The sequence below is a fragment of the Athene noctua genome, chromosome 3, assembly GCF_965140245.1.
Source record: "Athene noctua chromosome 3, bAthNoc1.hap1.1, whole genome shotgun sequence".
In the NCBI taxonomy this organism is placed as follows: Eukaryota; Metazoa; Chordata; class Aves; order Strigiformes; family Strigidae; genus Athene; species Athene noctua.
In genome coordinates this window covers 841,300-950,169 of record NC_134039.1, presented here as the reverse complement: position 1 = coordinate 950,169, position 108,870 = coordinate 841,300, and the positions used below count along the sequence as shown (strand labels likewise).

Below are 108,870 nucleotides of genomic sequence, written 5' to 3'. Positions count from 1 at the left end.
GGTCTCATATCTAAGAGGAGGTTGAACGAGTCTAAGCTGGTTAGTCAGTAATTAGATACGTGGAGATCCAAGACAGTAAAGCTTGAGTGCAGTGCAAGTGCACTCTGGTGCACACCCTCTGCTGCACACTTCTGTGCTCTTTCCAACACAAGTCTTGCTTTGAGTGTAAACCAAGTACCGCACGGTAATGGGAGCAGAATGTGAAAAAGAGGAAGGAATTAACTAGAAAAAAGACATCTGAAAGTGAGAGAAAAGGTGATAGCTCTTTAGGGGCTTTTAGAGACTCTAAACCACACTGGCAATATTGCAGTTTCTTTGAAAAGATTCACATCATGCTTCGGAACTTATATACAGTGGCTAGATTAATCATAAGGAAGCTCACAACTATTTTCTGGAATATTACAGGAGTAGGAGCTATCAAAGTTTTAATGGCATGAAACTAAGCCAGGGTGAGAGGGCAATCCATGCAGCTACAGAAAGTAAGTTGAAGGAATATTGCACTCCCAAGGAAACTTGAACTTTTGAAAGACACAGGTTTCATATGAGAATGCAGAAGGAGGAACCCTTTGAAGAATTTTTAGCTGATCTTAAAATAATGGATCAGTCAAGTAGCTATGACGTTTGCATAGATTCCATTTTAAGGGATCAGATAGTGATGGGCATCTGATCCAAAGAAACAGAAAAGATTTCAGGAAGGTAGGATCTAACAAAAAAAAAAAAAAAAAAAAAGAAAAGAAAAGAAAGTAAGCTAGGACAGTCATAAGGCAGTATGAAACTATCAGAAGGGGAGCAGGACATGCTGTCTGTCAGGAGAGGAAACCAGGAGAGTTTCGAAGAGACTCTTCAGAGCTATCTGCAAGAAGTACCCAAAGTGAAATATGTGAAAATTCACAGATTCACTTTATGTCCAGGAGTTTAGAAATTCTGTGGCAGCTATTAAAAAATACTGTTATTTTGTGAGCCCTTGGAACTGGAACAACAGAAGCCAAAGAGAACACCCTCCATATCCCCAGATCTACACAACAGTGCACAAACAAAATACCACCTAGAGATTCTGTGCAAAGGCTGCAGACGAAGAATAAACACCTCTAAACTCAAAACTGGTGCTCAGTCAATGCTCCCTCCAAACACCCTCTAAAAAAATCTGGCTTGGGAATCGCTACATATGAAGAGAGACTGTTGAAACTGAGGGTGTCTACCAAGAATCTAATTCCTTCTGAAGAATTGCATGAATTTAAATTGAAAAGTGAAGATAAACACAGTTGTTTAAGTTTATAGGCAGAAAGAGCTAATATTTGGTCTAAAACATGCCTAGCCCTGCGCCTGGTTAAAGCGGTGAGTCAGATGAAGGGACCATAAACAGGAGATCAGTACCCAGAAATCTTTAGTGTCGGAGATAAAGTAGACACAGAATATAGAGCTGTATTTTCATAGCGATGTGTGCTGCCAGAAACATTCCTCTGGTTGTGAGAGAAAAGCTCTTAAAGGAGCTATATTATGTAGGAGTAATGGTGGGAAGTTTAAAAATGGACGAGCCAATTAGCAACAAAAGACAAGTCACCGAGATTGTTCTTACATCCAATGGGGCTAAGTGTATGTTTTGGGACAGACACTGTCCTACAAAGGATATTTTCAGGTAAAAGGACTGAATATGTGACAAAATATTACAGATTGAAATTCTTCTGCTGGATCCAGACAAACTTCCTTGCGTGACAAGAGTTTAACACCATGCGTTTTTAGACCACTGTACAGGAGATTCTGCTTTCAAAGGCTTCCTTTAGGCTTAAAGTCCATTCTTGAGTTTTCACAGGAAAGCGTAGGAAAAGCCTTTCACTTGCAGAACTGTGGCTGCTTAAATAGATACTGAACATGTCAAGTAGAGAGAAAACCAGCAGGGAATCTGAAAAAGGTATCCAAGAGGGTCTGAGAAGTAGGCTTAGACAGAAATGCAAATGTAGGGGTCGAGAAATAACATAAAATATTAACTGTCAGCAAGATAAAAGAATCGTTACAAATATGCCATCCACAAGGGTATAAGAAGGGTCCAGAGGCCTGTTAGCACGTGAGCGTTACATGAGCGTTCATATCGACGGGCCATCTGTGCAGCAGCTTTGGAGTTACCACACAAATGGACACGGCTGTCCCTCGGGGAAAACAAGTCCCAAACTAGAGGCGTTAAGAAAGACAACTCCTTGCCTTAGGTGTACTGTCACTAGAAGACAGACAGTCTTCAAAAGATGGCTCACAGGCAGTGTTATCAAAAAATAATGTAGGGAAATGTGGGGCCTGTGTTTCCAGGGTGCTTGTCAGCGTTCCCACGTTCCCTCCCCTCGAGGCACAGACCCAGGAGCAGAGCCCTGGCTCTGCTCGTCCTAGATGTCACATATTGTTTATTGGTCTGTTATGGTTAGAGCTCAGACAAGCCACTGTGCAGGCAAAAGAAAGATCAGCTTCCAGAATATAAAAATAGTGTGACTGTCAGCGGTTTTATTTGTAGGTAAAGCCATTCAATCTGAGAATGAAGCTGGAGAAATAATTACTGACCACAGACATGCTTTCTAGAGCACTCAGGGTGTCTGCTCTTGGAAACAGCGCAGAGAACGACATAACACCTGGAAACACAGTTTTTAAAAGTGTTCTCCTGTTTCAGAAGAAAGTGGGGCAGGTTGGGTGAGGCTGCCCGGCCGCTGACCCAGTGCAGAAAGCCAGGGCCTGCCGGGTAGGAGGGTGCTGGGGGCCAAGGCGGCGTGCCCGGGGAGGGCAGAGGTGTCTGTGTGCAGCCGCACACGCCTCGGCACTGTGGGGACAATGTGCCATGACCTGATGTGCCTCGCAGAGCCTCCCAGAGCCTCCCAGAGCCTCCCAGAGCCCGGGGCACTCACAGAGCTGCAGAAAATGTGAAAGAAAAGACCGTGTGCTGCTACATCTGAATCTGGTGTAAGCCCCTGCCTTGGGCATCAGTCTGAGATTGCATTTGGATTGACTTTACCACCAGAATCTGTTACAGCATACATTAACGCGCTATTTGTTTGGGTGTGGAGTCCCAGAAATTTTGTCTAGCAATGCTCCCCTGTTAGCAGCTCAGGCCCGAAGTGCTCTGGAAGGAATGAAGGATATCCAGATATCCTGAATACAATGGTGAGGTAAAACTCTTAAAAGACAGCTCAAGCAAGCTGTGAAGCTGAGAAGTGATCCACACTTTCACTGAACTTGATAGAAACAGCAAAGAAAAATGGTTTCTTGCCAGCTGAAACCTGGTTAAGGAGAGTGTCCCGGTACTCCCAATTCAGTCCATATAACAGTGGAAGGCACAGTGGGTCTGAAGCACACAATAAATTGCTAACAACCCACCTAAGTCATATCAGAATTCAGATTTTTTTTTAAGGTAGGTGATGCTGTTTGCATACACAATGGTGTTTCCTGCACCGCGAGGGCTGTGGGGAAAATACTCTTTGTTCATAAAAAGTGTAAACTCCAAAAGGACAGATCCTTAGGAGACACTTGGCCAGGAAAATGTATGGTTGTTGTAAAGGCTGTACCAAACTTACAGCTTCTTGAAAAAAAATGGAAACCCAAGGATGCTGGGGTGCTCTGAGAGGACAGACAGCACCGGCAACTGGAGCTGAGACCAGACACCTCCGAAAAGATCCGGGAGGGTTTGCAGAGCTCTGAAGAGACTCACAGAGTATTGCTAAAAGCACATGAAATTTAGCATGTCCCGTGTTGGCCTTGTGACAGCTGACTGCCTGGTATTGGTATGAAGGAGGCAACGTAAGGCTCGGGTGGTGGCGAGGGCCTCACCGATGGACAGAGTGAGCCGCAGAGGGGCTCGGTGAGAGCCCGAGGCAACGAGTCACGCCTGGTCATGTGGGTGACACTGCTGAACTGGGCTGTCGCTGCAGTGAGCCTTTTCTACTACCAACACTGGCGCTCTCACGAAGGCAGCCTCCGCTCTGCACCCTGGGGCTGTCAGAAGGAGCAATCCCAGAGCAAACGGAGCGGCTGGAGGCATTAACCCAGATCCAGACGGGTCATTTTTGCCATAAGGGTAGCACCCTGTAAGTGCTGAATATCTGTAGATACTTTGTGTACACCTGGTAATCCACGTCAGGATGTAATTCACAACTATTTTAACTTACACTAATCTTAAACCACTCTGCTGGTTGAAGAGAGGCAGTAATGAGAGATGTTTGTGCCCGCCTTGGCCTCCTGAGCCAAAAGGTGGGGAGGCTTTGGCTGAGTCGAGGGCAGAGAAGCTCACTGCTTGGGTTTCGTTCCGAGGTTTGAGGCCCCTGACGTCAGTGAAATATCAGTGACAAAATAAAGCGGGAGGAAGAGTCAAGGTTTTGAGGCCTGAATTCAATCACGAGTAAGAAGTGATAAATATCTCAGAGACGAATATCTCACCTCACTGCAAGGTGCCGCTCCAACGTCCACATGAGTGGGCAGAAGCTCGGCGCTTCCTCCCCCGGGCACGGATCGGGCCCTGCGCTACTCTCGGTCAGGTTTAACCGTCCCCGTCGAAAAGGTTGTTGTGACCGTGTCAGAGCTCCAGGAGCCTCCAGGCAGCAGCAGGGGTGCTGCCAGGCCTCACGCTCCCGCGGCTGGCTCGGAGGAGCTGCGCCCTGACCAGGACGGGCCGTGCGCGGCACCCGCAGCCCCGGCCGGGCGCGGAGCCGGTCAGTCCCCCGGCGGCATTTCTCTGCAACGGGAGGCTGGAGCCACGCAATCCCAGCTGCAAATTAAATGGGTGGGGGGTGTTGAGGTTTATTTGTGAACAATTTGGCAGCCTTTGAATAAATTTTATGAACTTACCACACACAAATAAGCTCAAAATCTTTCTCTGCCCCTCCACCCCTATTTTGTATATTTGTTTGTATCCTTTTTATCTGATGCAACAAAGGAGCTAAAATAAACATCTGCTCTCTTTCAGGGATAAATTTAGGGATTACTTCCAAGATTTCAGTAAGGCCTCTCATAAAGTGGATAAAAATAGAGATGGCTATGTAACAGTATGTGACCTGCACAGGATACAAGAATTCAACTACTACCTTGCTCACAATCAGTTCACTAATCTTCTAACAGGTTTGTGTAATTAACTCCTTGGCCACACCCAGCAAAGCCTGGAAATTCTGCTTAGTGACAAGCATATAAGAGACTCTGTTAAAACTAACGGAGATAGCCACGTGCTTCAAACTGCATATGCATCAAAAATCTTTTTAGGTAATGTGTTGCTTCTGCAGGTAATGAGAGTGAAATGGCTGCTTACATAAAAAGGTATGATTAGAGTATGTGTACTTGTTTGTTTTATTTATTTAATTTCAATTAAATTGAGCAAGTGTGTGAAACAGATCCTGTTCAAAATAGAAACAGAATTAAATCAGGTTATAAAATAGGAATAATTTTCAAATGATCCAGTGCTGCTGCCATGCAAAACTATGCTTTTAATGCTCTACGTTAATATGAGTAAGAAGAAGAAACTCTTTTGTAGAGGCTGAAGAACACAAAGGACCTGCTCCAGCACTAGGTACTGCAGTTCCCTGCACCAAACAGTTCCCCACAGGTCATATCCTGGCAGCGCTGGGTTTTGTTCTCCAGAGCCTGCCAGACCAGACTCTTTTTTGAAATAAAATTAACAAAGTCTTTTCACAGTTCACCTTTAATTGGGTGATCAACTTTTTTGTGAATTGAAACCTTAATAGGAATCTGCTGCTTGTTTCTTTCTCAAAGACCTCTTGATGATAAACACCTCCATTCATTGTAATTTTGTGCAGATTATTCCTTTCTTGATCCAAAATAGTCTTTTTCTAAATAATACAGAGTAGATTAGCATATGCATTTAGTTTTATTACTAAAATTTTAATGCCCACTTGGCAATTTATTTCTCTGCTGAAATGGTGTTGATTATTTCCTTTTCCACACACTGTCTCCAATATTGGAGCCAGCTTGACACGGGTAGTATGTGGGAGTGCTGTGCAGCTGCAAGATGCAAAATCAGGGCTCTTGAATATTTTTTTTTCTTACTAGCAGATATGGGGTCTATAGTTAATTTCTTTTCCAGCCTGTTTTATAAAGCTTCCTCTTTGTTTAACTGGCTCTCCCCATTAATTAGACATTCTTGTAACTGGATATTCTGGTGATTGGTAGCTGAGGCATTGGTCCCCAGTGATTTACTGTGGAAACAGATGATAAAAGTACGTTACAGTAACTCAGTTTTAAACAAGAAAATCAGTGTTGTGTAGTGGGGCCATCTTCTCTGTCGAGTCTTGGCTCTCTAGGACTTGCCTTGGCCATAATTCTGACGAAGAAGCTGAATGCAAAACTAGAAAAAGCTCGGCCCTTCCCCTGAAGTGTAGGAATTGTCCACTGAATGCATGTGTGTAAAGAATCTATAGTTCTGATAATTTGCTATAAAATTATTAAAGTCTATTAAAAGGCCCTCCATGGATGGTAACACTGAGGTCAAGCTGGAATAATTCTGTGGGAGCCAATGGATCTGTATCCAAGCCACCTAACGCCTGTTGTAGTCTGGAGACTCTCTGATTGTCTTTCAGGGGTAGGAAACGCCACCGACTGATGCAGGGGCTTTGTGCTGGGCAAGTGAGAGCAGAGCGAGCCCCTGGCACCGTACCCCCTGGGCTGATGGGCTCTACAGCCTCACCAGACAGGTCTGACATCGTGTTAAAACACACCAGGTGTCTTTTCGTTAAGTGGTCACGAGTCACAGGACATGGGAGGAAAGTAGCTCTTCATGTAATGGTTAGTGCTGTTCATCTCGCCTTTATGCTAAGTAACTTTTATATTCGTATTTTCTGCATATGTGAAGCTTGCCTTAATTCCAGTCTTTTTATGGTAAAAAATTTTTGAATAAAAATTAATTTAGTTTGGTAACAAATTCCTCTGCAAAAAAAAAGAAAAATTCCCACATCATATGCAAGAGCTCGTCTTTCCCCATGCTGATATTTGATGCAAAAATATATTCACTGTTGTTACCTGGAGCTATCTGTAGTCAGCTCTGTAACCCACTGAATTTCCGATGTGACAGAACACGAAATCCCCCAGTGCCTGTGATCCAGCAGATGTTTCAGCTGACAGGCAGAAACTCGGCAAGTTGTGAGAGCAGGCTGCAAGCCCGTGGGCCGGGCTCCCAGGCACTGCCTGACCACGAGCCATCTGAAGACAAACCCTCCCTGGAGGCAGCGCGGCAGCAGCCAACGCAGCGGCCGCTGGGCCAAGCGGCCCTGCCAGGCTCCAGCGGAGGAGCGAGGGCCAGGGCCCGAGGCACCGGGGCTGAGTCCTGCCCAGGACACGTGAATAATTCTCTAGAGGCCTGACAAGCCGTGTGGAGTGAAGCGCAGGTCGGGAGGGAGGGCCAGCTCTTCTGTCACAAGCGTGAGGGGAAGCGTCGTGTGGAACCGCGTTTGGTTTCCTCCCACCGGGTAGAGAAACCCTGAGCGAGTATCGACCTGTGCTGGTACATCCGTGGAACCATCACAGAGTGGTTCTGGATGTCCTCGCTTGTGTCTGGCAACACCTTGCCAGGCTGTATGTGGTCCTGTGTCTTCTCTCAGAATTGTCATGATCACAACGTATCAGGAGGCTCTAGCAGCACTTCAGCATTGGTGAGTCAAAGGTACTTTTGTAAAGCAGAAAGTCCAGGGGAAGCACCAGCACTCGGCACAATAAACACCTACTCCTCAACAGAATCCATCAGACGCCTTCCCAGTGACGTGAAAAGGAGAGTCAAGGACGAGGCTGGGAGCCTACACGTCCTCCAGCCACACTGGGGATGGTAAGCTCAGCAGTAGATTGTGATCCAGTCGCTGTGCTGTGTGAATGCTGACGGACTGGAAGGTTGTGCGCTTGGGCAGGTCTCCCCTTGAGCATCTGGAGACTGGCCTGGGTCTGCACCTGGGAGTGTGGTTGCATTTAAATTACAGGATTGATGGCTTAGACCTGAGAGAGAGCTTGGGCTGGAACTAACTGGCTTTATACACTGACAGCACAAACATATCCTGACGTGCGGCTGCAGTACAAATAATACATCATCATAATTAATCAGTACAGACAACAGCGAGATAATTATTTAAAATCATTGATATCTCATTCTGTGTTTTTCCCTTAGCTTAGGAATCAGCATTCATGACAGCAAGCTCTCTTATTTTGATTTCCTGAGAGCAATTGATGATGGCAGAGCATCTAAATACCAACAGAGACAAAAGCAGGCTGCACCACCTGCAAGCTTTGCAGCGTTCAGCTTAGAACAGACCCTAATTAAGATAAAAGAAACAGTTGCATCATCTTATGATTTGTTGTACAAGGTAAGCTTCATGTGGTCACCGCATCTTATTTAATGTCTGTCTTTTTCTGCCTGGCTGGGGACTAACCCAAAGACTTCAAAACTTTTCTGCTATTAATTGACTGCTACCAACAACCTCAGCCTATGTAGAAACAGCATCTTCTGACAAGTGCAGGCTTCTTAATTGATTGTGTTCTGGTAACTCCACAAAACAAGCATATCAAATCAAGCCTGGAGGTTTTGTGAAGGTAACGACTGGAAAGGAAAAAAGCACACAGCAAATTATTGGGACCTTCCTCTCCTCCCCAAATGCCTTTTCCTTCTCCAGTTGTCTGTAAATTGTGTCCCAAGCATGTAAATACCACGTCTTTCAAATAGCTCTGCTGAGTTTCCTAAGCTGAGACTTATTATAAGTAGACATAACATGCTACTGCAGGCAGGCATTACGGTTTTATTAGATGAAAGGATCATGTAGCAACGGAGGATAAAGACGTACGATCAGATGTGAGCACGTTGGAGTGGCTGCAGAAGTCAGCACCCCTCAGCTGGGGCTCTGCCACTGTTTGCATTTATGCTCGTGGCCACTTCTGATTCTGACACAGACAGAAAAGGTATATTAGCTGTCGAGCTGCAAGCTTCCTGGTTTTCCCACCTGTAAAATGAGAACAACAGAAATAACCACTTCTCTCCAGAATTTTGAAAGCCCCGGGTGAAAAAGTGCTGCATGTTCAGTGGTCTTAGACTGTCAGGCTGGAATCTACTGAAACGCAGCAGCCTCTAGAGTAAATAATTCTTGATGCCGCAGCAAGATTGTTTTCAAGCTCGTGAAAGAATAATCAAAAAGCCCTTGAAGGAAACTTTGCTGTCACAAAGACCTGCTGAGCCATCTCACCTGCCCCTGCAGTTTCAGGTCAGTTTAAGCTCAGGGCGTTAGAGGCGGGCTCGTGCCGTGAAGACGGTCTGGCTACCCCGGTGAGCCCGGCAGCATGGTCCTGTGCCAAACCCAGCGCTCGCCCTCCTGCCCACTCCCTCCCCGGGGCAGGGCCCTCAGCCTGCTCTGTTGTGGGCCGCCACGCGAGAGCTGCTGCCCGCACCAGGGAGGGGAAGGGAACAGGGGCTGGGAAGACGACGGGGGCACAAATTCCTGTCGTCAGTGGCTGCATTTCTGAAATCTCAATCTGTGGACTCTGCCCCAAAGTTCCAAATAATACAGGCTGCCAACAAAGACATCACTAGTGACGCTGCTTGTACAAGCACCCAAAAAAAGTAGTACCGTGGGAGATGATGATTCTTTACAGAAATCTCTTCTCAAGCCATTTGGAGTCTCCCGTGATGTTTGTAATCTTGTTGGGGTCACATTGCGATTTTTGGCCAGATAGGCTAACTAGTGAACAGACCACTGAAATATTCATACAATCACTTTACATTTTTCATACTAAGGAGAAAAAAAAATCCTTCCTGTGCTCTGCAATATTGAAATAAGAAATAGATAGAGTCAATAGCACAGGTTAGTGTTCGTTAAATTTTAATAGAAGACAGTATCTATCCTCTCATCCCTGTCCTCTCATCCATCTTGGGAACGGAGAAGGTCACAATTTTGTCTGCTGAGGCTGTAATTTGAAAATTACTTTTGGCATGAACAAATCATCCATTTAGCCTTTTAGGATACCATTTGGTGGTTAATATAACTTCGGGGACCAAGGGATTTTCTCCATGGAGAGCCAGACTTTGTCCACCGTGCTATGGAAAAGCAGAACTTTCTCTCATTTCCCTTATATGAGAAAAGGAAGTTCTCCATTTTCTTCTGAGTCACTTTTGAGTAATAGTTGCTGCCATCGGGGCCTCAAACAACATAAGCTTATAAAAAAATGTTTTGTTAGAAAGAGGCAGATCTGAAAGCATAGTTCCTAGAGTCCAGCTAGCTGAAAAAAAAAAACAAAAAACCCACAACAAACCATCCCATCCCATCCATGACATTTCTACAGCTGAATACAGACCTCTGACGTTTCATAACACCTAGTTTAAGAGTTCAGGTGGGTCCTCTCTGTCAGTACAATCATTTCCCATGCATTTTCACCTGCTCAGTGCAATGCATACTATATACCCAGTGTTTGGTTTCAGTACGTAAGCAAAGATCAAACTTTCATATTAAGAAGTTACAGAATCCTCTTTATCTTTCAAAGGATCCTTTCCAATGTCCTTGGGATATGGTAGCATTTGTTTTGCCAGTAGACATGGCTCATGTACATTAAATGCACATTTTTAAGCCCAATATTTGGAACAGTTCCAATGGTAAAACAAAAAAATCTGTACTACATCAATAGGCTGTAGTGTTAGCAGACTAATGGGACTCTAACCTGAAGTTGTGAAAGGTGAAATATTCATTTTTGTTTATGGAATCAGTGATTTGTATGTGCAGCATCACAAATAAGGGGCAGAATGAAACAAGGGGACGTGGTAAGTTAGTAGCAGCCAGGTGGAATGAGAGTGGATGTGACCCACAACTTTTCTAGACCTTGGTATTTCTGCCACTCATTTGAACTACTCTCCTGCATGCCTCCTGCTGCAGCTGTGCTAAACCTAACCTGTTTCACCTGGGAAACCTTTGGAAAACTCCCACGGAGAACAGGCTGAGCATTTTCTACAGGGGAGTATGAGAAGAGAGCAAGAACACCTTCGGGATGAGCTGAAGCTAATGAGGATGAAGGACCATCGAGTCCTTTACTGAGCAGAAAAGAAACTTGTGTCCCTGCGGACAATCATTGGGGGGGGGGGGCACAAAAGGCAAATGAAATATTGCTCAGGTGAGTTTAATTCAAAATATTTACATTTAAATTATTTAAGGCAGTCCTCAGATATTTTTGTCTGTTTCCTCTCTTGTCTGAACCACTACCTTTTCTGGAACATCTGGATACTTCATATAATGCCTTTTTTGATTTTACTGCAGATTGTTTTTAATTTCCATATTTATATTTACATGTGGTGCAGGAATACAGGCTATTTTTGACTTATTTCAACAATAGCATCTCATTTTTAAAAGAAAGCTTCAGACTAAGTAAGTTTCTGAGAAATGTGGTTTGTTTCTTCATGTATAAAATACCTGTAAGTAAAATGCATATAGGTCTCAGGCATTTCCATGCGAACTGCTAAATGGTTGCTGAAAAAGACTTCTCTAGGTTTGTTTAAATAATGTGAATTCATCCTTCTCAGGCATTTTTTCTATTTGATAAAGAAGATGCTGGAGCAATTAAAACACTGGAATTTTGGCAAGCGCTTGACCATTTCTGCTTTAAATTATCAGACAAGCAGTTCAGGGACCTTCTCAAGAACCTCAGTCTTTGTGAAGACTTCACAGTAGACTGGAAAGTTTTCCTGAATAACATAAACCACCTCACAGAGGTGAGAAGAGCTACCAAGCTATATTTCTTCAAAAGATACAATCTGATGTGTTAGAATTGGCTGACTAACGAACATGGGAAATTCACTTACGTTTCTGCCTGTGCAGCCCTTATCTCCTTACAAACAGCTCTAAGAAGTTAATTCTTACAGAGATTTGGGTCTCTACATGTGGCAAGCTGAAAGCACGCCCATGGATGCAGCCAGATTGCCCCAGGTGGGCAGTGCTGGCCACGGGATATCCAAATATGCCCAGTGATCCCTGGAAGGACTGGCAGGGGCCGGACAGAAAAGTGAGTGGATGGGAAGCCCACCAGGCTCTTGGTGCCAAAGGGTAATAGCAGTGTAGATGTAGCAGGAAGGTCAAGTACAGAGAAAATCTTGACTGCGGTCATGGCCGGAGTTTTCTGATGCTCTGAATATGCATGTGGCAACAACTCAAGTTAAATTAGAGCTGCTGTTTCTCCGTGACAGAGGTTTGTGTCCGCAGTGCCCCGCCGGGAGCCGTTCACTTTGTGCAGGATCAGACCCGTTAGTTCATACTCATCAGTGATCAGTGCAGCACTGAGCCAACACCCGCCGTGTTTGTAAGTAACAGGAATGTTAACAACAGGTGTAAGTAAAAGATGTCTCTGTCCTATTTTAATTTCATGGTCCTTCCCTTTCCTCTGGCCTTTCCCCTCTTAGTCTGCCTTACTCAGCGGGAAGCGGGTGTGAGGAGATCTGAGGGTGCAGGAGCCCAAATGACATTCCCTTACAGCTCATTTCTGAGCTTGGCTAAGGATGGGAAAGCTGGGTACTAACGGGAGAAAGAGCAGTTCTAAAAAAAAAAAAAAAATATATATATATATATATAAAAACTTGCATCTTATGTTCTAAGAAGTAACTATATTTCATTTTCAAAAGTATATGCTCGAAGCACAAATAAAATGAGAAAAATAATAATCATCACCCAATGGAAAACCATATAAAAAGCCTACCACTTTATTGCCATGGCGATAATGGAATGTTGTGCTAAACAAATCCGTATAGAGCCATACAGTGATGAAATCTTGTGTCATAAAGTAGAAGCTGGGAAACCAGTGAGATCTGTCTCAGCCTCTTCACATCCTGAGTCGAAGTCTGTCAGGCTTCAAATAATTGCAGGGCTTGAACAATTCAGGAGAGGAGGAGGAGGAGGGACCACAGGTTTGGAATGAAGGAGGACCCATAAACAGCTGCAGAAGTGTAAGTGGCTTCGTAGCAGGTTAGAGATTTTATCTATGCGTGTCACTTACCAACAGGCATGGCTCTGCTAAAGTGCTTATTGTAAATGGAGCTTTATTCAAAATTTTATAAGGTTGCTTAAATTTATTTTATTCTCTGTAAATTTAGCATTAATATTTATAGTAGTGCAACTGTTACTTTGTCCTTAGTGGCAGGACTACATTTAATTATAGGGTTTTTTTTAAAAAATAGTTGGGGATTTTAAAATATTTATATTTTCTGCTTATTAAAATTAAAATACAGCCTTAACAGATATACTAGATTACATGGTTCTCAAGTGTGAAACAGTGGAATACTTTGTGTAGGTTAGAAAATGCCGCATTTCCCCCTGTCCTGCTTTTATGCACATACACACTCAGTAAGTTTCAACTGAGTCATACCAGCATAAAGACCAGTTGTATGAAATAGAACATCTGTGTAATTATTTTAAGAATGTGTTTGTGCGCTGTAACGTTGACCCCCTTTTGCGTTAACGTTAGAATAGGTAGCTGCTTTTGTTAGGGAAGGGGCTAAGCCTCCTAAAGAGCTTGACAAGGCGCCAGTTCCTGGGCCAGCCTCTGCAAGAGGCACCTTTTAACACCAGGTCTCTTTGACAGTCAGTCCTCCAAGACCCCGAGTCCCTTCCACCTCAACTCAGCGAACAAACCAGCTGCCTCCGCATCTCTCAGGAGGTTCTCGGTCCGTGACAGCACTGGAGCTTGTGCTGCTTTTTTTCAAGGTTAAGCGTTCACCTTAGGGTTGTTTTCTTTTTGTGCTGTGTTAGGGGCAGAAGGGATAAATCCATCGTTAAAATCCCAAATTAATCCACAAGGGAACATTTTTGAAAAGACAAAACAAACACAAAGCAGGCTCACGAGTGCTGGTTCAGCTTCCAGATGCTCTCAAATCTCATGTTTTCCTTTTGGGTTCAGCCCAAAATTTCCCACGCCTTTGCAATTTCATCCCACCCTGGGTTCACACGTATTCCTGGGCTCCTGTGCAGGTTCTGAGAGAAGGCTGGTTGTTAAATTATTCACTTCATCCACACATGCTACAATTTTGGCCTGCAAAGTATGTATCTAAATTAATGAGGTATGCGACTCATTCAGGCACGTTAGGAAAACTGATCATTACGCTATACAATTTGATCACTGAAGTATATTAAAAAGTAACAAGTAAAGTATGCAGCTTGATCATTAAAGTATGGAAAATTTACTGAACTAGTAAAATATGAGTCTGGGATGACTTTTGTCTCAACCGGCACCTCATAAATAAAACCCACAACCACAAAGGCAAACATTCACAAACCCAAAAAGCCATACAGGTTTAAGTTGTATTTTTTCCTAGAAAACAGCTGAATAAGGGGAGATGAAAAAATTCTTGTGGAAATTATTTCTAAATGTTTTATGTGTCACGTGGATCTCTTGATGGCTTTGACATACATTGATGAGCTCTACATTCTGATTAACTCTCTAGAATACACTCTACAGACAGCTGTATCTCCCTTCCCTTCTCTGTTCTGAGCAATGAAGCAAAGGGTCTAATGGAATTTTTCAAAGGTGACTCGTTCCCTGGGATGGAAGCCTTTCACTCTGTATTTACAAAGAGTAGAGGAAGAGGAGAAAGTGGGGAACACAGAATCAGCCCATCAGGCACGACGGGCCGCACACTGCTGGCGAGGCAGAGAGCAGGGAAGCCTCCCTGTGCCTCCTGCTTCGTTACCCACTTCTGCCTAGGCTTAATATCTCATAGTTATTTAATACGGTAGTTATTTTAATTACATTTAGAGCACTGTGGCTTTTTTCTAGACAAGGCATAGATTGGCACGTGGGCCACCTCTGACTGATCGTGTCAAACCATTTTGTCAAACCATCGTATCCCGCTGCGCGTCCTGAACGCTGCCCTGAGCGTCTCATCCTGCAGCTGTGACCTCAGAACTTCAGTCTGTCTGTTGCAAACAGTTGGCCAAAAGGAAAACGGTGTGTTACAGAGTGACCCTCGGTGGAGTTGTCATCTTTTGTTTATAATTGGGTTTATTATTGCAAGCTCCTGTTGCACGCCAGCTATCAAATCCTCAGCAGGCGTACCCCAGCGCTCAGGTGAATGGAGCTGGACTGATCCCTGCCGATGAGGGTCCAGCCCTGCTGTAACCCGGGGATGCAATACAAGCTCCTGGGCCGTGCTGAGACTCAGAGCTACAGCAGGCTGGCTGTGGAGATGCTGCTTATCTGAACAGGAGAAGAAAATGCATTTCCACCCCAATCCATGCTCAAGCATCTCACTCTGCTGCTTCCACACATCCCTAGGGAAGAGCTTTTATGGAGAACGGCTTGAAGATCCGTGTTGTTAGGGTAAAGGAGGGCCCATGGGCTAAGCACAGAAGCCTCTCAAACTGTGTAAACTGTCAAAAGGATGATTACTTCTGGCAAAGGTCACTCTCACGTACAAAGAGGAAAATGTCTCCTTTTTCAGGGGAAGACACAAGGGCTGCCTTGTGTAAGCTGTTTCCCAAGCCCTTTGCTTTCTGAGCCTCCCCAGAAAGGGAGGGAGGTCAGACTTGTGACAGGGCAGGGAACAGGACCAAAGAAATGGTGACTTATCTTGATGTACCGATTTACTTCCAATTAAGAATGCCTCTTAATAGAAAAATCTTCCAGAAACAGGAAGGAGCTGCAGGAATGGAGCTTCGCTGAGCAGGTGTGGGTGGAAGAGCCTTCTTTTATTACTAATCAGCATAGTTATGCCATTTATAGAAAAGGACATGAGGCTGTGCAAAGAACTTTCTAAGGAAGAAAAATAGAGCCCTGCTTCGAGCAGCAAGCGAGCTACATGGTGTGGCCCGTAAGAAAAGCCTCATCACAACACCTCCCCTCTGTTGGTGGGAGCAGGAGGTGGCAGAGGATTTCCATGGCCCTCCTGAGGGGCTCTCCAGGGCCGCTGGGAAGGGCGAAAAGGCCGCGAGGAGCCGAGCGGGGCAGGCGGGGGCTGCCCGGGTTCTGAGGTGCCACACGGGCAGGGCTGGCGGGGACGAGCGGAGCACGTGGCAGCGAGTACCCGAAAGCTCTGAGAGAGGCACAACCCCTTTTCTCTCCAACAGAAGCTCTTCTAGCAATGGCCCGTCAGCGCTGCCAGGGCACACGCTCCTCCCCTTCGAGGCTAAAACGAGACAAGCAAAGCCAAGAAATGCACCCGCGCTGTCTGTAAGGTTAGTTCCAAATGCAGAAATGGCACTTGTGTCCAGATGGCCGGTGCAAAGTCTGAGATTTCAGGCTCCAGCTCCATTATTTCAGCTAAAGGTGATTATTTTAGCTGCGGATGACAGTCACAGATACCCACTGAATGTGCGAACTGCATGTGGTGGATGAATGTAATGCCATAACTGAAGAGAAAAGGGTTTCTAGTTTGCAAGAAGAACAAGTAATTTCTTTTTTTATTGGCTCTCTAACCATTTTAAGATCAAAGTACATTAGGTCTTATGAAACAAACAAAAAAGCTCTTGAAATTAAACAAATTAGGAAAACTTGCACTCGCAAAATATGTTTCTTTAAAAGGTTGCAGGTCACGAGTGCTTCCCCTAAGTCTTTGGCTTCAGTAGAGTAATTAAAAGCAGCGATACGGTGCTTTTTAGTTGCAGTAATGTCAGGCAGGCAGAAGGTGTGCCCTGCCCAGGACTGTGCCCGGCACCTTCCTTTCCTGGCCACGGCACAGACCGGCCGCTGTGTCTGCTCGCATGGTTCCGCTTCTCTGCTCTTAATAATAATAATAATGATGATGATGCAGTCGTAATGCCTGTCCCACACGTATGTTTTATGTAAAGCATGGTTAATACTGGAAAGTGTTATTTACATCTGAATATAGTGGAGTCTTTTCTCATTAGGAGGCAGGTTTCTTGCAGTTCTCTAAGAAACATATTTTCTTTTCCATCCAGTTATAATGATCATGTGAGACGTGACAAGGAAACAGGAGCGCAGGACCAAAAGCCATCTGTTTCTTTTTTGGTATTTCATATTGCATGGAGCAAGAAGGTGGCAAAGCTTATACGCTTAAACATGGGGGTATAAAATATGACAGTAACATTTAACATGCTGTAAAGAAATGTCTCTGAACCAAAATCAGATATTTTTTTTTTTTAACCAGGACCTCTTACTGCAGCTATAGTAAAACTGACTGCCACTTGTGTTTGTTAAAAACTTTGCTTTCAAGATATTTTATATATTTAGTTTAGACAGTGCAGTGGGTGGAAAGTCGGCTTCCATTCCTGAAAATAAGTAGTTTCTTCTTCAAAATTCTGATACTGCTTTTTTTTGTTTGTTTATTATTATTCCACTTTGTGTCACTCCTGAGACTAATTTTATAAGTAAAATTTGGTTCCATTTTAAAAACTGAAGTTTACTGCTCATTCTGGAGGTAGAATGTAAATGTTGAATAGGCTTCACTGATATTTAACTTTATGAAATGTGGCCTTCTGCACGCAGTTAGACTTCTGGCGTTCTCGGGTATGCCCATACGAAGCCTAGCAGTGCTTTCCTCTGCAGTTTATTCCAACCGACTGTATTCTGCCCTCTGTATTTCTGCTTGCCCTATGACCTTCTGCTGTATTTACCCAAAGCGTGGCTTTCCACCCTGCAGAATGCACAATGGGGGGAGTCTGGCCAGGAATAAGATCCCGCGGAGGATTTTAAAGCCACGCACCGGTGTTCGATGTGAAAGCAGCACCCTGACATAAAGGGGTTTGTGCACATCTTGTGCTGGCATTGAGCTGCTTGTGGCCGACCCCTTCTGTGCTTTCCCCTCACACATTCTGTACCTTTTCAGCCTTCAACCGCCCCGTTTGGCTGCAGTACCCCCACTGTGGATGACCAGATTAAAAAGCACCGCCGCAAGTATACCTGGAACTTAGAAAGGAAAGGGACGTAATTGCCCTCTCTTTCATCTCAGGACTGAAGTGCCTTTTCAATCAGAGATCTCCACTGCTTGCTAAAGACTATTCAGATGAGAAGAATACCTTTGGGATATTTGGGCTAGTTAGCACTCACTTCCCTTTTTTCCCCGCATTAAAAGAATAGACCTCTTTGTAAGATCACCCAATTTTTTAGACCTTTCTAAAAGTTTAGGTCAGTCTTGGAATCCTGTGCTTTTGTTGGCCTGTCACCAGTTGGATCACGTTTATAGAGAGTCTATTTTTTCCCTTAACTACTTGCATAGCCCCTTTTCTCTTTTGTGGTGCAAGCCAGAATTCCTGGAAGCAGGTTTTACTGCCTGCGGGATCTCACTGGCTGCCTTCTCCATGGACGTCTCCCTCTTCCACTGGCTGAATGCCACACTGCGATTTATAATTTATTCAGTGGATCCATTACTGATTCTCTGTGTATGTTTTTTGTCTAGACTGAGGAAGGGCAAAAAGTCATTCCGCCTAAATCTGCTTGGGAGCTGTCAGAGAGAGGCATCCTCTCGCGGACAGAAGTAGTGACGGTTGACTTCCAGACACTTGCACCAGAGTTTAAAGATATTTACTCTTCAAAAGATAATACAGTATCAAAAGAGGACTTCTGGGATATATGTAACCGACATTTTCAGCAGCTGACTGAAGAAAAGTAAGAAAACGATATTATTTTGTCTTGTTAATTTAAGTGTACAACTGGGTAAATTGGCTATGGCTAGAGACATGTGTTTGCATACTGCTGTGTATAGTCAAGTAGTTTAAAAACTTGGATGAAATGAAAATGTTTTAAGACTATCATTCCATGAACATTTGTTGCTACATTTGTGGGAGATTATTTTTTTCCTTATCTCTGAGTATGGTTATGAACTATAATAATCGCAGGCTTTCTAAAGCAAAGTCACGGAGATGCTATTGCTAATAGCGAAGGTGTGAATTTAAAGCACAGTAGTTCTCTTTCACTAGCTCTTTATCTGTACATTTGCTATTTTAAAAGTTTCTTTTTTTAATTTTAAATTAATCCACTTCCAGTTGATGGGGGGAAAATGCCTTCTCAGCATGGAATAAAAAGTATTTCCACAGGGAGCTAATGCAAATTCCTTTTTCTCAGTAGCTATTTTGTCCTGCCCTCCTTGGACAAAGAAAGCGGCAAGCATTTGACATTTCCCGGCCACCTCTCAGCTACTTTTCTGGGTTAAAGATTCCACCAGATTAGCATTAGCAGAGTTTATGTAACCTTGAATTTAGCTGGAGTGACTCAAGTCATGGCACGAATCTGGCAGTACAAACCATCTGATTAGCCCAGTGCTCATCTCAGGGGAACCTGAGAGGCCAATCTTTCACAAAGTTCTGCTTCTGCTGAACTTAAAACAAAAAGAGCCATTTTTCTCTTTGCTGATTCTGGTTCAATGTGATTTTTCCAAGTCCAAATTTCCTAGGTGAATAATAAAACAGAGGGACCCTTGACTAAAAGATTTCAGGTTTTACTTAACAGCACTCTAACCTTCATGCTCACAATTGCATCAATGCCATTTGGCAGCAGACTGAAAGACAAGACACAGAACCTCCAAACTCATACGCATGTCTGCACTACAGAAAATTATTTTGTGCTTTGCTCATCGCAGATACAACCCCTGAGTTCTTGGCCCAGCATTTTTGACTATAAATTGCAGACAGGAGCGGGGCCTGCTTGTAATTACAGCACAGAGTCTGCCATGTTATCAGGCACTGCTACACATGTGTAAAGGTGCAAATGAAAGCACTGAGAAAAATATTTTCTACTTTCCCCTTGAAAATAGCAGAAAAAACCTCCAGAATGATGTGTGTGGTTTGTTCCTAGTAGCCACACTTCTGGCGAGGTACCAAGTGCAAGTGTCAGCTCTGAACCTGGAGCCTCACCACCAGGTGAAAGCAAAGGTGAAAATGTGGCGATAAGTCTTTCTCCATCCCTGTGAACCACTGCGCAGAAGCACCAGGGTGAGCTCGGGGCTGAGCCCTGGCCGAGGCAGGAGCACCACACCCCCCCGAGCTGTGAAAAATCTCTCGGGTTGACTGGAAGCAGTAAGGCAGGCATCTCCAACTGAAGAGTCCTCCAGACTGGTTCCCGTCTACTTTACACTCACGAAGAGGCGAAGGGACACAGGAGCTATTTTATACTTAAAAGAACCTCAGACAAGTGAGGAAAAAAAAATCTTGATAGAAACTGTCATCCATAATAGCAACGAGAAGCAGGCCTGAGGAGCGTCATTTATATAAGCAGCAGCCTCTGTGTGAGTGAGACTCAAGCCCTGTATCTCCAGAGATATTTTGATTTTGACAGGCCTCTCAAAGACATGCCTACGTGTATCTATATGAAGCAGCCCCAGGAGAGCCTTCCAATCTGGGTACAGGTTTTGCCACCGCTAATCCAAACCCCTGCCGTTCTGGCTGTTGTTGCTGCTCAGAGCTGTTACAGAAGTGTTACTAATAGTCAAGGTTTGGATGACTTCACAGAAAATGTCTTCTTTTATCCTTTTCTGGATGATGGCCACTTACTGTTTGCTATTAGCAAGGCTCAGCTGGAGTCTGTATCGAGTAAATGGATGAAGAATTTCTTCCTGAAATTTGGCTGCTTGGTCTTCTGAATTTGCGATAGTGACCTTTTTCATAAAAGGCTAAGGATGGTAAACACACTGCAAGCAAGGTGTTGATTAATATCTTGCCAACTGACATCCCCCTTTGTATCACAGGCACTTTTCTCCTCTCTGCTTGAGCTGCCTTGACTTGCTCCAACTCCCTGCAATCCCCCAAACAGTTAGACTTCGCTGGGTGTTGAAGTCACTTCTAACTATAGCTACCCCAGCTCATCAGGGTATTGTTCTGTTTAATTGAGGTTTGTAATACACTTTGAGATCCTCGTATGAAGTGTGAAGTATAATCACAAGCGCAAAATAGAATTGTTTATAATTCATAATGTGGTAGCAGCCAGGCCAATGGGGGAAAGTTGAAAGGAAATTCAAAATGTATCCTTTGCCCTTTGAAGTTTGACTGCAACTTGGCACATGCATCAAAGAGGTGACTGGTTTCCTTTAGGGTTTAAGTCTCTGCCGAAAAAGATCAAATCAAAAGCAATCTGAGGTTCCCAATTAGATTTATATTAAAAATCAATAATGAAGACCCTAAAAAGGCATACTGATGACTCTTGAAACACTCGCAAAATGAGTGCAGCTCATTTAAGGGCAGGCTGTGATAATCCTCGCTTTGATTAGCAGCTTACATCATGAGTAGTCCCATTTAATTCAGTGCAGCTACTTACAGAATAAAGTGCTGTTCAGTGGGAAATCAGCCCAGCCTCACCCTTACGGTTCCATAGGTAGCCCAGAGGGTGGGCTACCGGCCCCGTGCCGGGCCAAGCCGCCACAAGGACCTCCAGGAGCAGCAGAAGCCAGGGCATCAGCACCTGCCCCGGGTGCTCTGGAGGCTGCCTGTGCTGGGGAGACACAGCTCCCCACCCTACAACCCTGACTGCACGCCAGTCTAAAGGCTCTAAAGATTTCCTACCGTGTTTTTCGTGCTGATTCACTTTTGTCCTCAGGGTGAAATAATTTGTTGATGCAAATACAATAACTGAGGAACCTTAATGGCCTCCTGAGGTGGTGGTGTAACTTAGGTGCACCTGACAGCATGAGAGACTGGCCTCAGTGGTACTTAGCCAGGAAACAGGTGCACCATGTGTTTGATTTACATCCCACGTTAAAGCGTTATTCTTCCATACTGCAGCTCCATCACCGTGTCTAATCACAGGGTTTAGTAGTTTAAACAGCACACTAAGGGCCCAATTCAATTAAAAAATGTCCTGCAGAAATCCTTTTTTCATTGTTTTCCCAGCCTTGTGCACGTTTCTGCAGAGAAGCTGCGTTTTTGGGGTTTTTTTTTAATAAGATGGGCCCTAGGATTCCTTCTAGTCCAAGGCATCCTCTCCCTGTCTCTTTGATAGATTCTGTCATATCCTTAGTCCATAAGGGGATTCTGTGGTTGTCAAACCAGCATTTACAAAAGTCAGCTTTTGCTTCTTCATTAGTTTGAAAATCTTTGGAACACGGTGGATGTCAGTGCTGGTGGACGGTTGAAGTATCGGGACTTTTTGAAGAAGTTCAGCTCAGAACTTGTAACGATGCCATCAAGTACTCCCAGTGCAACTGGTTCTGCACCTTCTACCAGGCCAGCTGCCCGTGCCGGGCAGGACCCACGCACCTCTTCTCAGCCTGAACGTCCCAAGACATCTCCTCCAGTAGGGCAAAAGAGCGTAAGTCTGGTTGTTCACGAATCTTCTGGATTTTCATTTCTGTGCATAGGGTAAAAATAATACCTGTGGAACTCCGTGAAGGTGTTCCTATCGACTGCCCATGAAATCAGACACGGCCACCTGGCAATAAGCAAACAAGGTAACTTGCAAAAGTGTGTTAAAACAGCAAAAATTGGGTCAGATAGTAACTCCACTAAAGTCAAAGGATATATATTGATTTACACCCATAGCATTCCCTGCTGCCACCCATCAGAGCTGTACGGCAAATAACGCTTCTGTGTTTAAGCACAATCAGAGTTCTGAAAACAGCCTGAATTACAAAGGTCCAATAATTGCAAAAGCAACATAAGAACATAGAGATGGCTTATCTGTGGTCATCTGACAAAGCTAGGCAGGACTGACACTTGCTGTTTTCCAAGAGGTGTTTGTCAGTCTGCCCTAAAACATTTTGGTGGTCTTGCCTGCTTTCTGGTGGATGCCAGGTTGCAGCTGTTAGTGCCTGACAGTCTAACTGATGGACGAGCCGTGAAGGCCAGTGATCCGAGAGAGCTAAAAGTGGGTTAGAAATGCAATAGTTTTGCTTCATTTTTGCGTCCATACCTATACAACATGTCGAAAATGCACTTTGGTCCTCCACACTGCCATGCTGGCCTCTGGCCCTCGTGCTAGAATTCACAGAAAGGTGGGGAAAGCATTACAGGCAGAACAATTAAATATCCTCCTTGTGGAGCTGCACCTGCCTATTCCACATTCCTCAGCTACAACCAAACCTACAACAGAAAAATAAAATATTTAGAATTATTCAGTGCCTGGTACATGCTTGGATTTTCTGACTACTTCTACACGGAGATGTTTAGCTACTGAAAAAGAAATAACAGATTGAGCAAATTAAAGATGCAAACAACTTGTCAGGGCTGGTAAATCTAAACATTGGCCCACTGCTAGCTCAATTATTGCATTAACTATAGGTTCTTCCTTGAAAAGCCCAGACAATTAGCTACATGCATCCTTCGTGCGTTAAGCCAGTTCCCAGAGAAAGCAACGGAAAACTGCCTGTTACTGTCTGCGAATGCAAGATGGGGCAGCGTGAGACAATAGGAACTTAAGGCTCCCCAAACTTCTGGCTGTCGGAAGGGCCCCAGCCAGCCTGAGCACGAGCAGGAGGCACGTTCCTGCAGCGTTCACTGCACGGAAATGTGCGTGAGCCCTCAGCACGCCTGCACCAGTGAGACCCTCGAGGGAGCGCTGGGAAGCCTCCCTAGGTATGAGATTAGACGTTGGATCTGGAAACAAATACTGCCTGTGCACGTATCGTGCATGCAGAGGTACTTTGCTTCTAGCTCACCCACAGCAGGGCCGAGGCAGCACCCAGACACTGAGCACTGGGATCCTCTCACGTTACTCCTCCTGTGGCTCCACACAGACCACTGCAGAACTGGCCCTCCCAGGAACAAATCAAACAACGTTATTTTGTAATTCAGGGACTTTGTGCTGCTTTGTGTTTGGTCTAAGATGGTGCTGCATAGCTTTTTTTGAACACAGGATCTGCTGTTTAATAAGAGACAGCTTGGAGAAACTATAAATGATTTACAGATAGAGCCAAACTAAGAAAAAATGGTCAAGGCCCATTAAATGAATAGTGTCATTTTGACACTAAGAACATTCTCACATTTTTACCTACAGTTTTGCAGACCAAATTCAAATCAGACTTAGACATGGCTCAAATGGTACCTTAATCTCGAGTCTGGAAGACCAGAAACTGGATTTGTCATCTGGTGGTTCGTCTACACAACTGGTAAAACTCAATAGAAAAAAACCAACCACAACATTATCTCTTGCTTTTAGACACCAGCATCCAGTTGTCCTCAGACAACAACTTGTTCTGCACCTGTCCTGAACTGCGAAACAATAGAAAAGAAGATAAGAAAGAACATCCAGCATTCCTGGAGAGGCATACTGAGAGCCTGCAAAGAGAAGGATGTCAGCAAGCGAGGAGAAATCCCAGTGTCAGACTTCCTCGGTTTGTTACCATCTGAAAAGTGCTTTTTTCAGTCTCAGATGGGTTCTGTTCTCTCCCTGGCGTCTCTGCCTCAAGCAGCGCCCATGATTGCTGCAGACCCCACCCCGCCGTGGCAGAGTGGAACAGATCAGCCCTGGGTGCAATTCACGGGCATTCCTGTTCCCAGTGAGCTCCTCCTTGGAAAAGGAGAGCAGCTTTGCTTGTGGGTACCCAGAGCACTGTGCAGGTTTCTCCTCCCCTTCCCACCACACCACCCTTTCTGTGCCAGGGCACAGCTCAGTAAATGGATTCACCAGTCCTTTCCTTCCGAGCCTGTGTGTGCTTCTGGTTGCACTGGTCTCGATGGCTGAACACGGGCTGATCTGAAAGGACCCTGGATCTCGCTCTTCGAAGCAGTGAGCTACGCTGCTCTTCTGGGGCGTCTGAGAGAGGATTTTCTGTGCCTTTGTTAGAACACCCGCATGTGTGATAAGACAGTGCACACCTGTGGAACCAAATGTAAAGTCCTGGCTATAAGAACACGTTAGCTTTTCAGATCTTTCATCTCAGTTAACGTCAAGGAGCACCTCTTGTGCATTTAAAATCAAAATGACATGTTATCAGTCCCCCGGAACCCTGTAAAATGTGAACTGCCACCCCATAAGTACAGGCATGTGCACGGACCTGCCCAGAGCAAGGTCTGAGTAACACGCTCGGCTGCAGCGATGGCCTGGCAGCACATCCCTGGTAGAACAGGCGAAACACAGGACGGTGAGGGGCTGGTTTTAAGAACGACAAAATGAATAGTCTTGCTTTGCATTTCAGATATAGCAGAGAAGTTCAGTTTGGATTTAAGTGAAGGGGAAATCAACCAAATAACCACAAAATATGATTTAAAGAAAAACGGAAAATTTGCATACTATGACTTCCTTCAGAGCAGTATCTTGTTGTTAAAACCACAGGAAAGCTCACTGCTACAGAGGGTGATTATACAGAGGCCACAAAAGCCGGTAGGTACAAAGCTTATAAAAATCAAAATGACAATTTCTTTTTGTTTCTGCTGTTCTGACATGGATATTTTGTGGCCTGTTTCTATAGTCACTTGATGCGGGGACTTCCCTTTCTGTTATTTATTCCCATGATATTAATTGCCTAGTGTTCATCTGGCATCTCTTTCTGTTGGAGGATTTAACTCCTTGGGATCACGCTCTGCGTATCCAGGTTATAAGGTAAACTGGCCAAATTCGCTAAAATTCGGATAATAATTCCCAGCAGAAAACATGGGAGCTGACAGTTTAAGAGCTTTTGTTGAACTAAATAAAAATCAAGCTAGAAATAAAAAGCGTATGGGACGAGCCTTAGGATGGCCCCGGCTTGTCAGCGAGCTGGGCCTCTGCTCCGCACCCAGCACTCCAAAAAAAGCCCAGAGGAAAATGTCCCTTGCGCTGCCGTCAATGGTCACTAGAAACATCTCAGAGCCAGGACTGGCCAGCTCGCATCGTGCCCTCGCAGCTCTCCCTGCCTCACAAAACAGCTCCCAGCTGCGATGGAGAGGCAGAGGAGTCCCAGGGAAACGGCTCCACCCAGGCTGCTCCCCTCGGCCCCGCTCCGGGGCAGGGAAGATCAGAGGAGACACAGAAATCTGGCTCCGGTGGCCCAGAAAGGAAGGCGTCAGTAATAGCATCCCAATCAAGTTATGTAGTAGGAACAGTGCCAAATTCCAAATCTGCTCATTCAGCGAGCCTGCTACATTTTTAGGCTGTTTCTGACTGTGCCTAATTAGTTTAGATATGGTTAGTAGCAGCATTTTATAGAGAAATTACATTACCGAACTGTTTTCGGATGTGGAACGAACAGATTGCTACCAAGGTATGAAGAGAGTATCATTAGGAATTATCAAGTATTCACTACCAGTAGGGAGAGTAAGGTAAAACTATTAAGTTTTGCATCAAAGAACTTCATTATCTTACATAAGGTTTCCTTTATACACAAAGTTGATGCTGTAAAATTCCATCCCAGTATTCTGGAGTGGATAAAGCAGTAATTTTTAAATCCCTATGTAGTTGTCTCAATTTTTATTTTATTTATTCTATTCAGAAAAAATAATGAACGTCTCGGTCCATGTTCTGAGCACCTTTATATAGGTAATATTCAGAGTGAAATTTCCTCATAGCTTGCTCAGTCTATTTTACCTAGTGACTGCACAGATAGACATCAAAGGAATAATAAACTCAAATAAAATGCTTTTCTTTTGGTGGCAGGCACAACTCCTTCCCTTTGTCAAAAGCCTGAGAGAATCAGTGGCCCAGGGCTTCTTGGAAGCATCCAGGCTCTGAGCAGTGAAAACAACCCAAGCTGCAGTCCCTGTCAAGTGCTCTTTCCCTCCCTTCAGCCCACGGGGCACTCAGTACTTTGGGTTGGAAAAACTGCATTATTCATGTACTCATTCCTTAGCTACAGTCTGTCGGAGGGAAACCCCAGGAGCACAGAACCAGGGTGCAGCTGCCCCCAGGCCTCTTACGACACCCGAGGGTGCAGCACAGCCTCTGTGTCCACACAGCAGGTGTATAAAGTCAACGGCACAATCCCGTCACAAGGAGATGCTTGTGGGGACACCAGCGACGTCTGCGGCTGGCACCCCGTCACAGTAATAAATAACAGGAGCGTGTAGGGGGAAGCCACGATGGGGGTGTAGGGGTTTTTTTAAGGAAAAAAAAGGTAGTAGAGGAAATCCAGAGCCTGCAGGTGGATTGAGGTTTACTCATCACTCCAGTGTTAAAGCTTTGTGCAAGTGGAATGAATTGTGCCTTAATGACTAGTTGTGCAGCTCAGGTGTGTTCAGGGTACACCAATGTAACGAGTCCGGGCAGGCTAAAACAACAGGCCACAACACATCCCCAGGAAAATCAACCCTACGCCCAGCAGTGGAACCCCAGACAGGTTCAAAAGCTGCTTACAAGGTATTTTATGTACTGGGAAAAGTGTACAGTAGGGTTTTATTTTTTATTAAATACTGTATCCCTCCCACCATTGGTTTCTGCATTCAGTGACTTCTACGCAAAAAATTCATTCTGAAAAATGAATCCTGCAGAGAATTAAAAATGACTGAAAGCGGGAGTTGAAACAAGGCAAGCACGAAACATGTGAAAACACTGAGATCTTGAGCAGAAGTAACACTGACTTCGGAATCAGTTTCAAATAATGAAAAGTTAGGGCTTTGACAGTGATTAAGTAAATATACCATCTGCACTTCCCAAGAATATCAAAATGTTATAGGTTAAAATCATCTTGTGTAAACAGTATCCTGCAATAATTTGTAAACAAGTGCTCAGCAGCTAGTGGCAGATTAAGGCAGTACTGCAGCCCAGCATCTTTCATCCCGCATTAGAGTTCTGCCCAGTTGTGTTCATGAGGCTGCTGGTAAACGTGTGTCTCTCATCTATCTGTGTTAGCTGAGTCCTGGACCACAAACCACGTCATTCTTCAGTGCAATGCTCAGGATTCAGCCCCAGATCCTGCACTGCTGGAGACCAATGAAGCGAACTTTCCAATCCTACGATGAAAGTCGTACTGGACTGTTAAATATCGCAGATTTCAGACAAGTATGTTGCGTTTAGCAAATAATAGTCAGAAAATTACAGATGTCTAAGCTTCTTGATTGAAAAATTTCTGAAAAATGGTTTTGAACTAGAGCGTATAAATTCATGCTGGCCCCTCTCTGTGACTGCAGCTCTGACCAGTACTCATGGTAATCTTTATCAACATGTGATTACACTTCCTTGAGGTCTGAGGTCTTGGTGGGGTCCTGACTAGATAAACCAGAGAAAAACCTTAGTCCCTACACAAAGATTAAATGTTACCTGTCACCAACCCACATGAAGGGAACAGCAGACCTTCTGATAGGTCTCCCTGCAGGATCCTGTGACCCATTGAGTGGTGCTGGTCCCTTCCAAATGAGAAACAGGCTCAAGTAATCCGCATTCGAGAGCTTCTCTTTCTGGTTTCTCGTTGCTCTCCTGTGGGCAGAGTAATTTTGCACTAGGCAAGGGATCAGTATCCTCTGCAAATATTGAGCTATCTTGTATCTCCTCAAAGGGCAAACACAGACCTGAACACAGACCTGTGTATTCCAGATGCCAGCGATTCTTCATCTAGATCCCTGGGGAGTTTGATTTTTGCTTAGCTTTACTGATTTCAAAATCTTTGACATTGTTTTAACTGGAAACAATAATCGCTATTTGTTCTGGAGTAATTCTGAATATTTACTGTTCAGCTGCAAGAAAAAAAGAAAAAGAGTGGGGCCCTAAACCCATCTAATGCTGCATCAGGACACCCCTTGGCATCATTACTTCAGAAAACTGATCAACTAGCAGCCAGGATGCTCAAGCACAGTAAGCAAATGCTTGGCTGCAGTAAGGAATGATAAGGTGTGCTCTGACATTCCCCTTCCCCTGGAGCTGCGGGGAGCCGGCTTGTTGCCTGGTAGATATAAAACTGTTCAATTACACCAGTCACAGAAACGCTCTTTTAAATCTTCACTTATTCGGGACTGGTGGGAACGCGCTATGTTCTGGCACTGCCACACAGCTGAAACCCGAGTTCCCCCTGCTCCCCCGCGAAGGCTGAGGAGCAAGATGCAGCGGTGCAGCCGTATCAGCTTCATGCCCCAGGCTCCCCGTCTGTCACAGCAGCTTTCTGACTGCTCGGGCACTGCCTCGGCAGACCGGGCTCTGGGGAGGAGGAGTGAAGATCAGGCTCCTTCTCATCCCATTTTAATTTGTCATGTTCCTCTAGGACGTGTGATGATTACCATTTATAGTTAAAGCAATGTCAACAACTTGCAAATCAAGCTTCCCGACATGACACAAGCTAAGCAAAACCACAACCAAAGAATGAACTCTCCGCTGATCTAGAGCAAGAAGCCATCCTCGATTCCAAAATCCTACTCCAAAGTTGTTAATCTGCTGTTTGACAAGATATCAAACCATTTGTGGAGGTACAGATCCTTTTGTCTCCTAGGTAACTTAATCTACCGAAACAGGGAAATTAGCTCTCCACTAACTCCAGGAACACTGCTATTTACGGCTGTGCTATCTGCAAGGGGTCATCAGTGATTTCTGATGCTAGGCCCCTAAGCGGGAACGGGGCAGACTCATCCAAGTTTGCCAGAAGACTAACAACTGGCCTAGCACCCCAGGACACACCGTGTTGCTGGTTACTTTCCGGGTTTAAATTCCCAAGTGCATCTAAACCCAGAGGTAATCCTCAGAAGTGAGTGCGTCATTTGCTTTCATGTCAGGGCAACGAGAACATTTGAAACTGCTGAAGTGCTGAAAAATGCACCGGGGGGAGGTATTTGAAAGATGCAAGTATCTAACCCAGCTTTTCGCCTCAGCTGCACGGGCTGCCTCCTGTTGAGGCTGGTCCTCACTGAAGTGGGTGCTTCCAAGCTCAGGATTTGTCCCACAGAAGTGAAAAGCACCGTGTACATCACGGGGGTGTTACACACACAGCAGCTCGCACAGCCTGAGCGACTGGATCCTTTCTTATGTTTCTCTGGATGCAAAGGCTGCAGATCACCCAAGGAGGATAGAAAGAAAGATACTCCACCCCTTCCACCTCATCTCCAGATAACAGCGGAAACCTCTTAAACATGTACTTTTTCTAAATTAGCTTCTATGCACCTGCGTGCTACACCTTTCCCAGCGTCAGGCAAGTGCTAGTCGAGCAAGTGGACAAACCCTGTATGCAGGTTTTCAGGTACCCCAGGGAGCCAGCACTGGCATGGGAAGAGTAAGAGATAATAGAATGTTTGATTTTCTAATATTCTGAGAAATAAGAATTTACTCTAAGACAGAGTAGAGCTGAATCATCAAGTTACTTTGTAAAGAAATTTCAGCAAGATAAGTGAATGTTTTTGCTTCTTGCGCACCCGAAGCGCTGAAATAGATTTTAAAGTTGTCTCTGTCTTTTGTAGGTTCTTCACGAATACCACATCAACCTAACTGAAGAGGAGTTATTCAACGTTTTGGAATATTATGATAAAACTTTGTCTTCAAAAATATCCTATAATGATTTTCTCCGAGCATTTGTACAGTAAGATTTGGTCAAATGCAGGAAAGCCTAGATAAAGACAGTGACTGATTTATAATTTCAAATTTGAAACTAATAAATTAATTGAGTATGGCTTTTTTGTATCTATTCATTAGAAAACTCAAAATACTTTAAAATCCTGACAGTGGCCCTGTGTTGTGGATTAAATCTACATAGTGAGGGAATTAATTTTGCATAATCCATTTATCAAAAAAGACGACGACAACAATTAACATTGTCAAAATAATGCTTCCTAAGACATCCCCAAAAGCAATTGATTTAAGGAAATTATTTTTTTAATTTTACGCATTTTATTAATAACACGCTCTTAACTTCAGTAAAAAGGTTTACAAGACGTAGTACTGCATTTCCTCAATTGTCATTTTCCAAATGCATTACTTCTAATATGTTAGCCTTCGTTATTCAGAAAATCATCCTATTTCTCGTGCCTCCTTTCCTCTATTTGCAGAGCCACGTGTGTATTGTCAAAGAGCTGTTAACACGGACCGGCCGCTGAATCTGAGCAGATGCCAACTGTGTGTGGGCACCACACCTTTCCCTGTTAAAACTATTCTTCTACACCCTTCAGTGCAGTTTAGAAAAGTTACTTTACCAATAAGCACTGGCTTTTTAACTGCAGAGAAATATTCCCAGTGTTAGCCTTGAGGGTTGTTTTTTTTTTTAAGGACTCTCTCCCTAGATACACACACACACTAAATAGTTAATTGCAAGTAAAACTTCTGGTTGGATTTCCCAGTTCTAGAAAAATTCTGTTTGATTATCTTGCAAGGTACTTCGGTCTTGACAAGGAAGTTAAAAGATAATTGTTTGTCTGTTGAACTCTTGTGATAATTAAAGGATAGTATTATCATCAGAGCTCTCTTCCTGGGATTATATTAACAGTTAAAACACCTAGATGCTCTGCAGAATAGAGAAATATTTCACTGGCTGGTTCCTGAATTAGTTCTCATCGGTACACTGAAGAGCCCTGTCCTCATCACGTGACCTGCTTTGGTACCTTTCTTTCTCCCAGGTAACATATAAGTTAATAAAAGAAAAGAAGACAGCAATGGACAGAGATACACATGCACACACACACACACACACACGTGTATCAAGGGAAGTCTTTGCAATGGGAAAGGGAAAAGGAACATAATCTTGGTTTTCTTATTATTTCTAGTGAATATGTGAACCATTGTGATTCATCTGAAAGATTCCCAGTGCAGAACACTTTAATGCATGTGTTTTTCTAAGAAAACATTCCTTTACATTTGGAGCTTTTCAGGAGATAGTTTGAAGCTTTTGAGTAAAAAGCATTGGGGAGGTTTTAGGTTGGATGTTCAGTATTGTTTCTCTTTTAGCTCCTAAAATCTGTCTGATTTGTATTCTACTATAAAATAAATACATTTGGAATTGGATATGTTTGAAATAGTACCACAAAAAATTCTCGCTAGACTTTTCTCCAGAACCGATGGCTGTGTCCAAGTCCCTGAAATTGCTGCTTAGATATTTGATTAACAGAGGAAACGGAAACTGCTGTTGTTTCAGGATGTTCTCTCGTACTAAATCAACACAAATTCCTAGTTCCACTGACAGAAAACAGCAAGTTTTAAGAATACATGTACGTACGGCAGCAAGTGCATGGCAAGGGCTGGTCCCGGCTCAGGTGCCCGAGCAGAGGCAGCTCTGCCCCAGGGCCCCCCGGCCTTGGCACCCGCCAGCCCCCCCAGGATGTCCCCAGCATCCCAGGGCATGGCAGAGGGCAACAGGTCCCCCTGCTCCAGCAGCCCAGCCGAGCCCAAGGGGCTGACAGTTTGGCTCTATTTAAGAGCCAATTAGCCTATTTTTGTTTCATTTTATCCTTGCAACTGGTGTGAAGCCTCAAACTGCTCTCTTCCTTAACGGCAACTTCTTCCCTCCCCAGGCAGGTGCAACATGCCGGATTTAATTTCTGTTATTATTTCATAAAGTTTATGTATTGAATTAATATTTTTATTCATTAAAGAAATAACTGCTATTTTGGAATATCTAAAATTATAACACAAATATTACTATTTTTAAAATAGTGGAGGTCACCGTACTGATCTAACTGAGGAGAAAAAAATAAACTGCTTAAGTGATTGTGCAGTGTTGTTTGGCGTTTTGTGGGCTGCTTTTTTTTTTCCCCTAGAATCTCCTATACCTTCTGTTTGATAACTGGGTCCAATTTTATATCAAACACAAGAAGACTTCCATCCCTGTGCTGCTTTCTGGCACGGAGCACCGTGTTTCACAGAGGGATACAGGGAGTTGGGTCCCTTGCTCCACCGTTTTCAAGACACCCTCCATCGTCGGGAGAGGAGATGTGGCAAGGGGATGGATGTCTGGGTTTCCTGACACATCCTGCCAGAGGATTTTTCATTAGTTCGACTGGCAGGAGTACCAAATCCAACAACTCTGAAGGGATTAAAGAACAATCTTTTCACTGTACAAACAAATCAAATCCTGCTGTTTTTTTTAGTGAGTTCTTAAAGGCACGGATGGCACTTACCAACTGTTTATCCAACCTTAAAAAAAAACCCCAAACTGAATTTCAGCTGCCAGCATTTTGAAATAACTGAGGTAATTTTTCACATTAAAATCACAAACTGCTGGATGGATAAACTTTGTAATAGAAGGGGCTTTATTTTTTTGCAGCGGCTCTGCCTAACCAAGGGTCAGCACCCAGCCGGGAGGGGCTGGCAGAGAACGTCAGCAGGACCGAGCGTTATCCCAGGGCAATGGTCTCCCACTGCTGCATGTAAACGCTGCGGCAAAGCCGAGGCAATGACAAGACTAAAACCATCCCTGTAAAACTCAGCAATGTCACTCCCAAGCGGAGGACAGCGAAGCCACGTCTGCTCCGGCCGGCGGCCGCCGGCTCCGCCGTCCCCGCGGGCACGGGCTGGGCCCAGGCCTCGGCCTCGCAGCGGGCAGCCCCCGAGCTGCCGGCCGGCTGGGCCCGACGAACAACAGCCCGCGGGCACGGGGGGCGGCCGCCACAGCCCGCGGCCGGGAGAGCTCCGTCCTCGGGAGGGAGGAACGTCTGCGGGGGGACGCGGCCAGGCCCCGCCATGTCCCTGCTGCTCCGGCCCCGAGGCCCGGGGCTGGCTTGGGCGCCTCCGCTGAGCTGGAGACAGAAGGGCTGCTAAGGCCAAAGGCAAAGGGCTCCTTCAGCAGTGCTTTAGCAGTGTTATAAGCTTAATTTCCTTCACTCCAGAACCAATCGAAGGAGAGCGAAGTCAGCGGCAGATCTGCTGCCGCGCGGGAGCCTCAGGCCGCTGCCAGGTCTCCCTCTCGCTCCCCACCGGCACGGCCGCGCTCCGCTCAGCGCCGCCTCCCTCAGCGCAGATCTGCTCCTGCGCGGAGCCTCTAACGGCGGCGAGCAGCCCCACTGCCAACCTACGTACTCCGACTGTTCGGAAAACCCTTTTCCAGCAAGAAAAACGTCACAGAGGAACACTGGCCACCAGCACAGGGAGAGGCCCCAGAGCCGCGGCCTGCCCGGGGGCCCGGGTCACCAGAGCACCCTCCACCGTAACCCCGCCCTGCAGAACCCCCCCGGCGAACACCGTGGGCCGTCCCGACAGCGAAAATGCAACATGAACATCCCTCACCACGCAGAAAGCGAGCTCCGGGCAGGCACAGGCTGCCGACGACGAGGCAGCGGCTGTCCCCGGGTTTTCTTCCTCCCGCACCTGGAAGCCGCTGCAGTCAGCACGGGGCCCAGCAAGCTGAGCTGCTCGGCCCCCCGCCGCCCCGGCCCTGCGGCCGGCCGCTGTCTGGGGCAGAGCCGGGCCGGCAGGGCCAGGAAGCCCGTGGCTGGCGGCGTGAGGGCCGGGACAGGGGGAAAGGAGGGTGGGAGTCGGGCAGAGGGGGAAGGAGGAACATGTCTGTAGACTCTGTCCCGGCTGCTTCCATCCCAGGGCTTGGCGTGCGAGAGCAGAAATCGAGTCTCTGCGCGCAAAGGCTGAAGGAGTAGGGAAGGGCTGGGGCTGGCCGGAGGGACGGAGCACAACGAAAAGGATGAGACCCACAGGGGCCATCCCCTACAGCGGCAGCGGACACAGAGCCTGCAAGGCTGGAAATAGCTGTGCTTCAGAAAAAAAAAAAAAAATCAAACTTCTTCCGAATGCAGCCATTTGTTTGATTAAGGCATTGCTGTGTGAAGTGCCTGTATCTCTGTGCAATTACTGTTTTTATCTGGATGATATGCAGCAGGTCATGAGCAGTAAGGGATGCTCCAAACATGGGAAAAAGAAAATCGGATTTTTTAAAAATCCATTTTCTAAAAAATAATTTTCCTCTGTTTTTGAATTTTTCTGTGCTAAAGGCTGTCACGCAATGGGAAGAGCATTATTATGCTGTGAAAAGAGTCATAGAAAGAATTTTGTATTATATCAATACTTAAAATATGCAAATATGATATCTTCACGACGCCCCAAAATTATGCTTGGCATGAATTCTTAGCAACAATACAAATATCATCATCTTCAAATAAGCGGGTATAACATGCTGCTCAACTAGCTGTAAAAACAACCTCATCACAGCTCGGGGAGCATCCACATTTCATCTTTGATGTAGGTAGATTTTAAGTAGGAAAGGGAAGAAAGTTGTCTTAAACATCAGGGTGTATTGGGATGAGCCGTAGTGGAGCAACTGCATATTTAATGTGGAAAGAAGCCCTGCCAGGATGCATTTACAGAGCTATTGGCGTTGTAAAACCCCGGTTCTGGTGCTGGGGGGCTGAGCGCCGTGGCACAGCCTCCTCCTGCCCTCCCAAAGCCCCACTGAGAGCAGGTTATCCCGGCTGCCGTCCAGCGCCAGCGAGCCCTGCCTTGGTTCGGGTCTGTCTTCATCATTACACGGTCAATTGGCTGTGATTTGAAAAAAAAAAAAGACGGAGTGGGGACAGTAAAACTAGTGTAACAGACATTTCGTTGGGGGGTGGGTACCCTTTCACACCTTCTTTCAGTGTAAGTATTTTTACACGGCTTGGGCTTGGTCTTGTCAACACACCGTGACTCCCCTGGCTTCCCTGGATTTATCCCAGCGTTTGAGATCAGGATCACACCTTGGCGCTTTTTTTTTTTTTTTTTTTTTTCCCCTGCAATCAGGTTTTCAAGAAAGTAGCAGCTATTTCTGCTCGGCTCACTCCAGGGCAAGAGTGGCGGGAGGGTTTTGCCCGAGGAACAATGCATCTTTCTCCATACACTGTACAGAATTCCCATCTCGTGCATTAGAATAGATGTTGAAACAGTTCTAATTAACATTTTTAATTTGCATTTTAATTGCCTGCCAGGGTGTGAAATGACATGTCTGGGCAAAGGAGCGTTTTTCTTAGTTCCAGTGGTTTGCACAGTCCCAGTGAGGCAACAGGGGTAGAAGCACCCCGGCCACCGGTCATTCTGCAGAATTCCCCACAATTAAGGCAGGGCCTGGTCCAAAGTCCAATAAGTTAAGCTCAAAGTGTTCACATGGGGGGGGGGGGGGGGTGTTGTTTGTTTGTTTTTAATGAATGGGACTCCCATAATTAATTTTTGTCTGAAGATACACATCACATCTTGATCCTAAAATTGCCAGTTGCAAAGAATCAGCGCAATCATTCGAAGGTTGTTCTAGTGGCTAATTAGTCTCTTTGTATAGAAAACACCATATATATACATATTAATATATATGTATTTTTAAGATTATGTTATTTCAGATATGAATTTGCCTCTGTGCAGCTTCCAGCTTGTGCACCCTGCAGTTACACAAAAGTCATGGTGAAGTCATCCTGAAGCTCTTCTTTATTCAGCCGGACAGTGATCTCCCTAGATTTCACCTCTTAGGGAAAAATTTCCAGCCCTTTTCCCATTTCCATGGGTCCTCCTGGTGCCGATTCCAACTTCTCAAAATCATGCTAGAGTTGGAGATGTCCAAACTGGGACTTTTTCAAATCTCAGCTGTAGGGATGCCAAATGCAGAGGACACGTAACCTCCTTCTGCCAGCTTTGCCCGCTCAGCTGCTTCATTCTCTCTTCTGGCCGCGGCACCGACTGGGCACTCCAGGCACTCTCTGCCAGCCAGACCCGCAGCCAAGTCCTCTTTGTCAGAGCTCTCCTACCCGAGGCAAAGTCACTCTGGCCCATGTCCTTGTGTTTAGGGATATGACTTCACGCATGGCCATACTGACACGTAGACCAATTTGCTGTACCTCATTTTCTAAAAAACCGTCTAGATCAGAGTGTACCTTTGAGTCGTCCTATTCAGTATTTCCTGCGGTTCGACACTTGGTTCATCTGCAAAAAGTTTCAGTAACACCTTTTTGGGGGGGAGGCAGGTTTCCCAGTCAAGATCTGGCAGTTAAATCATGTCAGGACAGGAACCACCACCTGGAGGACCCTACAAAACGTATAGCCTCTTAAAGATGATTCCTCATTTAATTACATCGGTTAGGTGGGGTTTAATCCATTTAACGTGTGCCATGGCGAAATTATATCATTCCCGTTTCCTCCTCAAAATACGAGGCAATGGTGCCAAGTCATGTGCCTTACAGAAGTCTATTACCTTAACGCTATTTCATTTGTCATCCAAACTCGTAATCTCATAAAAAGATATCAAATTAGTTTGAGAAGATCCATTTTACTTAAACCCACCTTGATTAGCATTTAATTTTATTAGCCCCTTTTAATTCTTTATTACTGAAGCCTTGCACAATCAATCCCATCACTGCTTTTTTCCGGGGATCAAAGTCAGGCTAACGCTCTCTCACTCTGGCCATCCTCTTTCCCTTTTTAGAATATTGGCACAATTTCAGCTTTCTCTGGACTGCTGAGACTTCTCTCATGTCCTTATGTGTCTGAAAATTCATCATTAGCAGTTTAAAAAGCTCCTCCACCGACTTGTCAGACGCAAAGTTCTGATTCAGAAGATTTGGTAATTGCTGTTTAAGGTGCTGTTTAAGGCCTGTGAGGCTTAAAAGTACTTGATCACCAGCAGTGTGTAATGGCCCACTACCACCTGGCCATTGTGTCTGCACATAGCAAAGATACTTAAAAATTCCACCTCTTTAATAATACTGTTGGTGAATCTCTCATTCCCATTTGCTTTTGTATTCTTATCATTTCAGGCCATTGATACTCCCTGTGCATGTTTGCTTTCCTCATCACTTTTTGACACAAATTTCTCCCTTCATCGGTTTGGATTACATCTTCCTTTTTTTTTTTTTTTTTTTTTTTCCTCTCCCCCCAGCCTGCTTCTGTTTACCCTCAAAACCAGTCTGGGGTGTTTTTTGTAATTAGTTTGGGTCTTTCTGGATTCTGGGACTGTTCTTTGGCAAATTCGATTAAACAGTTTGCAAATACCATTTATATTTTCCTGCTTCCATGTTTTTTCTCCTAACAGATGCGTTAGTATTCGGCTTTGTGAAATTGCCCTTTTGAAAGACAAAGAGTTTATCTGACTTGTTCTATCTCCTTATTTTACATTCATACAGTGGGTGTGATCAAAGTCCTGGCTGCTGATACCTCAAGCGGCTTCAGCATCCTTGTTCTGTGAAGCAGTTCTCCTTGTTCATGAGCTGAGAGAGGATGGGGATGTTGTTCCTGCTGGAGGTAGCCTTTTGGTCAGAAAATTGTCATCCAGGGGCTTTAGAAATTCTGGCAGACTGAAATCTCCGCTTTAGAACGTTCTTATTCAGAATGAACTGTAACTGCCTCGTGTGGGTATGCTGCAGCCATTACTGATGCGTCTTTAAGTAGGAGTAGCCATCCTCTGTAGGGATGGCTGATAAACCCCAGCCGAAGGTAACGGTGTCAGCTGCACGTCCCCTGGAGGGACACCACGAGCTTTGCTTCTTAGGTCCAGTGGGTGAATAAACATTCCAGCTGCCAGCATCACCATTTTATACTGTGAGCCGGTTTTATTTGCCTTTTGACGAGTTGATCTTTTCTAAAGAGATTATAAACAACTCAATCAACATTCCCGTCACGTGCCATCCTATTAGGTTTCATTAATATCAGGTAGTTCAAACGCATGTTTCTAAACAAGCCGTTCCTATTCCTGGTGTTTATTACCTGGGCTTTTAGTCTTGATACATAATCAATTTATGAATTTCTGCACAGCACAGTTTTTGCCTCTGTAATACATCGCTGACACAAAGATTTTGTACCGTCTGAGGGTTTGGTGGCCCCTTCTTCTCGCACACTTCTGTTAACTGAAACCCCTTCCTGCAGCTCTGGACAGCCTGGTCTTCTGCAGAAGAGCTCTTTCAGACGGTGAAGTTTTTCTAGTGTCCTAAACCCCCAAATTCTTTAACTTACACTTCCTAGTTAAGCAGCGTTTTCACTGTCATGTCCATGCATCTTCTGATTTCCCTCATTTACTGCCAAGAGGACACCTCAGACATGCCTCTCCCTCAGCTCCTTTTGGAGTGTAACCTTTACTAAGCTGCACCAGGAATCAGCGCAGCGGTGTCTTTTGATTTCATGAAGGATCGTCTTTTGTGCTGTGACTCTGAGTCAGTTCATCACTCTGGTGCCAGCCTGGCCCTCGGAGAATATTTCTTCCTCCTCTTCTCCATGTAACAGTTGATCTGCCTCCCTGGTTTTCTCCTTTCCTGCTTCTTCCCAGTACCCAGAGAGGGGATGCTCTCACTGCATTTCACTGCCCCAGCACACAAAATTTCTTAGACTTTTCTTGTGGAAATAGTAAAGTCTGTGCGTCGTATTTACTTACCAAAGGCAATCATCAATGGAACAACTTCTAAAGCAAAATCCTTCCCCAGAGAATGAACCTTTTCGCTTGCTATAGCTGAAGTTCCTGCATTTGAAGTCTCATATCTCAGTTAAACCTGAACTAACCTGCCATGGTTTGCAAATAACTACATAGCTCAGCACCCTGAGCCTCTGCCTCTTGCAGGGATAAAACTTCGGTGGCGCAGGGGCACCTACCTTCCACTTTGAAGATGTATTCCCTTGGAAAGCTGAAACGTCCCTTGAAAAACAGTCACAGAAATGAAGTGCAAGTCTGAATAAAACTCAGACGCAGCGAGCACGATCTTCCATTAAAACACGATCAGCGTGTTTCCCCTGGGAAGAAGGCTGCTCTCACTTGGGCAGGGAAAGTGAAGGTCCAGCACAGCGGGTCTCACTCTCAACTACTCCAGCTCCGCTGGAAAAGGGCACAGAGCAGAGATAAACACGGCAGCTCTTGAAAACATCCTCCAAAAGCGCGTAAGCCTGAGGGTGCAGTCATACGAGGCTGCTCTTGGCTCAAACTCATTTAGATGCTTGTTTTGCTGAGGTCAGTGCTCATACTCTGCTGACTTCGATAGGACCAAGACATCTCCCAGCACACATCTCTTCAGGGTAGGTTTTCTTCCTGCTCTCCCAGAACAACTGGAGCAAATCACGTTGTTGCACTGAAGGCATCGGGGCAGAAGAAAGAGAAACAGCAGGCTCTGGGGATGTGCTGTGGCTCCCCGTGTACATTAGGTTTTGGAGGGGCTGGGGCAGTCAGATGGACGTGTCGGCTGCCTGGAGGCTGCGTGCCAGCTCTGAGCCAGCCACCGCACTGGATGTCACCACGCAGGACATCACCACACAGGATGTCACCGTGCAGGACATCACCACGCAGGATGTCACCACTCAGGAAGCCACTGCGTAGCCACAGAGGCTGGGGGACACTGGGGACGGGGAGCGTTGCAGGTGGCTTCCCCTCCTACAAGGAGGAGCATTTTACACCACGGGGGTGGTCAAACACCAGCGGAGATGCGCTCTCCATCTTTGGAGATACTCCAGCCTCCGCCGGAGGAGCCCTGAGCAGCCTGCCTGGCTGCCGTGCTTAGAGCGGGAGGTTGGGCTGGGTGCTGCCAGGACCTGAGCGACTGGGAAACCAGGCTTGGGTCATTTTGCTCCGCATGGAGTCAGCTGGTTTCCGAATTCAATGGGCCGTGGGCTTCTGACAGAGCCTTGCATGGATTCAGCTCAGCTTTGCACTCCCACTGCTACCAGCACCCTCTTCATGGGGGAACAACTTTGCAGCCCTCTGCAGCCATGTACACAGGAGAGGAAAAGCCAGGGAAGCCATCGAGGAGTCAAGAGAAGTAACTGCCTTTTACAGCTATAAGGAACTTTTTAAAAGAATAAAACCGTCTTTTTTTCTTCATTAAAAAATAAAAACCCCACATACCACCTTCCCGTTTCAACTCTACATGTGGGTTGTGAGTTCCTGATGATTGTTAGACCAACACCACAATTGCTGAACACAACCGGTGTTAATAATGCCAGCGCAGAGACTACTGAGACAACACTGCTCTTTGAAGGACACTCTCCATTTTCGCTCAGAAACAGAAATGAAGCCAATAGGGAGCACAAAACATCACCGTCACTTCTGAGAGCCCCATTCAAGTCATTTGCTTTCATACATTTTGTTGCTTTCCATCTCCCAGCTTTGAGTTCCTTTTGTTGTTTCTAATAGATAACACCAGCTTCAAAGTTTGGAGGAGCCGTTCCTCTTCTGCTGCTGTTGTCCTTTTTTCTTTTATTCCTTTAGCAAATGTTGATTTTTTTATTTTTTTTTTTTCCTGCAAGTTAAAAGGAGCTGCTTTAACAAAGCACACCCAGGACCCAGGTGTCTCTTGCTGCAGCATCCTGAGCTGGTGGAGGGTGGAAGGACCCTTTCCTGACCAGCAAATGCAGCTGCACCCTTTGCCCCTCCATCCACCCGCCCTTGTGGGCTTGGTGTAGAAAGTCCTACTCTTCAGATTAAAATCTCTGCCATGTACCTTTATTTCAAGGGACAGCATCTGCTCGGTAGCAGGTGGATTAAAAGCAATTAAGAAATCCCCTGCTTTTAACTTAGACGAGAGCACAGTGTTTCCAAGTTTACCCTGGTGTTGGTTACAGCTGTCGTGCGGCCAGCTCGGCCAGTGCCGACACGGACGCAGAGCTGAAGGCGGCTGATGAAGTGTCTTCATCATAGTTTGCTGAGTGCCTTGTCTCTATTTTCATGATTTATTACTTCCCCGACTTTCTTAGGTGTTGGGAGGAACAATGAATCAATCCAAGTGTTTTCAGAGCGGGGACTGCTAATTGCGTGAGCTCTGTTTACTGCTCGAAAGCTCCAGCTTTGACAGGTCTCTTGACCGCGTGTTAATACGTGTGATTAATTGTTGTTACGGGCATCCGCAGAAACGGACCCGGTAGGTAATACTTCAGAGCTATTATTTCTTTTTGAACAAGCAATAAATGTAATTATGTACACAGTCTGTTACAAGCGTAACAGGCGGGGAAAGAAGGTGCTTTGGCGGAGTGTGGGTAAACCATCGCTCCCCGGTGATGGGGACCCGAGGGCACAGGCTGAAACGATGGGGCGGCAGGTTCCAGGCAGCTCCTTCTCTTGACTCCTTGGTGGTTTCACAGCAGCTCTTCCTCTCCCGAGTACGTGGCTACCGAGGACGGCAAAGCTGTTCCAGGGCAGAGGGTGCTGCGTCACCTGGCGCGCGAGGGAGGGGCGGCAATCCCGGTCAGAGCGCCGCGGGCAGGCCATGAGGTTATCGGTTCACAAACAAACTCTGATGCTGGGGCCCGGGGGACCTGTGGGCACTCGTCTTGGAGGTTTGCCCTGCTCTGCCACGCTTCGCCTCGGCCGCCTGCTGAGGGAGGAGCTGCCTCTGCTCTGACTGGAGTTGGCATTTGTTCCCCCGGAGCAGGGCTCCTCCCTCCCCACAGAGGCAAACCTACCCCACGTGTGGGTACCCGCTGACCCGGAGAGGCTCGGGGTGATGCCAGGAGATGTCCCCGGGCTCACCCACCCCTTGTCCTACACCACTCCCGGCTTGTTGCGGGTCCTCGGTTTGTCTGTGGGCTCAGAAGCAAGACCAGGGTGGGTTAAGGCTCACACGTCATCCCTGGGGACACCACAGAGGTATTCAGAGTGGGGGTGCCCACAGTGAGGAGCTGCCTGGGGACCCCCACCGTGTGTGACATGAAGTGGCAGGGACTGGCCCTGGGAAGCAGAGGAGTCGGTGACAAAGGAAGAGTAATCAGCAGCCGCCACACGTCCGTATAGAGCAGCTTTCTGCTCATTTTAAAATATCAGGTAACAGATGCAATCAGAATGGCTGCGCCATGCAACGGCCTTATAAAACAGTAGAAGAAATAAATACGGGCTTAACTGCCCACTCCACTAAAATAGCTTCATCCTGCCTAACTTCATTATTTCCAGAAAATTTGGCCCAGGCCATTACGGTGGGAGGCAGAGTTTGGAGGAGGCTGTGAGATCCCCGCTGCAGCCAGGCTGGGTTATTACCCGGCGCAGACGAGGGTATTTCTGGCTGCCCAAAGCCCCCTGTGGGCCCGTGCTGCTGGAACCCAACCGTCACCCCTTCGGGGCCCTGGTGTCTCGGTGGAAGGGCAGCACTGCCCACCTGAAATGGAAACCCAAAGGGACAGAGACAAGCCTCTGCAGGACCCACCGCGCCCAGCCGGGGGGCCGCGGGGCTCCGGGCCGTGCAGAGGGGCAGGTGGGGGCACCAGCCCCGCACCAGCATCGCCTGCGGCCCCATGCACCCGCAGGCTGGGTCCCTGCTGCGGCATCCCCAGCCACCCCCCAACCGAGGGGGCCCTTGGGGGAAGGTACCCAGGACCCTCTGTGACCCCTTTCCCTCTGCTCCGGTGGCCTCTGTGCAAAGCTTCGTGCCACCAACCCCAATAGCCTCTAATATTCCCAACTTTCAGCTGTCGGGGAGCGGGGCCGCCCGGCCCGGGCTCAGACCACGGCAGGGAACGGGGTGTTGGGGCTGGGCTGGCGGGAGGGTGCCTCGGTGCCCCTTCGGCCCTCCCCGCCTTCCCGGGGTATTGGGCAGCTCAGGTGGTGACACAGAGCATTTTCCTTACCCTGATTTTGCAGTTTAACGCTACCACGAGCCATAGCATCGTGTTTATAACATCCAGCCCTTCCCCATCTGGCCCTCCCCAGGCTGCTCATCCCGTCCAGAAAGCAGAAAGCGACAGAAGAGAAATGTAATGAGAGTAAGCGAAAGGGCCAACCCGTCGGGGTCCTTGTTTCCACGCTGTCCCCCATCCCCTGAGGCTCGCCGTGCCGCGCTGCTCCCGGGACAACCAGGGCGGGAGCAGCACGGTACCGGGTTCGCTCTGAGCACGCGAGCGGCTTCTCCTCCGGAGCGGGAAGGGATCTGCCTGCCGACGGGCCCCCATCGCGCCGACTGGAGCAAACGGCACGAGCGCGAGGGCGCGCGGAGCGCTGGCCCGTGGCAGGGAGGGAGGTTAATTACTCGGCTCAGCTTTAGCCCACTGTGCTCTAGAGAGGCAATACACTTCACCGGGCCAGAGCGGGGGAACAAAGCCAAGCGGTTTGTGGAACAGAAAAACCTGTTCCTTTAATCTGTTTGAAAGCTTCTGGTACATCAAAGTCCTGGCAAGAAGAGATATCCCTGATATAATTGGTGTGGACACTTGCAAAGGTTTTGCTAAAGGCCTTCGTGAAAGAGCTTTATGTGGGAGGCAAAGGAGGGTCATGGGTTAGGCACTAGCCAAGAAACAGAAACCCCCGAAGCAGGGTGAGGACCGGGCAAACGTCAGACGGCTCCGTGCCCCACCCAGCAGCACCCCCAGCCCCGGGGCTCTCACCCCACACAGCGGACGAGGTGCCCCCGACAGCAAAGCCCAACGGGGGTGACGAGGGTCAGCAAGGGCACCACCAAACCCGGGGAACGGGCCAGAGCAGGGGAGAAGGATCCCCCCATGGGCACAGCCTGGTAGGAAGGGGGTGATGGTTGTGAAAACCAGGGAGGAGCAGCTCAGCTGTCACTTCTCAAAGGGAAAACCCAGCTGGGGCCATGGGCAGCTCACCACAGTCCTCCACGGGGGGGGTTGCAAATATATATTATTATTACCCCAAAATATCCCACACAACTGAAGAGCAGCACTGGATAACGATCAGGAGGGAAAGTACGAGGGAACTGTCTCCAAATGCTCGGAGAGAAAGGAAGAGGAGGGTCCTCTCCTGGCATCGCTGCTTCCCACCAAGGCCCAGAGGACACACCGAATGGAGAGGAGGGGATGGGAAGGTAAGAGGGTTAGAAATAGAGTCTAGCTAGAATTGAAATGATTTTAATTTCTAGACGAAGTGAGTAAAAAGCAACATAATGGCAGTATACAAAATAACAAATGGCACAAAGAAGGTACATATAAGTACTCCTATTTACACTTTTCACATAAAAAGGGAACAAAGGGACAGTCAATAAACCGAACAGCAGCACACGAACAGGGATAAGTGAAATGGTGTTGTTCTAATGCACTGTGCATAACCACCCGGGAGCTCACTGTTCCAAAATATCGCTGAAATCACAGATGCAGAGAGACTTGCAAGAAAGGGATGGGAACGTACCTGAAAGAAAAGAACATTTGCAGTTATATTCACTATATGTGAATTACATTAGTAGTGAGCAATAATATGGGTTTTTAAGGGAGAAATTCTCATGCAAACAAGAACAAATGGGAGGGGGGCAAAGATCCCCATGGGCAGATTATTCCAAAAATTGCCTTCTAAGGAATGTCTCGTTCCTCTTTCCTCTGAAGCATTTACATCGGCTGCTGGCAGCAGTCAGTGACTGGAGATGAACTGCTCCTTCCCTCCTCCGGGTCCCTCCTGCAGCAAGGCCAGAGCAGGCGCCCACCCGCTCCGTCCCGCAGACGGGTTGTCACCTCCCTCCCCGCAGCCCCCGGCCAGCGGAGCCCCCGGCAGGGCCAGCCAGCGTGGTGCTGCCACCGGCCTCACTCCCTGCAGCAACCTCCTTGAAGACCGTCGTAGTTTTGGAGTCTCTGGCTTCAGGGGCTACCGAACGGCATCATCTGGAAGCCCAGACCCGGGGCTGGGGCAGCTGCGGCGGGTGGGGGCTGCCTGGGGAGAGGCAGCTGCTCCGGCGGGTGCCGAGTCCCAGCCTGCTCGTGCCTCGTAGCCAAGGAACATTTCACATCCTCAGCCGTATGCGACTGAGAGAGGTAAAAATAATCTTGTCTTTTTTTTTTTTTCATTGACATGCAGCGATATCTCCCCTATTCGTCACTGAAACAAACTGAAATTAATCTCGGGAACAATTCTGCCTGGCGATGGGGACACACGTATTAGTGCCACGCACCGGCACGTCCTGGGAGCGAAGCTCCCGCTGTCAGTGAAGGTCAGTGGTGGGGAGTGGGGTGGGAAATGCCTTGAGAGAACATCCCCGAGGCTTCCACTCCTCTCGGAGCCAGAGCCATCCTTGCCCTGGCCCCGAGGACGGCCTCGGGCTTCCCGCTGCCTCCCCGCGCTGCAGCTCGCCCTCGCGCTCGCTGCTCCCGCGCATCCGGCACCTTCCCCCAACTCACCCCTTGCAGGCAGCCGCTGCCCTTCCCCCGTCCCTGCAGCCCCAACTCCCACCCGCTGCCTTCGGCCCATCCGCAACCCTCCGCGGTCCCTCCACAGTCTCACCTCGTCCCTCCGCGTCCCTCCATGTCCCACCGTGTCCCACGATATCCCACCGCGTCACTCCACGTCCCACCACATCCCACCGCGTCCCACCGCATCCCGCCGCATCCCACCAGCCTGCACCCGCGCCCACAGGACGCCCGCAGCCTTTCCCACGGGAGCTCAATGCATGGGGTGGACAGAGAGACCTTATTTGGGGGGTTGGTGGTTGGTTTGGTTTTTTTTTTATTTGTCTAACATGCTCTGACCAAAAATTACAACAACAATCAAGTTATGCCAAAATGATTAAATAATCTTTAAGCTTTCATACCTCAAGTACTTTAAATGATATTTTGAAGTAACAGCTGCTTTTGTATCCTTTCCACATAAAAATACACAGTATTTTGAAGATACCTTAGGAAAAATTATTTTTAAGAGAATAGTTTATGGTCGACATAGAAATTTTGTTGAGGCTAATAAAAGAACCTCTTCCCCCCACTTTTAACATTTTAGTCTCTCAAGTGCCGTGAGCAAATGTAAACATTTCAGACCTTAACATACAGCCAATTTCCTGCCACATTTGTTGCAAACCGCTTGAATTGTGACGAGCTAAGACACTTTTATTCTAACTACATGCTATTGCTCATCTTCCCGATGATGGCGGGAGTTCATATTCCACTATGAATTTCAGTCCTCGCTGATTTAGGAGCTGATCCTGCAATTTCTACACCAATAGATTTGACAAAAGTGGCCCCCTCTGAATTCATGGCCGATTGCTCATGCGCTTGTGAACTATTCACCCAAAAACCAGTTGCAGGCGTCACCAGTTGGTTTCGGTTTCGTTTCAGGAAAAGGCAGCACGTTGGTTTAGTCCCCAAGAGCTTACAGGCAACGACAGACCTGTGACCTGTCGTGTTTTCTGACGGGCTGGTGGCTGTGCCTGGGTCACAGCCCAGGTGTCACTGGGCTTGCGTGTCCCTGCTGCCCCCGGGACGCCGGCGAAATGACGTTTCTCCCACCTGGCGCAAAGTCGAGGCCGGCACAGCGCGGTTTGGCGACACAGAAATTTAAAATTGTGTATGCACGTAATGTCCACGCAGCTGCTACAGGAAACGCACATTTACATCCACAGATCAGGCAAAAAGTAACATATACCATTACCCAACGCGAGCGTGCAGAGGTGGGCACGCGGGGCCCCGCACACCCTGCGCTGGCCGTGCCGTCGTCTGCCCGACGCCTGCGGACAACATCAACGGCTGGAGGCCGTCGGCCCCCAGTCCAGTCCACGCCCGGAATACAGCGGGAAATTCTCTCCATCAAGGCAAAAAGGCTCTCTCTGAGCACGGAGATGTTCGCTAGGTCAAGGCAGAAACCCACTTCTTGTAGGGCACATTTGAAGCACCATTTTTTTTTTTTTTTTTTTTTCTGGCGGTGGGTTTGGGATCAATTCTCAAGCCCCTGCCTGGGCTGGGACCGAGGCCCCCGCACGCCTGCGGAGCTGCAGGGGGGCGCGGGGGCAGCGCCGCGGCAGTGGCCACCCCGGCCGCTCCCGGCACGGGCCCTGCCCTGCCTGGAGTCACAGGCAGCACGACCCGCGGGTTTCAGCTCGGCTTCCTGGGGCCTCTCGGCAGGTCCGGGAGCGGGCACACGCCAGAGGGGCCCCGTGAGGTGGCCCCTGCTCTGTCCCCTCTGCTGTGCGCGTCTCTCGCCCCGCTGACGCCACCACAGAGCTCCCAGAAGCGGGTGCCCGAACCCCACCTCGGGGTGAGCCCTGCCCCTTGACAGCCGGGAGCTCCCCGAGGACACAGGGATCACAACGACATTTAATCACTCCTGGCTGGGCCCAAAGTCAAAGCAGTAATCTCATCAGTGGCTGCATGTCCCGTTAACGGGTTTTAACAAATAGTCCCCGTGGGTTTTATTTAACACACCACTGCCGAGCATTAGGGGTGGGTTTCGTGGTGGTTTTTTGCTTTTTACATACAATCACGTATCGCCTTACCGTATGAAAACACAGCTATGCTTTTTCTTCTTCTTTTTCTTTTTTTTTAAGGGAAATGTCATCCTTTTTTTCACAGGCGAGGCCAGGTTACAAATTCCTGAGTTTATACTGCACTTAACACAGTCTCCCTTCTCGAATGTTGAGCTGTTTACAGCACGCCGGCAATATGCACCATTTCCCCTACCATCTGTAATGCCAGATGTAGTAAAACTTCATTTCCGTACAGTGAATTAGGGCCTCTATTGCATCGGGTTTGAATAGATGCAAAGACTTAGACCTGGAGGACTCGAAGTAATAACTTTCCTCCTGTGACCGGCCCTTCCTGCGCCATCTTTTGTATTTGCCACGTTAATTAAGGGAAAACATCTTTACCATCATTTTTCTTTTACCAAGAGCTCACTGGGAAACATCTGAAATGAGGAAATCCTAGTCTAAACACTTAAGTTTAAACTGCAAACTTTCTTAAAGAAACACTCCTTTGAAAGACATTGTTCTTTTAATAAGTCCAATATAATGTACGGTATATACAAAAGTCCCTACTTGAGAGAGATATATATGTATATGTATATATATATGTGGAATGCATTCACTTTCTGCGTTCACAAATATTTTAATGGTGAAATGTTAAAGTCTTTAATCTGTTTCTGGCACCAAAATGTCTGTGTTCCTCATCCACTTTTGTCACTCAAAATTTATCTGCGAAGAACTAGCAGGGAAAAAAGAAGAAGGTTTTTGCGTTTTTGTTGAATGGTTCCCTACTGGGATTCTCAGCCAGCAATATAAAGTTGCTAATGTGTTGGGTACAACTTTAGATCCTCATTATAATCATGTGTTCCTTGGAGTAGGTAAGTCAATAACTATAGGTGGATTAAGTGGCTGGTAATTCACAGTGCACACAGATGCATTCACGTAGGTAGTAGTTCCATCAGCCATGACACCATAACCTACAAAGAAAGAAAAATTCTCTTTACTCTCATTATTCACTATTATCTTTTTTTTAATCATTCACCTTTATCACACAACAGTGAGTTCCACATTTATTACTCAGACGGAATTTAAAAATCCTCTTCATGCAAAACATGGTCTCCTGAACTAGCAACACCATCTTTGTCCTGCAGCAGAACCTTTTGCCATCTTCTGAATTCCGTAAGAAAAGCAAAATGGACCCTCACCAGCCAGTGGCTATAATCTCTGGCAGCGAACTCGCCAAACCTCCCTGCAAAGACAGCTGGTTTCCTCTGCAAAGCTTTTTTCTTAAAACCTTCTCCGTTTCAGAAAGGATGAGAAGATGGAGCTTAGATAATCACAGCATTGAAAAATAAATATTTCTTATCATTTCGGTTTGCAGTCATCAGCACAGCAAACTTTGGGCAATTTTCATCTTTCCACCTCTTCTTCTGTCCTTTATTGTACATCTTTTAAGCAACCAATGAAGAAAAAGCATTGCTTGGCCAAGGGGAGGGTGTGCACCTGGGCAGGACCTGTCTAGCAGGAACCTCTTCTTCCTCTGTGGTTGAACTTGTTAACCAATTCCCACCCAGTTTGATGGGAAGATGCTAAAATGCCTGCCCGGGCAGATTAAAAAATGGGTTTATTAATGCATTCTCTGACAGACAAGGTGAGTTCACAGCCTAAGACACCACAGCATTTCCTTGGGAGAAAACACCCCTCTGTATGTCTCACCAGTGGTGAAAAAGCTTTAACTACACCTCATGTCTGACCGGACACCAAGGCCACACAATTCCAGAGGTAAATGGGCAGAAACTGCAGCTCCCAGCCCTGCTGCTGCAGAGATACAGCGAGATGCTGTAGCAGCACCTGAACTGCTCGGGCGTTATGAAAAAGTAGACACACCGCATTGTCAAAAATCTCCTCATGAATGACTAGGAAAAAACATAAGCTTCGTTACGCTAAAGCCAAATGTTGGCAACTTGCATTGGAATATTACAATCGGTATGAAGAAATGGATACACAATGAGAAATGTATGATTTGGGGGAAATCCCCTGGCAGGAAGCACTGTGCTAAGATTCAGTCTCACCATTAATGAAGTGAATAGTGAAACATATCCCTTGCTGCCTACGTCCCAGCTATCCAAACCCTAGGTACCTCGGGTCCTACAGTTTTTCTGAGTGAAATTTTGTGTCTTATAGAAGCATTGGTAGTTGCATAATTTTCAAACAAAGAAATGGTAGCCAAATTCCTTTCTTTTTTGTTCCTTAAAATACCCTGAATAATGCAAGGTCTCCTGGACTCCCCATGGAAAAACCACATTATAATTAGGGACTAGGGAGGGAAGAAAACTCTTGTCAGGTTCCTGTCACAGACATTTCTTTCCATCACTTGCTGTCTGCCACAGAACAATTGCTCTGTGTAAAACACAGACTGCACGGGGACGGTCAGCACTGCTGCCGGGACTTCCCGGCTCCTCGGCGACACCTTGGGAGGAACAGAAGCAGCTTGCTGATACACTCTTTTTGCTGGAACATTCCTAATGCTACAGTTTTCACTCCTACCCTGCTGCCAACAGTTTCCTTGGCCGTGACCTCAGCCAAGTCCTGGCTGTAACGGGAAGCCAGGGTTGCAGCGGGGCCCTGCCACGCTGCCCGTCCCCCGGGGTCCAGCAGCAGCAACGTGGGGAGGGACTTTTTGGCAGCGACAGCAGTGCAGAGGGGGAACAGGGAAGCAACGTCTCTTCTCAGCATCTCTTCCTCCTGGATGTTCAGTAAATGACTGCTGCAGATGTAGCCAGGCTCAGTCAGGGGAAGAACTCATCTGTTCACATCATGCATTCTCTCTACAAAGAGCAGCTTCGTCTGCACAGGCTGTCTGCAATGGGAATTCTCCTCTGCAGAGACTCAGCCTCCCACTGCAGAACAGGCGAGGCAGTTCCCCATTTGTTTTCTCTAAATTATGATCGTTAACAAAGAGTACCTTGTTTCTGTGTGCTGATGCCTACTGTGCCAACTATATTAATTCACAAGATTTACCATTCGGTGGAGGTGCCACTCTTTGCCCTTGGGAGCCAAAGTTGGGCTCGGTTTTAGCAGATGTGATTTTGTTTACCTGCCTGAAGCTTCATGGCTTGCTAACTGTTTGCTTATATCCCCTGCAACCCACTCGGCTTACCATTTCTGAAAAGACAATGAGTTTGAGCTGTATTCACCTGCTCTCTCGTACGGAATCTCCAAGACTGCTCCAACAGCAAAAGGTTATGAAAAAATACTGCTACGTGTTGTTTGTTTCCTCTGTGATTTAGCAGCACTCTGGACATTAACCAGGCATTACTGGGTCACCGAAGATGAGACACAGGAGGAGAAGGGGCTTAGTCCCTGAGCTGTAAAATAACCTGAATGTCGTCCCCATCAATTTTACACCAGCACACCTCTCGGCAGTGTCACTTCTCACTTAGCACGGTGAAAGCCCCAGCAGCAAGCCAGAGAGGGGGATTTCTTGGGAAGGGTAACGGATCTTCACAGAAACCCCAAAGCCAGCTACGGCGGTTTTTCCACTTGTTCGTTTTGACACTGGTGAGACGCACAGAGACCCCACCTCAGAGGCTGGAGCAGTCCCAGAAGCAGAGAACTGGCGGCTGTGGAGCACCTTTCCCTGCCAGTAAGTGCACGCTGCCAAGAAGCTGGTAACACAGGCGTGGTACCACGTTCCAAGGGGCACACGCCTGCAGCCCTGGGGTTCTCTTGGTGGGGCTGCGGCTTGAAGCCTTGCTGCCACGACACGTGAACAGCACGGACCTCTCCACGGCAGGCAGCTTCTACCCTTCCCTTTGCCTGGAGATGAACTCAGCGGAGCACATTTGTCACCATTTACTGACTTATGTGAAGGGAATTCATCTTTTTCCAGTTAAAAATCAAATAGGCAAGAGAACCACTTTGTTTTGTCTGGGTGCCAAATGTTTCCCCTACCAAAGCAAATAAATACATGAACAAGTATCCCGAACTTCTCCACAAGTCAGTGGTGACATCCCTCTTGATTTCAACTTCACGTATGCACTGATGGGGGGAGACAACCTTTATTGAACAATCTTGAAGATTAAGCCTTAGAAGCACCCCCCAAAGCATTCTGACCCATTTTACAAACGCAGAAACAGACACAGAGAGCTTACAGGAATTATCTTAAGTCACAGAGATTCAGCAGAGGAAAATACCATCCACCAATCCTAATATTTTCTGTAAGTACTGGACTCGTGTTCTTATTTTAAAATTCACAGTAATCCTCTCTGTGAAGGAGGCATCACCCTGTTTTATAGATGTAGAAGCTGAAAGAGAAGCTGAAGCACAAATACTGAAATGTGAGTATCAGCCAACTCCATCCCTATATATGCAGTTACGTAAGTATCTGAATTCCAGAAGTGCTTCAGCTCAGACGTCCAAGTTTGAAAATGCTCAGTTAAACCAGACAACTTCTGTGTTTGTGGTTTCTAAATATAGATAGAAGGAAACGTGTTCTGACCTTCATGGATATGTCCAAAAACGTGAAGCCTTGGCTGTATTCGTCTCTGGACTGTGTTCAGCAGCTCAACACATCCTACCCGTTGCATTTTCTTAGGAACCCAGTCTAGAAAACCTTTGGAAAAGAAAGGAAAGCTTTGAAAGAAGACAGGTTATCTGCAGAGCTGTCCTGCTACACAGCACTTCCAGGATTTCACGTCTCGTGGCTTTTCATAAGCCATCACCAAAGGACTGATGTGGAAAAAACGGTGTTTGCCTTAGTAAGGAGAAGAGGAAGGAAGGAAAAATACTTGAGGAAAACTGTAAAAGCTCGTATGAAGAAAAAGCACTACGATAACTCTTGCTAGTTATTTTTCAAGAAAAGAAAATCACTGCAATTAAAGCGTTTTTCCACTGCTGTTAATGGGAAAATGTAATGCTTTATCCATCCTTCCTCCTTTGAGAGAGGGAGGTGTAAAGAGCAGCATGTCCAAAGCGAGTCTCTAAAGAATCTAAATCAACATTTAGCTATTCAAATCTACTCCTGGGATCTAATTTTTTTAATTGAACACTTTAACTGACGTAATGGAATGTGTGTTGCTAATAATAAAACTATACTGCTACCACACTGAATCCGACAGTGGCGGAACTCAGGTGAGGGACCCACAGCTTATGCCTAAACCCAACACCCTCGAGCGAACTCCATGACACAGCGAGCCCCCAGACAGGAAGAGCAGCTCAGCCCTTCTGCAGCAGATGTTTTCAAGTGCTGTATTTATTTACATGGTTTGTATGAAAATGCGTTTTTTATCAATACAGACAAAAAATGTACACCAATTTGCTTATAGGTGTCTAAAAACATCCTGCAGGGGGATGAAGCCTCGCGTTTCTCTCGAAGCAGCAGTATAAGGATGCTGCTGTATTAGAGGGGTTGCAGTAACTGATCTTGTGTTCATCAGGCTCGAATTTAAAAACCTAAAAGATACAACCATTCTGTTCTCCTTTCTTTGCTCTGGTACTTTCCCCGGGTACCTGTCATAGCTTTGTATCTCTTAGACTGCTGCAACAGCATGAGTATCTTGTGCCTTTGAGAAAAGGGGAGTCGGGCAGAGAGGTACAGAGGCTGGACCTGGTTTTCATACGTTTACTTTTGACGTCCGCTCAAGCGTGGCTCAACTGCAGCCAACCAATTGGCTTAAAAGACCAGAACTGTGGTGTTCAGGCTCGTGGAAAAGCTCTCCGATTTGCTAGAGCTTCAGGGTAGGTTCACACATTGAGAAATGCACCTCTTCAGATGCCAGTGCCCAAAAACTGGGCTCAGTATGCTGCGGGGGTTGATGAAAATGGTAAAAATCTGCCCTCGTATCATAGTTTCTCAGAGAGCTATGTCCAGTTTTCAGAGATGAGTTGGGAATGCAGCATCCTACGTGTCAAAAAGAGGAAGTTCTGGTAACGGGCACAGGCTCCTAATTCATTCAGATGCCTCAGAAGACGCTGGCTGGATCCTGTCGGGGGGATGTACAAAGAGAAACCTCACTGAATTACAGACAGAGCAGAGCTCCGTTCTGGCAACTGATTTTATCAGTCACTCTTGGTATGCAACGCAGGTCGAAAATTGCTGGAGGAAATAAGTATTTAAGATACCAAAGTGAGGCCAGCACCTCCTCGGGAATCCAGAGCAAACGCGCTGTAACCACAGGCTTTGTTACCTCAATGATTTGAAAGAGTTAATTGTCAAAATGTCTGTGGTGAACAGAAAGCCAAAAGTATTTCCACTTCAAAAACTTCACAAACAAAAATCCATAAAATTAACTTCTCCATTAAATTAAGCATTATTTATGTTGAACATGTTTTTGTTTACATGCATTATCACCCTTCTGAAGCTTTCCCATATGTTTGCAGCTTATTATGTACACCTGACTACACAAACTAAGAATAATTGATTACACCTAGCTAACAATTAGAGTTCATCTTAGGGGTTTTTTAATGTTTGGTTACTTGAAACAGGTTTCTGCAGCTGTCAGGGAAGTATAAATCTTTGTCACAGACAATCAAGCAGACAGCTACAAATGAAGACTTAAAGGTGAAATTAAATTAAAAACAAACACAGAAAAGTGAACTTTTTGAAGAGAAATAAAAGAATCATAAATGCAGATCTTTAGGGATCAGGGAAAAGACTTGCAAAGTTATGATATACATAAAAGTAACAAAAATATGCTGATATAGAAATGAGCCTTAGCACCGCTCCCATCATTATGAATATTGTATTTTATAAGCTATGACATACATGGTGCATCTTTATTAATAATAAACAGGTTACTAATTAAATGGTCAGTAACAGCTTTTTTAACCTTTGTTTTCTCATCCTGTGTGAATCTCCTGTGTATCCCTGCCCTGGGTCCACCCCAAAGCACTATTCTAAAAAATTACAGAATACAGAAAAACTCCTCAGATTTTCGTTACGTGCCTAACTTGACTTAGAAAACCAAAGTCCATTAACTCTTATGGGTACTTCTGCATCTAAATCATGCAAGCAATTTTAAATCTATCTAACAATGTAGTATTAATTATTTTAGGAGGATGCGTGCTCCTTTGAAGTGAGGGAATGAGAAGGCAGCACAGCAAATGGATGATGGACAGGATTTAGGCAGCCGTGCTGGAGAAAAAAAGAGGAATTTGCAAGAGCTCTGATTGCTATTTATGATCATTAGGAACAGCTCTAGTGGTGCTGTCCAAGATCAGAACAACAGTAATCAGCCTTCTGGTTAAAATAATTGGCTGGGAGGGTCAAGGAGGATCCTGTCTCCCAAAATGTCTGCGGACAGAGCGATACCGTAAGGAGGTTCTGTGAGTTAAGCAGAGTGCTCGTTCCTTTTGAAGCATCACAGATTTGTGGCCATGGGTGTCAGGGAGACCATAGCTGACGCCCTCAGGCAGAGGGTCCTGTGCCCGAGCCACCTACCAATGCATCAGTAAGAAAAAGACAAAGAAACGGGAACTTTTAAAACAGAATATCACTGGAGGACGGTTGAAGCTTAAGAATTCAAAAAAAAGAGCACAGACGCTGACACATGGGGACAGGGAGAATTCGCGTTATCCCATCACAGTCAGCGGAGAGGGGCGGCTCTTCCTCAGAATTACTACAATTATTAAATTACTTTTCAATTATTAAATTTACTATGAAATTTATTCCTGAAGCGCATCTGTCGCGTGCTGGCTGTGCAGGGCTCCCCAGAGGTTCCCCTCGCTCTGCCGCTCCCAGAGCTGCCTGCGGGGCCCGGCGGCCACGTCCCCGGGTGCCGGGGCTGGGGGGAGCAGGCCCCTTCCTCCACTTCGCAGCACTGGGTTTCCAGCGCTGGGCACAGGGATACGCTTTGGATCGGCTGAGGCTGGGTTCCTTTACAGCTGATCTTAAAAATGGCTACAAAAGTGCTGAAAAACCTTCTGAAAAAGTTTTACGTGTGACTTACACACACAGCTGTGTCAAAGACCCAGCGCCAGGCCTTGGAGCCTAACAGGGACAATCCCCAGTACCAACCGCCTGGAGCCGGTATCTCGAGGTCTAAACAATTAATTCCTGCCATCCACTTTTACGATGCAGGTGCATATTAAAACCTCTGTGGCACGGCATGAGACTCCACTTAGGAGAAGTATCAGAACAGAGGTCCTCCCTGTGAGAAACCGCGCTCCCAAAGCAGCCCTCTGCCCCAGGATTAGTGAGCCGTGGAATGCAAACAGGTCTTTCTAAAGAAAACAACAGAACACAAACCCTTCAGATACTTTCTCCTCCGAGGTCTGAAAGAGAAGAAGAAAGGGTGGAAGACAAGAGGGTTTTAGCTTCAGGAAATTGGGGACTCCAAAGGTTTAAAGCAACCAAGGCCTTCATTTCGCACAAAGTGCTCCTCCACTCTGAGCCTCAGCTCAGCACTTCAGAACGTGCTTCACGTTGGTGTCCGTTTATTAAATTAGTGAGAGCTAAACACATCGCTGCATTAAACATAGCTTGCTGTATGTTATACATTGAAAAACATGTTAAAAGCCTTAAGCCTTTACTGAATCTGGACAGGTTTCTGTGACTATATTATTACTCTAACACAGGTCTATTATCCAGGAATACAAGAAATCTCTCCTGGCTTTTTTATCACCTTTATTAATATTTGTAAAACACAAACACAAACCTATTTCTTGTTGGTCTGTTAGTGTTGCCAGATTGGATTAGAGAGAGGCAATTCACCCACGCTGTCCAAAGAACAGGCAAACCATGGCAGCATTTGGGTTTGTGAGGCAGAGGATGCACCAGCGTGATGAGGAGAAATACAGACCCCGGGCACTTGGTGGAGGAGGAATGCTACTGCATGTAAGGGAGAAAGGGCTAAAAAGGGAAGATCCCATCCTGCATTTCTCTTCAAGCTGGCCCCATGCTTTAAATCTACTAATTTCACCAGCGGCAGAATGGACATTTGCACAGGAAGACCAGACCTTGCTTATTTATAAAGCTCATGAAGGCTTTATGCATTAAGGCTTTATTTTTTAAGCCGTTATTTAATTCCCTACCATAGAGCACAGGTAACCATGAAACATAAACCTGAGCTGAAGTCCTGGTGCTGCTGAAATCAGTAGGGATGTTCCTTTTGCCCTCTGTAAGTCAGGATCGCACTCTTTGACTAAGGAGAGCCATCAGTTACGGTAATCATCTGAAACACACAGCTAAGAGCACTAGTATTTTCTTACCGAGAGGTGGTCCATGTGTTATAAGAATATCTATTCCATCTGGAATAAGGTTCCATTTCTCTAATAGTGCTTGGCCTCGTGGAAGATTAAAGCCCCAGCCATAAAACCAAGGTTGCCTGCCAAGAGAGGAGGAGAATGTCTTCAGTGCCACTTCCATGTACTGGTTATCTAATTAAAATACGGAGATTGATCTCTACGAGCACGGAACCTGGAGACACAAACAGCATATTCATTTTCTTCCTTGTGTGCACAGTAAAACCCTCTTTCCATACAACCAGTGTTACTTGTGTGGCAAATCAGCGCAGTCCTTACCACTTCCAGTAGGCAGCGTACAGTAAAACACCCACAGTGCTCCCCTAACTAGGGGAAAAGTGACTCTTACAGGACCTGCATACCAAGACCTCCAGGTGTGGATTAGCACGCTGGGCTCCCAGCACACCTCGAGGAGCACCTCTGGGGGTACCCAGGTGTGGGTCGATGGCTCACGCTGGCTCCCGTCACGTCTGGCCCGCAGCCTGTGACCAGCTGGGCAAGCACAGATCCTGGCACAGTGACAGAGCCCGCTCCCAAGTTGGACACATCCTCTATGCTGCTTTGTTTCCCTAATTGGAAGTATCCCACCAGAACAAGGATACTGCTTCTTTTCTTACCCCTGATTTTCTTCTGTCCTCTGGTGCGCTGACTTGCCTTTAAGTAAGCCTTCCCATATTCAGGATTTCTTATCAGATGGGCATTTATATTTTTTAAAACAAGCTCATCACGGAGCAGTGGGACTGTAACACTGCCAGTCAGAACACAATTTAGCTGTATCTTGCTATCCCATTGATTAAAAAACTGTATTTCACAGCAATTGTATCGCAGTGGTAAATTATGTCTTGCTGACTATGCTCTAATTCTAGGTCATAAAACTGAAGGGTTAGTTTTAGGTTGGAATTTTTTTATCATTTTTTGACTGAAGTCTTCTGGCCATACCCATATTAGGAGAATAACAAATAGGCTGCTGTGATTTAATAAGGTTTATGATAATTGCAGCCTTAGTGTTTATAAATACATACACATCAACCAGAGTTCCCTTTGAGATGTTACTTTGTGGAAGAAAGCTTTACACTCCCTCACCGCATCAAAAGACAGAAAGAATTCTTTCAAACATATTCTCTGAACTCCACTTTACATCACGTATGGCAAAGACAAAAGAAAATGCCCATAAAGCTATTATTCATCCTCTTCCATTACTGATGCTTGACTAACATTTCAAAAATTAGCACGTCTTCATGATGATATATTTTCCACTTTTCCTTTTGGAATGCTGTAAAGCACATGCCTACTGAAAACAGTTTTAAAAATACACAGCTTGCGAAAATATAAAGGGATGTGGCTTACCCAAGGGAAGAAAATAAAATTCTGGGAAAAGGGAAGGAAGAAGGGGGCTTTGCAGAAGGTTTCCCACTCTTCTTCCACAGAGAAAAAGAGCCTCAACTATTCTAGGCAGATGACCCCAAGGCTTTGTGTCCACAGCTAAGAGCTCACCTCCTAGCTCGTCACCACACACCCTGGAAAACCAAGGTCTGGATAAACAGGTGTCCCAGGCTTAAAAAAAAAAAAAAAAAAAGTGAAACTTTGTACATCTGCCATTGGGACCAGAAATATATCCCAGCCTCCAGAAGCTGTGGTGAGGGAGCTGAGCAAGGTGTGTGGAGAAGAGATGCTAATAGTAGCGATGAGGGGGAAACCTTGTTCTGGTCAGGCTGCTGAGGCCAGGGCAGCTGGCTAAGAAACAAAACATGTTAGGGATAAAAAATCACACTTTTGTGGTTACCTCTTCATCTCCTAGGAGCCCTCCCTCATAGGAAGAACAGCACCTGGCTCACAGGTATGAGACTTCTCACCCTCCTACTGCCCGGGTGGTAACTCACGGTGCAGCGAGGAGGCTGAGGGCGACCCTGCTGCTCTCTACAACTGTGTGAAAGGGGGTTGCAGTGAGGTGGGTGTCGGTCTCTTCTCCCAAGTAACAAGTGATAGGGCAAGAGGAAATGGCATCAAGTTGCAGCAGGGGAGGTTTAGATTGGACAGTAGGAGAATTTTCTTCACCAGAAGAGCAGGCTGCCCAGGGAAGTGGTGGAGTCCCCATCCCTGGAGGTGTTTCAGAGCGTGTGGACGTGGCGCTTAGGGACAGGTGGTGGACTTGGCAGTGTGAGGCTGGCAGTTGGACTTGACCATCTTAAAGGTGTTTCCAACCTAAAGGATTCTAGTTCCTGGGTTATCCTGCAGTAAGCTACCAGTCACACGGAGCCAAATCCCAGTCTGTGGAGCCTGACCAGCCTGTCTCTACGTTCAGCTCACCATCAACAGAACGGGAGTATTTTTAGCTCGCAGGACTGCCCTGAAAATAAACAAACCGAAGTCTGCAAGGTGCTTGGCTATTACAGAAGTGGGAGGCTTTACAAAAATATACAGAGGTTAGGCTTTTGCTAAACCCTCCATCCGTTCCTGCCTTGGGATTGGGTTCCATGCCTTCCATGCCAAGTACCTTTCTACACCAAGATGAAAATATTCAGCTGTTTGGCAAATTGTCTTTAGGCCCAGAGCAAGTTTTCCAGGAGCAAAACCTCACCGGCAGAAAATGCTTGCAGGGGCAAACAGGAGGCAAAGGCAGTGTCAGCACAGTAAATCGTGCTTCTAAAGCCCCAGGGAGACTCAGGGAACACAGGCCCCTGCTCCCACCCGTCACTGCCCACGGAGAGGATCGCCCCGGGTGGGACGTGGGGGAGGCACCGTCCTGCCCCCCCGTGGGCTGAACACACCCCGGGAGAGAAACCGAGGGGAAAGAGCAGTGTCTGGCCGAGAAGAAAAGGTCAAACACTTACGGACTGATTGTGTTAAGGATTCAGTGAAGCATTTATAAAGAGAAATAACTGTGACTGTCACAGGTCTCGCCAGAAGTCACCTTAAATCCTGCTGAAACCCAAGTGACCACGAACAGCACGTGCAGCTGCGAGGTCTCTGCCCGCCTCTACTAGGGCTGGCCTGTGCACGGCCACTTCTTTAAAAAGCTCATTTCTCCTTATGAATAGGCATGATCTGCTTATTAAGACAAGCAGCACTTTCCCCCATCCCTCCTCCCTCCCTCCCTCCCTCCCTCCCTTTGTGGGGACTGCAGCGGAGCTGCCTGCGCGCAGGGCTGGTAAGTTATGCATGCTGGAGCTGTTCTTTTGTGAAGGGGAGATGTTACAACTTGTGTGATTTGCCATCATGCTGTCTTTTGTGACAATCCCGAGATCGAGAGAAATGTCTGGAATATTTCTGGCAAAAAAAAATTATCTGAAGTCCAAGAAAGGATTCAGCGGAGGATGTTGGTGTGCTGTACATCTGAGAGAAGAAAGAGAAATCACACACCCCAGTGCCCCCACCCCCAAAGCAAAACCATCCCTGTACGCACAGAGGGATTTTATAAATCCCCAAGTCCCTTCTTCTGAAAATTTACTGCAAAACAGCCATCAAAGTTTCTGAGTAGGGAAATAAAAAATCTTCTCTAATACCCACTAACAAGTCTGTGACCTGGATATCATGCAGAGACAACTTTGTTCAGAATTTCCACTGACGATGGAACCTGCAAGCGAAGTTAAAGTCTGGATACCAAGCACCAAATTTTGGGTTCCCCAGTTACTGCTTGCTCAGGAAAAGTGTCATTTTTTAATGAATTATTTTAAATAATATTTTACATTTTACAAAGAAAACACTGTCACTCTAGAAGAGAAAATTCCGCTGTTCTCAAAAAAACCCCCAAGAAAAATATATTTGGCAATTAAAGACACATCATGGACGTATTTCACCTCTGAAGTGAAGCGCTCCTGTAAAAACGTACTTTGATTTAGGTCTCATCTTCTTAAAGTGAACAGTTTGAGTCTCTCCACATACTACTGAAATTCAGCAGTATTATTATTATGATAAGAATAATGATTGTCTACATATAAGACTCTAGGGGGAAAATATATTGGGAGTGAATTTGTTTACAGCACAATTAACCTTATGTTAAAAACATATGAACAAGTTTTGCAGGTCAAATAATCTACCATACAAAAAGGGCTGAATTATCAGAATTTGTGCTAGCAATCGGATGTTGCTTTATGTACTGAATTTCTATCTTTCTGTTCTAAAGTAACCATTGGAATAATTTTCTTACAGAATGATAGTTGCTATGACAACCATAGCAAATTTTCCTTTTCTGAAACAGATGTCTCATTTAGTTGAAAATTAGAATGTGAAAAACCCATGGGAAAAATTAATTCAAACTTTAACAGAACACTGACTACAATGTAATCTCTTATAGGTTAACCCCTTAACATCTTTCTGCACTCTTATAGTAACCTTCTCATAAATTCTAATTAAACCAGTTTAACCTCCCAGGAACGACCTTCTTAGCTATCATTAGCGCTTTAGTTGCCTTTGAAAGGAGCATTTCTGTTACAATAATAACAGAAAAAAGTCATACTAAAAAGAAGTGGTCAAACATATTACGGCCTTAATTATTTATTAGTTTTTCTTCTTCTATTCAGCTACTACTGGGAAGAGCTGCCATGTAGTCCAAGAATTCTTTTGTCATTTAAATGGGGCATAACTTAGTTTTACATGTGATTTGCTGTAAAGGGTGGTGATGCACTACACGCATTTGACCTGTGATTTGTGTGAAAACTGAAGGTTTTCAATTTTCAAACCACCACTACCCTTCTCAATCCGTTCAGCAGACACGCAAAAAGGGGACACAAGAAAGGACTCTTGACTGGGGAAAACTCTCCATGTGCACGGATGTTTGTCACAAGCAAGGAGAGTGAAATCTGATTCTCCAGTGACTGGGTTTAAAGGCTTTAACTGAGAGAGGGATCCCTTCCCCTCGGCCACCCCCAGCCCACGGGGACCCTCCGCAGGGCCCGGCCACACCTGGTCGGGGGCTCCAGGAGCGCAGGGGGCAGCCAGGGGCACTCGGAGAAGTGAGTCCCCTCAGCGCACGGCGCTGGTGCCGGGGGTGTCGGCCACCACCAGAACTCCCGGGTTTAGAGAGGCAGCTGCACCCCGGTTGCCCAGCGGAGGAACACGAGTCCTGCCAGCAGCAGGCCCGCGGCCGCTCTGACTCAAGGGAAAGCTCCGTGTCCGCCCAGTCCCCGCGGGGACCACGGCTGGCAAGAGGCTGCAGAGCCCCCACCGTGCCCAAGGGGCGGCTGGTGGGCAAACACCCGAGCAGCCACACACAGCACTGGAACCCAGCGCGCAGATGGCTGTACCTCCGCACGGCCACAAAGTCTCCCCCAGAAATCGCTTTTTGCAGCTGAAACGCAAGTTCTCTCGCTAGGATTCCTTAGTTTACAAAATAAATTCAAAGGTTCTCAAACACGTGTAACCTGCTCAGTCTTTCCTCCACAACTGTTGTCATTTTTCTCCTACTGGAAAACAAACAGAGAGTGGCTGGTGACTGTAAAGACGCTCAGTGGGACAAGAATGGACCAAATCAGTCTTCTCGTTCCTGCTCCCCTCCCTCCCAACTGCAGAGCTCCACAGGTTCAGCCTTTATCCTGAACAACAACTACACTGTACAACATTCACACTGCACAACATTTGCACCGTACAACATTCACCCTGTACCGTACCCTACAGACTACACCTGCTGAAAGTCGTGGGGGCAGAAGTGACGGGTCAGGCGCCGCGGAGCACCACGAAGCAGCTGGGTTCAGCAGCGGCAACCGCAGGCAAAACTCCAACACGCCCCGATTCCCAGCCCAAGAAACCTCAGTTGGACATTTGAGCCTGGTTTTTCCTGGTCTTGATTTAACCTGTCACAGCTACCCACAGCCCTGAGCGCACAGGTACACAGCACTGTACCCACTGCACACCTCCGTGCCTGTTCACACCCTCCAGGTGTTCAGATTTTCACACTCCCATCGCTCTGTTAGCTGAATTTACCCAGTCTCTGCACTTGCCTTTTCAGCCTTTCCTCAGTAACCAACCAACCGGTTTAATGACTATTTCTACTGCTTTTCACTCAATTTTCTCTCCAAGTAAGGATTCCTACAAGTCCACTTTTTTTTTTTTTTTTTTTTTTTTGGTGGGGTATGGGCTGTTCCAACATCTAAAGTAGTTGTGAAATAACACTCATCTTTCTGTCTTTTCTTCCTCACGTTCAAGAGGACTGTCCAAAGCAGGCAGGGAGAGGGCTGGCAGGGCACTGCTCGATTACAGGCTCTGAAACACTGATCAACACCTTGGCAACCGAGCGTTTTAACAGCATAACTGGGACTTAAAGAAAAACAGGTTTCAGAAGTTTTGAGGAGTATGAGTAGACTTATGACTAACTTCCACGTGAGGGAGACAAGGGTGGTATGATTCTAGAGAAGAGGTACAAAAGCAGCGTGCAAAAAGAATTACGCTACGCAAAAATCAAACTTAGATCCACTCATTCATAATATTAGAACCAGGGCTCTTTTAATGAAAGCTAAGGCCTTATACTTAAAACTAATAAGTGCAAATGATGGTTAATCTCATATAAGATTATCCCCTGGAACACACGGCCACGAAGTACAGCTCAGCAGGCGGGAAGGAGCGGGGGAATGGAGGTGCTGAGAGAGGAGGTGGCTCGCCCAGCGCTAGCTGGGGAGGCCGGAGCCGGCAGCAGACAGAACTCTGACCCTCCATCAGTCTGCTGGCCACAACACACAACATTCCTTCCCTGGGGAAGTTTGCTGTGGTCTTGGGTTTTTGCCTTACTTGTTTTGCATCTGAATTCTTGAAACTCTGAATCAAATTAAATTATTGTTTTCATAAAAGGAAAGGAGGGTAAAAATCAGAATATAGCCCTTTGTCAGTAATTATTTCTTTTGCAATTTGAGTTACACATGAAATCATTCATCTTTTGTTTAGTAAAGGATTTCATACATCCCTGACTAGAAAGAAGAAAGAATGAGCTGTGACTAATAGGAACTGATCATTTCTAAACATTAATCTGTTATAAAACAATGAAAAATAAAATGAAATCTACTTTATCTTCATAAAAAGAAAACAGAAGATAACAGGTAAGAGAAAAATTAATGAAAGACTGAATTTAAAACATGCCAACACCAAAGGCAAATAGTTTATTTCCTTCTGCTGGGAGGCAAATGATAATATCCCATCTGATATTTTTTAAAAATAATAAAATAAACCCAACAAACAGTAGTAAAAGCTGATTTGGAATCATTAGCCAAGAGATTCAGTGCCGAGGGTACAGATGTAGAACTGCACAGCTTCCAGTACAGCCTTACTGATTTAATGCAGGGCTGAAGTCTGGAGTTCCCGAGTCTGTTCCATCGCTCTCTCTGATCCCAGCATGTGAAAATAAGGGTACGGCCAGGCTCCAGCCTGTGCTCCAGAGAGCTGACTGCCATCCGAGGAAGAGACTTGAGGGAGAGGAGTTAACAGCCCCCCTGTCCGCAGTACGGTCACCACCTCATTTTAAATGTCAAACTTGCCACTAATAAGCCAATCTGTAAGGAAAAGTAATTCCAGGCCCATCCATGCCTGCCATCCTTAGAGCTTTTCACTATCAGAGGACCAGAAAGCTGAAGAAAAATCCTTCCACACATCCAGCCAGCCCGCGTTTACTGTGGTCCTCTAAGGCTCTGCAGAAGTTTGCTAACCGAGGAGGTGGAACATCCCTTGGAAATGCTGCACCTGTGGGCTTTTTTGTGATGCAGCTCCTGGCGGGACTCTCCCACACGAAACACGACTGAAAGCCCTCGAACTTTGTCACGAGAAGCGACAAAAGGGGCCTCGCAGCAGACACCTCTCAGTTTAGTAACTCACCAGGTTTACATCCTTCTCTCAAAATTCCAGGAGTAACTAGGCCATATGGACTAAGTGTCTGCCAGTTCTTTTCTGGTTTTCCTTCCTTTTTGTTGTTGGGTTTTTGGTTTTGTTTTTTTTTTAACCTTCTTTTCCTTAGAAAATTCAAAGCCATTTTGAGTTAAACAACCATGAAAACACTTCCAACTAATAAACTAATACAGCACGTGTGCATATATGCATCAAGTGCGTTATTTTTAACATTTTCAATTTAGCAAGAGATGACCTTAGCTCTTGTTTAAAAAAGCACATACTGATACTTCATATACCATGTTTCTACCTGAAGTGAACAACATCCAAGCAATCCTAAATTCCAAATTCATGTTTTCCTGCAGTCCTAAATTCACCCCACAGTTTCCACCACTGCAATGTGACTTTCTATACCAAAGAGGTAGAGCTTTAACACCTGGATGCTCATTCAGCTAGCTAGGAATTCAGAGATAACCTTAGGAAAAAAAAAAGCATACACTTATCTGATATAAATTACATTGTTAGAAATATTTGACACACACAGGTGCAGCCCTGTGTTGTAATATTGGCTCCAATTTACCCTACTTATTGGGAAAGAAAATCCTCATCTTAATTCATAATAAACTATGCTAATAAATTTATTTATTTAAATTAAATAAATTTATTGACGAACAACAAATCCAAAGGAAGTGTTCCGATGTTAAACAGCTTCACAACAAGTGGCAAATTAGTTTTCTCCTTCAAATCTGGTCAGGGAAAAGAGGGAGAGCTCAGGTAACTGTGTGACAGCGGGTTCCTGTGAGGGTGGCTCCATTCACAGCTCCTCACGCAGAGCCCAGTGTAAAGTCACCGTCTACTTCTTGATGTAGTGACGCACGCGCTGTGTAAAAACCTGCCCAAACCGCACACAAGCAGCCGCCCCGAAAGCAGGGAGGCTGGTTCTCGCCAGGTGGAAACGTCTCCGGAGCTGGCGGAGCCGTGCCAGTTTACTCCAGCTGAGAATCAGCTCCCTGCAGATCCGCTCCCGACTCCTTCGCTATTTGTGTGTCTCCTGGAACATCGCCAAAGGGCTCATTGCAGTACCCAACTGTGTTTACATCTTTGAAACATCCTGGAATTGCTGCTGTCTGAGACTACAGCCCAGACTACAGATAGAGCTGGTAGTCCTTTTGTTCAAGAAAAAATGGGGGAAAGAAAAAAGCACCAAAACAACAACAACAAAAAAAGCACTTTAAACTTTAAAATCCGCTCTGTTTCATAAAATTAAACTTTCAAGCAAATGTGAAAAATAAAGAGAAAACTGCTGTGGGGGATTGCAATTTCACTCTCGTGGTTTATGAACTGCAGGAAAGTGAAGCCAATTCCCTGTAGTGAGATTACAGGTCTCCTCTTCTATAGGTCTTAAATTAAAAACCAGCTGAATCCAAAGTGAGCTAGTTTACTGGATCAGAAGATTCAATTATTTCTGCTAAGTAACTGAATGTGAACTACTTCCTTTTAATAATATACAACTAATAATTACTGCCCAAGAAAGGACTTTTTTCCACTGAGCTAATTAAACCAAAGCAATACATTTTTCGACTGCTCTCAAATTTAACTAAAGCTAGAAACATTGCAACAAAACAAATAAAGGCAAATCCACACTCAAAAGCAGAAGTATAAAGCCAGGCCGAGCGTTCAGATGTTACAGGAAACCAGATTTGCCCACAAATGTGCCGTGAAATCGGTGTCAGTCCTGGTCTATATTCAGCACGAGAGCACACGGGGGCTGAGCCACGTCCTGGGGGGAACCCCTCCATGCCCTGGCACACGCAGGTACAAGCAGCACACAAAGGTGGCTGACTTACTGCTCCTCCTCCTCTGTGACTATTCTAGGATTGAACTGCTCCAGGCTCCTCAGCCCTGGGCAATGCTGGGAGGAAATTTTACTTGAGAGAAAACATTTTCTGGAACGTTCGTTAACAAGAAAAGAAAAAAAAAAAAAAAAAAAAGAGAGAGAGATGCTAAACTACTGTGACTTTAAAAAAATCTGGTAGGAAATGGAAAAATTAAATTTCTCAGGAGCACACAGTAACTAGAATTTATCACACTGGTCTGACTCTGATGGGATTTATGGGCTACAACAGATGTAGCTCAGTTTACGTTTTCATTCGCTCACATACCTGTGGCAGAGTTTGATCAGTTAATAACAACCACGTCCCTTTAACATGCTATGGAAAATTCACCTGGAGTCTGAGAAATTTTTATTTTATTCCACACACCTTTTTTTTTTTTTTCCCAACAATGTTAATGATTCGTGCTAACTCATTTCAGTCACTTCATTTGTACTGCAGGGTTCATTAAAAAGACCTCTCCTGACTTCAGTACGGTTGCTCACACGAGCAGCAGCACCTGCACCTTCGTAGTGTCTACTGAGGGAGACTCACATTTCCTGTATTTACAAGTCATGTAAAAAAAACCACTTTCTGAGACATGTTTATCACACGAAATGCACCATTTGTAGCAAAGTGCCGTTGGTAAAAAAAAAAAAAAAGAAAGAAAGAAAGAAAGAAAAAAACGGCGAAAAAACCAATCCAGTGATCTGCTTCTGATGTTAAAACAGCCAGAATGCACTCCTAAGTCTCACTTTCCACCACTGAAAAACCTTTCACACTTCAGGAGTTCAGTATCTTACATTTCTCCCCACCACCTTCCCTGAGCAGCTGAATTTAATAGATCAAAAGCATTTTGCAGGAAAAACCATTCTTATGATCGTCCATATGCTGCAAACTAAACTACAGTGTATTGTGGTTTTAAGTGTTTTTAGAAGCAGCATTTCCCAAAATGGAAAATGGTTTCTGATAAGTATGGAAGAAGAAATAAAAATATCACTCCAGCATTCTATTAAAATACAATTAAACCTGTATCTGTGTGCCTCAGACTGTTAATTAATGTATTTTAACAGGATGATGAATTTTGCTTTCTCTCTTCTAAACCGGTTGCTATTTCTTACACATCTGTCACATCTTACCTACCACCTTTTACTGAATGCCTGACATAAAACATCTCCAGCTTTTCAACCACAGCAGCGCAGCCACATCAGGCAGGCTTAGATGCCAACCTTCTCCCCCAAATTTCTGAACTGCCTCAATTCCAAATAACAAGTGGAGCCTATTATTCCCACTCATGAGTCTCATTTTCTTCAAAAACCACGTCAGCCTACCTAAATCATTCACTTATATTTCCTGCCTCAAACTCAGCAATTGAAAAGCTCCCGATAAGTTCCCACCTTCAAAAATCAGGGAACATCCACCATCTTTACAACATACTTCTGAGCAGCCAAAGCCCCGCGCTCCGGAACACACCCACATCCTCCATACAGAACGGGAGCACTGACAAAGCCAGACATGAAAACAAGCCACCTGCCCCAAAATCTACTTCATCCGAGGTTTGCAAGAATTTTAGAGTGGTATTTCATTGCTTTAGCAAACAGTACAGAAGCAACTGCACTTTGGTTATTTGTATTTTTATGTTCTGACCAAGTGAGGGTGCAGAAAGAAGAGAACATAGAAGGATCAGTATTTTACTTAGAAAAACTTCTAGTATGGTTTCATCCAATAACACAGATTTTTGAGTCCCTATATATTTCAGTCATGTGCAAGGTCCTAAACAGTTTTTTTGCAGACCTGGAAGGAGGCATAAGGACTAAGAATCAGAGTGGTCATTCCGAGGCAGAAGTTGTTATTTTCTGTCATTTTTACAGGGAGTGAAACCTGCAGTATAACATCTTGCACTGCTGCTGCTGCTGCTGCTGCTCTATCTGGAAGCCACACACCCAGCTTGGGAGGTACATTATGTTAAATGAAGTCAATATTTTATTTTAATACAGTTTCATTTTAATTGATGTTCACCTCAACGACTGTAAAGATTTGTACAAGGTCTGGGAAAGTAAACATTAGATGATTCATCACTGGCAAAATGAAAGCGTGTCCCTCTCATGAAATGAATCTATAAATCTTTGCTACATTATTTTACTGATGGAAACTGAGTTCAGTGAGGAATGAAAGAGACTATTATAGCTGTTCTTGAAAAGATGGAGGAGGAAGGCACTGGAACGGAGACCTGGGGTACGGGTGGCCTGGAGCCTGTGAGGAACACTAAGTCTGCCTGATCTTCCCCTCTGCCTGCTCCCTGAAACTACCCCAGTTACAGCTGGGAGTCACTGGTCTGTCTGTCCAAAGCGCGCACACACACAAAGAGAGAACATCTGAGGAGAACAAAGTCACCTACTTTGTAATGAAAAAACAAACCAGCCAAGCAAACAGGCGGGAGTTCCTCTCCTGATCACGCTGGCCAACACAGCCTGAGCGAAGGCACTGGGCTGCGTACTGGGACAGCACCGAGTGCTGCCACGCACCAAGCAAAGGGCCACGGGGGAACACTGCCAGCCCTCCCATTGAAGTGGGATGGTGACTTGGGAACAAGCCTCCTGTCAAGGGCGCTTTGGGCTGGGCTGGTGGCAGACACTCCCAGGCTGATGCCTTGTACACAGCACTCGCACGGAACAAAACCACTCCCCACACACCCCCCTAACTTCCGTCACTCGGCTCCCATTATCTGAACAAACCGCTGTAGGAGAGCTGTCAGCCCACGAGTAAACATGCGGGGGCCAGATCTCATCACCGTCCCACTGGGGAGAAGCTACAAAACCCAGGAGTCCAGCCTGGGCGCCTGTCACTTCGGGAAAAACAGTCACAAATGTCTTTCTAGGCTGGTATTAATCTTTGCTCTCCCATTTTCCCTGACTGGGAAATGAAAGTTTCTGAAGTTCCAGATGGCCTATAACAAAAGAATGAAGAGGAAATGAGAATACATAGATGCTAGAAAAAAACCCCTGTAATTCTGCAAAAAGAAAAATGAGGTTCTGTTTCACAGGAATAGATCCCTCCAGATAATCAAAGCCAAGCAAAAATCTACTCTCTGGTTAATGAGTCTGGAGGCAATCTTATCCTAAAGGGCTTCTTTAAGCTATCCAGGCCAATATGTCATTTAGAATAATGAAATTGTCACATGTTTGGCAAGAAGGTTTTGATTGTCCCTTCCCTTCCCACACTGTGGAAAATGAAAAAAGCACTGACTGAGATAAAATGCTCTCCTGCCACCTCATATGCCTGTTTGAAAGCGGGAGGACCAAAGTCTCTCCTGCAGTTGTGTACAGCGGCATTATGAAATTCAGTGGCTAGGAAGAAGACTTTTCCTTCTCCCGTTTGCGTGTCAGGTAAAATGTGTACTCTTACCCCGTCCTTAATGCACAATGATGCACCTTTTAAGAGAAAATGCCATGGAGTTCCTGCCATTCTGCCCAAGATCAGAGCATACACACAGAACACCTCTTCTTCTGCAGATGCACCTCTCTTCTGTAAATCTGAAGCAGGGGTGCCATGTTAAGACATGAGGGGAACAGCCAGTATAACCTTTGCCAGACAAACAGTTTCTGATTATTGATCAGGAGTCAACTCATTAGTCTTCAGGTCTTATCATTATTTATTGCATGCAACAGGACAACAGAGAGACGAGTGAGTTACACGCTGAGCTGCAAAAAACTCATCGGAAAAACACAAGTAGTAGGGCAGAGTGCATCATGGAAACCTTGTGCAGCAGAGACGCAGGGGCAGCAACACTCAGGATCACACGTGCAAGTACAAACCTCAGAGAAGAGTTCTCACGGTGATACAAGAGTGTACGTGCACCTTTTAGGCATTTATTCCTACATGGCAATTCTGAATAATGACTGTAAAAGGAATAATACATAGTTGACTCATTCGGCAGGCACAGCACATCTTGTGCACTGAATGTTTTTTGTGCAAACACAGCGTGTAATTGCACAGTTAAAATCTTTAGCAGTGCAGAGGCACAAGTGGATTGTATAGCCTATCTTCATTCCAGCTGTAGCTAACACTGAAATTCTTACCTGCAAAATAATAACACATTGTGGGGGCAATTAATTATAATAGAAGGCTGAAAATCTGTATTGACTGAAAAAACTGGAACACTAATCATCTATTAAAATGGTTCCAAGAATGACTGTCATAGAGATAACACCCAGCCTGGTGACACAGAAAAGACCTCCTCCTTCAGACCCAAATTCAGATTTCCACTGTTGGCCTCCTGACCCTCAAACCCCCTGCCGGGACCATCTACTGCTTGTCGAGAGTTTGCTATGGAGAGCAAGGCTCCCTGTCCTAAGGACCTCGTTGATCCCTGCTCATCTCAGGTGTCTGCAATGGACCTCTGGAGACCTTTAGTCCAACCTCCCACTCCCGCTCACCACCACTAGACCTGGCCAGCCACGACTGTCTTGGGAACACCTAAGGATGGACTCTCTGCCACCCCTCTAGTGTTCCTGCTTGCTGTGTTACTTAGAATTATTTGGGTTATTCTCTCTGCCACTTTGACTTTTCCCCTAGCAGTCCAGAATAAATGAGGGTACTTCCCAACCAGAAAGTCTGCTTGCAGCTCTGTATGTTCTGGTTGTGTTCTGGGTTTTGGTGAGATGAAACTAGATTGCATCTTCCTGTACCTAGCTTTTTATGGGGAAAAAAAAAGGAAAAAAAAAAAGTGTCCAGGCTTTATATGGGAAAAACCCCCAATGGTTCCCAGCTGGAAGGAAGCAGGTTGCATTCTCACCGGTGCCCTGCTGCCCCAGGGCTGGCAGGCAGCTCTGCATGGCCCTGCCAAGAGCACCAACCCCCCAGGCCACACATGCCCACCCTTAAAATTCCAGATTGCTCTGGACACATTTCACATCTTTGTATTCCCAAGTTTCTCATGAAGCATCTAATGTTTTTATACTCCTCTCCCCCATCACCTGTACTGATAATCCACAGTCCAAGGTACCGGTGTTGCCAATACTAATTCCTAAATAGCAGGTTTTGTGCTTTGCAGCTCGCATCCAAAATGGCTGCTCCCTGCTTGATGATGATACTAGCCTAATTAACATTTAAGGCAGTTAAATTTTCGTTGGTGAGTAGAGGCTCAATCTGGCACTTGAAATCTTGCCCTTGGAGCCCAGGAGAGTTAAGAGTTCTGAGACAAAACAGTGCCCCTTTTCTTCTATGCAATTAAAAACAGCCACTGAGTTTTAGATAATAATAGAGGTCAAAATACCCAAGTGCTGTTGAAAGTGTTCAACCACACACAAATGGTACGTATTTGAAAGGCCTTAGAGACTGGCATGTTACCAAACCCATCAAACCCCCATGGTTTGCCCTGCAACTAGAACACCCTAAGCAGAAGTACAGTCTAATCGCCTACAGTCGGACACAAACCCACAGACTGCCCCAGGTAACACTCTGAGCTAACGCGGGACGGCATTCGCGCAGACCTTACTCCAGCATTCTCAAAGTGCTCTGCAGCTAGTGACTAACCTGTTTTATAAAGGAGGGCTATCTCCAGCTTGCACTTATCTTTACACAGGGGAAGACAGACAGGAGGTCAGGGCTGTACCCAGAAATGGAAGGGCAGGATCTGGGGCCCCAGTCTACCATTTCTACATAGCTCACCTCCTCCTCAGACAGAGCCATGTATGGACAACAAACAAACTAATTGGGAGTTCCCCGATTGAACAAATCCATTCCAAAAGCTAGATGCATATTTTCCAGGCTGGAAAGGAAAATTATTTTAGGATACTGAACAAGCAACTGCATGAAATTCAGCTTTGTTACTGAGTTCTGAGATCTTGAAGAACTCTGCATTCAGAAGTCTTGATTAGGCTCACAAGCATTTTCTGAAGGACTGGCTTCATGATGCAAGGGGAAAAAAAAGATTCACCATGGAAAGTTCTCCAAAGTTCTGTAGTTTTTTAGAGATTACATTACTATGATGTAGAAAGAAACAGATTGACTTCCCAGAGAGGCTATGACAAACCTCTCCTTTCAGGGTGAATGAAGTACAGAAACAAAAAGAAATGCTAAAGAACAGTAGTGATCAGTAGGCACAGACTTGTACTACAGCCTTCAATCTAGCAGGCAGCTAGTTTAACCCACACAAAATAGCTGCTTCTCTTTCTAAGTTTTCTGACTGGTGGGCTGGCTGATGCGACTTTGTTACTTCTGCATCTGCTGTTCTGATAGACTAATGAAGAGCAACTTATTCCTGCTATTATTGTCGGTGTTGCTGTTTCCACTGGACATGACACCCATCAGCATGGAAACTTTATTCAGCGTTGCATAATGACAAGCAAAAACCCAGTTTGGCTGGAAGACTTTCATCAAGACTCTCTCCCATATGGAGTAAGCAAAGATCTTCGAAGGACCTTACAACACTCATCTTCCTGGACCATAAGGGGGTGGGAGATGAGTTAGCAACACTGTGAAACATGCAGTGTGGAAGTTGAGATATAACCTGGAGATGCAGAGAAGATGGAAAGCAATCTTTTCTCATGCAGAATGGGTCATGCCAGAGAGCTTAGACAACTTGTGCAAAATGACAGGATTAGCGCACAAAGGGAATGCAGCAGATCTGATTTTACAGAAACATTATTTATGGGTTAGTGGGTGGACAAAAGTTTTCTCAACAGATTTTTACAGATCTAATCATACACAGAAAGTTCAAATGGTTTCCTTTAGCCTCCACTTTGTGCTACTTTATAGATAGTGTTTTGCTTTAATTTAATTTATCTAGACTTTAATGAGACTCTTGGAACTTTACTGCCTGGAAAATTATTACTGACACTGGAAATATGGTGCCTGGTTATGAATACTGCAATGAAGATATGAAGTTGCCAGACATATTGTAAACAGAGCATAATTACAGTATTTACAGTTGAACATCAAAATGGGAAGAGATGCCAAGTGGCATTTCTCAGAAGTTAATATTGGGACTGATACCATCTAATATCTTCCCTAATAATTTGGAAAATAAAGTAAATTGTACATTGATTGAATACAAAGTAGACACAAGAGGAAGATGAACTACAACACAGCAGGTGGGTAGGTTGAAAAAAACCCAGAAAGATCTGGAGATCTAAGAGCGAGAGAGAGAAGGGTGCATTTAAGAGGGAAGCAATTTAATGTAGACAAATGTAGAATAATAAGCTCAGAGAAAATTAACACCCATCTCAAGTAACCAAATGGGAAAATGCCAATTTTCATTAAAAAAAAAATCCAAGAGATTTCACAGTTTATTCACACTGAAAATTCACATTGGGGTATATGCATCAGGTTTGACAACTTGTTTGCTACATTCCAGCCTGATGTGATTTTAAAAGGAAGAATAACAGATTCCCTGAAAAACCTGCCTTAAAAAAAGTATTTTTACTTATTTTAAATGTATACCGAATGCTCAGAAAAGGCCCAGTTTACAGTCCTGTTAGCAGAAATAACATAGCAGCAATGTAACATAAGTAAGAGGCAGAGAAGCAGCACATACGAGGTCCAAGGTGGAGGTCAGGAACCCAAAGCCCCTCTGTCTCCAAGACTGTCAGGGACTTCTCAGTGTTCACTCTGTGCAGTAGAGCAAAACCCATCAAATAGTAAGTTGCCACTGATTTGCCGACTTCAGTTTAGAAGCTCAACTGTACCTTGAGGAAAGCTATTACTGTATAAAAGGAAGTACGATCCTGAGAGATATTTCAAAAAGAAAAACCCTAAACAAATACCGAAATCAGCTTGCTGAGTTAAGTGACTCCTGTATACACTAATCAACCTCAAACATCATCTGTAGGACAGAAGTTGTCAGAAGAACGTACCCTTGCAGTAAAATTAACCCGTAATCATATAAACTCACTAAGTACAGAAAACATCTTTTATGACACAAAAGGCTGGGCTTTTTTTTTACGACACAAGCATGGGCTGTGTTAGAGCACTGCTCCTGGCTGAGAGTTTAAAAAGCACACTACCTGTTTCCCACCGTTACTTGGTGAACAATACCCATAGTACAAGTACATTATTTTATCACAGGAATGATTCACAAGAAAATATTAAAACTTTACCATACTGAGTATTACTTTTCTTCCTAGCACAGCAATCCAAATACAGCTGATGCATATGAAATGGCTGATGTGATAGCAATCAACAGTATTTTTTTTATGTATGCTTAAAAACCTGCTTACCAAGGGGAGCCATATATTCTGAATCCCCTCACCGTCACTTCAGAGTCTTGAAGATAGATGCAGTTTGTTAGAAGAGACTGTACATTTTCATAGCTCTCTGGCTTCAGCTTAGAAACAGAGGGGAAATAGTAAAAGTCCTGCTTGATTAAGTCAGCCATGAATTCCTGGTCAAAGGTCAATTCATGATTTCCTGCTATCACAATCTTGTATTCATAGGGCAGGCTACCTAAAACAGTGAAAAACAAACAAATTACTTGTTTTATGGAAAATCTGATAAAAGAAAACAGACAAACTCACAAACTATTATCAGTTCCTATAATATGCTCACATACGTGAAACCATCAGGTGATTCCAGGTGAACAACATCACTGTCATTTTCAGGGCACGCTCAGCATTAATGTGTTGAAACTACTTTCAACTCATCAACCTTAAAAACCAGTCTGCAGACTTCTGCTCTGCTATTTACTTCTAGTTAATTGCCATTTGTGCTGCAAGGATCACTTACTGTGACTGCTGGTAGCCCTCGGACAGGAATGAGGGTTCAAAGCAGCTCGGCCGTAACGCCCCATGGACTCGCGTCGGCTCTCTTCTCCAGAGCCGTGCTCTCTAGCAGCTTGGGCTGAGGAGCTCTTACAGACCTGATCTTGGGTCAGCCAGAGGGGTCTGCTGCCCCCTTTGCCCTGACATTGCGATCAAGCCTTCAAGCAAGACAGGGACTGGGTTTAGCTGTCAAAACTCCACATCCCACAGAAAAGTCTCGCAGTTTGCCTCCATCCCGTGTTTTTTCCTGCTCCATTTGCTCAGTGACTTCCTCAGATCCATGGACTATAATTTAAAGTGACTCATGTTCAAGAATATTTTACAACCCGTATTTAGTGAAAAACCTTACAACCTCCTGCTGAAGGCAAGAATATATGTGCCCACACACGCGGGTTCCTCCCGAGAGCAGCACCGCAGCAGCAACTTTCCACCTGACTCCATGTTTGGTTATCAACTGGATTCTGCCCTTGCCAGAGAGCACCACCTCTCTTGAAAAGCTCAACAGAAACCTTCTAAGTACACCCGAGAGGAAACAAAGACAGAAACTGTAAAGCTGCATTCATTGGCTTTGCTTCTGCATTATTAATTTGCATCAGGATGAAGACAACACAGGAAATTGGGAGCAGAAAAATATTTTGCTGAAATAGAGACCCACCTTGCATTGGCAGCAGTCTTGTCATTTTTTATTTTAAAAATGTATTGTTGATAACGTAAAAACCTTTAGTGATGACCCCAAGACTAACTTAGAGGAAGGATATTTAGGGAATGTAGAACACCGGTCCGTATGCAGTGGCAAAAGTTGGCATGAGTAGGACTTAAGAATAAAATGCAACAGCTTGATTCAGGGTTACAGAAACAGAAGAGAGAGAACAGGGCTAGCCCAGAGGAGATGCCACAGGGCTGAGCTCATTATTTGCCAAATGAAAAGATCCGGGTAACTGAAGTGCAAGTTTTGGACACTTGTAACATCTGTATGATTGTAGAGGTTCCAGTCTGTGCTGCGGACCCAATACATATGAATAGAATATTTATTAACAGGAACTCTCCTCAGGTATTTATAATTACACATTGAATGCTGGAGATTCAATTACTGACCTGAAAGACTACTGGAGATGTAAATGTTGTCATCTTTGCTTCAGAAATGCTTCGACTTTTGCAGATGTGTACTCACTCTCCACAAGTTTTCTGTGTGTGTGCACACATACACACACAAATAAAAATGTCCCTTACGTGCTACGGTATGTATGGATGGGCATCTGTGGGCCCTAAAGCATTCTTGGGAAACGGGAAAATAAAGAAATCCTGTATACTGCAATACTGTTAACAATTCCATTTGTATTCTGTTTTGTAAATCTTTTCCAGCTCATCTGATCCATCCATCTAGCAGCCAAGAACCTGTGCGAGCTGGTTATAGTTGTTGCTTCCACTAATGTATTTATGTCATGTTGCTGTCTGTGGGTGTTACTTAGGCAAATTAGCAAATTACTCTAAATGTACAGTTACATTTATTATAGTGGCGGCCAGAAGCGCTGCTGTAGTTACAGGTCTGTCAGCTTTTCAATTAACAACTGTGTTTTTGATGAGTTTGCAGCTCAAGTTTTTTTTCTTTCATTCCATACCAGGCGGCAACTTGCTAAACCTACTTCCCTCTCTTTGTCTCCTCAAGCCCCCTTTACCCATTAAATCTTAATTTTTTTGTCTAACGGGTATTTTTTTGCTTCTTGCAGATTAACAATATTTTGTTTAAACTTTGTTCCTTGGAAGACTTCAGAACATGTTTCACTTTTTAGAGCAAGTGCTCTCGAAGACAAAGTCACCCCCAGGTACAAATCCTTGCAGCCTGCTCTGGCCCGGCCCGGCTGGCAGGACCCCTCCAGAGGGTCCCCAGCGGCGCGGGTGCAGGTCAGAGCTCAGGGAGCAGAGCACAGCCCTGCCCACCGCCCGGCCCCGCGGGCAGCACCCCCAGGGCCAGCGCTCGCCCTCCTCCGCACGCCACACGGAAGGGAAAACCCCTCTGCCCTGGAGCCCCGTCCTGCCAGCCCGGCCTCAGAGCGACCAACAGCACCTTACTGCAGCAAGGCCCCCGTCGGGGGTGTCAGCACGGTCCTGAGGAATGCTCAACGCTTCAACTGCCATTCACAGCACGAGGAGCCCCCAGACATTTGCAGCACCTGATCAGAACTGACCTGAAAACTACCTTGAAGTGGAAACACTTTTCCTACTTCTGACCTACAACTTCTTACTCTTCCTTTTTTATAGCTTCTTATTCCCTTATGTTCTTCCAACGCCAATACATGGTCTTTCATCCCTCAGCACAATTTGTAGCCTTGGCTCAGTCCTTGCCTATGACCAAGCCCTCCCCAAGGCCGCAGAGCTTAACAGCAGTTCTAGAGCTGTTTCTACATGTGTCCACAGCTTTACAACCACCACTCTTCCACCTATTATTTTGTGTGCCACCAGCTCTCCATGAGAGATAACTCAAACCCTTCCAGGCTGACCAGTTTACTCCCACACCTGCTAGTGGGTGCTAATGACAAGCTGGGCAGAAAAGACACCGGGGTATTCCCTGTCCCTCGTTAACCAAGCTGAGCTGAGAACGCTGAATTCCCACTCCTGCAGGATTTCACAGCTTCTAACAACAGCATTTTGCTAAGAAGGATTCCTACCAAAGACAGCAGCAGCTACAACGTACCCAGTGCAGGGGGTTCCTTTTGTCTTCCATTTACAAACTCCATGAAAACAAGACTTAGTAAAGGCACTGGCTAACATTTTCATTTGCTAAGCTGTTTTCCTTTTTTTTTTTTTCCCTAACTTCAACAAGGCTCAGCAGTGCTTGTGGCAAAGCCAGCCAGCTGCACCCTGGCCTGTATTAGTAACACTGAAATCAGCTGAACAAAGTGATCCTTCTCCCCTATCCAGCACTTGCGGGACCACGTCTGGAGCGTGGCCTCCAGTTCTGAGTTCCTCAGTGAAAGAGAAACTCCTGACGAACCAAAGCAAGTCCAGCACAGGGCTGCCAAGATGGCTGGGGAATGTGGCACAGGGGGAAAGGCTGAGACCAGAGTCTGTTCAGCCTGGAGACGACACAGGGAAGACCCCACAGATCTCAGGGTAAGGGCAAGGCAGGGCTAGGTTCTTCTCAGAGGCACATGCAGATACAAGAGGCAACAGACCCAAGTGTGAGCATGATATAAGGAAGGAGTTTTACCATAAGGATGGTCAAAAACTGGAACAGGTACCCACAGTAGCTGTGAAATCTCCACTCTTGGAGATACTAAAACCTCAACTGGACAAGGTTCCAAGCAGCCTGCTCGGAACGGGAGGCCGGACTCGGGGCCTCCAGAGCCCCTCCATGCTGTGTGATTCCAGGTCTCTCTTAAGTCTACACTGGAAAACAAACAAGAATTTTAAAGAGCCTGCAATGCTGAAAGAAATTAAAAACTCATTTCGTGTTGTGATTCTAATGGAACAAATCTATGGCAGACAAGCAGTTTAACAGGACTAGAGAGTATGTTCCATTAACTTTGGTGTAAGTTTCTCGTACTATCCATTTAGCAGATGAGTAGGACTAAATACCCAACTGATAGCCAATTAACATTTGATGCTAGCATATGGTTTTGCTGGTGGGCAGGTAGCAAACTTGGTACTAATACAGAAGCTCTACGTATACAAAGATATTAAAGAAAATTTATGGCTGTCACAGGAATTCTGCACAACATATCCAGGACAAAAAATTCATTTCCCAGTAAAATTAAGGCAGCAAGCATGTAAGAAATAAATCTGCCCTTCAGGAGTGCCAAGAAACACATGCAAGAACATATGCTGTGGGAGTCAAAGATGTATTTTCAAACCAAAAAGAACGAAAAGTTATGAATCTGGGGGGAAGTTGCATTTTCTTCCTGATCTCTTGCTTTGACTAGCCAAAACAAGAGAAGTGTTTCTGCTCAAAGACCAGGGATCCCACTGTTCTTGGCACCTGAGAAGCTTCTGCTAAAACAGCCCTCTAACCTGGAGACAAACTACAACTAGAATGGTTTGGAAAAATTTTACCTGAACAGTTTTCTGTATTAAAATTATTAAAATACCACTTGGATGGAATGGGATATATTTGGAAATTCATGTAGTGATTCTGACATTACCAAGGAAACAAAATGAAGCAAAATGCCAGTTTAAAATATTTTGGGGTGAATAAAAATTTAATTTCTAAGCAAAATTTCACATTTTTTTTCTAAAATAAGGTTTTTTTTACCCCTCCCATACTGTCTAACTTGCAGGAAAATAAAATTACTTTCCTTCAGAACCAACCTCTAGCCACTTCATCCTATCTGGATTTGGAATCAACAGAAACATTTACACATCAAAATGCTGTCAGAAACACACTGGCTCCAGTTCAGTCCTGGGCTTCAGGGCTTTCTCTTTCAGGTCACATCCAATTTTTGCCTTCTGCCAGTTTGGAGTGGGGCTCCAAGCCACCATCCGCTCTTTCAGCCTCCATCCTAACATGGGAAGAGAGATCTTTCCCTTCCTTTTCCTTCTCTGCTATGTCGTTCCTGCCTCATTTTTCCCCTCTCCTTTGCTTTTTTTAATCTCCCCCTGTATGCAGAAAAATGGTGGAGACACATTATCTTGCACTTAATTGAGCAGGTTTAGCAAAGGGAATCTTTTTCTTACAGAATCAAACCTTGTAGAACTACTACTATGCTTTAGACTTCTGTAGGCTTGTCCCTCAATACCCCTCTGAAAATGCCCAACAGATTCAAAAGTCATTTATTTATTATATTCAGCAGAGGAGTAAAGGCCTCAAAGATAATTATGTTCCCTTTGAGCTTCCTGAGAGTAAGTGTCTAAGCCCAGCCTGAAGGAGAGCCTTCAGAGGAATGAGACCCCTTAGGTCTCCTCCATGAGACCCCGAAAAACCCACAGAAGGTCTACGAGACAAAATCCAAGAAGTCAGGCAGCAGTGATTCTGCTCCCAGAACAACTCACCACACAAAAAATTCTGCCCTAAATCTCCTCAATCAATGTAATTTATTATTCCCCGAGATTATTTTACTATCAAAAAGCCTGGGACGTCATATTTATCTTATATACAGCCAGATGGTATTATCATCTTACCAACTTCTTAGCTACATGCAGGGAGTTTTTGTCAGTTATGGCAAGCCCTCCTCAGAAAGCTTCTTAGCCTTTGTTTGCTTAGTGTAAGAATCTGATAGCACTTCTGGTAATATAACGTGTATAAGAACATACATCTTTCGTTTAGCTAGTAACTTCTTTGTTTCTTCCTTTCATTACTGGAGATTACTAATTAAGAAAATCAACTGAACTTGTAATTTTTTGCATGTTTATGTACCAATTACAAAATTATTACAGCAATTCTTAACTTCTAAACTACAGTAGGTCCTTTTTATGGCGAACATAATTTTTACAAAATAACTTGAAATGCTGGGGAACCATTACTTGAACTGCAAACTGCATCATGCAGAGCAGGGAACAGGCTGCCTTTGTTTGCTATTTCTCTGCATCCGAGTTTGTTCACAGTAGAATTCTGTGTGCTTAAAGGTTCATCCCCTTCTATCCGAAAGTTTTCTCCCTAAATTAGATCGATGCTGCAAATAATTCAAAAGCAAACGCATGATGTTTATACTCCAGGCTCCTCTTGTAGTAAGAGGTTTGGCATCTTTATCAACCAGTGACCTCCTCTGCAGCTCACAATTGTTATCACCCTGCAACTTCACCAAGATAAATGCAAACTTGTACAAGCAGATGTGCTTTGCTTCTCTTCTGGTATTGTACTGAGCAGAATTTTTAGTATTCATTAAAAGCAGTGACAATCATATAAGTGCCCACTTAATGCTTTTTCCCTCTCATTTCAACCTTTCAGAACACAGCAGTGAGTGATATAGTAAAAAGACTGCATAACTGTCTCAGATTGCTTTTTACCATCTCTTTGACAGTTCTGTGTTTAAACAGTGGGGCTGATGTCTGGGAAATTCACATTAACATACTTTTTGTATGGTGTGTAATCTGGAATAACATTGTAAATGAACACTCCCTCCTAAATCATCTGTAACCTGCTAGCTCTAGACATTCTTGCATTGTAAAAGGCAGTAATTATATCAAACACTAAATCAGCAAACACATACAATACTGCTCACACTTGCAAAACAGGATTTCTTAAAATATATAGATAAAGGCAAATCAAACTAAAAAAAATCTGATAATCATCCAACTTAGGCTCTTTGATATACTGTGTTTTATACACACCCACACACAGGTATAATAATTGGCAAAAATTACTTCTACAGGAAAAGTGGCTTCCTTTTACCCTGGTTTATTTAATTACCCTATAATTATGCAGAACCAACCCGAGGCATGCTGCAGACTAGGCCCTTAGAGTAGCTGAGCGAAGCCCAAAGATGATGCAGATCTGTGCCTCCTGTCCACTAGTGTCAGTAACAGAGGCCTGGAAAACTGTACGGCTGCAAGGTTTGCCCGGGCTGAACCCTCCCTTCGTCCGTCCCTCAGCCTGGGGCAATCGATGGTTTGGGAACCCCCAGCTATGTGAGCCACAGGGTCTATTTTCAGAGATAATTTTTCTTTTTTACTTCCTGGAATAGTTATAGTCTTAAATAATGTACCTTTCTGAGGAGATAAATTTCTGCAAGAGCTTTTCTGCCCTTTAGAATATTCTAATTTTGGTTTGCAACATGTATCTGGGGACAATGAAAGCAAAGGAGATAGAGAACTGTGCTAAAAAGTAGCAATTAAAAATACTGTAGACTTCCTACATGGATCTCTCTGCAGGCTGATACAGATTCCTACCCAGATCTTCAGGTCCCACAAAGGTGGTTTCAGTGTCCCCCCGCTGTCATCTTCTGGAAGAGAAGACGAGGAGGAGCCGTGTGTCGTGTCACCACAGGAGCGGCACGGCACTCATCACCACGTTCCACGTTGGTGTGTAAGGGCTGTGCAATAGGTGCTCCAAGTGCTGCACTGAGAATAACTAACCCTCCAACACATGCATGTGGTAGGTGGATCAAGCATCATCTTCACAATTTTACACGGGGGAACAACAAAGAGGCTGTCAAATCTGAAGAGGACTAACCAGAATTTGGTTGCCTGTCTTCCTCAGGCTCTTTCAGATGTCTCTGCCAGAGGCAATGACACTTCACAGAATCGTGTCCCAGATCTCCCAGCTCCCTGGCTGCTCTCCCCACTTCTGGGCCACAGTGCCTCCCTAAAGCCACATTTCCGTGCTACTCTGGAAGAAGACTGGGTATTCTCACTCGCACGCTTATTTTGGGGGGCTGGGATCTCAAGATCTGTGAAAATCACAGGATGCTTCTAGGTGAGTCAACCCAGGGACTCAGAATCTTGGGGTCTGGCTACTTTGCACTCCATCGGTGGGAAGAGGCCACCTGGGTATCGGTACAAAGTGCAAGAATCCCCCCAGAGCCTATGTGTGTTTGGAAGGAACAACCCTTTAGCACCTACCACTGCCAGAGCCTCTACAGCTTCTCACCGCCAGCACAGGAGGCGTCCCCGGAAAACAGCTGGTCGGGGTCCCGGTCCCGGTGGAGGGACATTCCCCAGAGCCCCGCGGGCGCTGTCACGCTCACAAGCCTTCAGGACACACCAGCTCCCCGGCGCTGGGGGACACTGGGAGGGCGTGCTGCACTTCCCTGGGCTGCACTGCCGGAGCCTCAGATGTACAGACGGATCTGAGCCATCACACATTTCAGAAATGCAATATAAACCAACACTTTTTTTAGTATGCCCAGTCTTTTAAAAATGACATCTGTTCTAAATCCCTACACAGCTCAGTGTTTTTCACTGCATTTCCAAAGCCATTCTTTTGTAAATAGATAATTAGTGCTTAAATACTTCTTTCAAGGGGTTTCTACATTAACATAAAAATAGTGTAATTACCGATGGTCAAAATGGCATGACTACAATTTATAAATTCTAATTTCTTTTTCTGCTCTGAAGCTGATTTTCTTTCTTCTTCAACACAATTTTAATCTGTTTTAAATGTATTATTGAACCTAAAAATATAAAATACCTGTTAAGAGAGGAAAAAAAATAACTGCCATCGTTTTTGCAAGATTGAACAGTAAAGCAAAAGTAAAGCTAAGCCTACTGTTTCAGGCTTTTCTGAAGATCTTTTCTATCAAGAACTTAAAAGCAGGGATGATGTTTGACCAAAATTAGCTGATTTTGTTCTACAGTCTAATACTAGAAACAGGTGATTCTAGTAGTGATAGTTACTATAGCTGGGAATGAATCTTCTGAAATACTTTTTAGTCTGAAATAATAATGTTATCTTTTGAGCTGAATCTGCCCAGGCCAATTTCTGAAGTGCATGTCAAATAATTCAATCCATTTTTTGTATGTGTGTATGACATGCACGTAAGATTAACATTTTCAGGAAAATGCTCTGAAGAGCTAATTATTGTTTTCCACTACAATGCAAAGCAACCTTCTGGTTTTTTTATTTCAACTTTAGCTTGAACTTGAATTCCAACTAGGAAGACTGTCTTTGACATTGGAAAATCTGAAGCAACCACACTGAAACAACGGGCATTATAAAATGTGTTAGCTTAAGTAACCTTTCCAATCCATGCACAGAAGATAACTCTCAAGACAGAATATGGAAGTATGGGTTGCAGCTTCTATCAGAAATCAGCTATTTAGTTAAATTTCCAGGAAAGTAACCCACAAGCTGAAGTGACAGTGGGTCCTGGAGCATACACAACTTGGAAATGATACTACAGACTTGAGCAAAGGGAATTACAAGAGCAAGTGAGCCAAGCAGGAAATTTCCAGTGCCAACAATATAGGAGATAAAAAATAGAGATGGTTTTGGAGTTATTACTTGATGAATGCTCTAAAGCAGGACACGGGTCTTTGTCCTACACATTTGATTTATATGCAGGCAGGGAACACATAACAAAACCAAAAAGAATTTAAAAGCTGAGGACAAGGATAGCTACAGTACATAGTAAGCCTGATATATCTTATGATATAATCTACCTTATCCAGCCTCGATTACCCGGAATCATCGCATAGTTTGGGTTGGAAGGGACCTTCAGAGGCTCGTCTAGTCTGACCCCCCTGCCAGGGGCAGGGACATTTTTTACAAGACCAGGTTGCTCAAAGCCCCACCCAACCTGACTCTGAACATTTCAGTGATGGGACAACCACAACCTCTCTGGGCAACCTGCTCCAGTGTCTCGCCACCCTCACTGTAAATAATTATTTCCTTATACCCAACCTAGATCTACCCTCTTTCGGTTTAAAACTGCTCTCCCGTGACCTGTCACTACAGGCCCAGTAAAAAGTCTTCATCTTTCTTACCAGTCACCTGTACACACTGCAAGGCCACGGGAAGGTCTCCCCAGAGCCTGCTCTTCTCCAGGCTCCACACCCCAAGGCTCCCAGCCTCTCCTCACAGCAGAGGGGTTCCAGCCCTCTGACTGCCTCTGTGGCCTCCCCCGGACCCGCTCCAACAGGCCCACGTATCCAGAAACAATTCCCCTGAATTATTTTCAGCTCTTTCAAGTGATGTCATTAAAATCTCCTGGATGTACTGGAAAATTAGCATATGTTCAAAGCTGTCATACCATGCATCCTTGCAATGGCATTAGAAAGTTTCACTGGCCTCACGGCTTTCCAGAATACGTACTTTGTACTTTGTTTTTCCCGATTCTCCAAAACTGGATTTTCAAATTTGGAAGAAAAATACAGTCAGAGAAGAAACTAGGTAAAAAACCAAAAAGATGAAACATAAGAACAGGAGAAAGGCCAATTCAGGAAAAGAATAGAAGGAAATGGACAGTGTGGCACCACTGGCAAGCTTTGGAAACTGAGTATCCATCCCATTCTTTTTCTAAGGTACTCTGAATAAGGGTAGCAAAATAGAAATGTGACTTGCAAAAGAACATTATGATACTGCATGACTGGGCAATAAGAGGACAGATGAAACTGAATATAAATTTATGCAGAATAATTCAAGTACTGAAGAAAAATATACCCACTATAGATACACACTGATGGGTTCTGAACTAGACATTACCATTCAGGAAAGAGTTCATAGTTGTAATGAATGATTTTATGAAAATGCCATCTCATTGTTCAGTCACAGTCAGAAATGAAAACAGAATAATCCACAATACTAGAAAGGAAACAAGAACAAACTAGGAAATTTGATTATGCCAGGGGATAAACCTGTGGTGTACTCAGATCATGTGTGGTTCTGGTCCCACCATTTTTGAAAGGATAGAGAACAATGAGGTACAAAGAGTGACACAAATGATCAAAGGCATTTAAGGACTTCTAAACAGTCTCCAGCCTGAAAAATATCTAAAGGGCAGATATGGGAAGAGCCTATAAATTCTCAAGCAGAATGAAGAATGAAACTCTTCACTTGCCTCTTCCAGTATTAGGAAACACCGAATGGAACTAGTAGGTGACAGGTTCACAATAAGCAAAGTTCTTCACAAAATCCACATCACACGGTGGAACTCTTGATGCGAGATTGTGCCAGCACTCAAAATTTGTATAGAGGCAATTACAAAACTGGAGAGAAGAAAAATCTATATATTAAATACAAAGTAATGCTGTGGCTCAAGAAGTCCTTGGACTGCCTACTAGAGAAAGCTGAGAAAATATGCACGCCCAGTTATTACCAGCATTTTGTCTCCTCCATGGAGTTAGGCATCAACCTCGCCCTAGTAAAACCTCAAATCCCTCCCTGGGAAGGGGGGAGGGGGCTTTGAGAAAAAGAAAACTGGAAGAAAACAACTAATTACTAAAACGAACGACATTAAATGAAATGGAGGGCTGTAGGGGTCAAAGGATAAGAAGTCTAAAACTGGGTGCCTAAGGGGCAGACAAAGCAGAGCATCTTGGCTGCCAGCCACAGGCAAAGACAACGCTGGGCAAGAGAGACTTATTATCAGAGCTGGTACAGGCCTTCCTGTGTACCCACATACAGTTAGCCTAAAAAAGAGAGAACATATTTTAGGGTATGACTCAGCAAGCCAACGTGCCTCTATTAGCACAACACTTGAGCATGTGCTCAATATAACCATAAGGTCCATGGAAGTTAATGATGTTAATGTAAAATACACTCTGCATCAGACAGGCACAGATATTTTATGTAGAGCAGAAAGATAAAGTCTGAACTTGCTGAAGGGCCTCTGAAAAGATGAAATAGGCTGACAGGTCGGAGCGACACAGACCCCAGAGGGCACGGGGAGCTGGAAGGGGGAACCAGCACGGCACCAAAGACACCGCCCGCGGGAGTCACGGTCAAGAGAGGGGCAGCAAACAAACAGTCTGGTGTTCACTCCAAGTCACAAACAAAGCTGTAGTCTGATGATGGCAGGGGAGAGAGACTGGACACAGAACAGAGTAACGAAGCGGCAACGCGAGCCCTGTGCCCCGGGACGCAGGGCCAGGCAGGGAGGTTCTGCCCAGCAGGTAAGAGCGGCGGTGGAGGTCGAAGTCCGTGCCAGAGCCTGTCAATTACTCTCTCAAGAAACCAGTGAAATGTTAAGCTGAGGAAGAAGCAGAACTTTGGGTAATCTGTGGGAGTTGCAAAATCATGGCAGGTACCAGAAGCAGCTGTCTAGAAAAACCCAAACTGGGAAGCTGGTCCCCTTCACAACACAACAGGCAGCCAGCAACAACCTGAAATTTCTTCTCTTCAAAGAACCATCCTACCACTTCCTATAGATTTTGCAAACACTCAAGATACTCAAGAGTTGATAAATTGTTCATTTAAACAAAAAAAAAACCTTTCCAAAAAAAGCTAAAAGTTCCATTTTGAAATCTGATTGTAACTCAAAAAGAAGATTACCATTTCAAACTGGAACAAAACTTCAAATGCCAGCTGAATGAAACCCAGGTAGCAATGCCATATTGTTTTTCTATTTGATTTTCCAGAATGCATTAAAAAGTTAAGTTGGATTTTCCTTTTTTTCAAATTGCCAATAAACTTAAAAAAAAAATTTAAAAATCTTTAACTTGATAAATTTGCGTATCTCAAAGATGCTCTTACAAAAATGTAGCTTAAACCACCAAGATCATCTTTTCCCAAACCACACGCTACCATGAAATTGGAAACATGCCTGAGAAGTCAGAAAATTAAGCCTTCGTTTGGAATAAAAATAATGAAGAGACCATCACAGAAATGCCTTGGGAGACCTCCCTACCATACTGAGAGGATTTCAGCTTAAGGACTCCTTCAGAACACGGTGCAGCTGTGAGAGGGAGGCAGATGGAGAACTAGGGAGACCAAAACTGTGCAGCAAGTGATGTGTGTAGCCCCCTCCTTGCTCGCTAGCAACATCCCAAAGCACTTCTCTTCCCACACCAGCGGATAAATAAAATGGGTATTATTTAGAGGGGATGACCATATGGTTTGTATAATCTTCACAGGCTATTTCCAGTGTATTATTATCATGCATGGTAGAACTACAAAACAGGATGAAAATTTGCTTCCTTTTTCAGACCCAACCTGTGCCATTTGGGTCCAGAGAGGTGAGGGCATTCTAACAGGGGGTTATTTCCACAAGCTGTCCCTACCTTAATACTCACAGAACAATGTCACTGTTCCATGGGGGGCATATTATTGCGTTCCCAAGCACAAATAAATATTTCTCATCCTTGCTCATAATTATTTGCTAGTAAATATTTGTTTAAATTGTAAAGTCCTGGCTTTTTTTTTTTTTTATATTCCGTCTCAGCCTACATGCATCTGCCTGCTTTGTGCCTTCCTAGCGTGGAATGCTGCAATATGTAGCAAAAAAGACAGGAAAAATGCAAAAATGTCAACTACAGGAAAGAAAATCAACCTAAAAACTGAAATCCATTACCCTTAAGCTGTGTCCTTCCTCTCTCCAACTCCTTCATTTCCTCTCAGCTTTTTTTTGGGATAATGAAGTATCAGAATCCAGAATCCATTTTTATTCTAAATTAAGGTACCCGCACTGCTGCAGGAACAATACGGATCGGGGTTTTTGTCTGGATACAGTGTACGCTTTCCAATTTTCACTGTCATTTTTTTTTTTGCATATACAAAACATTGCAGAAGCACATGTAAATCACCACTCTCTTGCCCAGTGGAACAGAATTTCAGTTACCAATGCCAACAGTTGCCTACAGAAGGCATCTACATCTGGTCTGCTACATCCAAGACAGCAACCACAGGCACACGGTTTGCTTTGTTTGGAATTCATCACTGTGGTGCAGCTGAGCCTCAGATTAAAAAAAACTATGAGCCTCCAGGGTTAAACAGACAAATGTTTTCAGTCACAACAACTTTTTTTTTGTGAGGAAGCAAAGCCATAACAATGTATGTAAGGGGGTTTATGTAAATCATTAAAGGCCTACTGACTTAAATTGTTGCTAACACCAAGAAGTTGCTTAATGTACACTTGAGAGTGTGAAGGCAGAACAGATGAATAGTCTCACAAATCTTATTTGCTCAGTTGGAAAAATGCAAAAATATTTGTTAAAAAAAAAAAAAGAAAAAAAAAATCTGATTCCTGCTCACTGCCATTCAAATTTAAAAGTCAAATTAATATTCATCATTTCTGAGTGCATGATGGTTTTTACTGGGAGGCAGAAGGGGCAGATACAATCAGTAAACAAATTTACTTTCAAATCCACACAGAATTCAATACCTACCTAGCCACTCGTTGAATTTTTTTACTTCACTAGGAAGTCCCAGCTCAGTAAAATCACCAGCATGTATTAACACATCTCCATATGGCATTTGGATGGGATCAGTTCTTGAGTGAGTATCAGAAATACAGACAAATCGTGTATATCCTGGAGGTTTGGGAGCATCATGGGGCACCGGATCAACCCTGTAGGAAATGCACCATAACAAGGTTATAAAGTACTTGTGTACTTCTTAGTGTCTACTTTGCAATTCTAATACTATTTTTTTTACCTTTACAAAAGATTACAGACTTCTGGATCTGTCTGATGGAAGGGATTTATTAAAACAAACCTAACACTAATGGGAGGTGTAAAAATTCTTGATGTTCACATCACAACATTTTCAGTATTTGTTGGGTAGATGGATTAATTTAAAGAGATTAAGGAAAAGAGACTGAACTATGGCAGTAACTCTGAAACAAATACTTACAAATAAATCAAAGGCATTGCCAGTTTCAAAGGAGTAGTACTATCCCGTTTCATTGTCTAAATATGATTACACAGTACACAGGGAGAAGATCTATTTTAGATACGCAAATACATTTAAATGCTTTTTTTTCTAATTATAATTTTTTTTCTGCAAGTTATATAATGCCCGCAAATTTAATTAACACATTTTGGAGATACGTTTCAGTGTGCTAATGCAAAGATAAGAACTCTCCTGACAACAGCTGTAAACGTACGTTCAAGCCGGACTATTGTCAGGACAAACGTGGCAACTTTCTGGGCTTAATGAGACTAAATGCAATCAGATGCTGTGAGGGGTGAGGCTGTATTGTTCAGAGCCCAATCGCAGTATTCGAAACTGAAGAAAAGCTCTGACCCAGTTTGATGAGACTTATTTATGATTTAGAAGAGGAAAGCCGAGAACACATCTCTGCTATATGAGGAATACTTATTTTCAACTTGGTCTTTTTACCCTCAATCCATATTTTGTTACAATTACATAGAAGCAAATATATTTATATGCAGCTACAGCCCATCTACTATTCCAGTTAGGGAATTCTGGTGGAATAAAATCAAAAAGCCACAGATTCAAGAGTTATGTTTATGTCACTAGAAACCAGAGAGATATACAGAATTGTTATGAATTACTTTACTTTTAAAACATTTATTTTGAAAGGACAAATAAAATTAGCTTTGTTCACTGCTGCAGTATGTAATACATATTCCTATCCCTTGCTGGTTGTGCTTCAATTCAGGAGCTTACTTTTACATAATCAACTCAGACACAAAGTCAGAGATCTTTGCTGTTAATACTACCACCCCTGTTTACTGGGTAAATTTTCAAAAGGCATTTTATTGCTTGAAAGATGTAAGATAATAATCTTTAATCACACCACCTTTAAGTCAAAGAATTCTATGAAATTTATAGGTGGGTAAACTGAGGTGGTTTTGACAACTGTGCAAGATCAGTGAGAGTGAGAAATAAACCTAACACATTCAAATCTTCTTAAATATAGGAAAAGTTCTTAGCATTTTCCACACTATAACTACAAAACTAGAGTATGAACAAATTATTTTGTACCTGTCTTTCCTGTAGCTTTCTAGGAAGGAGAGATGTTGGGTTTTTACAGCAGTAGTAGAGAAACGGCCTTTTAGTACAAGTACCTTGTGGTGGTCTGCCTGAAGTTCCCGTTTTTGAGCAGAAAGGAACCACGTGCGAGGTAAGGGGTAACACCGGCCGGGACCAAACCATGCCCAAAGCGAGCACCCCCTGGAAGCGTGAAACCGGGCTGCCCCGGAGCGCAGGCCCCGGGGCTGGAGGGGCCGAGACGGGGGCACTGAGGACGGGGGGTCGCAGCCCCCCGAGCGCAGCGGCCTGGCGGCCAGGGCGCCGTGGGAGCGCCTCGGTTTTGGAGGAGACCCCCACGGGGTGCACACGGGGGGTTCGCTCAGCGAGGCACGGGGTGCCTGAGGGGCAATGCCCTCGGTTCATGGGGCTCCCCGCAAAATGAACCGGGACGGGCGGGTAAGAACGACAAGGAGCTGACCCTGGTCGTCACTGCAGCCGCTCCAGCTCAAAAGATTAAGCATCAGTTCAGTAAACAAATTTCTGATTGCTGCTTTCCTGGCCCAGCTCTTCCCAAAGCGAGTCACAGGTCACTAGTCAACCCGCTTTAAATCATGTGTTCTACCCTGGCACGACAGCAGGACATGGACTGCTCTAAAGTACCACTTCTGGCTCCTCATGGTGGGGCAGCCTTAAGCAGGTGCTTCTTCCCCTTCAGAAACCTTCCGAAGCTCAGCACAGCAGCGAGCTGGGTGTCGGGAAGCAGCATGCGTTTCACATGTTGCTCCTCTGAAGCTGAATGGAAGAAACAACAGACTTACCATGGCAACCCATGCAGCACATAATATGCTTTTTCTTATAGTTTGGATGGGGACGGGGAAGATGTGGACAGCATTCTCCTGGTTGCTGAGGTATGTGTAACTTTGAAATCCTGTGCAACGGGCCAGAGAATTTTCATGGGGAAAAAGGAATCAATATTAAAAAAAAAAAACCTCCACAAATAAATGAGATGCAGATTTTTCACACTGAAGTGATATGCACACACTGAGGCCGTATATAGGTAAAAACATATGTCAGGTTTCACAAATGCATCAAAGTTGTATTACTGGAAATAATTTCTGAAGGCTCAATCCCCATATTCTTGTGTAACACATTCCCACAGCAGCTGTCACACCAACACCCAATGCACTGCTTGCAGCGTGAGCAGAGGAATAAAGATCTGCTGATTATTTTTGTGCAAATGCTTTTGTTTTTCTTTAAACCAGTATGAAAACTTGCAGATAAATTGAAAAGCAAGGTTAAAAAACATCTCAGAGCAAACCAGAGGTTAGCTGATGCACTAGATTTCAGTGGTTTCACAAAGGAGCAAGACAGGAACTTTCCAGAAATGGCTGATGGACTTGGAAACACTGGCAGAATTTCCCACCCTTCTTGTCAGTGGCAACCCAACCATATCACAAGCACAGGGATGCCAGACTAAGACGGGGCTAGGAAAGGGCTGTCAGCATGTTACGGGTGCTAAAAAGTGAAGCAAGAAACATAAAACTGCCCAGAGGACCAAGGAAGAGCTGCAAGACTGAATTCAGAAGAACAGGAGCACAAAACCCCTCTGTGGTTAAAGTAGTTTACTGTGAGTTTGGATGTTAACAGGTCTATGTGAAGTCTGTTTCTGATTGCTGCAACATCACTAATCCAGGTCTTCTGAACAATACACAAAGACATGGCCAAGTCCTCACCGCCCTGAAGTCAACGACAAAACTTGCACGGACTGAGCAGAGCTAAGATTTCACCCGTAACAATAATCTGAATAAAAGGTGCTTTTGTTACACTTTTTATGTCTACTTTTCCTTTCTTTGTTACTATTCTATTCATTGGTAGGAAGCAAAAGCAATCCTGTTGGTATTCAGAAACATTATTTACAATTTCTGGACCAAGAGAAAGAGTAGGTCAGATTGTGGTAAATGTTTCAATTGATTTAGCTGTTTTTTCTATTTGCACAAGCTTCTTCAATAGTATTAATCATTCATGAGAGACTGCTAAACTCTTCTAAGGAACCATTTTCTAAGGACAGCTGATTTTCAACTACTTGCTTAGGTGCTGAACTTCTATCATGCAGTTGATTGTCTAAGCCCTCCAGTACTATGATTTGGTACTGGTTAGAAGTTTAAACAGCATCTTGTTGAGTACCAGGTGGGTACTGATAAATAACTTATTTTCAGCCCAGTACAAAACATTCAGCTTTTAAGATCAGTGAACAAATTCATTAGCGCCCAGGAACTGTCTGAATATTCACAAAGAATAGCTAAGCCTTGACAAATAAAGCAACCTGCATTTGGCATTCTCCTTTGCAAAAGTATTTCTGAACCCACATTTGTTTGTTTGTACTTTTGCTACCATTTGCCAGCTCTATAAACAAAAGATGTTTCCCAGCGCTAACACTCAATTCATTTTACTGCTTGCATTTCAGCAGTACCTAAAATACCTCAACACAGACCATAAGCTAATACACTGCCCCCAAAAACTGAGTGTTTGCTCACCCCCCTGGTATCTATGCTAGTCTTCGGATTTTTTAATGTATTATCTAATTTATGCCAAAGAATGTACATAAGCATTCATTAAACAGACACATAGCAATCAATGAGTCTAATTGCCGAGTTTTTTAACTGCAGAAATCAGGGCCTGTGTTTGTAAATTAATAGATCATATTAAACACCAAAAATGTGAATGAGCTGATGATTTATTCAGCCTTCCTAAAGGAAAAAAAGTTTCCCCTAAAAAAATGAAAACCAGCCTTCCGATCTGAAGATAAGGCTGCTTCTCTCTTTAATAAACACAATAAAATGGTTGAGACATTTTTATTCCCTATAAAAATATTTTACAGTAGAATTTTATACTTAATTTATTTGTAATAGCTTTACTGTTTTGCTCTTCCTTCTGGCTTTAAACTTTATGGCAGGTTTCATTTTGTAATTATAATTCTCCACTTTACATTACAAGTAAATCATTTAGAGTAGTTAATTTTACTGATGTTGTCATTATATAAGAAGTCAGAAACAAACACATTATTTTAATTACTCTTTTAAGCACTTGGCATCTTCGGCACATCAGTATGAAAGTAAGTTGTCGGATGGGTACCCACACTATTTTATTTATTGATGTGATTCTTCCCTTGAACGCAGCTGTAATATTAGAACTAACCAAACAGTATGTGTGTTGTACAGATACAGGCTTGGTATTTCCAGCAGCTATTTACATCAATAAGCAAGAGCACAATGCAAACAAACATTATGAAGATTGCAGAAAGTATCATCCTCCTAGCATCTCTTATTTTATTACTACTGCTTGTTGTTTATTTCTCTTCTTAATATGCCAGGATTATGCATGAAAGTTATGCCAGTGGAGTGATCTTTCCCCCACCCTTTAACAAAATACTTACACCTTCCAAATGGACTGATTTTGTATCTTTATAGTAATTATTATCAGAAAGGCAGCAAAACAGAGTTCTTTGAATTCTTTCTGACTGGTCCATCAGACGCCACATTGACATGGCAGTAACAATTCAGAAGGCTGTGCTAGAGCAATAACAAAACTGTAACACTTACATTTGCACATGTGGGGGCTGAAATCGTCCCTGGTTGATGTTGTAGAAGGTGAAAGCCTGCGTGGGGTTGGAGCTGTACTCATCCACCTCAATGATGAGCCTGCTGTGCTGGTGCCTCCGCGCTGCCATGATGTGTGACTGGGCGAAGGCCATCGTGCACAGGGGCGCGGGGCGGCCTCAGGCGACCATGGCTGCTAGCTGCCCGCGTCCACGGGGGGACACCAGGGCATCTCCTCACCCGCCCAGCACGCGCCCTCCGACAAACCTAGAAGCAGATGGAGGAGACGGAGTGTAACTGTTGGACGGTCTGGAATTGGCTGTATTGAGTAGGAGATGAGGAGGAAGGGGGGATATGGAGGGACGAGGACGCACCGCCCAGAACTCAGCACAAACCTCCGACTCACCTCTGGCTGGGGGCGGGAAGAAGGGAGTGGAAGTAAACTTTCTTTAGAAGCACAGGGGCAACTTGCTCAAATATTTCAGACATTTAATACAAATCTAAAAGACAAGGCAGTCATTCAGAATGGCACGTCAAACAATAATGTTTCTTCCAACACAATTATTTACTTTCTTTTATTGCACTGCTGAATGTTTATTCCCCATCCTCCTTCAAAAAAACCCCACCAAACCTGAAACCCAACACACGGCTGTGCACGGCTAAAACGGGAGTTAATTAAACAAGGATCAGTTTAAGCGATGCATCAGAAAGTCTGCGCCACTGATCGCGGGGAAGCGTTGCAAGTTGTTGTTCTTTACATCCCGAGGAAGAGAGCAAACGCCCCGTGTGCACTTGCTCCTGGTTTCACAGCAGCCCTGCAGGAACCAGAGGGAGGGCTCCCCCCTCAAACGCATCCTCCTCTCAGTCAGCACCAGCCCAACAGTCTGCACGGACTGGAAAAGGAACGGATTCAAAGGCTAACACACAGTTAAATGTTATTAAGTATTAAAAAAAAAAAAAAAAGTAAAATCCATATAGGCTTTATGTTTGGGAATACATTTTTCCCTGAAGATTATGCAAGTCTAGAACAGCAGCACGGAAAATGGGTAAAGGAACCGCAAAGCGAAACCAACTGGAATGCAGAGAGTATCCCCTAGAAACAGCAGAAAGTAATTTAAATGTGAATTTTACTTTTATTTCCCAGTTTTAATAAAAAATGGATTATAAGCTATAAAGGTGGGTATTTTTACAGTATAATTTTGCATCCTTTTTGAAAGTTGTCTGTCTTAAATATTTACTTTCATGCAAGCGAGAGCTCTTTTCTTCTAGGGAATACAAGTAATCTGCTTCAGAAGATGTATTTCATGAAAAGCCCTGCTAGAATGCAGCAATCCACTTAATACGTGCAGCTTCTGGAAAGCAGGACTGCAAGTATTTTCTGTGACCTTGCTGATGTGCCTCCCCGCCATTCTGGAGGGGCCACTGCGGGAGTGATGGATGAGGGAGGTCTTCACAGTCACTCAGAGTTTTAGAGCTATTTGCAGGTACTTAGGTCCAATTCAGTTCTAGTGGCAGTCAAGCACCTAAGCATCTTTTAAAATCTGGGCTCCAGTCCTTTGCTTAACTACTACAGATGTTAAGTGCTCCAAGAAGTGGTGGTGTATTTTTGTTTTGGGAAATCTTGTTCTTAGGAAACCGAAATGAGAGCTTCGGCTCAGTTTTGTTACTTGCTGAATGGCTGTAAAATGATGACAACTTGCTGTCACTAACAACCCGCAGGAAAACAGTCTGAGAATAAAAGCGCAGATTCCTTCATGCCCTCCCCTAGAATTGAGTGGTAAGAAAACGGTAGAATAACAACAAAGAAAATTTTGGATTTTAAAGGCTCTCAGATGCCGCGTTCAGGCTACGAACAAGCAGCAGCACAAAGGAACGTGCCAGAGCAGGGGGAGGGAGGGAGGCACGATCCTTGCAAGAATAATCAAGTACAAATTGCTGCATTTAGGAAATAAGAAATTATGACGGCAGATGTGAAGAACCCTCCCTGAGGAGCTTCCTGTATTAAGTGATGCATTTGTAAAGAAGTTTGAATAGGCAAGGTCAGAGATTTTCTAGGGGGCAAACTGTTCTAAGTGCACCTACTTCTGTTCAAAAGAAACTATTAGAACTGGTGACCTCTAGAAATATTCTCCTGTAAGATTAATAATTTATGATTCCACAGCTCTACGTAAGGCTTTCAAACCACCTGAAAAACAGAGCCTTTGTTTTATAATTCAGGGATTGCGCCCACTTTACACGCAACCAAACCGCAGTTACAAAGGAGATAAGGCATGGCCTCAGGGACCTAGAATCTCCCTTTGGCCTCAGTAAATTCTCAGAAGCTCACAGCAGCTGAGGAAACAGCTTCCATCACCTCCTCTTTGGGTCCTGTCTTTTATGACTTCTCTCAAGTTATACATCAAACCTGCTGCGGAAGGAGCAGATGCCTGCAGGTACCCCGTACCCGCTCTGGATCTGCCTCCTCTTCCCGGGTAAGGGGAAGATAGCACTTACCCACACCAACTCACTCAAAAGAACAACTCTGTTTGCAAACAGAAAGCAACCACAGCCAGCACACCGCTGATACACCCTTTAGTGCTGAAGAGTCCTCTTAAGCAGGGAATCAATCCTTGCACATGAGAGTGTGTGAATCACGCCATTAGGCCAGCTTGAGAGGATGCTAGTCACAGACATTCGGCAAGAAGTTCACCACATAAACATGCAGAAAACGGGAAGACAACATATTTCACTTGAGGTAAGAAAAAAAAAGAGGGGGGGAAAGGGGGGGAAAAAAAATTAAAAAATATGCCAAAGCGCTGCTAAGCCTTCTGCCAAATGACAGTCACCCAACGTCAACCCTGGACACATAAAAAGCATCCAGGACTGGAAAAGAAGGAGCCAGATCCTGCAATAAAAATAACTAGCAATCATATGAATAGCCTGTGCTAAACGAAAGTCAGATATGTAACACACATAATCAGTAAGCATAATTCAATAGCAGAGCTTAATCCAAGCTCATTTCAGAAACATACACAGATGTCTTTGAACCTTACCTTTCAGTCTACGGTTTTCTTCGTGCATAAGTGGTTGGCTGACTACTAACATTCTTGGTGTTCGACAGAACAAGCTGTCTCTTTCCAGCTTGACTGATAACCAGACTGACACCCATTACTCCCCTCTTTCTGTTTCCATTTCCAACAGTCCCCCAAATTGTAACTTTATCTTTAATATTCTGAAATTTCTTCCTTTCCCAAACCAGAGTATAAAATGCAGCAGGGAAATAATTATCTGCTTCTATAGCATGCAAGTTTTAAAATTATATGCCCAGCATTACCAACACAGCATTAAGACTCAAATCCCCACAGCAACAACATGCTAACCATCCTCTTCCCCCAGACTTATGGAGCTGCGGGATGTCTGCCAGGGAAAAACAGAGAAATGTAAAAAGGACTGCAAGAACATGAATACTAAAATAAATATCACAAACCTGGCTGTTAGAATCACAGACTGAGAAAAAGCTATTAAATCAGCTAAGCCATCTTCTCACTGATGGCAGGAATGTTCTCCATACATTATTTCCCTGCTGCCTCCTCCAGCATGTGTTCACATGTTGAGAGCGGCGACCCAGAGCCCGCTCCAGGAACGGACCCTGCTCAGCCTCTGCAGCAGGCTGTGCATCAGGCCACCCGCCTCCGGCCCTGCAACGCCTCCCGAGGGATCACTGCACTGGGCAGGTGGTTGAACCCAGACGTATAGTTAAGTCTTCTGATGACACCCTCAAATAAATCTATGTATTAATTTTTTTTTTTTTTTTTTTACTTTTGCAGCCTGAAATTTCTGGTATTTTCATCTCACAGCCTTCCTGTATAGCTGGCATAATTATTTCCCTCTTTTACATGAATTTTCCAGCCTTTTCATGCATCCTATTTCTTTCTCCACTTCAAGCCAACATTTTATTTTAATCTCACTTCTTCACTCACAGATTGTGCTTTACTCTGTGCTCATCCTTCAATTCACTCTCGTGTCCAGCGTCTCTCGCCATATCTCATTCCACCGTCTCCACTGTTCCCCCCATCATCTTTGTCTCAAGCCTAAAAACAAGACTAAGACTTCTTGAAAATCATTCCAGCAACACACAGTATGAATCTGAACTTGAAAACACCATGGCTCAAGCAGACGTCACTGAAATACTAATTAGAAACCAATATAAAATACTGATGATAATGATAAGAAGTTATAAATGAAGAAAGGAAACTGTGAAGGGAGTTATCTATTGAGCGATGAACTTCACTACGTTACAAAGATCCTGGAGGTCAAGAAGCACAACACATCTGTAGCGTACACTGGCAGGAGCTGAAGAGGGCCAGCCGCCAGATTCTGCACTAAGAACAGTGAGATAACAGAGAGAAAGAAGAGAACGCTGGGACTCTCGGCAGTACCAAGATCAGTGGCAAAGAAGCAACTCCAGAAAACATGTTAGTTTTGCACAGAGAGTCTGACAAGCTGGGATTTGGGGAGGCAATGAAGAAACAAGAAAACAAACAAAAAAAGGCATTTTCATGCAGCTATAAAACATCAAAGCTGTATTTTTTCAGGGAAAGCCAGTAAGACAATAGCAGCAAAATACCTTAAAGAAGCACATGAAAGTTTGCGACGGACCGCACAGTGACACACTTGCTCTTGTGCAAATCCTGGGCACTGTTAACCAAAAACCCTTCCAAGAGCTTCATCAAGGGTTCAGGTCTTCCCCTATGGTGCTCTACAGTGCTCTGTCAGGTCATCCTGTACGCAGAGCAGCAGACCCTTGATTTAAACTCCAAAAATGCACCCCAGAGCATTCTGCAGCAATGGCCCCAATGTCACAGTAACAATCCTCTAACTACTAGTGACTGGCTCCACTATCATAAATTACTGGGTTTGTTTAGCCCCCCCCCCCGAAAGCTTGCTATAGACCAGTAAATGAACATACTGGAACCAGTAAAGCAATCACTTACTATGAGAGACAGGATGAAAATGCTAAAGGTTTTTTGCTGTCTAAAATACCAATTCCAATCCATGGAATTAGTCTGCTAGCTTCAGTTCTGCTATTGGGAAATGAATAATAATCCTGAAAAGGCATTATTTTGAGGGAAAGGATGAGCCGGGCAAATCACTCTGCAGATGAAAGCTTTTGCAAAGGGATACACTCTCCTCGTCCTCCTCTTCATTTTCTGAAACGAATGCAAGTCCTGGCAAACCCAAAGCACGGAGCCTGCCCGCAGCGGCTGGTCGGGGCTCACTGCACACAGGACTCCCAGGCCAAGGCAGCACAGCCAGATGTCACCGAGACACCTGGAGGTTTTAAGGGCGATCATGACTATTTCCACTGATGGAAACATCAGGCTTTCTAAATGAATACGACTTGTTGTAGAAGGAAACATTTCCCACTGCATTTAAAGAAATAAACAAGCAAGACCCCAACATACTGAAGGGAAACACACACCCATAAGCCCTTTTCCCAAAGCAAAGGCTTTATGTACCCGTAATTTGTGTCAAAAACTCAACAGCAGCGTTAAAAACCGAACAGGCTCCTCGAGGGTATCTGAACTACAGTCTCACAACCTGCGGCGCCATTTCAGGTGTTCGCCACCCTCACAAACCGCCCAGAGCTCCTCATGGCCAACAGAGTGGCCTAGAAAGCCCGCTGGGCACCGAATCCCACTGCAGCTGGGGAAGAGCCCTGCTCTCCCGGAACCCAGCTGGGTGGTGGCGACGCATGGCAGGGACAGCCTGGCCGGGCAGGAGCACCCCCCCGAGCCCACCTGCCCCAGGCCTCCACCGCGGGGACCACCGCCACACATCCACGCAGGCCAAGAAATCCCCGGGTTTAATCAGCAAATAAACGTATGAACAAGGGTGGGGTCTGTAACGCAGATTTCCCTCCCCGAAGATGAAACGTGCTCCCCGATCCATTCTGTGAGCACGGCGAGACGCTCCACCCGCTGCTCCCTCCGCTCCTCGGGGAGACAGGGGGGTATCGCGGGGCAAGTCTGACAAGTTCTCTTCAGGTCAAAAATGGGGATAGAACCTTCACAAATGCCTCTTTACCGAGGCTTTTACCGTGGATTTCACAATCCTCACCTGGTAGCTAGAGCACATATGCTCCACTACGGTATTTTCAAAATCTTTTGCTTGCGGGTGTATCTTTAACTGAAGGAGGCATTAAGCACCCCATTTTTCACTCTCTGCTCTCTTCAGTGGCTTCTGCTGAAAGAAGTTACACCAAGCCCAGGATTTATTAAGGCAACTCTTTGGATGGTCCTTGTTAAAACACATCCGAGACGGTTTTCTGTGCCAGCAAATCTGAATTTGCTCTTGTCAGTCAAATAATACTCAGTTCCGTGGCCGTATCTTCTCCCAGGGAGTCAGAGCTATTCCCACCCACATCACCCAACCAGGGGACCCGATTCTGAGTCACTCGTATGCCTCAAAGCCCTACTGACTTGAATGAGAAGAAAGGCAAGAGACCTGTCCTCTTCCGTTTAGCACCTCCCGCTTCACCTACCAACGAAGCGGTCAGTGCCTCACCCTCTGTATCACCTGTTAGCGGCAGGTCTACAGGCACCGACAACGCTGGTTTGCAACATGAAAAAAATTCAGTGACTTAAGTAAGACCTCTTATCTCTCTGTAATTACAATTACCTTAACCTGCATTAGAAAACAAACAAACAAAACCAAAATCCTCCCAAGACATTTCCCACCATGCTACATCATGGTTCTCCTTTGCTGACTGTAATCACCTGTCAAATACGGTATGACAAAATCCTTCACTGAAATTAATTTTTTTCTTCAAATAAGTTTTCTTCCACTGGTCTCAAACACAAATATCATACATGTTTCTCTCATTATTTATAAAGAACATTAACATACTTAGCTTTAACAGTCATAAAAAGATTATACAGACACAGCAAGTAGGAAATGAGATAAATTATTTGTCTTTTCGAACTATGCCCTAACAACCACTTCTGTGGGGTTTCCTCCAAAAATACACTGCACCTACTACCCGCCAAAGTTCTGACCAGGCATCCAGAAGAAGAGATAGATGAATGAGTTCAGAAAACACAAAAAAAATTGCACATTTACTTATTAAATCTAATTCCGTATTTATTTAAAGCAGTTACCACTTAGAAACCCTCTTAGCTAGTTTTGTTTTGAATGATGATTGTATGATTTTAAATTACTTTTTCTCATTTCCCTACCTAGGTTCCCAAAACTACAGTAGCTGAATATTCTATTTATGAAGATTTAATTTTATTTTAGCTCATCAGCAGGATCATTTTCTGAATCAAATTCTCATCCATACAAATAACTGTTAATTTATTCCATTTAAAAAATAAACACAACCTAATAATATTGCTTTGTTTTCACCTTAAACCTCCACTTTACAATATATTTTAAACACTGCAGTACTCCCAAGATTTACAAATAGATTGGACATTTGTCAAGGCTAAATGCATTACTGCAATCCTACATACGATCTTGCCTGAATGTATAAAACATTATCATGTTTGGATAAAATATTTAAATGGGTACATTTTTCTTAAGTAAAGCCAAATCTTTTCCCTGAAAAATATACTGTTTTGGCTCAGTGTTGCCTGTATTTATCCCAAAATACCTGCAGAGGTAGCTAATCTATTTAAGTAATTACCTCTAGGGAAAGAAATTTTAAATAAATATCTAAAAGCCACAAAACTCATTCCTCACTCTAAAAAAATTGCCTTCATCTCTGGAAGTATTTCAAAAGCTACTATGTTACTGAAAATCATGAGTATACATTCATAAAAGACAAATTACAAGTCCCAAAATGATAATACTCATTCTAGGGAAAAATAGCTAAAAATACGGGTTACATGGGAAAATTATCAAGAATGGACATTCCAACAGGAATAAATTAGGGTTGTGGGGATTTGATTCTACATCTCAGTCTGCAATTTGGGCATGTCATCTCCCAAAATATTATTTACTGAGAAGACAACTACAGAAGTACTAAAACATCACATGTTTAAGAAACAGTTCGGTTTAATTTTAAGCCGGAGAATGTTTTTTTCCTTCAGCCTTTCGTGACGTGGCCTCACGCTCATTGCCAGCCTTCATCTGTACAAGCCCCGCTGGGTTGAGCCCCAGTTCCTGCAGCACATCCTTTATCCAAACGGATTTCAATGGAAACGGTGTATAAATGGGAGCAGTTTGATCGCTCACGCGTATCTGAAGGCAGAATACACCCCATCTGGTTTAGCACGCGAGCTCCGACACCAGAATCCCCGGAGAACGTGTCAAAGCCCACGGCTGAGCAGCGGGTTCTGGGAGCGGAGGGCGGGAGCGGTCCCCCCGCCAGCGCTGGCCCCCAGCAGAGGAGCCGGGTGGCTCAGGGCAGAGGTGCCTGGCACGGGGCAGCCCTGGATCCCAGCACCACCCCTGCCCCGAGCTCAGCGCCAACACGCCGCTGGGAGGACAGGTCACAGGGTCTTCCCCTCCTGGGCAGCAGCACCTCTGGCTGTGGATGCGTTTCCATGGCCAATATTCTCGTCCGATTTCAGAAAGAAATCTCACACTAACAGCTCTTGAGAGGCTGCTGATCTCTATGTCAATACCCAAGAATGGAAAATTAAAGTGGCCAATCTATTCCTGTAGTTCCAGATGAATGAAATGCCAGAGTACCAGCACACAAACATATGTAAGGTGGAATGTGGAACACAGCTCACATGTAAATATGTTTATAGTGATACTACTTCTGAGATCAGTCTATCTTTTTCTATTAAAGCCTGGAGCTAAATTATAAAATTAATCAAACAAATCCTTAACAGCTACAGTTTTTTCTCTTGGACACAAAACTTTGAAGTATATTGGTTTTGTTGTTTCCACTTTTCACTCATTTAGCTGCATCCACCTCCCTGAAATTCTTCATGTCACCCAATTAACATTCAGGGAGGGAGTCACTGGGTTTGTTCTGTTTATTTTTCCAGGTATCCTCCCCAGGTCTGATAGAAGGAAAAAGTACTCAACAGTTGTTTAAGGGCTGCTCACTCCTCCTACCCATAAAGTCATGTCCACAAAGAGCCCCCCTATGTGGTTCACGTGAATCTGAAACAAAGGCAACTAAACCCTTCCCTGCAAAGCAAAAAAGAGAGAGGCAAGACAGTATGGGGGAAGTCCCAGACACAGAGTCCTGACGGGGAGCGTTTCGGGTCAAACACCTCTGGATACTCTCCAGACCTCACATGGATCTTACTGATGAGCCAAGCATCCAGCCCCACCGTGCTTTTCTCACACAGGGATGCTTCAAATCACTGCTCTCCCTGAAGCTGAAGGGGCTGCCCACGAAAGAAGGAAGATTCGGGAGAAAAGCTCCTCTGCGAGTGCACTCAGGGGACCCCGTGGCAGCTGGGGCAGGCCGGGTGGCCGCCGTCGCCCAGGCTGTGCCGGGTATCGCTGGGCACGGCGGGGCTGGCTGCCCCCAGCTGGGGCTCCGAGCCGCAGCACTGAACATCCGTGCGTTCGCTGGCTGCCGGCTTGAAAAACTTGCCTGAGAATTTTCTTTGGACTGACTACAAATTTTCATGTGACGCAAAAGATGCTAAAACAGTTTAGGGGTGAAAAGTAAAAAGAGATCAAAATGAAAAAAATATTTAAGAGGAAAATATCAAAGTAGTGAAATGTACTCACTATACATTTTTGGATTTTCTCTTCCCTTCTCTCTTAGCAGATCAACATGGTGAAACCAGAACACTTTTTTGGTGTTGCCAAATCTGAAGTTTCTACTGCAGCCTGCTGAAGCTGACATTTTTTTGTTTGACTTCTTGTTCAAGGTACGAGATTGCTAACTGCTGGCAGTAGCTGAGTTTTAGACCATTCTAGCTGCACTAGGCAAGGTACCTTGAGCTTTTACCAAAAACTACTCCTACTGGGGACAAAGCATCAAGGGGCAAAACTGAGACATGCCTCAGAACACAATACAGTGAAGGTGAGCTCTGAGTAAGAAGTGTTCTGCTTTTCTACCAAAGAACCAGAAGAAAGGCTGTCCCGCAAAGTCGAAATAACCCTGGTATTACTGTGCCCTAGGTGTCCACAGACCGGGTGAAATCCAGCAGCAAACTATGCCAGGCACTGTACGGCCATCCAGTAACAGAGAGTCTCTGCCCCAAACAGCTTACAGTCTCCAGAAACTCAACAAAGGACACGGGAGTAAACAATATAGCCATGCAGAGAAATGATCAGTGCAACGTTCCTTTCATTTTTTTTACAGAGAAGGAAAAAATAAGCAAGATTAGCATCACAAAAGACAAAAGCAGAGAGAAGATGGGCTACGGTAGGGAGAGGAAGAAAAAGGTGTTGAGAAATCAAGTGGCATGCAGGATGTTTGAGCCATAGGGCACGTTAAGCAGCGTGATGCGACCGGGGAGAGCTGGCAAAAAGGGAGCCTGAGCAAAAGAGCCAATTAGGAAAAGGCAGAGAAAAACCAGTCAAAAATATCAGTAACCATCAGCCTCCTGCGTACGCTGCATCTACAGCTGCTCTGCTGCCTTCGGTCTTTGGCTGAATGGCAGGACCCTCACCTGCCATAAGAGAAGCTGGACTGGCAGAGGAACTGAATTTAAAAGGTCAAGAGGACATGCCACATCATAGAAAATAGCTTTCCAAAGAGTGGTACATGCTAAACACAGCAATCTCAGTTTTAGCAGAAATGTATCAATTACAAATCTGTAACAAGTAAGGGCAAATACTTGCAATTGAAATGCGTTACACATATGTATTACACCTCTGAATCCGAGTAAAAAAGACGACGAGTCCTTAGTACACTAATATTAGCGTGGCTCTCTGCAGTCACACACAATACAGCACATTTAAATGACATTACGAACCCAATCTTACTCCCGTGGTAAATAATGGCATTTTAAAGAGTGACTGAATGGAAAACGCTAAGCATTTTCTGTTTAGGTTAGTGTAATGAATCCCAAATCAGTTATGACTGCAAGTTACTACATACACATCGTGACGGTTATTTGTTAATCCTAACACAATTTCCACCGTCTTATCACATCACCGCAAAGCTGTCACACTTGGTGGTGGTTTCAGCAATGAGGTCAAGGAGCGAGCAGTCCCAGGGGATGAACTGCTCTCCCCTCCAGAGGTGGCCACTGCAGAAGCAGGTGAATAGCCTTTCCCAGACCAGCTCTGCTCCTCCCTGCAACGGATCTCACAGCCGGCCGGCACCCTGCAGCCCTGCCCGAGAGTTACATCCACGTGCTACGGCATTTGTAATAAATAAGATCGGCCTGAAGAGATGACTTTCCAGGAGGAAGCCAAAGGGTAACAGTCCAGTGACCCTGAAGGCCTCTCTTACATTAATAACCCTGCTTGTATTTTGAAGCATAACCTAGAATGTCCAGAATTTAAACAGAAGCACTTATTTTAGGTTAGAAATGACAATTAGAGACCACTTTGCTCTCAGACACCCTCACACGACCCAACTGACCTATGGACGATGATCACAGAATCCAAACTGGTGTGTGACCCAGGACACCCGAGTTAAAGTCTCCAGCACTACGCTCAGTCTTACCCTGAGAGCTCAGGCTGTAGAGAGGAATATTCTAATGTATCTTAATGGAACAGAACATGGGAAAAGGCTCTTCCTTCGCATTACCTCACACATCCTCTCCGGGTTCTTCAAAACAAGGTTCAGCAAGAATCCAATGGACTGCACTGACTCATTTTTACTATGTTTGTTAATCACTTGAAAACAGTTTTCATGGACAAAAAATATTAAAATTCCCAATTATAAACACACTTTTTTAATATAATATTTGATATGGCTTCCATATGTCTGAAAAAATAAAGTGTCTGGATAATTGACTAAGCAGTTACCTGCTTTCAGGAAATTTGAGGCTCCTTCCTTGTAATTCAGTGGCAGAACTCTAGCTGACTTAAAAAACAGTAATCTTTTTACACACCTCTACATGTTCTACCCTAGAGAAGAGCCCACTCCTTCAGGCAAGGAGGACTGCACCCGAGGCAGCAGATCTGATCATATTTGGTTCCGAAAAGGACATCATGCATTTTTTCCTAATTCTGTATAATAAATTCAACTCAATAAATACGATCACAAACAACACTCCATTCTATGAACCATTAATTCAAACAGCAGAAACATCAATGTCAGAGTTGGCTACGTATGCCAAATCAGAACTCCAGCCCGCTCTGCATTCCTGCTGACAGCCCCCGTAACGAGCACACAGCATTAAATAAAAACCATGACCTGTTTAAACAAAGATCAGAGCACCAGCTTTAGCTTTGCATTCTCTCCTGTTTGTTGTTTGGCATCACAAACTAACACCAAAACAAGAATCTTATTCATAGCTGCCCGGTAGGTTTTCGTACGCGGCACGAGGGGTTTGTTCTCGTCCACCAAGAGGACTTGTGTATCTTTAAAATGGGCATTTTTCTTCACAGGAACATGCACAGGTATTCTCAGCGGTTACTCTGCTTTAAATTAGACCGAAGGAAGGCAGGGAGAGAAGAGATAGAGGGAACAGCGTACAAGCAAGAAACGTTAAGATTCTCTTGTCTCAGACAGCTTGAGACAATGAAACAAGCAGGAAGAGCCAAGCTAGAACTGTTTAAACACACCGTTAAAATTTCAGGGGTAATAATTAGTATCAATCCGTGCGTGTATCATACATGGGACAGGCATAACACTTCACCATTTCAAAAAGAATCCATCTGTAAAATAGCAATTCCCCCATCTGTGCGGTACACCACGCGAAAGCTGGCAGCGCCGGGCACGGTGAGGCTGTTCCCCGGGCCCGGGCGATGCCCGTCGGCTCCCGGCCGGGTCTCCTCAGCACACGCTCCTGCCCGGGGCTCGGACTGCAGGCACGCACGGGTGAGAGGTACTCTTGTATTTTAAACATCTACTGATGTTCTTCCGAAAAACCGGGAGTTCAGTCCCTCGGGAGCCGATCACAAAGTTTAACCACCTCGCCTAGTTCCCAGTTTCCCCAGAGGAGCCGAGCCCCGGTCCCTGCCGCACAGCGCCCGGGACCCGCGTCCCGCCCGGCCGAGGGCGCAGCGGCCGGCACACGCCCGGCGGCAACAGCCTCTCCCGACAGCCGGGGGAGCAGAAGTCCTCAGCTGCGGATCCTCCGCAAACACGGCGGGTCGGGCAAAGCCCGCCTCTCCCGGCCGTGTGCTCCCCGGCGAGCCCCCGCGCGTCCGTGCCCCTCGCCGCCGGCGCGGAGCGGAGCGGGGCGCGGCGCCGGGGAGGCGATGAGATCCCTGCCGAAGCGCCCCGCATCTTTTCTGCTGCGCCGCTGCCTGGGGCGCGCAGGACACCGAATAACCGCGCGGTGAATGACACGGAGAGCAGCCTGACCCCCCCCAGAACTTGCCGAGCGGTTTCCTCCCGGAACAAAACTTGGGAGGTCACCGAACCCTCTCCGCCGACAAAGGGAAGTTCTCCCACCGCCGCCGCCCCTTCCCCGGTGCAGCCGGGGGAAGCTGCCGGGGAAGGCGCGCTCGGATTCTCCCCGGGGCTTCCCGCCGGGGACCCTCCGCGGGCGGCCGCTGCGACCCGGCCGCGGGGGGCGGCGAGAGGGGCTCCGTGGCGAGCGGCCGGCGGTGCCGCCGGCCCGGGGGTCGCCGCCTCCCGCCTCCGCGGGAACTCCGCGAACAAAGTAACTTGGCGGCCGGGCGGCGGGGCCGGGGGCCGCTCCCCCCGCGGCCCGGCCGGGCGGCCCGGGGCCAGCCCTTACCTTCGCCCCCCGGTGACGGCCGGCGGCTGCCGGGGGGCTCCCGGCCGCTCCCGCTCCGCGGAGGACCCTTCCCCGGCCGCCGCACTCGCCCTGGGGCACGGGCGGACGGGCACGGAGAGATGGGGCGTTTTAAGGCGCGAGGAGAAGCCACGGGGAGGCTTGGTTGGGAGAAGCAGAGCCCTGACGCGCTCGGGGGGGGGGGGGAGGGGGGGCGGCTGGGGGGGTTTCAGACCCTCGCACGGCTGCACGGGCAGACCCATCCCCCCGTCTCCCCCGCCGGGGAAGGCAGCGCCGAGGCTCGAACCGAGCCCGCACCGCGGACCGGGCCCAGCGCACCATCCCCCCGCCCCGGGCCGGCGGGGAGACCCCCCCCGGCACCCCGACCCCCCCCCCGCTGCAGGGGGGTGCCGCGGGGGGGCTCCCCCCGAACACTTACCCTGCCCGCCGGGGCCGCTCGGAAGACGCAGGATTTTGTGCGAGCGATCGTCTCGTTCTCCGGGAGCCCAGCCTCCCGCCTCCCCTCCCCCGCCGCCCCCACCTCCTCCGGGGGGCCGGGAATCCCCCTCCGCCGGCCCTGCCCGCCCTCCCCGCCGCCCCGCCCGGCCGGGGAGCCCCCGCCGCAGCCCCCAGCTGCCGGGGCCCGCGGGGCTCCATGGCCCCCGGCCGGGGCCGGGACGCGCTGCGGCGGAGGCGGGGGTCGGCGGCCCCCCCCCCCAGCCCGGCGGGGCTCGGCGGAGGGGAGGCTGCGCCCGCCGGCCCCGGGCGGAGTTGAGGCGGCGCCCGGGGAGCCCGCGGCGGAGGGGGGGGTGCCGGAACTCGGCGGCGGCCTTCTGCGGGGGGGTCGCGGCCTCCCGTGCCCCGCCGCCTCCCCTCACGGGGGGGGGCTGCGCCG

At 45.4% G+C, this 108,870-nt stretch overlaps 2 protein-coding genes across 5 annotated transcripts; one reads left to right on the top strand and one right to left on the bottom strand.

The window, feature by feature from the left end:
- Window positions 1-23,879: 23,879 nt before the first annotated feature.
- On the top strand, window positions 23,880-30,263 carry EFCAB6 (EF-hand calcium binding domain 6). Its single transcript, XM_074901139.1, has 5 exons — window positions 23,880-23,891; window positions 24,010-24,184; window positions 24,989-25,173; window positions 27,616-27,765; window positions 30,141-30,263. The coding sequence occupies exons 1-5, from the start codon at window positions 23,880-23,882 to the stop codon at window positions 30,261-30,263; spliced, it is 645 nt and encodes a 214-aa protein (XP_074757240.1).
- Window positions 30,264-45,954: 15,691 nt separating this feature from the next.
- MPPED1 (metallophosphoesterase domain containing 1) lies at window positions 45,955-108,529 on the bottom strand. Of its 4 annotated transcripts, XM_074901724.1 has the most exons (8): window positions 108,415-108,476; window positions 94,619-94,712; window positions 94,216-94,479; window positions 89,065-89,246; window positions 74,830-75,055; window positions 56,904-57,019; window positions 52,195-52,308; window positions 45,955-48,670 (listed from the first exon to the last, which is right to left on the bottom strand). In XM_074901724.1, exons 3-8 carry the CDS (start codon window positions 94,365-94,367, stop codon window positions 48,552-48,554), a joined length of 909 nt encoding a protein of 302 aa, XP_074757825.1. In that variant the 5' UTR covers window positions 94,368-94,479; window positions 94,619-94,712; window positions 108,415-108,476; the 3' UTR covers window positions 45,955-48,551. The 4 variants fall into 4 exon arrangements, with proteins under 4 accessions (XP_074757825.1, XP_074757823.1, XP_074757826.1 ...); XM_074901722.1 differs by lacking the exon at window positions 94,619-94,712 and having other exon boundaries at window positions 108,415-108,529; XM_074901725.1 differs by lacking the exons at window positions 94,619-94,712; window positions 108,415-108,476 and adding an exon at window positions 107,979-108,105.
- Between the last annotated feature and the right edge of the window lie 341 nt (window positions 108,530-108,870).

What these genes read in the sequence shown, in the direction of transcription:
- EFCAB6 (XM_074901139.1), top strand. An exon ending in CCCAGTGTCAGACTTCCTCG is followed by an intron (nt 24,185 to 24,988) that starts GTTTGTTACCAT and finishes TTTGCATTTCAG; the next exon opens with ATATAGCAGAGAAGTTCAGT. An exon ending in ATATCGCAGATTTCAGACAA is followed by an intron (nt 27,766 to 30,140) that starts GTATGTTGCGTT and finishes TGTCTTTTGTAG; the next exon opens with GTTCTTCACGAATACCACAT.
- MPPED1 (XM_074901722.1), bottom strand. Translation starts at nt 94,367, where the DNA reads ATGGCCTTCGCCCAGTCACACATCATGGCAGCGCGGAGGCACCAGCAC. An exon ending in AAAATTCAACGAGTGGCTAG is followed by an intron (nt 75,056 to 89,064) that starts GTAGGTATTGAA and finishes TCACTGTTTTAG; the next exon opens with GTAGCCTGCCCTATGAATAC. An exon ending in TTTTGGACATATCCATGAAG is followed by an intron (nt 48,671 to 52,194) that starts GTCAGAACACGT and finishes CTTTCTTTGTAG; the next exon opens with GTTATGGTGTCATGGCTGAT.